The 144,179-nt window shown below is 36.0% G+C and overlaps 5 protein-coding genes across 13 annotated transcripts; 2 read left to right on the forward strand and 3 right to left on the reverse strand.

Moving 5' to 3' along the window:
* Positions 1–396: 396 nt before the first annotated feature.
* txlnba (taxilin beta a) lies at positions 397–33,477 on the forward strand. 2 transcript variants are annotated; one of them, XM_015339073.2, is made up of 10 exons: positions 397–506; positions 5,941–6,365; positions 11,267–11,358; positions 13,266–13,436; positions 22,684–22,878; positions 23,878–23,997; positions 25,577–25,651; positions 30,637–30,729; positions 31,370–31,465; positions 31,660–33,477. In XM_015339073.2, the coding sequence occupies exons 2-10, from the start codon at positions 5,954–5,956 to the stop codon at positions 32,140–32,142; spliced, it is 1,737 nt and encodes a 578-aa protein (XP_015194559.1). In that variant the 5' UTR covers positions 397–506; positions 5,941–5,953; the 3' UTR covers positions 32,143–33,477. The 2 variants fall into 2 exon arrangements, with proteins under 2 accessions (XP_015194559.1, XP_006643004.1); XM_006642941.3 differs by lacking the exon at positions 25,577–25,651 and adding an exon at positions 25,706–25,780 and having other exon boundaries at positions 398–506.
* Positions 33,478–39,155: 5,678 nt separating this feature from the next.
* Positions 39,156–66,683, reverse strand: heca (hdc homolog, cell cycle regulator). 2 transcript variants are annotated; one of them, XM_015339065.2, is made up of 5 exons: positions 66,283–66,683; positions 55,316–55,393; positions 53,865–54,938; positions 49,789–49,943; positions 39,156–49,240 (listed from the first exon to the last, which is right to left on the reverse strand). In XM_015339065.2, the coding sequence occupies exons 1-5, from the start codon at positions 66,440–66,442 to the stop codon at positions 49,076–49,078; spliced, it is 1,632 nt and encodes a 543-aa protein (XP_015194551.1). In that variant the 5' UTR covers positions 66,443–66,683; the 3' UTR covers positions 39,156–49,075. The 2 variants fall into 2 exon arrangements, with proteins under 2 accessions (XP_015194551.1, XP_006642990.1); XM_006642927.3 differs by lacking the exon at positions 55,316–55,393.
* Positions 66,684–69,392: 2,709 nt separating this feature from the next.
* On the reverse strand, positions 69,393–74,018 carry abracl (ABRA C-terminal like). Its single transcript, XM_006642926.3, has 3 exons — positions 73,912–74,018; positions 72,624–72,689; positions 69,393–71,117 (listed from the first exon to the last, which is right to left on the reverse strand). The coding sequence occupies exons 2-3, from the start codon at positions 72,682–72,684 to the stop codon at positions 70,933–70,935; spliced, it is 246 nt and encodes an 81-aa protein (XP_006642989.1). The 5' UTR covers positions 72,685–72,689; positions 73,912–74,018; the 3' UTR covers positions 69,393–70,932.
* An 8,053-nt stretch (positions 74,019–82,071) lies between these two features.
* Positions 82,072–117,050, forward strand: reps1 (RALBP1 associated Eps domain containing 1). 5 transcript variants are annotated; one of them, XM_006642924.3, is made up of 20 exons: positions 82,072–82,612; positions 85,675–85,798; positions 89,895–90,091; positions 92,132–92,288; positions 96,342–96,466; positions 97,220–97,382; positions 97,481–97,544; positions 100,634–100,788; positions 102,137–102,258; positions 103,356–103,436; positions 103,957–104,044; positions 104,901–105,002; positions 105,644–105,716; positions 107,396–107,526; positions 108,570–108,634; positions 110,731–110,913; positions 111,994–112,080; positions 113,111–113,262; positions 113,817–113,922; positions 115,608–117,050. In XM_006642924.3, exons 1-20 carry the CDS (start codon positions 82,460–82,462, stop codon positions 115,674–115,676), a joined length of 2,397 nt encoding a protein of 798 aa, XP_006642987.2. In that variant the 5' UTR covers positions 82,072–82,459; the 3' UTR covers positions 115,677–117,050. The 5 variants fall into 5 exon arrangements, with proteins under 5 accessions (XP_006642987.2, XP_015194530.2, XP_015194531.2 ...); XM_015339044.2 differs by having other exon boundaries at positions 103,359–103,436; XM_015339045.2 differs by having other exon boundaries at positions 96,342–96,403.
* Positions 117,051–119,140: 2,090 nt separating this feature from the next.
* Positions 119,141–136,097, reverse strand: LOC107075916 (uncharacterized). 3 transcript variants are annotated; one of them, XM_069198409.1, is made up of 8 exons: positions 135,939–136,097; positions 133,432–133,446; positions 131,761–131,772; positions 130,919–130,933; positions 129,625–129,642; positions 129,215–129,242; positions 127,354–127,539; positions 119,141–120,082 (listed from the first exon to the last, which is right to left on the reverse strand). In XM_069198409.1, exons 1-8 carry the CDS (start codon positions 135,966–135,968, stop codon positions 119,790–119,792), a joined length of 597 nt encoding a protein of 198 aa, XP_069054510.1. In that variant the 5' UTR covers positions 135,969–136,097; the 3' UTR covers positions 119,141–119,789. The 3 variants fall into 3 exon arrangements, with proteins under 3 accessions (XP_069054510.1, XP_069054501.1, XP_069054519.1); XM_069198400.1 differs by having other exon boundaries at positions 129,625–129,660; XM_069198418.1 differs by lacking the exon at positions 129,625–129,642.
* Between the last annotated feature and the right edge of the window lie 8,082 nt (positions 136,098–144,179).

Consider the following 144,179-nt stretch of genomic DNA (forward strand, 5'->3'; position numbering starts at 1 on the left):
GCTGAAGTGTGCATATTTGCAGAAGACTCTCAACAGAGGCTTTTTTTTCTGTGCATCTGTGTATCAGTTCCCTTCTGCATGTTATTCCCTCTATTGGAGATGCTATCCCAGTTGAATTGGAGGGATAGTGGATTGATGTTTTTCATTTGTTAATTCCATTCATAAGAGTACATCTCTAAGACTGGAAATGTCAGATCTGAGTATTGTTTTTGTAAATTACAGTTCCCATATTGTATTGCTGACACAAAAGGAAGTATCAAGGGTTTGTTTGCAGGTAAGTAGCCTTCTAAGGTTTGTCTCCTTATGTAGCACATTGATTCTATTCTGCTTCACATACTGGTCAAAAGGCCCTGCATTTTCCCCCCCTGTGTGAAAACTCCCTTTCCATTGGTGTGAGCTGTATCCTGTGAGGTTATTTTGGGGGTTTGCTTCACACAGTTGTTGTCTTTACATCTGCTGTGTCACTGAGCCCTCTTCACGACTCTCCTTCTTCCTGGCTCGTTGTGGTAAGTATCAGCTCCCTTATGAGTGCCGTATGATTGTATCATTCACTTTGATTATGTGGGTCGAGGCATTGTTGCTTTTTTTTTATGAGTTCAATAATTAAAGATGGCATGACTTTGTAAGTTTATGAGAAAAGAGTCTTTGGGTCAGCTGTTTGCCACAGTTAAGCCATGTGTGCTTAGCTTTGAACACAGACTTAACTGGTGTGATTACCTAGGTTCTCCTTCTTCCAATGCAATTTTTGATGTCTAAAAGATGTCTAAGACCAATGTGACTCTTATTTAGACCTGGCATTGAAAACTAATAATTATTGAAATAATAGAACTTAGAAGTGAGGTTAAAACACTCAGTAGAAAAAAGTATAGCTCACTATTAGCAGAAGTGAAACATTTATTAGGTCATGAAGAGTACTTTTATGACGTAAATTTACAATATGGCTTTATTACAAGGTTTTACGGTGACTTATTAAACCTTTTTAAAATTTTAGAAGAAGAGCCTTTTGGTTGTTCATTTCATGTGACATGACTCATGAAATTCATGATGTGGCATAAAATATGCATTTCAATTTCTTAGTTACAAAGTGTTGACAAATGACTCTAAAACATAAAGTATACACCAGTCTTATGATTACTGTAGTAAAAAAACATAATGTATTTTGACATATAATTCTGGTATTTTATCTTTGGTAAGTGAAGGGAGTTTTCTCACATAACTTCACAAGTTAGATAAAATATTTATTATCCATGATTAGTAGAACAATTACATTCACATTGAGCATAAATACGCCGATAATCATGAAACTACATTGTTAGGCTTTAATCAAATGGAAAATTCTGTTAACATAACTTAAAATTTTGTTTCACAACATATTAGTTAAATATATAAATTAATACAAAACAATGTTATACAAATGTAGGAGAGTAAAACCTAATTTATATGGCTTGTCTGTTTATTTTTTCAATTACCCATGTAATTGGAATACAGGAAGACCTATACTGATACCAACAGAGACGTGATGGGAATAAGAAATAGCTTGACCGTATTTAGAAATTCCCAAAATAGCCCCTGGCTTCAGAACAGGTGCCATGTGCCTGCTTGATGGAAGAAGAGGGGGGAGGAGGGAATGGAGGCTAATTTTATCCTGACAGGGAGGGTCAGTCGTGAAGCGGAATAATCAAGAGATACTTTCTGGAATGATTGCAGTTCCTCTAGTTTGAAACATCAAAACAATAAAGGCCTCTGTCAATCAGGCCATTTTCTTGTATATTTGTGACATTATAGATCGAGCAGGAAGAAGTTACAGTGTTTTGATAGACTGTCACACAAGTGGACACTGCAGATGATCTCTGTCATCTGCGCTGTCATCATCTAATGTCTTCTCACTGAATCCTCAGTTTGCCCTCAGTTTTGAAGTTTCAAAACTGTGATTCATTTGAGGAGAAACTAAAGAGAGATTCTATAATAGTAAAAATCCCTAACAGATTCCAAACTTGCATCATCTAGTGAAAATCTCCAGTAAAAGTGTCAAATTTGCTTAATCACTTGCTAACTTTGGTTAAGGAGCATTCAGGGACAGTTTGAAAGTGGTCAAGTGATTCAGCTCACTAAAAAAACACTCAGATGTTTGTGGCTTTATGAGTGAAAACAATGTCTCTTCGCCCTAGCATACAAGTCTTCTGTTCTGGGTTTGGAGTACAAAATGAAACGTCTTTGCAATGTTCAGTAGATGTTTTTATGTTTCATTGGTCCAAGTGGCATTTGTCTGGTGCCTAAATGTGATGGGTTTCTAGATTTATTCGAATTTTATAGGTCTGCTTTATGAGAACACTAAATACTTTATTAAATGTATTTTTCAATTGGTTGACTAAGCGCACAGATCTTAAATATTATTATAATGCCCAGATGCATTAAAAACTGCTGTTTATCACTCATTTGCTTAGCTTGTGGATAAAACACAGAATATATAAAGATGTGGCATTGATTAAAGTACAGAACTAAATCATGAAACTTAGTTCTAATAATCATACAACAATTAAAGATTAATTCCACACTGAATAGTAAAACATCACTGTTTCAACTGTGGAGAGTGTTCAAGTGTATGGATTTCACAATTGAAATGTTGCTTTTTACCTTTTTAGCTTTCTGGATGGCATTTAACCAAGCTTATTTTTTTTGCAGCTAGCACTCTGACGCAGCTCCCCACTCTAATCTATTAATTATTGTAATTAGCAAAGCTCTTATTAAAAGTACCCTTCATTCATACCCAGTACAATATAAGGGCAATGACGCTTTGGGTCAATATTAATTTAACAGTTCCGTCTATCCATTTTCAATGGATCTATGGCATCATGCCAAGCAGCGAGGACCAGACATCTTTTTCCACCACAACAGATTCCAGCTCCTGTTGTGTGAATCCCCAAGCATGTCAAAGCTAAACTGAATTTAAAGCCCCTCCAGTGTGTTTTGGGTCAGTGTTGAGATTTCCATGATCTTATGTTCAGTTGTTACCCAGAGTTCATGACCAGATTCATGATCTAGTAAATCAACTTATCAACAATGCTTTGAGAATATACCACCCACGTTACCACCACTGCACAGCACGTACAACACTGTTAAGCCACTCCAGCCCACAAGCTGACCACATGCTATCAGAAAAGTTTTTCTAGAGGTGGGAGCTGAAATATTTTTGCTTGAGCTCATCCACCAGATCATCAGATCCAGCACACCACTAAATGGTGATCAGTTGACATCTCTGCCCCTCTCTCTACTTGAGTCTCCAGAATATTAATTCTTGTCCAGAGTTTGTTGATAGCATCCTACAGAACACTGAGCCCACTATCTCCAAGAAGGTTGAATACTTTGAATTGCAATTAGTCAACAACAACAGTTCCAAGTTTCTTCTCTGCAACCTTTGAGAAGTCCCATTGAGGCGATCCTCTCATTTATGTTATAAACTCCAACAGTATAGCAGCCAAGGGTTGTTTGTGAGTATCTCCACATCCTCATTGACACCTAGGGTAACTTTTAGTAGGAAAGACATGTCCCTCAATTGAAAAGTTTGATTCTGCAACCAATGCTATGAATGGAGGTGAGACCAAAATATGTCTAGTCAGAGACTTCAAACGTCTTCTCCACAAGAGCAGTGACATTACAATACATTCTAAAGCTGTTCTCCATTCTCATCATACCCACCCTCACCCTTTGTCTGATGAGAGCTTTATATAGCCCTTTCAGACTGAGTCCAGCTAGGTCATGTGGGGAACTTAGCGACCAGGCAGTTGCTAGGGAGCACTACCCTTAGGTTTGGCTCTGGAGGTGTTTTCAATAATTCCTGTCCTGGACAATGTTCTTCTGGTCTTCTTCTGGACCATCATGGTTTTCATCTGGATCCTCTCCTCATACTTGTTCAATGAGAGAAATCCTACCAGAAGCAGAATCTAAATACTATACAGAAATTAATATTAAAAATCAAAACATGCCTATAATTCAGCCTAGCAAATCTAGTCTTACAGATAAAGTCTCATCATTGCTCTTCGATTTATACCTTTTAAGAGAATTATGTAATCTAGCACTAGGAACTATGCAAAAGCTAAAATCTATTGAAATTATATATTTTTTAGCTTTTTTTAAGAATGTAATTCAGGCAATGTAACCCACACTGAAAACTACCATTTATTATCTTAATATAGTGTTACAAGATAAAAGCTCTAAAATGAAGGAGGTTTTCTCTGACTGGATGTTGTACAATGAAATTAAAGTGTGAGATAGCTACTTATTAATTTGAATTGCCACTGGTTTTGGTAGATTTTGTCACACCACAGAAACAATAGGAATTAATTAATTTATAATTATTTTACTCTGCAAGCTTCATTTCCTTTATTCAATATTTGGTGAAGGGCATTTGAATCATATTTAATTTAATACTAGGTTTAAAAATGTATTTACTGAGATTTCCCACATTATTGACTCCACGGCCGAAACGTTGTGTTCTCTTTCTTCTTTTTTTCAGCATGGAATAAACCTATTACTTGTAAGTTTGACAAGTCTTGTTTAGCTGTTGCACCGCCATCTAGTGGTTATTGAGTTTTCAATGTAACTCCAAAGAAAGTCACAACCTGATTTGCAAGTGTTAAGGAAGTGTCATTAACATTAGGGAAAATCTACTCTACTGATCATAAATCCCTCCCTTTCAGTTTAGTTAATATTAGTAAATCATCATGGCTGAGGCCTGAGCAGGATTTTTAACCCCCAATTTATCTTATTTTAAACAAAAGTACAATGCATTACAAATAGTACTTTAAAGGGAAATCATTCAATTAATTTATCCACTCCCTAACTGACCTGAATTATTTCTACTTTGTTGCAAAGACTATAAACAAATGCTGAAAACTAGGTTATGAATTGGGGTCATAACATAAATATACCAAGTCTTACTAAAACACACTCAATGTCTGAGAATGTTTATATAGAGGGCTTGTACGCTAGTCATGGTATAGTGTATATAACTTCCTCTTGTATTGATTCTAGCATGCAAAATATATTCTTCTTATACTGCTGCGGATGTGAATTGTCCATTATTTGGGTTACTAGTTTAAAGCAGTTCTGTTAGCAGTTTGTATGATGCAGGCTGACTTTCTTTGAAAACTGAATCATAAGATTATGATGTTCTCAGTTGGAGAGTGATTGCAGTTATATGTGTCCAATATTCTGTAGCATAGAATGGAAATCAATCATCTCCACAGAAACCAGACACCAGTTGTGTGGGTGTATGATGGAAGCTTGGCAGAGTTCCCAAAAAGGCTATACAAAAAAAGTTGCAGGACGTGATTCTAGGTTTTTAACATTTGAAGCATTCATCTAGGTTCATTGCAGAACCCTTCTGCCTATATGGCAAGACTCAGCTCTTCTTGCACAAAGCTATGAATTGTACGCTGAATGAAACCACTGAACAATACATTTACAGTTAATGTTGTATTCACTATTGTGTGACAATGCTAAAGTGCTGGTTGCATTTTGTTGCTGTGCACATAGACCTGGACCCAGGATGTTGACCACCAGCAAAAGTGGAGCAATGTCACTCAAAGGTGTATCAGTTAAGTCAGTGGTTCTCAAACTGTGGTACGCGGACCGGCAGTGGTACGCGGAGTGCCGCCAGGTGGTACGCCAAATGACCCTGGAACTGTGTCCTGTGCGCTGAAAAATCGGGACGGGTTTTCATATTTCAGCCTACAATCTACGATACAGTGCGCGATAATACTTCAGTGGACACGAGATACTCTGTAATTCTATACCACTCTATAGGAATGCGTGCTACTTGGTCCAAAAAGTTTGAGAACCACTGAGTTAAGTGATAGAGGACCTCTTCAATGTACATGTTGGTTTTGTATTAAGGGGGTGTAGGTAACCCCAACTGACCTTGTGCTTTGACCCATTCAGCTACATAGAAAGAATGGAAAATACTATCAAGCCCTCCGAACCCATAACTGACCAGCCACAGACTACCTGTGTTGCTAGCAGTGACACCCCAGTACCAGGAATCAATGGGACAGATAGGGAGGAGAAAGACGAACTAAAGGACCTGGTTCAAGAATCTAACCTCGAGAGGATCGACCGTGATATTTCGGAAGAGCTCGGGCGACAGCTGGAAGACATCATTAACACATATGGATCAGCATCAAGCTTAGTGGAACAGCAATCTGCCGGCAGGGAGGCTGAAGATGCTGACAAAGGAGAATCCCTGAGTCAGGGGGAAACTGAGGAGAGCAATGAGGAGCAATCTGTTGCTGCAGAGGTCACTGTGGCCAAAGACACAGATTCAAGCAAAGAACAGAAGCTGGAGAAGAAGATCATCAAAGGCCTGGGTAAGTGTTTTTTAACTAAAGCCAGTGAGTTGTAAATTTGCTTTAACACTCAGGTTTTTAGTTAAAGTCCTGTTGTGCTATATTTCAAGAGACAAAAGACTTGTTTGGGTTGACAATAATATAATTATTTCAATTTATATCAGCAGTGACTTAATTATTACAACTTAGTGACCCCTTTCACACTTCAGTAAAAGCAAATTTGTAACAATATTTAAATACGAAAAAGACATAATCACAGCTAATAGTGGTAACTAATAAATGGCTTACATTTTATCCTCAGCAATTTATTTGCCATTTTCATTGTTTTTTGCTTGTTATTTACCTTATGTTTGAAAAAATAACAGTTTCTCCTCCCCTTTTAACCACTTAGATACTATTTTCATGATTGCATAGGGGTAAAACATCAGAATTACAAACACAGTGATAATTGTTTCCAAAAAGAAAAACAAGAAAATGTTTTTTCTTGATAAACCAAACAAATCTGGTCTCAAGACATCAAAGCATTTGATAAGGAAGCCAAGACAGAGGATAAGAATTTATTTCCCTTCCTGTTTTTAAAATATCTGGGATGTTTTCCATTTTCTTTTCACTCAAATGTTGCAGGTATAAAATTTTAATCTTGGGATTAAGAGTGTGTTGATCATTTAACGGAGAGATTGTTTGCTGCCCCACTCAGTTTTTGTTCTGAACTAATAGGATTTTTCCCAAGCCTCCACTTCGGTTTCAGCCACAGCCTTAATTTCAGTTTTCTAACTAATCCTGTAGTTTGCACAGTAGCATTTCTTCAAGAGATCCATATTTAACATTGCTGTCTCTAAACACTGCAGAAGACATAATTCCGGTTTCCGAAGTATTTAATAGATACTGTTATAAATATCCATCTCCTCCCTCTCAGCAGAGTGTCCTCTTTTTTAATGTTCAAATATGAAAACCCTTCATAAAAGCACCCTCAGCCCTTTCTCAGAAGCATCCACCTGTGCCACTGTTTTATTCTCAAAGTCCAGGGTCATCCTCATTGGGTCAGCAGTGTGCCTTCTTCAAGATGCTGAAAAGATTTTTCTATAAATTTATTCCATTAGACTATGTGATGTTTACTATTCATGGTAAGATCAAGGGGCACTGCAGAAGTTGACAAAACTCTTAATAAATGTATGATAGAATTTAGCCAATCCAATGAAGGCTTGGACCTGTCTTCACTGAAGCCTTCACTGGTCTTTGCCAATTCCTGATGGTTTCTACTTTCTTTTCCTGCAGCCTGATCAAAATTGTATTGTATATTCTAGGTACTTGACTTCACTGGCTTTAAGAACACATTTCTTTGAGTTGGCAGCCAATTTGGCATCCTGTATAAAATCCATCAGTGGTTGTACCTTAATCACATTACATAAGTATACTGTGGCATAGCCTGTGTGCTTCATTAGGGTTTTTTGTCCATGAGTCTCTGGAAGGTGGCAGGTGAACCACAAAGTCAAAACAGCAACATGATATTATGATACAGTCCATCAGGAAAAGCAATGCTGTTTTTGTTTTTCCCTAACACTCTTCTGTAGTGGGATTTACCAGTAGCTTTTAGTCAAGTCCAGGGGTAGACAAGAATCTGACTTTCCCAAGTCAGTCTCTTTGCTGACTCTTCACACCCTGGGCAAGGGTAAGCATTAAATGTGGATGTTTCACTTAGCCTGAGGAAGTCATTGCAAAACTGCATCTGGTTTAGGCACTAGCACTGCAGGACCAGACTATTAACTGAGGGACATTTCGATTAGTTTTAGCTCCAGCATGTCCTGTAGATTTTATCACAAGGCTTCATTCCAGGCTTCAGGGACTCTGTACTGTAGGTCCTTTTCTTCAATACCTTCCCTTGTGGAATGTTAATATCAACACCTCAAAGGTCCTTCCAATCAGTATCTTCACTTCCTGCATTTGATTTGGGGTGAGTTCAAATTCATTACATTCCCTACTACATTCCTAGCAATCACTTCTCTAAATAGAATCTCTTGATTAAATCACCTCTTAAGGTGATTGACTGGTACACTTGCTATGTCCTCCTTCTTCCAGAGCATTAGATTTTTTAGTGGAATGGCCCTATTTGGCTCTAGGACTTTAAAGTGCCCCTTCTAGTTGAACGTGAACTTGTTATCATCGGTGGATACCAGAACCAATTCTCAGTCCTCTGACTGACTGCAAATCACTTTGTTGATCAGGCTGAATGTAAATGGTGCTTTGAGCTTACCTCTGACCCCCTCATTTCACCAGGTTGCAGTGTGGGTATACCTGTTGATTCCATTGTTCATTGGATATGTCCAGTGGAATGGCTATGTCTCTGTAGTGACCTGATTTACAGTACCACTCTTATGGCAAACTGCTCCCAGTTACTTTCTTTACACCCTCCTTGAGATTTTTTTAACCTCTCTACCATTCCATCCATTTGTGTATAATATACTGAAATTCTTAGCTTCTCCATGCACATCAGGACGCACAAAGTAAGAACTACATCACTCTTGACATAAACAGGGTGCCCTTATATTTTTAATATATTCGGAGTATCCTAAACATCTGCAGCAGATCTTCAGGTATTTTCTTTAATAACATGTTCCATATAGCATGTGTAGCATATGGCATAATCAGCTTTCATCATGCTACACCAATGCCTATATGTAAACTCCACAAGAGGACCCTCTAGTCCATCACTTTCAGATTGATGGGCTGGAGCACCAATGGGATACAGAACAATGGTATGGGCACTGTATGTTGGTATTCAGAGAAAAGTGACAATATTTCCCCAAATTCTTTTTTTTGTCTGTTCCAATCTCAAGTGTCTTCCCACACAACAAGATAATGGACTATGTCCAAAACAATTCTTCATAATGGCTGAAGCACCAGTAATTGTCCTGAAACTTGTTTGTTTTTTTTCTGTACTCTGTTGAGTATACCTCCTAGTCTTACTTTTCCCCTCTTACTTCAATTTCTCTCTGGCTTCTCTTTCTCTAGGGGCTACTGCTGAGGATATTTTGTTTTCCCACGTACAGTACCTCCTGTCTGTAGGATCAGGATGTACCCAGCTTTTCCGTTTGGTTAAGCTTCAGCAGTTGTGTAGTAGTCTTGTCATACTTCCACTATTTCCACAATCTAGTACATGATGGTGAGGTTTCCTTGTCTCACATTTTTCTTCCCTTTTTCAAATGGAAGTCTCCTTAAATAACACCACCACATATTCCCATATAACAGCAGAGGACAATGGCTCAGGCTGCCACCATGTTTTAGCAAGATGGATGAGGGCAAACATTTGTGTGTGGCCAATACCACCAGACTGACACATCAGGTGTGAATCTGTTCAACTCTCATGACTATAGGAAGTCAGGAAAGCATCTGAACTGCTGAAAGTCAACGAAAAACTCTTTTCGTAGCTCTTAGTTTCTTAGTTACATGCATCCATTGGTTTAAAGTCATGGTGTATTTTGTGTGCTTCCTGCATAAGAAGAGATCTACCACCCTTTCAAAGGTGCAAAAGTAAGCTTATGCATCATCTCTTTCTGTCATCTTTTGCAGGAACGGATTTTCTAGGATAAGACTTGAAATATGTTGTCCCTTTTTGCTCAGGCACGTGTCTGCACTTCCTGCAGCAGTATATTTCTTGTTTGCCTCTATTTATCTAACAGTTGGTGGTTCATCTCCTGTTGCTACTGGCTAACCTGGTAATGCCATGTGTTGACCTGTACAAATAACTCCTTCTGTCCTTTGTAAAAAGTATTTTAATGTCCTTGCACTGTCTATGTTCCACATACTTCAACAACTGTGAGATATTGAAAGGTAAAATATTTTTAGAGAAACCTCTAGTCTGCACATTTTATATATTCATCTACTATCAAATCATCACATACAAAACAAAATTCTGATTTTTCAGTGTTTAATCTATTAACTACCTCTCCCACAATGTCTGTTTTTGTGTACTATGTGTATATTAATTATTAATAAAAAATCTTCTTTCCAAGGCAAACCATACTTCTGTATTTCAGTCAGGCTGCATTTATTTCAGCCAGCCCTGCTATAGGTAATCTATTAGTATCTGACAGAAATTACTGTGGAGGTAGTGCAGAGCTGTATATTAGAAGGACCCTTGGGAGTTCTGTGGTTGAGTCATAACTCAAAGAGAAATCAATTGACAGGGTATTTGTCAAAATTACAGGGGGTGATAAGTCTGTTCGGATGTTGCATGCTTACCCATTGCACATTTTTCAAAATTCCTTTTATGAGAAAATACACTTAATCTCCTTAGTACATGGTCCTTTAAAATGTCTCTCCTTTCCTATTTTATAACAAATATAAATATGTACCATTCCAGTACACTGCACACCTTTCCAGACATAAACTAGCTAAATTAGAAAAAAAGACTAAAGGCATTTGATATCTCTGACTGGCAATCCTTTTTTTCACCTCTTGCACTAAATTTTATTTAAAATAATTCATGATTGTTAAAGAAAATAATCACTTAATCGTACTTTAAAAGTGATTTTCTTTTGAGTCATGCAAAGGGAATTTAAAATAAAATACATGGAGCCAAAACAGGTGTGTGGCAAGTTATCAGGTTATGCTTTATCAAACACAACTCACAGCACCAACTGCTCAGAATTAAATACAAAAGCTTTTGGGCTGGAAACTGGAATGAAAATTGAAGAAGCATTAGTTGATACTGCTGAATCCTAAATGATAAATATTATGGTTTGTTCAATTAAAAATGTATGGTCTAGGAAATGAGTACCAAATATGCAAAAAATAAATACTCTTATGTGGAGATGTCCATCTTTTGTCCTATTCATTTTATTTTAAGCCAGAAAAATGGGGTTCTCCCATATGTCTTTTGTACAACACACTAGTAAATTGCATGATGATTTCTTTCTTAAAAGGAAAGGAAGCCACTTTGCTAATGCAAAATTTGAATAAGCTGAATACTCCAGAGGAGAAGCTGGAAGCACTTTTCAAGAAGTATGCAGAACTGGTGAGTTAACTTACTGTATTTGTGGGTAGGAAAGGCTCATTCTTACAGCAAAAATGTACATGCATAATAAAAATAACAAAAGGGTAATAAGAGTGTCTGCCAAGCTGTTACAAGTAGTTCAGCTTGTGCTGAAATGACCTAAATTTTCAGCACCGCAGGCTCTAAAGAAAGTAAGAAATTAAAAATGAAAACTCAAGCAAATGTGCTGCACAATTTAGATACAGAAGTTTTTTTTTCTAATTTCTAACCTCATTAAAAATTCAACTTACAATGAAGGTAGCCTACCTACAGAAACCTGTAATGAAGTAATGATTCTATTTAATATAGGTTAATAATATGAAACACATACTTTCTGGTGTTGTGAAATTATTTATAACTTTTAAAGCCCAAGGTGTCTCATCAGGCTTTTTTACATTTTAATTATACCAAACTATCATGCATTTGAAGACAAAATGGTTCCACAACCCATAATATGTAAGAGATATTTAACACTCCTTTATGGACAGTACATTTGTGTACATATGTACCTTCTCTTATGTAGGAGAAAAAATGTTCGATTTAGCCTGAATAGTTTCAAAATAAAATATAACAATGTGTGTTTCTGGGGCAATTGTAGGGTATAAACCATCCTATAGAATGTTTAATGAGTTATGATTAATAAGTCATAATCCCATGAGTATTAGTTACTGTTATGATTGATTTGGAACTATTGGCTTTTGAGTAACTAAAAGTTTTATTTTAGTCTTGGCATAATTGCAGAACAACAGTATAGTTCTGAAATATATTATTCCATAATAGCAGGCTAGCATTGTAGTAATATAGACAGTACATTTTCTTACTTGAGGAATACTGTGTGTACAGAGTACACCCAAATGAAACAGGTATTATGTATGTATTTGGATACCATTTCTCAGACATCTTTGGTCTTACTACACACTTATCAGTTATAGTTTAGGATTCAAATTGAATTCCTTAACAAGATCTAGCTTCTACATACTCTAACATAACTTGTATCACAGACTGAAGCACTAACATTCCTTTGGGCATAGAGCGGTTCTAATGAAAGGTATATTACTTTACTGGGACAATTCTTGTCAATTAAGATTTAAGTCCATATTACAGTTTACAGTTCAGAGGATATGTACAGAATTTGGAAAACAAGCATTTTAGTTATTTTGCTCCTTCAGAATGGCCTAATATTTTTCAGATCTGAAATTACTTAAAGGTTTTAAGGACAAGATAGGCGACTTTATACAATATACAATTTTTAAAAACTAATTTCTGTCTTGAAAAGTAGTTGATTAAATTGATCATTTAATTACAATACAATTTATTATCATACCATGTTAGTTGTTTTGATTTGGGAATTAATGTTCTGAATGCATTGCTGCTGCCTTCTTGAGAAGGTCTCTCTTGAAAAGAGATCTTGATCTTTTTAAAATCAACACTAAAATAGAAAATGAATATAATTTTTGAAAGGAGAACCAGTTGAACTATACAAAATACCAAACTCAGTGATGAAGAAGGTGCCTTACTGTAATATGTCTTACAATGTCTCCTTTCCATTAAAATGTAAGAATTTAAAACTAATTAGTATACATGTTATTCTGATTAATTAACACAGGGCATCAGCATAATAAATGTGTTTTGTGTTCTCAAAGGATAAATGTTCTCCTTTTTAAACTATTGGAGATTATCTACTGTACACAGCAGTCTAAAGATAATTACTATATCAGCAGCTTCAGTGGAAGACACTACACAAACTCATTAGTTTTGACTGACTTATCTGGGTAATGATGAAATATCTGATAGAATACATTTGGGGTGAAAATGGATTATGATCTTTATGCAAAACGTGAAAGATAACACGTGTGTAGTCTCTGAAATCTTCACCTTACTTCGCACAGCTGGAGGAACACAGATCTGAGCAGAAACAACTCAAAGCCCTTCAGAAGAAGCAGGTCCAGATCACCAAAGAGAAAGACCAGCTCCAGAGTGAACACAGCAGGGCTATCTTGGCTCGCAGCAAGCTGGAGAGCTTGTGCAGAGAGCTGCAGAGACACAACAAGACTCTAAAGGTGTGTGATCATCTTTTCTTTTTCCTGTAGCCGAGCTATGCACCATTTCTTCTTCATATTTGTACAAAAGGAAGGTTGTACAAAGCACTGAAAACCAGCATATATTTTTTCTTAAATTAGCACTGAAGAAACTAACACTTTTTTAAAAAGTTAAAAAAAAATGTACCTTTGCGGTGAGACTTTCAGGCTTATTATTTTGCTGTATTACATAAAGAAATAAAACAGTGAAATGAAGGTTTCTTAAAATGAATTTACAATGATAGTTTCAACTTCATATAATGACATTTACAGTATTAGCAGTTGAAAATGTTCTAAAGCTCTCACTCCTCAAACAATTGTGGCAGTTGTAATTCAATTAAAATAAATTTGTAAAAAAAATAAACATTTATTCAGTTAAACAAAAATTAAAGTAAATGTCCCTGTTCTTAGGAGTTCTCTGTTCATAACATTCATTATACTTTCTGAACATATTTTTTTGCTGAATGTTAACTGATGTTTAATGTATGTACTGATAGCAGGAAAATCAATAACATGTGGAAGACATTAAGAATAAAACAGTTCTCCATCTGAATAATTTTTACCAGCTTTTGTCAGGTGTTAAACTTTATTTCAAGTAGTATGTAATTGTGAAGCTACTGTTTATATACTGTACTAGTATTTCACCCTAAGAGGTGAGCAAAAATACTCTTCTCTTTTTCTATACAAAACATATTGGAATAGTTATAATGCAGGCCTAAATCAATAAAAATTACATTGACAAATAGGTTCTAGAAAAGTCCATATTGCAATACAAATGCAGATTATAAGACAAGAAAACCACATGTTCCGTAGAATTGCAAGTATTGATTTCAAATGGCAAAGCTAAAAACATTTCATATTTCTATTTACACTGTTCCTTATTGACAAAAATGTACAACATTTCCGTAAAACATTTCTGCTTTAGCAAACAGATAAGTTATTTTTATTTTTTAGCACAGTTTTCCTGTCTGAGGAAGGTTAAAGGCTCATTTTTTTCCTGAACCCTCTGTAACACAACAGTTCCACTGAGTTCCTGTACCTCCTTTTAGTAGTCACCAAATAAGCATACTATATATCAAATCATTGTCCTCACGTAAATAACAGAACATAGCACTCCTAAATGATAAACAGTGTGTCTGGTGGTTTGGAATTAGTATAGCAAAAACATGGTGCCTTGCTCTGAATCAACTGTCAGAAATAAGGCAGAAATTAAAGAAAAAACTAAATATATAGCACTGCTATTGTACTTTTGATCCAAATATTTTATTCAGAATGTTCCAGTAAAATATTTGGCTATATAAATGGCTGTCCACTGTAAAAGTATCATACAAATAAATTGGTAATATAAATTGGAAATTTTAGACTGAAAAAGCATTAAAAATGGTTGAACCTTAAAAATAACAACCCCAGTGTTGCAGTGATATAAATGAACAAAGAAAATCACGTGAAGGCTATTAAATAAACATAGAAGAGGAGGCATATCTCCAGAAGTGAAAGGCCAGACAAAGAAACATAGGTACAAACCTTTTTTAAAAACAATAAACAAAAACGTAACTATGAGATTTCCAATGAATACTTGAAAAAGCTTGATGTTTTTTTCAGCTACATTTTCCAGTCAATTCAAAAATGAACGTTTGAGTACCAAGAAAGTGACAATATATTTGGAGAAAGAAATGAGAAGAAGTTTAAGAAAATTAAACTGAGATATCCTCACATTTTGCTTTTTAGTTGTTTCTTCACAGTTTCTTAGTTGTTTCTTCTAGAAGATGCAAATAATGTAATGAAATGAAGTATTATCACTTAACTTTTTTTTAAAAAAAATCTTACTTTCTATGTGTTCCACACTTTCTATTTATTAGTTTATATTTTTACTAACTGAATGCAAAAACCAGCACTGGTCTCCATTAAACCTCACCTCAATTTTATTACCTTTTGCAGACTACAGGTCACTGATACATATTAAGAAGAGTATTGGTCCTAGGACAGATCCTTGTGGTACCCCTCTCATTACAGCAATCCAATTTGAGTATTCACCCCTTAACTATACTCTATTTTCTCAATTCTCCATTTTAAACACTTGTGTTTCCCTGAATTCCTATTCCTACTACCTTCAGGATGTTTGCAGGTTTTGCACTAGTAAAACATTATATAGCTATATTTCTTTCTGTTTCACCAACTCCTGCAAATATACGCACCCAAGTAATTTTAAAATCATACCTTGAAAAATATAATAACCTGACCATCAGACCAGTGAGTAAAAGATGATGTACTTTAAGATTGGTAGTAACACGAGAACAATAGTCAAATAAAAACCCAAAAGCACTCTCTCTCACAAGAAACTCTATAACATGTAGGTTGATACTGGTTACACCCCACCTGCATCTGTGTCAGAGAGGTTTGGGAGAAATCATCTGTACCCTCCAGGATATCATTACATTTTTTCTAGGCCGAAATTTAAAATTGGATTATGTTGTGTATTAAGCTTTTAGAGGAAAAAAATGTTTCCTCTGACTGCATTTCAGTAAGCTCTAACATCCAGTCTTTCTAGCTCGCATTTATCTTTTTTTTTAAATGCCAGATAAATGACTATATTCAGTACATTGTTCAGTATGTTCGTGCACTTCTCCTCTGCCACTGGGCAGAGTCCCATAATCTTTGAGACTTAATTCACTGTAGCTGGAGGTTACACCAAGCTTTACTATAATCGATTGCTTGAATTTCAGTTCAGTGATGTACTCATTGTCATACTCTCAGGGGTTTGGGGATTGAATTCCTATAGCAGTTCAAAATCAGAAAAATATAGGGTATGCAAACACCTGATGGTCTGAGCATGGGAAACCTCAAGTAAAAAGAATGATGCTACAGTAAGTAGTGCTGGTAGGCTAGGAGGTAGCTTCTTCCCCCTGAAAGATCTTTCGTATGAGACGTTAAACTGAACGCCTGAATATCTGCCTATTAAAGGTCTCATGGCATACATGTCTGTAGAGTAGGTGTCCCAGTATCCTGACTAAATTCAGTCTGGTCTTGCACAATCTGGCCTACCTCACGTTCTCCCTTACATTAATTGGTAAAGAAATTGTTCACTTGACCTGCTTTGTAGTAGGGCTCCTCATACAGAATAACTGGCATACTTCACCAAGCTGGGTGCTGTACTTCAGTACTGAAAGAAGTGAGCTATTAACTATTCTTAAAATGATTTTCTCATCTGGTTGTTATTCTTGTCTACCATAAAAGCTGCTAGATCTGTAGTTAGTTTGGGAAAAGCCTATTATTAGATAAATGGCAAAAAAATGTTTTGCATCTGTAAATGGGCTCTGTACAGTAAGCATGTTACAGAAATGATGTCACCCCCTTGAAACTGCCTCTGCAGAAGACCCTGTCATTTAAGATGTTTTAGCTGCTGCTAAGGTAGTGGTACTGTGCATACTCTGAGCCCACAAGTGACTGTGATGGAATCCCAGCAGGGGTTGAGAAATGCTGCATTCCTCACACAACCAAAGTGAAGTTCACACCTCAGGATAGTTTGAGCTTCAGATACAGTACCTATCTGACATCCTCTGTCATTTTCACCCATTAATCTTTCTCTTACCCACATTACCTAGCCCTTTTCTTTGTCTCTCATGGCAATTAAGCTGGTCAATGCCAGACCATTCAAACATGTCAGATGATGTGGAGATATTTGATTTTGGCAATGGATATGGTCTTTATATGGCCGATTCAGGCACACATTGGCAATTCTCTGCAAACCTTAAAATGTAGTCTATTTGTAATGTTTCCTGCTGACATTTACACTGGTTTCAGAAATGATTAGGGATGCCTTGCATATTTGAAAAGTTAGTGGAAGCATATTCATTAAATCTTGTCCATCAATGTTTGCCTTTTAAGTTAGTGTTCCCTGATTTACTGTAACTAATAGTATTCAATATTTGTTATTTTGCAGTCTTTCACTGCGAGGAAACGATTGAGGTATTGCTCAGTCAAATTGTACCACTGCATTATCTTCAAGGTGCACTGAAAGAGCTTGATAACCCACAAGCTATCTGTCTTTTCCTCGTGTTCTTACCAGAAACACTTTTTTATCACAGACACTGACTGTCCTTCTTTTCAGTCCTTCTATGCTTTCCTAGAGCAGGGCTCTCTGTGATTCACAGTCAGCCTTCAGTGAAGAGCAGTTAAGAATCGCAGCACTTGTGACACACGTCAGAGACAAGAGGGATGGTTTCATTAGGGCTTTGTGGCATCTGCCCTCTGCACATAAATCAAGAAGCAAAACAAAGCCCTGAAGATAGGTCACAAGATAAGCACACCCTTTCTAACTCGATTTAGTTAAATAACTTGACTCTATAACCTTGCTTTTAGATTTTCATACCATGTTGCTCATGCTCTAGTATTCATAATTTCAAGTATTGCAAAGGTCTTCCAATGTTCAGATTATTATGGGATTTCTCATGAGGTTATACAGTTTTGTGTACATTTTCCCATCCTGTCTTTATAAACTGCTGCGGGAAACTATAGAGCTGTTTCAAACTGCTGGATGGAGGACTTGTAACGTACAGTATGTAGGTTAATAGCTTGTGATGTAAAACTATAGCACAATTTGTGAAACTGTGCGTACGCCATTTGAATATGTATGAGGAGCAAGATGAGAAAATACTTAGCAGTGCATTAAAATAAGCTCATTTATAGACTGATATTTGTTTTGCTAGATATACAGTACAATTTTAAATACAACATCCTGCAAACATATTCAGACACTCCCTGTCTCATTTTTGTGAAATCCCCCCAGATTTTTTAAACTTAGTATTTTATTCAAAATATTACTTGTTCATATGAAAGATTCATAAGGGTAAAATATATTAAAATAAACGTCACTAACATCTAAAGAGAAAAAAATTAAATTGGTTGGTTGCATAAGCACTCAGACCTGTAAATTGAGTATTTGGTTGGAAGCATCTTTGGCAGCAATTACAAACACAAGTCATTTCAGGTACAGTAAATAACAACTTTGCACACCAGTTTTGTCTACTCTTTGCCCATTCTTCTTGGCAGATTTGTTCCAGTTCTCTCAAGTTGTTTGGAGATTGCTAATGAACAGTAGTTTTCAAGTATTTCTATAGATACTCAGTAGGATTCAATTGGGACTTTGACTGGACCACTCAAGGACATTCACTTTCTTCTTGATAAGCTACTCCAGTATAGTTTTGACCTTGCATTTTGGATCATTATCCTACTTAAAGGTGAATTTTCACCCCAGTTTTAAGTATTTAGCAGACTGAAACAGGTTTTCCTCTAGGACCTCTAGGACTTGCCTCTACCTTGCTTACCATCTGGCCCCTGCTGGAGAGAAGAAGAGGCTGGGAAGCATCCCCATAGTATGATGATGCCACCACCATGTTTTACTGTAGGGATAGTGTTAGCTGGGAGATGTAACTTTTTGGGTCACTGCCACCCATAACTATAAGTTTCCAGTTTGGTCTCACCTGACCACAACATCTTTTGCCACATTTTTACAATGGGATAGGTTTTCCACTCTGCCATTCAGTACAGATTGTTGTATGATATACATTTTCTCTCATCTTAGCCACTGACTCTAAACCATTGAACAATTTCAGTAAATTGTCATTACAATGCACCTGCCAGTTGTTAATGATGTAGTAGACTGTGCTCACAGGGATATTTTTGTACCCCTTCTGATGTGTTGTGTTCAAACACTATCCATGAATTGCTTTGAAAGCTCCTTAGTATTCAAGTAAGCTCACAGATACAGGTGTTTTTTTCTGAAATGACAAGAATCTCTGTAATTGCACAAACATAGAGGTCACTCAACTAAGTATGTGGCTCATTAAAATAATATTGTGCACTTACTGTATATTAATTTAGCTTTAATAATAATAATAAACTTTATTTTATATAGCGCATTTAAAGGTGGCTTCTCAAAGCGCTTTACAGAATGACAACAACAATAAATAAAAATAATACACAATTACAATATACAGAGGAGACTGTGGATGGTTGTACTAAGAAAAGCAGAGGGGTGAAGAATGGAACCAGTTAACTAAAGGCTTTTCTAAAGAAGAGGGTTTGCCACAGCAAAGGGTTTGAATACTTATGCGATCATGACTTTTCCAATTTTCTTTCATATTAATGATCTATTTACTTCTTTTTTAATGTTTTTGTCTTTGAATGTGTGGAGTAAGTTGTGTACATAATAAACATTAACAGCAAAATCAAAGTGTCATGACTACAAGCTTTAAAGTCACAAAATATGAAAACTGTGTTAGTGTCTAAGTACTTTTACAAGGCCTCCTATATCATAATTCATGTTACCGTTACTAGGATAATTTAAAAAGAATGGAAGTATCAGTTAGTATGTTGTAAGTGTTAAATTGCAGCAAATGCATACAGGCAGTATAAATGTTGTTCCTCTTTAATGCATTCATCATAAAAAAAATGTTGGAAAGACCCAGTGTTGGATTGGTTTAAGATATATTAAGAGACATGTTTTATCACTAGAAAAACACATTCTTAAATACCTTAATGCCATATGCCAAATGCCATAAATCTGTACCACTTTATGTTTAGGTGTTAGAACTACCATTTGTGCATGTTTAAAGTAATTTTAAAGAACATATTAATACAGTCTTATAAATGTGATAGCGCATTTGACCAAGTGGCACTAGCAGTTACCACAATCTCTTTCCTATATAAGTTTAATGAATTCAGTCTGTCACAGGCCCCCACCCTTTGCTAAGATGCACAAAAATCAAAATCTGAGTAAGGTACAGAGGGCTTTATTGCAGAGTACCAGGTATTGCATCCAAAGGACATCAGAAAACCAATTCTCTATACAAACCAGAGGAGGCCCATCTAGGCCATTTTGTGGTTGCTTAACTGCAGCAAGGATCTAATCCAACCATTTCTTGGAAAGAGCCACGGTATCAGCTTCAACATCATGGCTGGGTAGCTTGTTGTATACTCACACCTAATGGGTAAATAAGTGGCTTCTCTTCTGCTTTAAATGCATGTCTACCTTTCTCACTTGAACTAAATGCTTCTTAAAAAATGACTACCACTAATACTGTACAAGCCCCATTTGAAACAAAACTAAGTTCATGTGAAAATGTGGAGAATAATCCTACTCCAAAAATCTAATAATTATCTAATTATCACCTAGTGAGCCTGTTTACAATTGTCAGAGAGCCTTTGGTTACTTCTAGTGGCAGGTCATCTGCTACTAAAGTCTGTTCATAGGATAACCTGTGTGCCACACAGTCAACCAGAAAAACAGAAATTTCTTTGCTGCCATTCTTATTTTTGAGATCCTGGAGACATCTCTAAACTGAAGAATACTTTTTCCTTTTTGTTTTGTGGCACACTTTTTATTTCACTGTGAGATGTCATTTTCCTTCACTTTTTTATGATTAATGATTATTTTTATGATTATTATTTTTACCTACTTTCTTTGTATATACATTAAAACTACCAGAAAGAAATAAGCTGTTTTATCTTTATACAGCACTATAACAGAAAAATACATCTTTGATTTACCTACTTCATAAACACTGACTAAACAGCTGATATTTTAATGCTTATAATAATCCTTGCCCTTCTATATTTGATCAGGTTAATTTGACAGTCATGCTCTGCAAACTTGACATTTCTGACCATCTGACCATTTTACCTGAGGAACATTGTCCATTTCACTTCTTGTTAGCATGATCAACCATTTAATCTTTTTCCAAGGCTGGGTCAATGGTCAACAACCGTTAGACAAACATTTATTTTTCTGTGTGGCTTCGTGACTCCACTTTTCTCTGTATTAAATTCATTATATCATATTTTGATGTGATGAACAGGTGCAATTGTCTCAGTTTGGAATTCATTTTTGTCATTATTGCATAGACAAGCACAAAATTGGTATCACTTGGGTGTAAAAGCAGTAAGCCAATATAAACAATAAGAATCAATCCAGAGAAAGCTGCTGTGTTGTACAGTAAATGGTCTATAAAAAAGAAGTATTCAAAACATTTAAAAAATAAGAAAGGATAGTGATAGGAAGCCATTGAAACTTGGTAATTCAAAAGCTGTTCAGCTAATTTGATTGTAAATACTGTAGCTAATTGATCTGAGGAGATCATCCAGCTGTTTCTTGAAAGATGAACATTTCAGGTATCAGCTTAAACACATGTAAAGTAATATAAAACATTTCACTTAAGGATATGTATCTTAAGATGACACATTGTTCATTGTCCATTAACTAATTCTCAGCTCATGTGGAGACATTATCTCAAATTCTATGGCTTTGAATTTGAGAATCACTTTTTTTCTGAAGGACAAAAGCTGTCAGGAAATCTAAATATATTTTGTTCAATGCCTCAGCGTTGTATACTTCTAAATCAACTCTAAATATATTTTCCACAATTTTCACAGTAATAGAAATAAGTCAGATTGGCCTGTAGTTTCCTGGTTCATTTACAGTATGTGTTCCTTTTAATGAATTGGTGTTACATGTGCAATTCTCTAATCCTTAGTTACAGCTCCTAAGTGAGTTGGTCTATGAATAACATGCATTAATTTTCTAAATATGACTTGGAAAATATCTGTTATAAAAACAAGTGAAATGTTGATTTAGTGCATCTTGCATTTCTTTTGCATCTTCTGTTATTAATCCCTTATTATTTAGGAAACTGTTTATTAAACTATATACTCAATATATTTGAGTATATATACAATATACTATATAATCTAAATAATTAAATTATTATTTTATTGGTCAGTACTTTTATGCATTATGTTTTGCATTCTTTACAATGTTATCATCTCCAATGGCAATTCTATTATATTTTTACAAGTGTGCCTTCATTGGTATTAATTTGTTTTTTTTTAGCCTTTAACATTATTTTTGAAGCATAACCATGCTATTTACTCTGAATCCATCTATTCCACGCTCACTAATGTTCATCATTCCTTCATCACCTTTCTAAAGTTATGAACCATCATTTTAGACTGAAGTTTTAGAGATTTTAACTATGCTTTGAAAGTTACTGTATTATGGTCACACTTCCCAGATATTCTATCTACTCCTTTAATTATATCATGTCTGCTTAAAAAGACTAAGTCAATAATAATGTCTTCCTTATTAGGTACCTTTTATGAACTGGGTTAAAAAGCTCTGAGGCAAAGTGAAAAGGAAGACAAAAAACTCTGATCTTTTTCCATCTGGTTAAAGGAGGAAACACTGCAACGATGTCGAGAAGATGAGGAGAAACGCAAGGAGATAACCACTCACTTTCAAAGCACGCTGAATGACATCCAGGCCCAGATTGAGCAGCACAGTGATAGGAACAATAAGCTGTGCCAAGAGAACACAGACTTGGCTGAGAAGCTCAAAGGAATTATTGAACAGTACGAGCAGAGAGAAGAGGTACTGTATATACTGTTCTCATAGTTACCGAGCCTTGCTGTATTGCATCTTGGTATTACTTCAATTTCAGCATTGTTAATAAAAAATTGATTGTTTTTTTTCTGAGCTGTGCACATATTGTGAATGTGATGACTTATCTAAGAATTAAGGACTTCAGTGTAGTGTCACAATATATAAAACATATCTATCTATCACGTGATCTACAGTGTTAATCTTATATAATGTCAGTGATCAGTGACTTTTTAGTTTTTTATAATTAAAATCTTACCTCATTCAAAAATAAACTTTTTGGAATGAACGAAATCATGACATATTACTAAGACATCAGACATAATTGGCAGAATGAGTCGATATTATGAAATTAAGCATAAGTGTGTGGGATCTTCTGGGATTTAGTACTGGGGCTTTGTTTAGGATCTTAAGAGGCGGGAATACTATTCAAACTTGTGCACATACTATTGACATTTACAATAGCCCCTTGAGTGCTAGTAATTCAATATCATATTAAATCATTTAAACAGAGGAAGCTCCAAAATGAAGTTGTCCGACAGCAATTTTTCACTTGGTGAATAATGATTGGGTTTCCTTACTCACATCCATTATTTAAAAGTCCTTTCCTTATCCCTTGCGTATGTTTTTATTTAATCTGGAAACATCTGCCATCTGCTGGTGAAATACTGGAACTTTACAACTAAATTTGTGAGTGGATAAATTACAAGCTAGTATTTGCAGATGCTCAGTATTTGAATTTGCTCCTTTTACGTCCAACACACTATCCATTTAATAAGAAATAGGAACATTATCAGTTGTGATTGTGATTATGATTATTTAAAAAAGCACATAATTAGATAATACATTTATTGTGAAACACATTTGTCCTTTGATATATTTTGAATGATCATTATCTCTATAGGGGATTTTCCTCACTTAAACCTCTCTTAGGACTGCATTTGGTTTTCAGTCTGCGAACAATGGATATTTGCATTGTCTTTTTTGAAGCACCTTGATAAGATCTTCAAGCATCGTGACTTGCAGCAGAAACTAGTGGATGCCAAGCTTGAGCAGGCCCAAATGCAGATGAAAGAGGCAGAGGAAAGGCATGCCAGAGAAAAGGAATATGTGAGTCATTTTGTTGCTTTTGTTTCTTTTTTTAAATTAAAAGACATTACTAATTTCTTTTAGAAAATACAGGTAATTCATTTGCAATGCCAAATAGAGTTTATAACAAACATTTGGGAGGAAGGTTGCATCCAAATCTTGCAAACTTCTGCTTGACTATGAAAACAAGTCTCTGACCAAGGACTTCCCTTCGTTTATCTCTCTCACATCACTCCACCTACACATCTACATATTTTCAGCAAACGTCTAGCACACACACTTCTAGCGGGTTTGGTGGTTCCTTCAGCTAGGGAAGACTTTATATATATTTCTCTATCTAAATTTATGAATATCGCTATATATACTGATGGAAAAAAGAAACACAACATTTTCTGGAATGAGAATACTATAGTTATACCTTATGTAATTTCACAAAAAGTCGTCAATTCGTTTGAAGCCCTCTGACCAGCAATACAGTTTGTGCAGTAAAGCATTGCAACTTGACAATCTCAGGAAAGCTCATTAGGTGTATTTTTTTCCAATGAGGTCCAGGTGGAACAATGCCTGGTTCAGGTCACCTTTCAAAAGGCCTAAATTGAAAGCTTAGGTCACTGCAAGAAAAAGGCCACACTCAGTCAGTTTACTGTGCATTCCATAATGCCTCAAATGTCACCAGAAGCAAGGGAGAGGGCCATTGGCATGCTGCGGGCAGGCATGTCATGTGCCAGCGTTGCCAGACACTATGGACTCTGTCCCAAATGCAGAGAAGGTTTCAGCAGACCGGCAGGACAAATGACCAACAATCCAAGATCCAGTCGCCTTCGAGTGACCACACAAGAGCAGGACTGACACATCAGACTGGTCCATCTGAGAGATCGTTTCAGATATGCCACCCATACTGCTGCTGAAATTGTCGGTAGACACAATGTCCGCGTCAGTGACAGGACAGTGAGGCTCCATGCTGCTGGCCTTAGAGCAAGGTGACCAAGGAGTCCCTCTGCTCACACCTCCTAGACGTCACACCCGACTGGCTTGGGCCAGACAGAGGATGGAGTCATCAGCAGTGGCATCAGGTCCTCTTCACGGATGAGTCACTCTTCAGCCTGTTCCACGCAGAAGGGAGGGCCAGAGTGTGGAGGAGGAGGTGTTGCGTTTCTTTTTTCCATCAGTATATTTTGTAACTCTATCACAATTCATTAGGCTTTTATTTGAAGAACTAAAGTTTTTTAAATTAAGGTTGTTTTAAAAAAATCAACATCAAGGTCCTAAGAGACATTAAAATCTGAAGTGCCACAGTGTAGAAAGCAATGGTTCCTCACCCATTTTCTTTTGCACACATGATGGGATCTGTCTGAGGTACAGAGGGCGTACATGTTCACAGTAAATCTGTGTCTTTTTAATAAGAAATTTTGAAGGTTTGTGAAGTCTGAAATGTTGCATATGTGAGCAATTTAAAACATAGTTATCTGGTTTAGATAAAAATGTCTTAATCCATGCAAATCAAATTTGCATCACTCACAACCAATTTATGAAAAACCGCTAAAGTTGTGAGCATAGAGATTATTTTGATTAATTATTGACTAATTGTTTTTGTTGATAGTTGCTTAAAGAGGCAATTGAAAGCACAAAGAAGTGCCAGGCAATGAGGGATCAGGAGTTGCAGCTGAAGAAGCAGGTAATGAGAAATCTTTCATCAATTCCATCTTTCATGTTTTGTATCTGACCACAGTTACTGACCCAAGCTGCTGAGTGGAAACTACAGGCTAATCTTCTGAAAGAGCAGGAGACAGTGATGAAGGCACAGGTGAATATCCACTGTTTGACAAAACACTTCTACGTCCTTACTGTACTGGATTGACTGCTTACACATTTCCCCACTTTAACAATGAAGGATTTTCCCCCATGTATAATATGTCCTTTCAAGCATCCACAATTCATTTAATCAAATCATGTCCCATTCTGTTGAATGATAAATTATATATTCACATTTTATGTGGATGATTTTAATCACAATGTAAATGTTCAAACTGCACACATAGATGGGTGAAAGAAGGTAAATGTCAGCAAAGTTGCAACAAAAATCAATATATGTAAAGATCTTTGAGTTAAAAATTTTAAATGTATTAATTGCATAAGTATACATTGCATTAGTATTCACTCCATTTGCTATGGCAAATGTAAATTAGTTCAGGTGCACAGAATTAAGTCACACAATTATTTGAATGGCCTCTGAGTGCAATAGCATTGTTTCACATGATGTGTCTCTAAAAGGTCCCTAAGTCAGGTGAATTTTAAGCAAGTATTCAACCAGTATTAAAGTATTAAACAAGAGACTTTCACAACAACTCAGGGATACAGGTTACAGTAGCCAATGCAAATATCAGGATATACAAAAAAATACAAAGACACTGATTTTGAATATTGTTAAGTTCGTCATTAAGAAATTGTAGGATACCACTCAGACACTTCCTAGTTAAGAGAGTGTCCCAGAAACTGAACTGCTAACCAAGGAGGAAATTGCTGACTGTGAGGTCAACAGTGACTTTGAAAGATTTACAAAATGCACGAGTCAAACCTTATGTTTACGAATAAGAGGCAAGAATGGAGCCTTTATTTTAAAAAATCTCAAATCTCACATGGATTGTGCAACAAAGTACTTAAATAATACTACAAAAATAAGTTTTTTGGTCTAAATGCAGTGTTATGTCTAGTCAAACCGAACACTGCACATCACCCGTCAACACCATCAAGTTAAGGCCAAAGCTGGATGTTCTTGAGTGGCCTACTCAAAGTCCTGACTTGAAATCACCAACTAATTTGATAGAGCTTGAACAAGCTTTGAGAAGAATAAGTGGTGGAAATTGTAACATTCTGGACTATTGGTAGACACTTATCCAAAGAGATTTGCAGCTGTTATTGCTGCCAAAGGTGCTTCTGCCAAGTAAGGGTGGTAAATTGTTTGCAATCAGCACATTTTAGTTTTGTATGTTTATTTACAGTATTTGCTGACATTTATTTTTTGAAATCTTAAAGGTGTTCAGTTTCATCATTCCCATTTTTATTAACTTATTTGAAAGGTATGCCTTTTAATGTTTATGTTCTGTGTGTTATTTTCAGTTTTCATTCTGATCTCATGTGTCTCCTGGCATTCAATACACAGAACATATACTAACACAAATAGAAAATAGATGTAAGCTTGCTTTTGTCATTTATTGAAGAATATTAGTATTATACCTTAGAGAAGGACAGACAAGAGTATGTGATTTCAATTTCAAGCTATATTGTCTTAATTTTGTATTTATAACATGTTACAGTATGTTGCAGCTTGGAACCTATACAATTACATTTTGCTGGTGTTCAGAATTTGTATTTAATAAGAAGCACTTAAAATATTCACAGGGGTGCTCTCCAATTCACCTTGTGAGAAAACAATCATAGCAAGTAGGTCATTGATCCTTAGTACACTATAAGCAATGTTGATTTTGTTGTCACTCTGTATACTCTATGAAAAAAAACATGATTTGTGGGTTTTGACCTTAAAGATTTTCATTACAATCAGTTGTACATATCTGGGTAAGGTATTACAGAAGAATACAAATCAATTTCAAACAAAAATGTTACAGCACTAAAAATCAATCAAGGTTTTATTTATCAAATGCACAACAATACAGCTTACAGCGGTGGTTGTCGGCAATAAAATGCTTTCATATAATTTTCATAAAATCATTAATAAGGGTGCAAAATGTGAGCTGTATTATATTTTCAACCATAAATGTTTAACACTCACATCTCATGCCTGTTGCAACTAATACATTATTTTAATATAAAATTTGTGATGTTAATTTGGTTTTTCTAAGTGATAAAGTCAAATGTTAAGTGTTTTGAAAGTCTTAACACTTAATATATCTTAATATATTAAACATATTTTACTGATCTACTGATTCTACTGATACTCAAAAACATTAAAATGCAACAAATAAATAATGGAACCAACTGTTGCAATTCTAATGCCTCTTGGTATATACTGTACAATGCTCATTTAATAACCGAAAAAAAATAAGTGTAGTATTTGGTTGTACAAAATGAAATGTTTAACCTAAATCATATATTAATATTGCTTAACATTACATTTAGTTTGCAACTTATTAGCCCAAACATTAACTCAACATTTTCTGTTCGTAACTAAAAGAAAAACAATTACACCCCCCATTCACTATTTAAAAAATATGTTTGACTAATTAAAGCAGAAGACATCATTTTAGACAGCAAATAGAAATCTAAGACATTGACTTGACAGAGGTTCAGTGTGACCTATTTAATAAATATACATTCAGAGGATTTTTGTGAACTCTGTAAGGAGCCTGTAAATGAAGATATTCCATAAGGAGAAGAAAGTGAATAAAAATTCATAGGAAACAAGGTGGCTGGATAAGAGACCTGTTGTATGCAGGTTCTGTGCCCTGCAATAGGCCCAGAATAAATTAGCCTTCAAACTCATAACATGTCACCCTTCTTCTAAATAATTAGAAGAGCTCATTATATCTAGACAAAAACTAAGATAGTTCAGGTGGGTAGCTGCGTCAGCATGTGTAGGCTGCAAAGGAACAAGTAATAGGTTTATTCCAGGCTGAAAAAAAAAAGAAGAGAGAAAACACCACGTTTCGGCCATGGAGCTTTCTTTAGGTGTGAGTCACAACTTTAAGGCTCTTCATGGATTTTCCTAAAAATCTTTCATTTAAAAGATCATTTCTTTGTTTCTGAGATGACTCTTCTTATCCATTCCACACACTCAATTCTTTTCAAATGTATCAGTTCATTTAAGTTCAGCGATGATGTAGAAGGGTTTAATGTTTACTTTTTGGGGGATCATTCTTGAAGACAACTCTTAAAGCAAACAAAACATGACTATATTATTAAATTCCACTCCACCTTTCCCACTCAGGTACAACGCCTGAGTTTCTCTCTTCTCGGTTACTTGAATTATGCTATGTGCATCATTCCACAGCAGTGCTCTTTGCCTCCCGATACCCATTTGATATCTTTGAAAAAACTCACCTGGGTTTCCGCAAGTAACCAATTCATAAATTGAACTGCCCATATCCCTGGGTACTCAAACACGATTGCTGTTTCTTTCTCATTCTCAATTTTAGAAATTCAGGGTCTGAATTGCTGAATTTTGGATTTTTCCAGATGTGAACCAAGCAATAATGCTGATTTATCTGTAATTGGAATCCATTTATCAATGTCTTTCATCACTGTCTCTCAGGAAGCTATTCTCCAGAGTATCACAGTCTACACTTTCTACTACTTGGTCTGCATGGAAAAAGTCCAGTGAAACCTTTCAAATTTCAACGTCCTCTTCCCACATTTGACCTCCTAACTTTGCACTGTTCTGATAACAATAAGGGAATTTCTCTGTAAAAACTCACAGAAACACTCTACTTTAACCTAATCATGAGTCTTCTTTCTACTCAAATGACTCAAAAACGTTGTCTTCACCATGTAAAAACATTCCATTGAAATACTAACATACGACATTTTCTTGCCACAACGTGGCTCCGAATCCTTTCTAGTTGATATGACTTTCAAAGCATTTAATCTTCCTCTATTCCGTGATTTCCTGCAATGTTCCAAATTTGCAATATTATCCATCCCCATCTATACCCCTGTTTCTCAGACTTTTCTATCTGCTCTTATGATTTAATTATTTACACCTTAAAATCTGCAAGACTGATCAGTTAGAGCAGGATTTTTACATTTACTATTTCAACTCAATTCTGGAATCAGTCCTGGTGAGTCTCTTCATTGCTATGATTCCCTTTGTTCACCCCATCAGCTATCTCATCCGATCCCTGGTTCATTAACAATAACCAGCAAATTCTTCCTATATTGCCCCCAGAGTGCTAAGTAATTCTGCAGCCTATCATGAAATGCCAGTCTCCACCATTAAACCTTAGGTCAGTGATCTTTTAAAGCTTACCTCACATATATCGAAACTGATCCAGACAGCCTATAGCTCGTAATAAAATCTTTTTTGGGGGCTGTGTCTTAGTTGACCTTTGGTCAGCACTGTCATTTCCTTTGTCAGTTCAGTAAGTACCAAAGTATTCATTATACTATGCCTGTATCTTTGCTGGCTCGTTTCATTATTAGAACTTGATCATCTACTGAGATGGAAATGTGTTGTCCCAATTGCTTTAATTGTGTAAATTGCTTAAGTTGAGGAGCTGTAGACATTCATAGACTGTTCTCCTGTTTTTACATTTTATACATTTGTAATCAAAGAAAAAAGTTTATTTTTAAAGTTGTAAAGAACCTCATTTGAGTAAAGAATACAGATTTGTACATGGTTTTGATTTCTAAATATGTTCTATGTCAGTTATTTACAAGATTTATTACTCACTTTTTGACATAGAATTTTTCAACAGTGTTATTTAATGTATGTCTACCTGTATGGTTTCATTTAGCGGAGAGTATCATATTTTATTGATTTAAGCTATTATTTCAAAGATTGTATGAAACTCTAATAAATGCTCCTTTTGCTGGGTCTTAGTGGTCTTTTTAGTACTGTGCTCTGGAAATATTTTTTGTCTAATTCCTTTTTTAGTATTTCTTGAAGTTTCTTTCCATTCAGGTTTTATTTTTTCCATCTTTCTCCAGCTCACACTGTACTCTGAAAAGTTTGAAGAGTTCCAGGGGTCATTAGCCAAGAGCAATGATGTGTTTTCAAATTTCAAGCAGGAAATGGATAAGGTTAGTGCAACACATTTCAGTTCTGAAAAGCATGGAAAGGCTCATTCAAACAGATCCTTTTAAATTTGTCTTAGGGCTGTATGACTTTTTAGCTGACATGTTTTAAAAATACATTATATCATGAATCAGTGTCTTTCTTTTTTAATACTCAGGTCCATGAAGTTGCCTCTATTGATTAATCTTATCCAACCTTTAGGGTAGTACTTGGTGAAAGCCAATATAGATTGATTAAAAAAGACACAAGTTAAGTAAAATCTAAAAGTGTTATACAAAGCAAAAACAAGGATTGTTTTATTTAAGTAAACAGTTGTTAGTTCTCCTATCCCTAAAGTCATTAGGCAGTTTCAGTTCTAATTTTATTCCCTTCTGAATGTTACAATGATTTTATGAGCAACTTGTCTTTTACGTTACTGGCTTGTTTAAGGTTATGTTAAACGATAATTATGAATATGACAGAAGCTCATCTTAAAGAAACACTTGTAATAAAACCATCAAAAGTACAGTATAAAGCAGTGATTGTGATCAAATCCTGGAAACAACACTGAAATTAAAATCACCTGTTGTAATTAGTGCAGAGTAAATTTTGTTTATTTTTTGAGCTGTCTTGTATATATGTTCTCTTTCACATTTGGTTTTGCAGATGACGAAAAAAATGAAAAAGTTAGAGAAAGAATCAACCGTCTGGAGGACTCGCTTTGAGAGCAGTAACAAGGCTCTTGTGGATATGATTGAAGAGGTGAGAAGTTTGATATATATTCAGGACTCAGTTCGCTAAAGGAAACAAATCTGATCAAGAATACAAACCTCAAGTTTCAGTAGGAGAGAATCAAATTTAATTAATGTTGTGTTTTACTTCACAATTCTTGATACAGGAGAAAATCTGGTGTAAGAACTGGTACAACCCTTATTGTGTTTCTCCTATTTCTGCAGAAAGCTCTAAGGGACAAAGAGTTCGAATGTTTCTCACTGAAGATCCAGAGGCTTGAGAACCTGTGCCGGGCCCTGCAGGATGAGAGAACTACGCTTTACAAGAAGATTGCAGAAGTCCGGAATGTGAGAGAGGAGTCTAAGGAGAAAGAAGAAGTGGTGAAAGAAGAATTAACTCAAGAATTAACCTGGCCCAAAGAGCTGATGGCTTTGAAGGCTGAAGAAGCTCGCCTGCAGACCATAGCTGCCTCCTTCATGGTCTCCCATGTCTTGGAAGAGCCTCCTGAGAGTTCTGATAGCTTAGAGGACTCTGAAGCTTCAGAGGCCACACGTGCAAAGCCTTCTCAAGAAGCAGCAGAGTTAGCTAATGCAACCAAACCCGATTCAGTTCCTCCAATCTCTAATGGTAACCCAGAAGAACCTGACAACACCAAGCCATGTACCACACAGGAGAAGATGGACAGTGATATAGAAGCAGTAGACTAATATTCAATCTGGAAATGGAAGTTAGATTCTGTATGACTGCCTAAAGTGCCTTTCCTTGTTTGATGCTATTATTCAACTTGTTAGCCCAATAGTGGCTCAGTATTTTCTAGTACTAAAACTAAGTTTTTTTCATGATAAATGTAAAATGAAAATGTTGTAATGGCTTTTATAACAATTAGAGTGCAAAGTCTACCTAGGGCAGGAAGCAATGTTAAGAACCTTAACTACAGAGACTTGTGGATGGGCTCACTATCCATAAAAAGTTTAAACTCTTAGAAAAGCCTTTTTACCAGAAAAGATTTGTATTTTCCAATGAGACTTTTGCCTTCTTCAAAACATACAGTATATTAGGAAAATGTACCTATCCACCCACATTGTAGAATTTGAACACATCTTTTTTGTTCAAATTAACAATAATAACCTCAAATTAATTGAAATACAGACTGAATAACCCATTATCTTAAAGCGGGTTTTGGATTAAAAGTTTTAGGAGCTCAAGTTTTGGTCTGCATAGGTATTATGTTGGAGGTACCTTTTTGTTGTTTTAATTAATTTAGGTCTCTTTATTACATGTCATATATTTTCAACTTAGTTTATAGTACTCCATTTTTACTTATTTTTGCCCTTGTTGACCTTCCTAGTGAACTCTGATTTCAGGATATACCCAAACATATGAAGGCAAAAAGGCCCCTTCGACACTAAGCCTTTGTTGCATTAAAGGTGTATACATAGTTTGTGTTTATACTAATACTGATTCTTTTTCTTTCCTTACAAGCATTCAGCAGTCCTGAATAACACTCCAAAACCACAAAATAACTATAATCAATAAGCAAAATATAAATTAAGGACTTATACCTCTCCAATGAATACTGATCAGACATCTATTGTTTTGAGTGGAGGGACGCTGTGCATTTCTTCTGTGATAGCCTTTTTCAGGGAAATAACTGTGTTACTAGCAGCAACAACAAGCTGCTCCAGCCAGGGCACAGCAACAAGCATGATGTCAGGGACACTCATGTTGTCATGGTAACACATACTGCAGATTCACTCGTGACATCAAAGGACTGGATACAGCAGGTTATTTATGGAGGTTGACAAAATGAGTGAAAAATTAAGCCTGTTTTTGTTGTGTTTGTATATGAGTTGGGTGCTAACAAGGCTGGGGGGAACAAAAAGGATGAAACTTGTAAAAACTGCAATAAAAAACCACAGCATAATGTTGCATGTGCCCCCACAGCATTTCTTTCTTGAAAGAAAAAAAATATTCTGCTCCCACTTCTATTAGTGTTACTATATTTATTGCTATTCTAAATAAAATATACAGCATTTGACTCACACAGGTGTGATTTATGTGCCACTACTCAGTCATTCTACAGAAGGGCCTTGCATCTAAAGAGGAAGCATGGAGTATCCAATACAAACCTGTGTGAACACATAGATGGCATTCATACTCTGTACTGAAGGCACCTCAGTCCAGAATCAAACCTCAAACCCAAGAGCTGGGAGACAACACCACCCTTTTGTGTCTCTATTATAAGTATTTCAACTGGTGTCTTAAATTGGAGGGGAGGCTGATGTATGCTTCATGTATGCCCATACATATACTGTATGGTGTTTATCTGTATGGCCAGCAGCCATATCACTCTGCAACTCACAACTGGCAACGCACTGACTCTAAGCAGGTGTGAGACTGGTCAGTACCTGGATGGGTGACCTCCTGGGAAAAACTAAAGTTGCTGCTGGAAGTGGTGTTAGTGGGGCCAGCAGGGGGCACTCACCCTGGTGTCTATGTAGATCCTAATGCCCTAGTATAGTGATGGGAACACTACACTGTAAAATGGTGCCGTCCTTTGGATGAGACGTAAAACCGAGGTCCTGACTCTCTGTGGTCATTAAAAATCCCAGGGCACTTCTCGAAAAGAGTAGAGGTGTAACACCAGCGTCCTGGCCAAATTTCCCATTGGCCCTTACCAATCATGGCCTCCTAATAATCCCCACCTATGAATTGGCTTCATTACTCTGCTCTCCTCCCCAGTGATAGCTGATGTGTGGTGAGTGTTCTAGCGCATTATGGCTGCCGTCGCACCATCCCGGTGGATGCTGCACATTGGTGGTGGTGGAGGGGAGTCCCCATTACCTGTAAAGCGCTTTGAGTGGAGTGTCCAGAAAAGCGCTATATAAGTTTAAGAAATTATTATTATTATTATTATTATTATTATTATTATTATTATTATCTAGTTCCTTATATCAACAGTAAGGAATATTGTACAGCAGTGTAGCACCATGAGACATGCAAGAATGAAGCACAGAGCAAGGAGGTCAAACAGCATGTACTAGGTATGGCAAGGAAATACAAAAGCAATCTGGGGAGAAGGACACATAGTTTCTGCTGCAAAGACATTTATCAGATGTTGTCCATGTTTAGGCACACACAGACTTTAATCAGGACATGTATATTTGGTTAAACAAAGATCTTATATAACCTAGCATTCATTGGATGAAAATATACAATATGAAAGGACTCTTTGTTAATACATGTCATTAAGACATGGGGATTATTAAAATACCATGATTGTCATACTCTCTATTTATCTGCTATATCTGATATTATATCCAATATGTGGCATTGGGTGCCACACCAATGCTAGCACATTCCTGATGTGAGCCTGACAGTACACCTCTTAAGCATAACAATCCAGGCAATGCGAAACACTTTACATGAACGTCAAGCTAGAGAGTTATACTCAAAATGGGGAGTAGAGACCTCTCAAAAGCAGTCCGTAAGAGATGCAGGCAATCTAGCCAGTCAGAAAGCCAGGTCCACTGCAGCACCCTGATACAGGGTGGTACAGGGGGGCACAACTACTTTGACAGGCAGGGTACCAGGGGAAATGGGAATGGAGTAGGGAAACACCAGAGACACAGGAGGGTGGGACCAGGGGCTCAGGATCCATAGAAGATTTGTCAGGGGCAGAGATGTCGGGAGGATCTTCTACTAGACAAAAAAAACAAGACATCTTTAGGGAGTGGAGTTTCAGGGAGTGACGTGGTGGGGAGGTTAGAAAGATGATGTATACAGCGGCCCTGGGTCTGTTCAGAAAGAGAGAGGTTTTCAGGGGACAGAGATTCAGACCGTTATTTCATGGAGGGTAATGAGCAGGTAGGTTCTGGGTCTTTTTATGAAAAACATTATCAGTGCACTTCTCAATAACAGTTGGGGTGAACTCAGCAGTAGATTCAGTATCTTGCATAGAAAAGTGTATTTCGGGACTAGGAGGGCTCAGATCACTGGGTTTACTAAGGCTCCAGTTAGAGGGAGTGTTTTAATGCTACAGCCATGGAAACTCCAGGATCAGAGGGCAGAACTGGAAGAGAGCTTCCTTCTGCCACGGAAGCATGAACAGGACTCACTGCACTGATCTTAGATGCTGCCAGCTTAATGACTTCAGCTGTGTGGAGAACTGAAGTAGTTCACTCAAATGTACCTTATGTGATCTTGGGGCCTAGGTTGGACAGGGAATATTACATAGAGTGTTGCTTTCACTTGACAATGAGAACACAGGACCAAAGCTAGGGAACGGAGCTTCAGTCAGAGCTAAAGCCCTTAACAATCCTTAAAATACGTGGAGGTGATGGGAGTCTCCTGTCAATCGGTGTCCATGGCGACTGGGGTGAACCTGAATATTTCACTTTGTCTTACAACTTGAAAACCATGTAAAAGCACTAATAATACTGTTAAAGATGCATAAATATGCATATTTTGTTTTAGTTTGCGAACATTCTGTTTCCCAAACCTTTATATGCAATACATACTGTAATAGTTATTATTTTGGAATATTAATTGGGAAATTCAGACCCTTTGAAAAAACTTCATATCCATTACAAAATACATAAGCACAACAAAGTTTGTAACAATATTCATTGCAATATTTTTTTAAGAATAACAAACATAGGAAGGCATCTCCATGAATTATATTCAGAGTTTAGTGTTTGAAAATCACTAATCACAGAATGATCTTTATAGATCAGGGAAGATTAAGTTCCACTTTGAAGTTGTGGCCACCAGATGGGGCCTACTGTATGTATGAAAAAAAAAATAACTTTGTATTTAATGTGAACTTGAACTTTATTGCCATATGTAACTGGTACTGGTGCAATGGAATACTTACAGAAAGTCTCTCGATTGTAAAACAAGTGTAAAAAAACAAAACAAAGTGCAAACAGTGCATCAAGACAATATACAAACAAACAGTAGACAATCTGCAAGTAAACATGTAGACAGTTTGAATGTAAACAATACAGACATGTAAACAATGACTGGAGATGTGCAATAGATAAGAAATCATAAAGAGGTAGATGGTGATGGTGTAGGTGTGGTCCGAGGGGGATGGCTAAATTTGTTCGCCAATCTCACTGCTTGTGGATAGAAGCTATTGAAGAATCTAGTGGTAAGTGTCCGTATGCTCTTATATCTCTTGCCTGAGAGCAGTGGGGTGAAGAGCTCATGCGCAGGGTGGTGACTGTCCTCTGTGATTTATGTATTTTAATGTATGTCTTTATTCTATACAAATTTCACCTAACTTCTACCTTGTATCTCTGAAAGGGCATGAACAACTTAAAATACTAAGAATTGATATATTGGGGAAACTATTCTTTTTGTATAATAGTCATTGCTAATTATAAAATTAAATTTTGAATGGAATTTGTTTTATTTTTATAAAAGATGCAAAGTAATAAAACAATGTTTATACTGGCATTAAGAAACACATGCAGTAACTTTGTTTGTACTGTAGATTATAGAGAGAAACATTATTTTCAGATCTTTAGGACACCAGACATTATACAAAAATGAACCTTCTGTGAACTAGCATCTCCTTTTATCTGTCTTTAACACCAAATGACAAGCAAAGAGTAAACATGTTAATTGCAATTTTGCAAAACGAAGTGTAAAGCAAGAAAAAAGCCTGTTAAAAAAATCTCAGCAGTGGTCTTACTAAGGAAATAGACATAGAGCTTAGCAGTAAACAGGTCAGAGCACATAGAGCTGTGCTGGACACAGATTTCTGGCAATCTGGTGCTCCCTTTCCACTTCCTGGGTGACTTTTCTTCATTTAGACTTAAGAATACAACATATGGAGAATAAGTATGAGAACCAGGAGAACATGTGTGAATCTGAGAATATGGGTCAATAGGTATCTGAACTAAACATCAAGTAGGAACAGCGTGTAAAGAGTATTTTAAACCTTGATCACCTGAACCTGAGCTCAAGAAGTGGACCATCAACTCAATCACCTGCTTTCTCCTCTAAATAAAGAGACATTACATTTCGCTTCCCAGCATCCCCTGCTTACCTGCCCTCCACCATTTATGTCTTCACTCTCCTCCCAGCCACATCTTGGCTCATCTCACTAGAGAAAGAAGGACCACTTTGTCCATGCAGCCGGATTGTCACCCCTTTAGCAAAACTAGAAGTCCACAAAGCATGAATCAATAACCTCTTGGTGGATGGTCTATAACCCCTGAAGATGAATTTTTGTTTTGCTCTCAGAAATCCCCATTATTTCAACAATTATGTTAGAGCTACAGTCTTCAGGTGTATGTTTATATCATGAAATAATACAATGTTCTACAAAAAGTCAATGTTTTGTCCAGCCTCCACAAATAAAAAAAAATTGCCCCTCTGAATAAAGTATTCTGAATGGAATGGAATGGAATTGAAATGTGTCTGTGGCTGTTTTAAAAGCCCTTTAATTTAGTTTTCACTTCTGTGTACTGTATTCACTAAAGAGGAGTCATTTTGTCAGTATAATTTATGCCAGAGAAGCAGCACAATTGTCACAATATTTAACAAATAGCACAATATTTAAAATTGTCACAAAAAATTAACTACCGGAGTGTGAATAAATTTATTCCTTATGCTTTCTGGAAATCAATTACTTATTTATGATAACTAAGACTTTGATGTGTACAATACTATTAAGATTACAGATGATAAAAGTTTTCTATTTTTCAACAAGACATTATCCAGTCCATAATTCACTGTTGGATGCTGTTTTTTGTTCCTATTTCATCAAAAACATTAACAAATCTGGATGGCACTGTAAGCGCACAATCTCTGTTTAAGGTTAACAAAGTCAAGCTCCTTTTAAGTGAAACCCTGACAATACTAAAAAATCCTGCCAAAGTAGTATGTCAATGTAATCAATGTATGCATTAAACTGGTATCTTAGGTTAATTAAGGGCATTGGGGTAATATTCTTGTGGGAAAACACTACAATTCAATGTCTTACATGGTCCTGCAAAAAATCACTGCCACACTTTTACCACCACAGTATTTTGTTATACTAAATCAGTCTGATTTTATTAAGACAAAAATGGTCCACAGTTTGCAAGTCTTTTCCTCTTTTTATGCGAATTATGAGTTTATTAAACAGTAATTAATCAGCTTTGTGATTATCAAAACAGTTATATTATTTTACATCATGGAAAAAGCATACCAAGTCTCTGGTCAGTCTACATTAAAAAAAAATGTTTTTAATTTTCTTCACACCTGAAGAAGTATCCACTGCCAAAACGTTGTGTCTCTTTTCTTTTCAGTATGGAATAAACCTTTACGTGTTCTTTTTCAAACTGATATTGACTGCTTCTTGTAATGATTGAATTATTCATGGCACCATATTTTCACTAGGAGATGATTACTTCATTGAATTTAAATAAGAAGAACTAAGTGTAATGAAGAAAATTAAAACTTAACAGGTCTGACGTTTTAATAAAACATGAAGCATGTTTATGAAAAAAAAAAGTAATGCTTCTTTTAATTTCCTGGAGCCGTTTAAACATTTTTATTTCTATAGTAATATAATTTTAAAAAGACAAGTAACTTGTTTTTTACGTTTACGATTAAGGTCTACCTCCCTGCATTTTCGGGATGTTCTCCCTCATGCAATATTTTTGGTTTGGGCCTCATTGGTTCACTTCCAGGATTCCAATGAAAAATAAACAGACACATCAAATGTTGTGATTGCTTTTTATTGCCCATATCCCTGAAATGGAAAATTACCAATAATAACACCTACCCTACCAAAAACACACTGTACGAGAGATGACCACTTGAAAGCAGACTGCAAGACTTTAATTCTTCACTGTAGAGAACTGTTATGATGTTAATGACGTGAGGAAATGTTCCAGGTGCGTAAACAGCTTTAGCAACAGATGAAGAAGCATGATGCTATATTTTTCAGAACACCGCAACCTGTTCTTTCAGTTCCGCAATGAAAGGAAAGACAGCTCTGGAAAGATGAATCCACAATCTGATAAGGAACAGAAAGTAATACAAATGGAGTTGATTACATTTTTCTGATGGTGAATATTCTTTATTAAAAAAAAACCCATGCATTCCTTTATTGAGTTGTTTACATAATTTCTCCAAGTTAGAAAAAAAAATAAAAATGTGAGAGCTGAATGGGTGGTCAATTTAAATCATTCACATTCCTACTGCATTTTAAATGTTCAAAAATGTTAAAGAAACAAAAAATAGACACAGGAACTAAAAAATTGATGTGCACAAGTCAAGCTTGTCATATAATTTTTAACATTTTTAATCGAATTACACTTATAGTCCTGCATTTAAAAAAATAAAGTGCCTTCACACGTCACACAAAATAATCTCTAAGCTTTAACTAGCTTTATATTAGCAGTCTTGCCTTTCTACATTCATGTGGGAGATGACCATCCTCATACTGAGCTAGAACATGTACAGAGAAATTATATAAAGTTGCAATTGCAGTAAAAAATTGTTTGCTTTTTCGTGACCTCAGGGTTTAACAAAATGCGTTGTTTTGCTTAGTTTTGTTAGCAAAAGTCTTTTTGTTAAACCTCATTGGTCACAAGAAAGAAAATTATATGCTACTGGAATTACAACTGCGTATGGAAACCATGAACCTCGATACCTTTAGCACACTAATTAAAACAAAATGAGGCACATACTAAATATTATTATAGGTTGGAAAGCCCCCATATCACCATATTAATTTTAATGTTATTTCTTCATTATTAAAGCTTCAAATAATGGTACAAGTTAAATTTACATACAAAGATAATTTAAATAATTATCTGGTAGCAATTTATTTTCTCATGTGGATTTAAGATTTTCTAAGATTTTTAAAAGTGATGAAAAAAGAATACATGACCCCTTTTATTTCAGTATTTGAGTGTCTATTTCTCTCTTTTAGGTTCCTAATTGGAGAAAAAAATTTGGAGAAAGGCATTTAGATGTTTTTCCATGTAATCTATTTTTTCATTAACCATGATGAAAACAGATAAAACCCATACAATACAGAAAATAAAAATGAAAAAAGTAAATTTTTGCATTTTACTGCATATTTAATTAATAGAAAATGGGTTTTCAAAATTAAATAACTTTACAGCATAAAATTTGTGAAAAGATACCAGTCTACAGTGACTCTGTGTAATCCTCTTTACAAAGTTAACAACAGTTTAACACACATAGAACCTAAAAACAATTGGCAAAGATTTTATGTCTAATGAGGAATCTCCCCCATTGGCTTACTTGATCTTTGGCATTAGATTCAGATTTAAATTGTCCTAGCCTGTATTTGTTTCACATTTAAATGTATCTTCCCATTAAACAGTCTATAACAATTCACATGTACAGAGTATAAATTATGACCTTTTCAACCTGTTATAATGAATAAAGAACAACAAACAATACTGGAGTAATAAGAACAAAAAGAAAACATTTATGAAAATAAGGAAAACTGAGTAAAAAACATTTAACAGACTAAATGCCTTTTCAGTATGCCCATTAGTAAGTGACACACAATGAAATGAGAAATTTATCTGCCACAGCATGGAAACATTATCTCCACATAACATAATCTCTCTTTGAACATAATTTCTTCCAGAAGCAAACTATACAATCTCATAACTATACTGAAAGACATTTCAACAGAACATTTATAATTTCCTCATATAATTTAATGCTAGGAACTCAAATAACACTTTAGCACAACTGGATTATTTCATAAAATTGTGAGCAACATCAAAAAGGTGTTTTGTGATTCCTGTAATGTGCTACAGGGCTCTAAAATAATTAATTGCAATTGTGGAGCTCATTAAAAATACCAGAGGAAAACCGTCCAAATTAATTAAAAGTAGCATCCTATACAAGTCATGAAACAAGGTTAAGGAGACTCTGAAGGAAAGAAAAGTCCAGCTAACTCCACTTTGAACTTGAATTGAAAATTCAATTGAAAAATTCTACAAGTACTGTATTAATCAAAGACACAGATTTGTAAAAAGTAAAACAATATATACGTATGATCTGTACTGTGCCCTTTAAACAGTTTAATGAAAGTAAATAATATCTCTAAAACCTGGACGCAGATTATTTTGACTTTTCCTCTCTTACGGATCTTTCTCTATCTCAGATTACTCTTATCTAAAAAATATGCTTATGCCTCCGGGAGTTTTGACTCCCAGAGGCAGTCAAAACTTTTTAAAATCCAGACAACCATTTAGCACTGGTTTTAATTACCTTGCAAGAAGAATACAATACTATTTTAATATACAATACAGATTTAAAAAAAAAAAACACATGGGAAACAGTTGAGAATTATCAGTCGCTTCCCTGAAAGATTCTGGTACTAATGACTTCAGCTATTAAAACACAGCAGTTACTAGCACAGGTGATCATATATGCTTAAAAACAGATGCTTCGATAAACATTCTCTACTTATTCCTAAATGAATGAATCAACTAAATCACTTTTTGGAAAAATAAAAAACAAATAGCAGACTTTCACTGTGAAATGTGTAGCTTTGATCTGTCCGTGGATAGATATATTTGGGATATAAATGCAGCAAGAAAGAAAAGCCTTGCAATAATAAGCAATGACTGAACATATTGTATATAACTCAGCCATTAGGCAAAGCTCAGCTTTCGCACATTTGAAAAATTGAAGAATTCAACTTCAACATATTCAACTTCAACATATTCAACATAAACATAAATGTGTTTTCTGCATACTGCTCGTTTAAAGCCTGCAACATGAATAAGACAAAATCATTTTTGATAAAAATATTAACAGGACATACAGGCTTGTTTGCATGATCATAGATAACTTTTTAATGATGATGGCATCAAAACATTTAGGAATCATGGAGTTTTAAAACCTTTTTAATTATCAATAAAGACTGAAGGACCACGAAAAGAATGTTAGAAATGAATTTGGGGTACCTGTTCCAAGCCAGTGCCTGCTTTGTTTCAAAACACTATTAAAATATTTTTCACATAAAATGTTAACCTCATAGCAATCAGCATAAAAAATGCAACATTACAGTATCACTGCTTGTCTATAGCACATCCTATTTTAAAGTGGACCTTACATCACAAAATCCTTTTTCAAACCCTGCTTGCCTGGGGCACTTATTGTACATATACAGTAGGCTTGTTTTACAGTTTGATCATCATTCCACTTCATTTACAGCATTCTATTCATAGAAAAAAAACCCTTAGAATTCATGACTGCCTGAATGTCTTAGTTGTCACAGAACTCTGCACAAAATCTAAATAATGACACAAAGTCAAATGTAACACACAAAAGCATGTATGAATATTTGATTTAGATTTTTTGTTTCCTAGAAACAAAATGCAGGAAACATTTCCCAGAGCAGATCTCGATTCCCCTTCAAGAAATCAATCTCAATAAAATCTGAAAGTCATTGGCCAATTAGGAAATATTCTTAAAGGTTCGTTAACAATCATGTGACCACTTAAAGAAAATTGACAAGTCTGAAGAAGATGCTTCTGATTTCTGCTGCTTTAAAAAATAACTGTTTGTATACTGACAAGCTGTATCTTTAAGATAAAAAGCAATGAGTACCACAATGTAAAGATTTAAAAAAGAAAAAATGCGTAAATTGTAAATTGGCTCATAATTTCTGTAGAGAACTCAGGTAGAACTCTGTGGTTCTGATTTTGCTGTCTCACACCTCTCATGCGAAGACTGTAGCCAGCATACCCCCAAACAATTGAGCAAGCGCATCTGAAATGAGGTGGTTTTGGGTCAGCTAAGGTTCCTTCGGCTTGCCTTGCAAAAACAACCCAAGGGACTTGTCAGCCAGCCATGAGTTTGCACCGATGTCAGGAGAGATGCAGTAGTCCTCTGATCAATGTTACCTCTCCTCTAAGACACTGCGGAGTACGAAGCTTGGCAAATTGTGAGCAGACCAAAAGAAGGAATGGTGGAGTGCATGCAGGTCCTTGTCCCCCACGCATTGAAACAGGGGTCCTGACTCTCTGTGGTCATTAAAAATCCCAGGGTGTTTCTCGAAAAGATAAGGGGGTTACCCCAGCGTCCTGGCCAAATTTCCCATTGGCCTTTACCAATCATGGCCTCCTAATAATCCCCATCTATGAACTGGCTTCATCACTCTGTTCTCCTCCTCACTGATAGCTGGTGTGTGGTGAGCGTACTGGTGCACTATGGCTGCCATAGAATCTTCCAGGTGGGGGCTACACACTGGTGGTGGTGGAGGAGAGTCCCCATTACCTGTAAAGCGCTTTGAGTAGTTTCCAGAAAAGTGCTATACTGTATAAGTCTAAGGAATTAATATTTGTGAGTGAAGCTGATTAAAAAGTGGTGATTCCAAATTGACAAAACATAAAAGATAAATACCTGACTGTAGCAAATCTTACATAGAGAGAATATTACTGGTAATTCTATTTTTCAAGCAGAAAATCAAATAATGAATTCAAATGATATGTTGTTCAGAGGATGAAACTCTCCTTTTCCTTCCTTATTCAACATCCAAACCCTCTTTTGAACATGGCTATTTTCCTGTAATTTTTCTTTGTTAAACTTTTCGTAGTTCAATTTGCAGGCAGCACCACAGTTTTAAACATATTTAAATCGTATCACAGCATCTCATCACTAGTTTAAGAGTTTTTAGTGTGGTGCTCTTCCAAACATGGAGTGTGCAACAAAGGTGAAGTTTTGCTTGAAAATGTTTGTCAAAAAAGGTTTCAAAGAAACAAAAATGAAAAACATTTCAAGAAATGTGTACTGAAACTGCACGTTTTCCCATTATACAGAAACAATAGCTAGAATGCCGTGGTAATAAGGTACACCCTATAAACACAATTTAATTCCACTAGTTCTTCAAATGATGAGGACCTTTAGCTGAGCATGCAGATGTATTATTGCACTAAGATAAAATACTGATCAAACACCTAGCAAAGCCCGAGTTCAAAGTAATAACAGATGTCTCTAAACTAACTACATATTCTTATTACCTCAGACCCCCAGAAAAAAGTAACTTCACTAACTACCAAGTTGTGGTTGTGAAATAGGCAAATAAAATAAAATAAAACTTTCTCTCAGTTCACCATCTTTACAACAAGAGACATAATGTTTTTTAGGGTCATTAGCTAAAATATTTGGAATCTCCATTGAATAACAAACTGTGCCTCAAAGAGCGGGAGGAATGGAATAGATTCAACAGTAAGTAACATCTCATCCACGTGCTTCTGAAATATTTGCAGACTCATCCTACCTCCTATTTTCGAGCATGATTGCCCTCAATTCAAGTTCTGATGTGAATAATGTTGTATGGGATTGAATCGAATGTACCAGTTCCAACAGCCTCAAACAGGAATGATACCTGAGGATTGTTCAGGTTAGGGAAGGTGACTGAAGTCTGTCTAACCTTCTGCAAACTAGATATTCACTGCCTATCCATTTGACCAGGGAGTTCCTAATACTTGTATAGACAGTGCAGATTTTCTTATAGTAACTGAAAGCTCAACTGCAAACTTGTTTTTTTTTCTTTATAATCTGAATATTTGGCAAATGAGACAGATAAAAAATCTAACCCTTTCAAAAGTATCCTACAGTTGTCTGGATTTCAAAGGCTTGGTTTCTGCTGAGTAGTAGGACACTACATTATGTTTTAATTCAATATTTATTAAGAACAGGCTTTGGAAGGTGTACTGCATGTGGTCTGCACCACACAACAGCTAGAAAGGAAAAGAGTCCAAAATGTATAGATTCTACAATAGTATTTCCTCAACTATTATTCCTACAACACAATATTATAATTACTGCAACAGATTATTCTACACAGTAGTACTTAAAGCGCATTTGATGCAACAAATCTGTTAATTCTGAAGATTTCCTAAAGGTAAAAAAGGTGGTCTTATCAAGTTTATTGCTTCTAATGGATGAAAACACTAACATAAGCGTCCTTAGAAACATGTAGTTTTACATAAATTCTGAAATTGTTGTAAAGTGTGTACCAGAGCTTAAGCAAGCTTAGTGCAATAAACTGTGGAGCACGCTGTTTTCTCAACAACAAAATGCAAAAGACGTTTTGTCAGTGGTTATACATGCAAAATGTAGCATCACTCCAACAAGGTTCCAAGACTTTATGTCAGACATACAGTATTAGTAACCCAGTAATTGAGCACTGTTTAGAGTGTTAGGCCTAAGGATGATCAAACTGGTGCCTTATCAGTTCCATATCCCCTGCTTCTTACACACTAAAAATAGTAGCAAAGTAGCAGTGTAAATGGAGGCCATCAGTGCAAACTCTAAAATCAGTGTGTATCAAAAAGGCAAAACAGTTTTTTCACTTTCTAAACAACTGTTCTTAACATATTGCACATTTAAGATTTCCTCAGGTTCAGACGTAAACCCTTCCATTCCACTCCACTACTTTTTGTCTGCATGCTGTCAAACAGTAAGAAAGCATGCGTCTTCCTCGTACAGCGAAATGCTTATTTTTCAGATTCTTCATGCAGTGCTGCAAAAACGACAGCTGTCCCGCATCTCCAAGAACAACACCTGCTCCTTAAAGTAATGAGTAAGACTTTTTTTTCTTCAGTTTATGAATGTGTCTGTTTAGATAAAAAATGGAAGAATGTGAATAAACAGACCAATGCTATGAAATGGAGCCTACACACTCTTATTTGCCTTTACTTCAATTTAGGACTTACTCAGCCTTGCTCTGTGCAGCTGTGACGAAAGTAAACAAAAATGACAAAGGAACAAACAGAGGTTCCATCCACAATGAAAAGCAAAAAGAAACAAAAAAACAAGCCGTGGAGCCCTTTCTCACAGACCTGAAGGCAGCTCCCCAGCCAAAATGTTGTATTTAATCATCCTTCCTTCTACTTTTCAGTGCAGAATTAACCACTCACATCTTACTTTGCACTTTGAATGCTGACACAGCTCCCCACACTAAACTCTTCACACAAAATATTAGATCAATACTAGTTTGGGGATTTCTGTGGTGCTGTGTAAGCTAAAAATACTATGAAAAAAAATATGATTGATGAAATATGATTCAGCCAAATCATATAATTTTAGGAGATTATTCTATTGTTTTCCTAAAATCTACAGGTCAATTTATTTTGTACAGCTGGGTTATGTGGACCATCAACTAGATTTGTTTTTATATTCACTTATAATCAGCACTTTCTTACATGCCCACACAGTTTGGATACACCAGTTGTTTTAAAATGCTGCTGTTCGAGCACAGGAGAAAATGACAAAGGTGTACATGTGACTCTGACATGCCCAGTGGGAGAGCCATTAATTATATCAAGTTGGAAGCTGCAGTTCCTAAAGAAATCATACGTACTGTTTGGAGAAGCAGAAGCTCTCTCAAAAAATGTTGCTCAACACCTGCACACGAGCAGCAGGTTATGAGAATAACTGGTTGCTGAAAGCTAACAGACCCCTGACACAATCCCAACCCTTCCATTGTAGAATTCTGCCAATTATCTGCCATATCTTGGTAAATTCTGGCATCATAGGCAACTAGTGACATGGCCTAAACTCAAACTAGTGATGTCTAGATCACAGAGGCCAGTCTACTCCAAGCAAGAGTGGAATGGGTTTGCTCTGTCCAGAGAATTCTTAAAATATATTCTTAATATGGATTTTTTCAGTATGGTTTTAGTTGACACTTCACAAATCTTTGGTAGAAAATCTGGAGATTAATTATGGTCTCAAATCTTCATAACCATGTCATATAATCTGCAAAGATTTGTTAATTACTGGAAGGCATCAGTCTTAATAATGAATTTGTTCAGCAGGAAATATAGCCACCATTTTTATATTTGTACAAACATACTGAGAGGAAAGAAGATCAAGGCACTTTATGTACTATCATACTTCTGAATTTACTTTAGAAGAATTGTGCAACATCACAGTCTTCTCTAAATCAGAACAGCTGGATTAAAAACAGACGTGGAAGGTTAGATGAATATTTGTTCTTCTTGTCACAAATGTGTGATATCTTGGGGAGAGAAGAGTTACCTCATGGGAAGGATTTCAGGGATGGGGCCAGGGGGACATGTGAGAAATTGAGATTGCTCTTTTTTGGCATGCTATGAAGTTATACTGTCACCTGCTAACAAAAAAAATGGCATCATAAAAATGCTTAAGCTTTTCCTTGTGAAAATCTACAGCACAAATTACAAATCCGATATACTGATAATTCAGGTTTATAATCAATCAGATATAAAGGTTGTTTATTAAAAGCACCAAAAATATTTAACGTCTAATTCCAGTTTATGGTTTAATTTGCAATGAATCATTGATATTGCTACATTTATTCTGTTTACATACTGTATATACATACACGTATACATGCCCATACTAGATTCTGATGAATCAGTTCCCGCTTTTCAACAACTGTCTAAGCCACAACTTAAGATAAGGGTCTACAACATTAATGTTCTTTTCATGATTTGAATAACACATACAAATTACTTTAGCTCTGTCTGGATTGTGTTTTTATATACCATATACAATCAGTGCACCGGTTTTTAACTCACCCTCATAGCTCTTCAAGGAGCAACTGCAAAACGTCTTGAACAATTCTTTCCTCCAACTGAGGGGGGATGAGAGGGTGTATTTCATTGATTTAATCTTTCTATTTACTTTTTTTTTTAAAAGCCTAGGAGGGCAAATTCGACAAGGAAAAGTCGTTACGTTCTAGGGAGTAAGGTGTAGATCATAAGTGGTGCTATCTATCTGTAGTAAGGCCTTTCCACACTAATATAAATGCAGTATGAGCACCATGCTAAAGTGCCAACTTTCTACTGTTTTGTTTACATGTGACATTTTAAAAACTACTAAAATTGAAACTGTATTACAATTCTGCTTAAAAGAGCACAACACACTCATGGATACTGCAGGTGAGATTATCATTAAGAAATGATTAACTAAATGACTGAAAGTATGTGATTGAGCTTGCTTGAAAGTTTTTATTATGTTTCTCTTATAACCGCATATTATTTTAAAGTGCAACCAACTGACCTACAGAAGTTTACATTTTTTCAGACAAATTTCATATGGAAAACAAACAAGGCAATTAAATACAAGGCAAATATAGTAATATACTTTGCTGCTAAATTCTTCAAATCAGTACAGCATTCTAAAAAGTCATCTGGGGAAACATTTGTCAAAAATATTTGCAAGATGCAAATATAAGGAAAATGAAGAGATAAAGTCTTGGAACCTTGTGACACCCAGACATATGATGCTGCAGACCCGCATTGCATACTTTTGATTTTTAGTTTCAATGTTGCATTTATTGTTTTTGTACAAAAAAAGCCCATCTGGCAAACAGTTACATTCACTTGTCACAGTTTTTTTTCTGTTTTGCTTTTTTAAATCTCAGTTTCAATACGTTTCAGGAAATTTCTTTAATGTGCAGTGCCTGAGATTTTTCTACAAATCTTTAAAAAAAAAATGTTTTTCTTGGTATTGTAATATTATTATGTTGTGTAAAAAAAGGATTTTGTTAAATAACACATTCTGAATGAATCTTGTTTTCATGAACAAAATAATGTCACCTAGAAAATGAACCAAAACAATACTAGTACACAAATTTAGCATTCGTCAATAGGCCTCCAAGACTTTGTAGGATGAAAAAGGCTTGACGAAATGATAGTCTAAATTCCCACAGTGAGGACATTGCTGTACATTGCTGTATTCTGAAAAATACAGCATTCCCACACGCACATCTATCACAGGTTTCCCACAGTGCTTGCAGTTCAGACGAGCCTGAGAGTGAGCAAGAGATACAAGTTCAAATTAGAAAGTAGCCATGTTAGCAATGATGAACAATACTATTCAGTGACGTTAGAGGAAGAAACACAACATTAACATTTATACAGTACCTAATTGTTTGAAATATGCAAAAATGTCAATGCCAGAAGGAAGATCTTTCTTAAAAAAGAACAACATCAGATCCCTTAATAGGGTGCATTTTGATACTTTATAGGCACCTATATTACAGCTTAAAGAAGTAATGGAGACTGGAAAGTACAATTCTCACAAAGAATCGATATCTTTGAATTTTTGATTCAAGAAGATCTATTACAAAGTCTATCGATTACACAACAGATATCTGATTATTTCATTCCAGATTGCACAGTAAAAGGCTATACACTTGCTATACACATGCAAGGCTTTGCAGCTTTCTCCACATTTTTACAAGTAATGCATTCCCCAGATGTACAATGAATTGTTCAAATATTTTACATCCATTTGTTTGCACAAAATTTCTCAAATTGATATACTTCTTTCTCAGAGAATTCAAACACACTTACTTGACAACATGGTGAGGCTGCCAGTATATCATATGTGTACATGGTTCCCAACTGATGCCAGCTACCATCCCATCGAGACTTGCATTTTATACAGATAATTTTATGAACACCCTCTAAGCAATCCACGCATATTGCATACAGGTGCATCAGCCTCCCTTCAGAAGAGAAGAAAACAGTTACTTGATATTGAAAAATGCACAGGTCATCTCTGTAGCATCAGAACAATCAGGGGTAAAACATATTCACACAAGCACTGGCAAATGATGGGTGTCTACAGTATGTGCACAGACATAAAAATAACTTAAATGGAAGAACACTGTTTTTGCCATATTTTGGAATTCAGCATCTTTGGGCAGAATTTGAATAAAGAAAGAAACTCATGAGAGAACCCAAACAGGCTCACAACTAAAACTGCAAAGGCAGTAACATTGTAACACTGAGCTGTCACAATGCATAAAACAAGTATTCTCTTTTGCACATTTCCAAGGTCATTAACCCTTGGAAAGTATTCTGGTAGTATACTAAATACCAGAAATAATGCAATTGTATCGTAATAATGATATTTATTTGGGCCATTTTATTGGTTATACAATATTTATATGGGCCATATAATGTTATACATTCAATTTATTACACAAAAATATTTTTTGGAATGTGTTGGTATTTATTTACTAATAATATGGTACATTATCATAGATTACTTTCAGACAATCTCCGTAACATGTACAGTGCAAAATCTTACAATCTCTCTTCAAAGACATCTACTCAGACAATATAAGATTCACAGCAATGACACCACAAGATATGTAACAATAAAAGCTTTCATTTTTTTTAAGTATACAAAGCTGCATGGGTAAAAACCTCACGTGATTAAAAGCACTACTGTGTATGTTAAAAAAAATTGAATGCAACTAAAATTCTCAAAGCCTGAATTTTTTTCATAACTAAATTCAGTACTTGACAGAAATTAAGTACAAACAACTGAAAATCATTTTCTAATAAAATGGAAAGTGAAATGGCAGAGTGAGAGACAGTGAAATTCAAGCAGTGGAAGTAGACAAGCATGTTTCAGAATCTTCATTGCTTGCATGGCTAAAAGAAAACAAAAAGATTTTCTTGGTGAGTGCAGAGAGTGTTGCTCAAGGCAAAAACAGTGGTTTGGTAACACAGTTAACAAGCTTGACTCTTTGTTTTTCATTTCTGCAGGAAAATCAACATGATACATTTAAAACTAGTGAATGAGAAAGTGTTTTTAACACACTGAACCTGTGACACTTAAGTACAAAAGGGCTGCAGGAGTCTGGAACAAGTTATCCGGTTGCGTTGTTGCTCATTTCAAACAGTGGTTCAAATGAAATCCTCGGATCAACTAGCTAAGAAAAAACAGAAGAGCCAGAGAGGCTAAATGGCCTGCTTTCAACATTGCAATTTATAAGCATTCTTAATGTTTAATATTCTTGACTGAGCAGCATAAGATTATATATTCTGGTACATTCTGGAGCATGCTACTAATCACATTCCAGAATATATACTCTCAGCGTCCTAAAAGCTGACATATTCCAGTACAGTCAGAATATCTGCTAATTAAAATATACTCTCAGTCTATGGTAAAGTATTGCAAGCCAAAGCATAGAAATTTCGACAAGGACTTTCATGGGTTTTGGATGCAGGTATGTAGCTGTGACACTTCCAAAACTGGCAAAGTCAAAACTGCAAATCATGAAGTGTTGGATAGCTTTGATTACCCTTAAAGTATAACTCCAGTTTTCTTCTTAAAGACAAACAGATCAAAATTAATAGTTCCTTGAATGCTTTTGCTGCAGTTTAACACTTACAAAATACCATCTGATGCATTCAATTATCCCGGTGATTATAATGTGAAATATGATGTACAGTACAATGCCTTGTAAAAGTACTGCACATTTTGTTGTCACATTTTCCTGCTTTAAAGCTTGCAGACATGACACTTTGAAGCAGAAATTAATAATTGTTATATAATCTACTTTCCACATTCAAAGCTTTAAATAAAATTGAAAGAAGTAAATAAAAAAGTAAATATTTAATAGGAAATAAAAATGGGAAAATAATGATTGTCTATATATTCAAACCCTAAACTGTGGCAAAATTATCTTAATAAGCCACACAATTAGTTTAGTAATTTCAGTCTATTTGCAATAATAACAATAGTCACTCCAGTCACTCCACAAAGCTGGACTGTATGGCAGAGTGGAAAACTGATCATAAATCCCCAAACAGAGTTTGTAAAGAGACACCAACATGATACTGGAAACATGCAAGTATGGTGGTGGTAGCATTATTTTATATTTCTTTATCTATATCAGGGACTGGAAAGGTTGTCAAGACTGAAGGGAATACAGATAGGGGAAAAACAAGCACTAACACAAGTGGAAAACCAGCTTTACACCTAAAACTGAGAGAAAAAAAAACCTTTGTCAGGACAATGATCAAAAGACATGCTAACATGAACCCATATACAGTAAGTCTTCAGTTTGAGTACTGAAGTTTTAAATAAAATGTTCAGTTTAAAAAAAACGTGTTTGGATCATTCTGTGAGTTCTGAATGGGCATTGTAAATAGGCCATTTGACTTTCTTAGTTTCCTTGTACTTAAAAGACTAGATTTTTTATCTTAACACTTTGATAAAGTAATGATAACAACATTAATAATAATTATTATTATGTGTAGTTAACCTCACACTTCATAATAGTGGACATACCTCACCCACAAACGAAAAACCCGGCAACAACCGAGGTGGCATATGGCAGCCAGGATGTTTGATGCCCAAGCAGTCAGGTCCTTCCTCTAATTCTTTATGACACGATCCCCTGTCATTATACTTCTCCTTAAAGTTCTGCCATTCCAACTACTAACCAGGCCCAAACTTGATTGGCTTTTGAGATCTGATGTGATCAGGTGGTAAGGCCACACCTGTACATCCGTTTAGCCATTCAAAACAATATTAGAATTTAGAAATGCCCTTCACCTCTTGATACTAGGAACACAATACGTTAAGGCTTCAGCCCATGAGAGCGCTTTATCAATACCTTCTTTGTTATTGCAAAGATGCATCTCTGTTTAGCTACAATATGCAAAAGTGACAATTCTCATTTTGAATGGAGAATCGCCCCAGCCTCTAGTGAGGTAAAACAATTTTGCAGGTGTTAATCTTATTCTAGGCGAATCCATTAACAGTAAAAAGGTTAGTGCTATTGTTGCTTTGACATTGCTGCAAATTCAAAGTTGAAATTGAGATGCGCATAATAACGGTTACAAAGAGAGGAGGCCATTAATCTTGTTTTGTAGTTAGTAGCTAATTGATCCAAGGATCTCATCCAGCTATTTCTTGAAAGAACCAAGTGTATCATTTCAGCATCATGGCTGGGTAGTGCTTTACATCTTCTTACAAACCTTTGGGTAAAGAATTGCCTCCTGTTCTTGGTTTTAATTGTACTTCCAAAGTGTTTCCACAGTACAGTGTAGTACTCATAATGTCCTTGCATTTGCACTGCAATTGTTTTTCCACGTGTAAAACTTTATTCATTTTACACAGCAAGTAATAAGTTAGTAATAAGTTTCATAACTCTACAAGCGTCCTTGTGGATGATTACTACTGCTCTCCAATCAAGTAGTAAAAGTATCTTGCATTTTGACCCTTGTAATGTATTACATAATTCATTTTTAAAACAAGTACAAATTAAATTCAAGCATGATGTAAACTTTAAGCTTGCAGATTCTGTTAGGTATAGGATATTATTTGGCTTTAAGATATTGTAGATCACTTGAGGAACACAAAAACACTAATGCAAGTCATAACACTAATAAGTGTTAATAAGACAGTATTCCAATTATGAGGCCAAACAACTACCATATAAGGGGATAGAACTGTAATTCCTATTGTGTGATAGTGATTTTTACTACAGTATTTTTGGAACACTAAATAAAACAAATTAAAATGATCTTCATATGTCTGTTGATCAATTCCAGTGATCTACCTGTACTAAATTACACTGTACATTTCTGTTCAAAGAGGATGATATATAAGAGCTTGTCACTACCTTGAAGATGGCAGGGTACATCATATTCAATCTCATCATGTCGAGAGGGGCTCAGGAAAAGGGTCCCATCTACAAGTGGGAACTGCTCAAAAACAGGCAACACGCGGTGGCACAGGGCGCAATTCACCACATTCCTGTGACTGGCACTGAGGGCTGCGAGGATGAACTTCCTCAGATCTTCACCCTGGCCAGCATGTGCATCATCCTCCATGCGCACGTGGTAAGTGTTGAGCTTGTGCCGGGGGATGTGTGCCAGGAGCTCAGAAAGGTCCAGTCTCCGCAAAAACTGCACAGGGGTGTCTGCTGAGGCAAGTCTAGGAAGAGACAGGCTACCGGCATGTTCACCATGGGCATTCCGGCTTGTTGCCCCACCGGTCGAGAGGTGCTTTCGGTGACTCTCCATATGGACAGCATTCTTGAGGAACTCCCCTAAGTGCCGGGAGCCGCGTGGGCCAGTGAAAGAGGATGGAGAGAAAAAGGAGAAGCCAGAGGGGGGAGACTGACCGGGTGAGTCACAAGGTGAACGGGGACCCAGACTGTTGCCACAGAAGGACCCAGCAGGACCCTTTTCTTGTGAATTCTGCCTGTCTATGGATTGTCGACGTGGTAGCTCGTGACTTGCTGCCTTATGCGCGAGCTTGTTTCCTGCGGAATGCCTTCCTTTCTTGGGGTCTTCTGGAGATTCTCCCCCACCTCCGCTGGCCAACTTGCCAAGACTCTTTTCGGGCAATACTTTCTTCTTCCGGTCGTCCTGCATCCGTTTCACCTGATACCAGTCAGTGTCCTTCTTGAGATGGCCCTGGCCGCAGCGGCAGGAACAGAAACGAAAGGCTAAGTCATAGCCCTTTTTGGTCCACATGTTCTGCCGGCACTGCTTCTCATTCCAGCTGCGGGCTCTGCCAATGCAGTTGAACTGCACAAGGATACTGCTCTCCCACTCGTAAAAGCACTGCAGGTGCATCCAGTTGCTGTAGGGGCAGACCTCACTGTTGCAGACCACTCGCTGGTAATCGTCCTTCTCTAGGTCAATGGATCTTCCCAGACTACAAACCAAAGGAGTGGCACATGGTGCTTCTGCAAAAACAAAGATTTATTAAAAAAAACTAATGTAATGTGTATCGAATTGTGCCCCTAAAACTACAAATATATGTAAACTAGCAGATGCTTTTATCTCTGACATCTTCTAACACATGTGACACCAGCTAAACAAGTCTTTTTCTTTGATTTAATGCGGGAAAATATGGATAAATTAGAAATGCTGACACCTGGATTTTTAGTCAACCAGAAGCACATCTATTTTTGTTTTTTCCAGAGTAATCAATAAATTGATGTAATGAACCAATGCATAATATTAAAACCAAGTGCAGCAACAAATCTGTTTCAACATTTCAATAAGAATACACATTAGTATTCACCAAAAATGTATATAAAGCTGATAAAGTTCTATTTACCTATTGTTTTAGATCCCAAATGCAGTAACTCAGAACCTGAGGTTGAGTTGTCCACTACTACATAGCAGAAGTTATCCCCTGAGGTAAGAACCACAAGGTGAGGATATGGCAGGAGGAGGAAGGAACAAGAAAAATGACATGATAAATAACAGGAGTTGGTCCAGGAAACATTTTGCTGGTATCTGATTAGTGTAGCAGGCTTTCTTACAATTTACATGCACAAATTAGAAAGTCAAGGCATTACTGGATAACAATCACAATAAAGCTATCTATAATATAGAATATGTGGTTGCCATGTGCAAGCCTTTATCCACATTCCAATCAAAATCCTCTAAAAATCAATGAAAATAATGCATTTCTAGACATATTTTAAGCTAGTAATATGTTTATCTGGAAAATAGTAAACGTTTTAGAACATGTACCAAAACATTTATCTATAAAAATAGTAGACTAAACATATTTTTTTTTAGTTTCTTAAGTGACCATAGTAGATACACATTAGAAACCTCCTTAATGTCTTCCATAAATACATAAGAACAATGAAAACTTTATAAATGAAAAAAAGACCAAATTAACCCTCCTTGATTGTTTGGTAGGTTACTGAATTTCATCCAGATAAGGGGTGTCAGCTTAATTTATTTTAATTATTTTTCACTTATATCTTTGCATCCTTGTTTCATTGTTGGGCGCAAACATAAATAGTGTAGTGGACTTTCTTACTATATACAGTGGGTATAGAAAGTCACCACCCCCTCTCAAAATTTTCACCTTTTGTTGCCCTTAAACCCAAAAAGAAGACAAATAAAAATCAGACCTTTTCTAGTTTTATTTACAAATTGCATCTTGCAACATCCAAGTGAAAAAAGAAAGCAAGAATAAAAAAATAGAATAATTGGGTTGGATAAGAGAACACCTCCCTGAGTTAATACTTGGTGGAAGCACCTTTTGCTTAAATTACGGCCTTGAGTCTGTTTGGATACATCTCTACCAACTTTGCACTTACAGAATTGTTCAAGCTCAGTCAAACTGTGTGGTGACTGTTGATGGACTGCCTCTTTCAAATTATTCCAAAGATTTTCTTTGGGATTTAGGTTGGTGCTCTGACTACACCACTCAAGGACATTCACCTTCCTGTCCTTTAGCCACTGTACGGTTGCTTTGGCGGTGTGCTTTGGGTCATTGTCATGTTGAAAGGTGAACCATCTTCCCATTTTCAACTTCCTGGCTGAGGGCTGCAGGTTTTCTTCAAGAAGTTGCCTGTATTTTGCATTATCCATCTTCCCCTGTATCCTGACAAGTGCCCCAGTCCCAGCTCAAAAAGAAACACCCCCCCCAACAGGATGCTGCCACCACCGTGCTTTACTGTAGGAATGTTGTTCTTTGAATGGTAAGATGTATTGGGTTTTTGCCAGATGTACCATTTTGAATTCCGGCCAAAAAGTACGATTTTGGTCTCATCTGACCACAGCATCTTTAAGGTGCTTTTTAGCCAAACATAAACTAGACTTGATGTGGCTTTTTTTAAGTAGTGACTTTTTTCTTGCCACCCTCCCATACAGGCCAGATTTGTGGAGCGCTTGCGATATTGTTGTCACATGCTCACAATGACCAGTCTTTGCCATAAACGCCTGTAGCTTGTTCAAAGTTGCCATCGGCCTCCTTCAATTCATGTCTTCAACATGTCTCCTTCAATTCAATTCAATTTATTTTTATATAGTGCCTTTCACAACAAGGTTGCCCCAAGGTTGCCTCCTTCTTGCTCGATCATCCAGTTTGGAGGGACGGCCTGATCTAGGCAAGGTCTTGCTGGTGCCATACGCCTTCCACTTCTTAATGATGGTCTTGACTGTGCTTCATGAGATACTTAAAGACTTTGAAATCTTTTTGTGCCATCTCCTGACTTGTGCCTTTTCATAACTTTATCACAGAGTCTTTTGAAAGCACCTTTCTGCCCATAGTGGATTCTTTGCTTTGAAATGCACTTCCAAGCAGTGGAATCCTCTAGAAACAGCTACTTTTATTCTGAACTAATCAAAATCACCACAATTGATCACAGGTGGGAGCCAATTAGTTTGTTGTGTGATTTGTAAGGTGATTGGTTATACCTAAGCAAGTTTACAAATTCAATTGTAAGGGGGGTGTTCACATATCCAAAAAGGGTATTTTACTGTTGTAATATTAATTTATTTTCAGAATGTTTGAAAATTGTATTTTCACTTGGCTAATGTGGGTTCTATACCCACTGTAGATACAAAACATTAAAAAAATATTCATTGGGCAGACTAACTTAACATCTATAAAGATTCTGAATGTGTGAATTAGAATCTCTCTGTTTAGGACTAGGAATTTCATTTCATTTTACTTGTCCCCTCTTTCACTTTTTCCTGAATAGCAATATCCTTTCTATAGTGTGGTGACCACGCCTGGACATAAGACTCTAAATGAAAAGAGAATTTTCATTTACACACTAAAGTCACGCATTTTAAAGCACATTATTGCTTCTCCACACTGAATTAACAAGTAAAGGGTAATAACAAATCTACATAAAAATCTTAAATTATTTTCATAGTTTCCATTTTGAAATTCAATGCCACTGTAATATTTCTAAATATATATTATTACTAACCATAATAGTAATAATCACATCTTTACATTTCATTTGAGCTCAGTCATAATCAGTCCCCATCTATGCCTTTTTGTTTCTTCTATTATTTCTGCAGCAAGTGCAACTCTACCACATTACTACATTTCAAATCATTGTGAATCATCCAATTTAAATTGCCTCTGTATTAGTGCCCCTCCATTGCCACACACATTTAAAATATTCTTGCATAATAAAAAAACATGTGTATTTTTCTTCGTCTATTAGTGGCATATTCCTGTCACTATGACTTGTTAGGTTTTCTATTTTTCTATCTGTCCGAGTCCGAGTGTGTCAAACTACCCAGTCGAATTCCTAAAGCAGACTCACTCTGTTCACTGATCTGAATGTGATTCTTGGACCAATAACATGATGTTGAACAATGAAGATGAGTCTCATTCATAAACATTCTAATGTTACAGTAGCTGCCAAAGCTACAGCATAGATCAAAGTTTGCAAAGTGTATATCTATAAACTGATAAAAACTAGCTTTTTTTAAAGATCATTATTTCACAGATGGCAACTAAAAATGTATTTAGTGCAATAGATGTTTATTACAAACAAGTTGATTCAGGCCCTAAAACTTTGTTACAGATCAATATACAGTGATGAGCATTGCAGCTCAATTTCGATGAGTGTGAATGGAACAGACACTATTTTCATTTCACATGACTTGAATCAGATGCAGACACGAGTAGAGTTTTTTTTACCATGTCTTTCTGATCCACAGCACATACCACCATTTCGTATGCTGCCTGATCTTCCTGAATACTTTGCACAAATCGATATTATCTCCAGCTGCATCAAACAAACTCTACAAACTCCTACATCGTGGTGGCATTATGATGACAGTCTTTTCAGTTTATCTTCAAGGCACAATCAGAGTCTTCACAAATGTTGTCTGACAGCATTGAGACTATTCTGGTTACGACTCTAACCACTCTCAGCTCCTCTTATGCTTGAAGGATAGTGTACTCAATTCAGGGTCTCTCACCACTCCTGACCATACTCACAACAGAGTAACCAAAAACCATCAACTCTGTTCTACGTGTAGCTTTTATTTCACTAATGTTGGTGTCCAGGATGCTTCTGTTTATGTCTTCAAAGTCTTTTCCTGCTTTGCTGTCTTTAAGTTTGAGAGAAATCATACGTGGAGTCCTCCTTTTGGAAAGAGTTAAAATTTTAAAATGTATAAATGAAATGTAAAACAAGATTTGCAGGAGAGAAAATAAACTCTTACATTACATTATACTGTATGTCTTATGGGTCAGTAATAATTTCTAAAGCTGTAATGTGACAAGAGAAAAGTAAAAGAAAATATATCCTGCAGCTCAATGACATTTCTTGAATTATCTTTAATTGCACCTCAAAAATAACAGACTGCTTAAATGCTCACTGAGCATGGAAATGGCTGACATTACTGAATCACATATTAATAAATGTGCAACAGATTTTAGAAAATGATTGAAAAACTGACTGAAAACTGTGAAAAAAGAGAAAAGAGAAACTGCAGATTCTGCAATGCAGCAGACTGTATATGACATGCATGCAATCCTTTTCAAATATTCCACATTGACAAAAACAATTAACTCTGTAACTGTGCAGAAAGGTAGCATGGTTACACAGATTATTAAATCTAAAGCCAAGTCCTGCAAATGCCCCTACCTATGGTCATAGACTTCTATAGCTTTTCTGCCTTCCAAAAACAACAAAGAATACAGCAACAGAATAACAAAAAAACTGAAATTCAAGTCTTACTTATGAAAATAAATAAAATTGGTCACCAAAAGCACTTTTGATTATCAATTAATTAGTCTATGAGATGATATGAGAATACTGAAATAAGTTATTCCATCTGACTGTATTTAAACATGGGGGAAATGGTTTTCAGAACATGACTTCAGTATTTACGTGAACATTTCAATTGCATTCCCCTTAAGATGCAACATAAACATATTGAGTTTTAATGAAGCTGGACATTGAAGTGTGCTCTAGGGTGGCCTAGAAAAATACTGAATATATAAATATGTTTGTTGTAATCATCAATTCTTTTCTATATTTTGTTTTCTAAATTTGGAATCACCACCTGTTAATCTACTCAGCTCACTGGTACAATGAGCAAACCCCCATGGGGGAAACATGGAATCTCTACTGACACTCCTACTTGTTTTAGGTGCTTGATGTTTCACAGTCTGAAAACTCTAGATAACCTTACAGACAGGACAGCACCAATAATATGCTCATTTTTACAAGGCTCTTAACTTAAACTATGTAAATGGATTCATATCAACTTGGAATTATTACTAAAACTATTTTATGTTAAACGCTCATAAGTTTCATAATTATATTTCTTAAGAACTGGCGATATATTTTAAAAGAAAAACCAAATGTACAAGACTGTACATGACTTTTTTTTCTCATTTACAAATGGCAAAATACAATATGCCTAATGTTCTGCTCCCTGCTCCATACAGGCCCATACAGGTACAACAGATACAGTTAAAATGCAACTTCAAAGTTCAAGTGTTCAACACAAACGTATGTAATGTACCTGTTTTCAGAACTTAAAAAAGCCCGAAAATGACAGAAAATCATTCTGCCCCACTTGCTCATTTGGTATTTCAGTAGCTAAGTGAAATCTACAATTTTGTCTATTTCCTGAAGGAGACCACACCGGGCCTTAACTACCTGACTGGAAAGCCCACAACTCTTTTCAAAGTTATCAGCTGTGGCCCTGTTTACTACTGAGAATGAAATACCCCCTAAGTTTACTCTGTCTATATTCCCCTTCTACACTCGGAACAGACCTCCCTGCTTCTAATTTGAAATGTTTTAGCTCCTTTGAAATGCCCACATAGGACTACCCTTTAAGACCAGGAATCTTTATTTTTTAAGTTTTGCACCACCTATTTTTGGTATGGTGAAAAGACCTGAAGATAAAATTCTAAATGAGATCTAACCAGTGCATTTAAAAGCTCAAGTGAAATATCCTCCAATTTAAATAACACTTATGAATTTTATTCCTATGCATTCTGTTTGCTTTTTGTTCTTCCCCACATTACCTTTTTGTGCACGTAGAATAACCCACCCAAAACCCCTTCATGTATAGTTTCCTGAAGCTCAGGGTAGCACATCTGAGCCCATCATATACAGTAGAGTATATTCCTAATTCCGATGTAAATCAATTTGCACTTCTCCACATCAAATCTCATTTTCCAAGTGTCTGCTAAATCCACGATTTTCAAATATACTTGTAATTCCTTTATTGCCATTTTTGTTTTTGCCACTCCTTTTTGTATCATCTGGAAATTTAAGATGGATCATGATGACTGAATGCCCCCCTGTTCAGGTCAGGAGCCTGTCAATCTTCTCGGGGAGGTTCACAGCCTGGCAGCAGGCACCAGGCAGGCAACACTCCATTCTAGACTCACTATTGCTTATGCACACTACTCTGTGTGGAATTTATAAACCAGCATTAATCCCTGCTTCATTCTGTATAAACAGGGCCAAATAAGAAAAGAACTGTCAAATAAGAAAAAAACATCTTTTGGAATATTCTACCAAGGACAGACAGTCTTTGTTAACAACTATAGAAATACAGACAAGCCAAGCCTGGCTCAAAAACATTCCTGTACTAAAAAAATAAACTCACCATTTGCATTGTGCTATATTCCTAAACCATTCGGATGCTGAAAAATGCCACTAAAACGGACTTTTCTGAAGAAGCTAGAGAAAGGGAAAGGAAATACACAGGAAAAATAATAATATAGAAAAATATATGAAATGCACCACTTCAGCCTGCAGGGATCTCTGCTTTCACCAAGCGCTGCACCTACCCTCAGGCATGAAGCTTCATTAACATCCTTATGCCTGAGGATAGGAGCACTGCTCCTTCAAACTTGTTGTTACACCCATTTGCAACTATGGGGATCCCAATAGCCCACAGTGGACCCTCTGCTAATCAACCTTTTGACCTTTTCCACTGTGATGTACTACAAATGCTCCTGACCAAAGCAGATGTGTACACAATGCTAACATTCCATGTCACGTCTTGATCCAGCAGGGTGTCATTCAACAAGGATTCAATTTCAGCACTGAAAAAGTTTACATAAAAAATCAGCAAATACGGTGTAAAAGCAAAAATTTTTTTAAAAACTCTAGTCCCCATTCAGACTCTGCAAAAAAAATCTGCATATTAACATTTTTAAAGAACCCATATATAAGACAATCTAGTCATTATTTGGATATAATAACTTTATATCTTAAACAGACCTAGGCAGCAGTGACCAATAGCACAGCATAGTGGGTAAGCTTTTGGAATCATCTGATTGGTGATGGGTTCAAGTCAATGCTGCAAACACCGCTGTTAGTAAAGTACTTCACCCCAGTTGCTCCAGTCCACCCAGCTGCAGAATATAATTGGGGACCAGTGGATAATCCCCAAGATGGATTGGTGTCCCATCTAGGAGGGGAGTCTTTAGTCTTAGTCAATAATAAACAGGATGATCTCTGGTCCAGTAATCTGCTGTGGCTCTAGTATGGACTTTACCTTCTTATTAACTACAGTATATCTTAAGCCTGCAATGCTGTCCCACTTTCTGAGCTTAAAAGCAAGCGATGTAAGAATTAGTTTCAGAATATCATGGAGTACATTACGTCTTTAAATACACTATTCTGGTTGTCTCTTATCATGATTACTAATTTTACTTAAGCAGCATATTTCCAAAAATGTATCTTTAATGGTTACACATCCAAATGGCCTGTTTTCATGCTGTGGAATTACTTGAAATTTATGATAGAGTTAATAATAAACAAAGAAAACAGTTGTAGGTAGTAGGGTATTGTTTTGGATCATATTTCCATTGTTTATTTTCTTCAAATGTGCAGTAAAAGCAATGTGCCTATTAAAGTTTATTTCTTTATCTTTGCTTAAAGTAAGCTAACAGAATGAAGGAATTAATCTAATCTGTCTAATCTGACCACTTGGCTCAACAAACCTGTCGGAAAGCTTTTGTGTTTCAATGCCTGTTGGCAGTTAGGGTAGGGCTTCTGCAATATAAACACCAACCTATGCTGCTATGGATAATCAAGCTGAGGTAGAGGGAAATTGTGCTGGGAGACTGTCATTCAAAATCTTGTTTCTTTTTCACAATGTACCAGCTATTCTTGGAAAGGTAGGCTGTTTTTTTTACACTATCTGCACCACTCCTATTTCCATAGGGCCTGTTTTGCCAGCACCTGACTTGTGAGAGATTTATTATTTTGGCTAAGGTCACACAACCCTTTCAAGATCTTTGTTTTTAATGTTATTCCACACCTGAAGCACCCAATTCCATTACTTGGGATCCCCACACCCCCTGATTTTTGTTCAAGCTGAACTCATAATTAATAACAATAATTGCTTACACTTATATAGCGCTTTCCTGGACACTCCACTCAAAGTAATGGGGACTCCCCTCCACCACCACCAATGTGCAGCATCCACCTGGATGATGCGACGGCAGCCATAGTGCGCCAGAACACTCACCACACATCAGCTATTAGTGGGAAGGAGAACAAAGTAATGAAGCCATGATTGGTAAGGGCCAATGGGTTACACCCCTACTCTTTTCGAGAAACATCATGGGATTTTTAATGACCACAGATAGTCAGGATCTTGGTCTCATCCAAAAGCCGTTTTTCAGTATAGTGTGCCCGTCACTATACTGGGGCATTAGGACCCACATAGACCACAAGGTGTGCGCCCCCTGCTGGCCCCGCTAACACCTCTTCCAGCAGCAACCTTAGTTTTTCCCAGGAGGTCTCCCATCCAGGTACTGACCAGGCTCACACCTGGTAAGCTTCAGTGGGCTGCCAGTTGTGAGTTGCAGGGTGATGCTGGCATAATAAACATAACTGAACACATAATTATATTAATTATATGATTAATTGGAGTGTTAAAAATTTTCAGCTTTTAAACATCTTGAAGGCTACCCGTTTAGTGTAACATCATACATGTAACTTACAATATCTTACTTTTGGGTGGCTAAAAACCTTGAAAGGTCTGTTAACAACTTCTTTCACTTGAGGTTGCAGTTCAGTAAGTCTAACTAAGAGCTGTGACGAAGCATAAACCAGGTGCATCTGTTCTACAGTAAGTAAAAGACATTTTAATGTTTGTCCTTTATTCTTCATTTGATGCTATTATTTTTAATATTATTTAAAAATATTATTATTTTTGTATTCCCTTCTCTTTTGTTTTATTGTAAATAAAATTAGTTTTATACAAAATAAAATTATTATTGTTGTTATCTGGCCATCTGCCCAGTTAGTACTCAATGCAATGGATGGTAGATCAGGGAGACATGATTTAACAGACCACATCCCAACAATTTGAAGAAACACCTATATGTGCCTTATCAGAAACAAAATAATACACTGTGTTCATGCAGGCATTCCCCTCCCCCGCTCCCCAAACATTTCAAACTTTCTCGTTTGTTAAGTTGACTTTAAATCTAACTTCATTAGTTCTTATGCAGCAGTTTTTTTTTTGTTTCACTTCCTCTTTCTTCCCTCCTTCTTGGTGGGAAGGATTCAGACATTTACTGTATGCATCAAAAACACATTTCTTCTGTAGAAATCAGACAAAGAAGAGAGATCATGCAACTTCCCTTTCTAGGGCTCTGCAGTGGAAAAGAGCGAAATGTATAAAACAAGCGTCACCTGTGCCTTTAAACAACATTAGGTTGACACTTGTGTAAGCCAGGAAAATTCACTGAGGTCTAAGTAGTGATGTGTTAGAAACCTCAGTCTGGTGCCACTCTATGTTGTGTTTTACTTCAGCTAGAGAAGAGTTTCACTGTTGCACCGATGCAGTGCTGCTTGTGCAAGTCACTTGTTTGTTCCACAACTGTAGCTATAGTGCAGCAGAAACATACTCCAAAACCTTCCATTCTTCCAATTCTCACACTAATTCATGTGCCTCAATGACTTTCTGACAATGTAGCACAACGGCAAAACTATAGTGAAAGATTTGTGTTAATTTAATAGTGATTTCAGCACTTTTAGAAGAGCATTTTTGTTCTTTTTTATGTAGGCGATATATCAGCAAAGAATGCATGAGATCTTTGCAAAAAAACCAATATAAGTTTGTCAGAGATTTAACACTTCATGCAATGCAACAGCTGGAAAAGAGCTCTAACAGTAATCATATAAATTATTATTTTATATAACTATAATTATGCTACTACAGCATAACACAATATTCTCCACGCTATATTCTCCAATACAAACTAATTTAAATGTTAACAGCAGTATTCAGAAACATTAGATGTTGTTGGATGCCAATGAACACTGCATGCTCAACTATAACTAACTATAAAATAACTGTACAATGCAAACCCAGAGGCTTAAACTCATACTTTCAACTGTCAGTACAATACTGGTACAGAAAGGCCTTGATGCATCTTTGTAAATGCCAGACACGTGAACCTTTACACCATAAAGCAGTACAATGCCTTAAATTAGAAGCCTTCCACTAACACATGGAGCTTCTGGTGTTTATTAAACCTTCAACACCAGAATTTAACTTGTTACTTCAACTCTTTCTCGTTGTTTAAATCGTGTTGTACTTTAACCATGATGAAGCGCACAGTTAACGAACTCTAATTTTGAAAGCACTGATAGGAATGCAGTAATTTATGAAAAGATGGCCTTCACAGATCATTTGCACACTTACCATCTTGCAAATCACATTGCTGAATTTCTGGCATGTGGCTTTGTTTGAAAAATCACTTAATAAAATAGGACATTTTCCGTTTAAAGCGTCTGAAAATATCAGAAACAGAGACAAGACATCTGAACATGTAAACTGCATGTTATGGACCAGTATTGCTGTATATAAACCATGAAGGCAAAAATATAGACATATAATATTATAAAAAACATACATTATGCATACATGACATCCCAATCTGCTGAGTCTCGTGCACGTTAGTGTGCATTACTTTGATATCGATTTACTATATATTATGTTTAAGGTAGGAAACTTCCTTTTCTTGCACAGAAATCTAAGATTAATTAAACAAAAACCCGAATGAGATCATCTAAAACGGGGGCATTGTAAGTTACCAGTCCCATCTGAACAAAGCTTCAGCTGAAGCATTGCCTCTCCACGACAAAAACAATGCCATTTTCACGCACGCAGAGGTATGCTTCCTCTCCTCTGCACTCAGTAGGAACGTGTGTGTAAACAAAACGTTAAATCCAGTTGTCATTTCGTTCCAAGCGGGCGAGATCCACAAAGGTAAGCAGCCGTGCATTCTAAAAGCATGAATATTGTTCTTACCACTGGAATTCTCATTTGCCAGTGCAGCTGTAGCCCCCAACAACGTTGCTGCCACCGACTGTGCTGCTGTTGCTGCAGCACTGGCTCCATTTTCCTGTTCATCTCCACTGCTATTAGTGCGTTTATTTCTCTTCCCCTTGTTGTTTTTCTGGTTGGGCATGGTGCTTTTCCTGATCCTATTTAATGCTCTTTATCAGAACCTGCTGTCTTTCATGTCCCCCCGGTTCTCATCCGATTGCAGCACGGAGTTTTTGCTTCTTGTCGTTTGCTGTTCGCAGGTGGCTCTGGCGTTTACAGTCTTTTCACCACCATCCAGATTCCTGCAGCACTGTCAACGAAGGTATAGCATGAAGAAGGCGTGTCTGTCTTGTTTTGATTATGATTCCGAATCTCAAACGGCCAGGCGCTGTTTTCCTCCTGCCTCGGTGACGAATCGCAGCTCCTCCCACCGCCCATCGGCCATGGTTTATTAATAGAACTGGCAGGGGGAACCTAAGTCGAGAAGTTCTTTTGAAGTGAAAATAGGCCGGTTTTCAAACGGTAGAGGTACTCCCTCAATAAGCCTGTAAGCCTTAGGCTGGCCAGCGGTTTACTGTCCAAAACTTGTTCTTCTCGGCTGTGATTTTGAAATCTACTCTTAATTGTTTCTGCACCTTGGAGAATTAAGATGTGTGACACTAAATACTGTATATGGTGTACATTTCTTAAGATAAATATTAAGTCTCAGTAATATGTTTTCATTTGGAAGCATTTGGAAGTTTGTAACTGTTATATCGCAGTCGATGTGTATTTCCTACAAAGGGTACATCAAAGTAGTACAACAGGCACATCCTGATTTTAGTCCACTGCTGTGGTATTGTAGAACCTGTTAAGGACATTGCACAGGAATAAGACGACATGAAGTTTGGGAAATTCATTTTATTTACTTTTTTAAAAGCACACTTCTATTCCGTGTATGTTAACTTGCCCTTGCAAGTTAGTGTAATATTTGGGGAAATGTCACAGGTCAATAAATCGACAATGGGATAGGTCTCGAGTTGCCGTGTTCCATACCAGAAATGAGCGGGTTTCTTATTAATCGGTAGGTGGTGTGCAGAGAACGTTTATGGCTGTAAGCATTCAGTTTCCCATTGCACAGTCATAGTGCAATGGGAGAAGGGGGTTTTACAGAGTGGAAATCCCTTATACTTAGGTTTGAGGAATTTATGAGCTTCACTGGAAATACAGCCATAACACTGTCCACTTTACTACCACCTATGTCATGATTAATGATTAAGTCATGATTAATCTTGTTTTTATTTGGATTTGCAATACTGAAAGAAGGTGTATTGACTGTTATTATTATATGTGGATGTGATTTTCAAAGCATCCAGTCACAGATACACTACAATATGTCACTCCACTGGTTAGGAACTGGAGAAAATCTGAAATAAAGTAAGGCAGAAACCTACGCAATGTTTAGACTGAAAGTCTGCCAAACAGCACAGCATTTTTACAAAAACACTTTATATTGAAACTTTGTGTTGCTGTTTACTAAAAATTAGCAGATTTCAGACACATCTGTGAAAAGTTCACAGTCTCCCTTGAAGCAATTAACAGCTGTGAAAAATGAACTGATTCCCACAGCCTTTCTTATACAGAATCAAAGCCATATAGATTCACAGCAAATTAACATATAATAAGAAGCTTAAAAGACAAGCAAAATTAAGTATTGTTAACATGTTATCTGTCAACATTGAAGTTTTCCACAAATGCATTTAAAATAAACACATATCTCCTGACAAACAAGAGAACATGAGAACCACCGTTCACCCAGAAATCCCCAGCAATTCAGAATGTTTACAGGTACAAGGCTTCAGAATGAAAAGGAAACATGTAAAATTTTGTTCCCTAAATACCTACAGCTCCCTCTCAACAGCTTCATAGCTCTGCAGAGTAGAGTCTATCCTACTAACAGACTGATCTTGTTACAGAATGATCTTATGTATTTGAATAAGATAGTGTTTTGCATGACACCAGTATTTGCATTACATAATTCAGCCTAAAATAAATCACACTGAAGATTAATTGGAGCTTCACAGCTGTATTGAGAGAGAGAGAATGTCTTTATTATCCCCCGGGGTGGATTTTTACTTGACATGGCAGTCCACACTTTACCTTAAAGTTGTATGTAAATCGTGATGGGAAATTCTTATTGAAATAATCTGGAGAGATTCCAAATTCAGACCTGACAGATTTAATGTATTCTAGTGTTTCCCTTAGACACTGTAAATCTTCATTCTGCAACAGATGGTATCCCCAGTGCATTACCCATTGAAATTTAGGGTCACAACAGAAAGAATGGCTTAATTCAAAAACCTTTAGCAGCTATATGGGTAATACTGGATTTCAATGTTACAGGTGAAGAAATTTTCTGAGCCAACATTTGGGACGAAATAAATTCGGGTTCCAGAAATCATAACCATTATATAATTCACCTGAATTTTCTTCACAGGGCACGCTTCATATGCCTCATGAGCACTGTTACATGATGTTACTCCCTAGGTCCTAGTGTATGGTTTGTCCATGGGTCGGGTTCAATATGTTTTGGGAACAGGGCGACATGTTCCTCCTTTTCATTTACAGTTCTATACAAGAATAATCCTTGCAATCCCCAAGTACATTTACTAAATAATAACTTCGAATCTGGCCTCTCACAGCAGCAGCAACAACCAAAAAAATTGCCCCTGTAATTCCATCCTCTGGCATCACTGAAGGCTCAGTGATCTTGATGCCATTTACATGGAGCTTTTTACTGCTTGGATCAAATCTGCCAGGCAGGATGGGGAGGTGAGGGGTGGTATCACTGTGCCTCTATCATTGTGGTCTAATGCTGCATAGAGGTCCTCTGGCCCTTAATGTGAAATGAGTACCGCCGATAATGAAGGTGCTGTCGCGTATTCCATTCTTTTCTGTTATGTTGGTCTTGTTTTTCAGAAATGTAAAATTATTTTAAATACTACAGTGCAATTTAAAACTAATGCTGCAAAACTATTACAAACGATGAGAAATACAAAACACAACAGAAACAACTAAATTAGCAGCAGGAAAAAAAACAGAACACTGTTGAATAATATTTAAATTATTTTTATTATGTGTGACCCACTGCTTCATTGCAGATACTTTATTGCTAATACAAAATGTTTGACGTGATGACTCAAAATGAAATATCACTTTATAATATCAATTTCTTTAAAACAAGCATTCATTATAAGACAGCAACATACAGTACATTGGTCTTCCAGTGCTGTTGACCTCAATTGCACAGATTGACAGAGTAACAGTTTTCCACACAAAAAAAACACATTGGCCAGAAACAGAAAGCACTACGCACTGCAGGTCCCTGAACTGTTGTGTTAATTTCTTGTTCCCACTACACACCTTCACATGCACAGGCATACAAAAAACAACCTTCAAAGTACTCCATGAGATTTGTGGATATGATTTCTGTGACAGAGGTAGGAATATTGATATCACAACACAGTTCCATTTAGAAGACATAACATTATCTGAAGGAAATTCATGTAACATGTGGAAAACACTCATGTTAATATGGTATGCCCTGAACACAGTATTGCTCTCCACATTTCTTATGACATGCATGCAATAAATGATTGTAATTAACACGTGTTAATGCGCATGATGCATCTAAACCAATATCTTCTTAAACTAATTTACCATTCATGTTAACTGAAGTTTTGAATATGTACTGTAATACATCAGCTTTTTTCAAAGAAAGAGCAATATTTTGTATGTACGTACCCAAAATGATTTTTTGATTGTAAGTGAGCTGTAATACAAATAACATTTATTTTTTTCAAATCGTTCTAAAAGTGGAAGGTCCTAAACCTCAACAACAAACCCGTAAACATATCCTCCATATCCTGGAGATTTTATATTTGAAATAAATTGTATAACTATTTTATGACCTTTGAAGAATTTAAATTTGGCACCTTTAAAGTGAAGAATTTAGACCTGAGAAAACATTTAATAAACATATTATGTGCTTCCTTATCACCTTATGGGCAATTTAAAATACAGCACTGTATTGTAAGAGTGACCATGTAATTCTACAATAAGTTATTGGGATTTCAGTACACTAGTAAGTTTACTCCATTGTTTAAGTGCTGGCAAATACAGTACTTGAAAAAAAACAAACAACCTGATATACGTTATGTTTGATATTATTCATTTTTAATATTTCCCTGCCTCATTTTCTATTTGGAAACCTATGCAAAACAGTAAAAATTAATAGCCTATAAAATATGCATGAGAGGTAGTAATAGGAAGCAGCAAAAACAACCAGATAGGGATGATATTGATGGGGATTAAGTGTGTGATATTTGCTCTCTCTCACATAAATAAGCTTTCGATATCTGAATCTGTCTCCGTCTTCCAACTATATGTGCCTTGTATAAAACATTTATTTCAATGAGAAAACATTTTAATTCAGCAATAGAAAAATGGAATTTGCAACATTAATAGGAGTGGTTCTAGAAATTTACAAAACATCTGAACAACATTCTTAGTTATTGTGACTTCTGACTTGCAATGTAAACCTTGACTTTAAATCAAGTCAGCAGATTGCAATTTTTCCAGCAGGTGACCTCCTCAGTCTTGGAGCAATACAACATCTACATTATCATGGACACCTTGTAAAAGAAGCTCCCCCTGAAAAGTAACGATCTTCTTGCGCTTGGCCGCTTTCAGGGTCCCCACTAGAGCTTCAAAGAGGTTTGCACATTTGTCATCATTAAACAGAACTCCAAACTTAACACTGATTTTGCCATCAGCATCTGGAAAAAAAATTAAATCAACATTAGAAACCAGCTCTAAAAATCCTTTATTCTTTAAAGTATAACAACTGACCTATATATTTCCCAGTCCAGTAGCTTCAAGTAAAAGATTGATTATCCAGATTATGTAACTTACTGTATATGCATTGGGGGTGTTTATTTTTCAAAACCTCATCTTACTGCTAGTCACCAGCACAGTGGGAATGACTGTTAGCACCCGCAACCTGACAACTGACATACTAAGGATACCAACCATTAACACACACGGAACCTGACCACATATACAATGCCAATAAAAAAGCAGCAGAAAAAAACCTACAGGTTGATTTTATTCTGAAATTATTATAATCACTACAATTAAACACAGGAGGAGACCAATTAGCGTACAATTGCTATTTCCAAGGGTTGTGTACACTTATTTAACCGATTTTCTAGGTTTTCATTTCAATTATTTTCCAGAATTTCTGAGCATTTGTTTTTCACTTTGAGATTGAGTGTTACAACATGCAAAAAAGAGACAAAATAAACTGTAATTGAATGTATCTTGGTTTCAGGCCACCAGAATGTTTTAATTTAGAAATGTTGTGTAGACTTTCTATATGCACTGTTAATGGAAATACAGAAGATGAACAATTTTAATTATAACAATGGGAACAGAAATGTGTTCAGGTGTACAAAATATTATATATATAAATACTTGTCATTAGTAGTATGGCAGATACTGCTTCTCAGATTCAGAAAGCTCCCCTTTCATTATTATGATCCTATTGCCATCTTAATAGTTTCAATATTTTAATTATCTGTTCAAGATTTCCTGAGCATTATATTATACTGTAGATTTAACACTAACACCCAATTTCCTTATTTTAACACTGGTCCGTGACACTGGTGTCACACAATGACACCATCTAACTGATTTATCTAATTAGGGTAGCAGAGAGCCAGAGCCTGCCCCAGCCAGCAACAGGAGCAAGGCAGGATACATCCTGAAAAGGATGCCAGTTCACTGGAGGGCACACACAGATACAAAGATGCACACACTCACACCAGGGCCAGTTTTCCTAGAAGCCAGTTAACCTACCAGTATGTCTTTGGACTGTGGGAGGAAACTGGAGCACCCAGAGTAAACCCACATGCACACGGGGAGAACATACGAACTCCATTGAGACAGCATCCGAGGAATTGAACCCAGAACTCCAGCATGGCAAGGCACAATGTTAACCACTGTTCCAACATGCTGCCCACAATGACACCACAAATACTGAATCGGTATACAAAATCGGTATGTTTTTCTAAAAACACGAGCAGTGAGTAAATCTTCTTTGGTTGCTCGGTATATAATCATAAAGGCAACAAAAATAATGACCAATGTTAAATGTAACCTAGCAACATACTTCAGATAAGAAGCTATTTATGTTTATAAAGCTGCATTTGTAGAAAGTAATACCATACCATTAGTTATTCTTAATAGTGAAGTTGGTAAAGATTTATGAATGCATTACTTACTTGGACTGCCAAGTCGACGGATTTCATCAGCTAATAGGGACACCTCATGTTCCACGTTCATTGTTACTGAAAAACAAATAAATCTCAAGATGGGTCACTTGGAACCTCAGGACCTTGAAGTTCTCAGGGTTGAATGTGTCAGTGTCTTTCAGGATTTTAACTGCTTGACTCAAGTGCCCCCAGAGTCTGCCCCGTATTAGACTAAAAATAATCACTCTCTGTATAAAAGACATTCAGTTACAGCCAGGAATTAACCTCAATGTTGTTCTTTGAAAATATTTCAAAGTTGCAATATCCTCTTTGTAATGTGTAGACAAAAACTAAATATACCAAACGAGCTCTTATGTGCATTTTAAGTTTTGACATAACTTGCTCTGATCTATATTCTGCATTTTTCACCATATGCCCCAACATCTTGCTAGAGTGTAATTTATGATGATTGATAATGGTTTACATTAAAGTAAAACAAAATGTATTTATTCGTGAAGTGTAAAAAAGTGTATGCAGACAGAATTTCCATTATGACATATATATATATATTTATTTAACGTAAAGTAAATACATAAAAATACTTTACTCCATATTTTTCCAACATTATTGGCTTTCCTGTTCAAATGAAAGTGGTAATACTGGTCTACCTGCCCTACCCTCAAATGTGCTTCAAATATATTTTACATTCTAGTCTGAACAGTGTACATTTCCATACTGAGCACAGACGCGACCCCTCCCCCTCCTTTGCTGAATTCCTTAGTTAATCCTCCGGTGTAAATATGTTATTGGAACAAGACGTCTTCTCTTTTTAATCTGTCGGTATTTCATTTGAATGGAGATTTCAAATTGGAATGTGACTGAAAATCGTCTCTATCATACGTCTCTTAAAAAATACACTTAAGAAAACGAACGAAGATAGAAAAAACTACGGCTTAAGGACTGCAATGATTATTCAGGAGACACATTATTCCGGCAATGCGGAAGTAGCAGTACCAACACCCAAAGAGCATGAGAATAACGCCCACTACAGAAATATAACAATGTTATGTACCACAAACACATCAGATATCTTAAAAGACCTTAAGCAACCGTTAACTTTTCACGCTTTAACAAATTAACTCTAAACATATGAGAGGCAATCTATTGTCATAACATGAAAATACTCTCAGCTCAGGAAGCGACTAGCCAATTTGTACCTTACCTAAAAGTTGCTCCCTAACAATACATATTCCTACCGATAACGTAAAATGTATGTTTTCGAAACAAACATTGTTTTCGTCAAGTCTCTTCTACTCACCTGTGTTTCAAGACAGTCTCTTGGTTTCCACTCCAGGTACACACAGCACACGGTCGGTCTTATTAATTCAACAGGAAGTGGTTTAAGTCATTGAAAGCTGAAAGCGCCATATACAGCAAATCTAGCACGTGTGACGTCAGAACAGTTTTTTTTCTATTTAACGCATACAGTATCCATAGTCTATTATTTAACAAGAAATAATATTATCTGTTTTAAAAATCAAAAACGTTTTATCCTTAACATTCAATTGTAACAAGTTGCGTAGAAATGAGTCTTCAAGCCTGTAGTCTAGCGTTTCCAATATTTAGTCTAATGCACGTATTACATGTAAGATTTTGGAAACTAATTAGGACTATAGGATCACCTGAGTGAGAGTAACATTCCAGGGGATAGTCAGCATGCATTTAAAAAGGATGAGCGTTGCTAACTAATTGAGTTCTTTATAGTAGCAAAACCAAAATCCAAACACTATGGTATATTATGACTTTTAGAAAGTATTTGATAAATGATTTATTCTCAAATTACTCTCAGATCACTCCTACGATTGATCTAATGTGTAATGTGGCACATAATGAGTGTCCTGTGTTACCCACATCAGTAGAATTGCAATAAATTCTTATTAGAATGATGTTTCTCATGCTTTGGACTAGAGATGTTGGATATTGTAGTGAGCATTGTTTTAGTCAAGTCTCTTCTACTCAGCTGTATTTCAGAACTGTCTTGGTTTCCAGTCCAGGTACACACAGCACACGGGCTGTCTTATTAATTCAACAGAAAGTGGCTAAAGTAATTGAAATCTGAAAGCACTGCCATATACAGCAGATCGAACACGTGTGATGTCACAACAGTTTTTTTTCTATTTAACGCATACAGTATCTCTACAGTCTATTATTATGTTATGATATTACAAACTATCAGTATTATTATTTCATTAGAACTAATTGTATTGTGGAGGACTTTTAAATAACCACAGAATAATGCACTTTGTTCAAAAACATGGCACGAAGCACAGCACTTCAAGGACAGTATTTTTCTTTTGGCGCTAGAAACGGCTTTCAGTCATCTTTTACAAGTGGATTGAAAATGTCTATACACGTCACAGCAGTCTTTAAGACTGTAGGCCCATACTCTTAAAAAGAACTTATGAAAAGCCTTTTTTTATTTTGTTTGTTCCAACAATCCCTTGCATCCTTTGCCATACCCTTCTATCAGGAAGAAGACCTCAAGGAGAGGGAACCTAAGCAGGACGTCTTACGTAGTGACATTTAACAGGAGGAAAATTCTTTATTATTATAGCTTTGTAATTGACTTTAGATGATACAGCCTAGGGATTTAACAGAATGGCTCCGAACACGATCCCATTAAAGAGAAGGTCTTTCATTTTACATTATTTTCATGCTGTAACCATTTGTTCCAGTGTACTAAATTTAATCAAAGGAACACATTTAGCAATAGGTGTTATCTTGTTTGTTTCAGCACCAATGGTATCAGCGATTAGTTTGATGTCTGTGATCACTCAAATAGACCCGGGAGCTGGAACCAGCAATGCCAGTCTCAACAGTTCTGCCTTCAGCAGATTTTGTAGCCCAGCTTCCACTCAAATATCTATTGTGAGAGGACTAGGCTGTTGCCAGTCCTTCCTTTTGGGTACTCTTGGCCCTCTGCTCTTGGATACAAACAATGCATACAATAATAAGGATTTTGTTGGAGTTTTTTTTTGTCTGTGGCTCTTTCCATTCTCTACTTCTTTCATCAAAAGTAGACAGCTGTAAATTAAGCACAAAGCCTAACTAGAAATTTGTGTTTTCGAATTTCCCTAGGGTTACACTTCTCATGTCTCATGTTTTTGCCCTTCTATTGCTCTCAGTAGGAAAAGGGCCCCAATACTTGGATAAAGACTTCCTGTCTCTGTGCTTTATTATTATCTTTGCACTGCAATATAGTAGACAGAGCTGTAATGAGGGCAGGCAGAATGCAGTCCATTAGCATAATGTAAGCAGCTACATCAGTTAAGCAATGCAAATCAACTATGCATTTTAATAAGGCCAAAAACTTCCACTGTATTTCTTTTTGAGGCATCAAATGTTCTGGTTATTCCAGTTATTGTGCTGAATTTTCTACTCACTCCTTTGTTTCATGATTGCCTCAATCTATATCTCCTTTGGTTATACTTCAGAGAGCAGTTCTTGAGAGAGAGGACTCATTTTTGCTGCATTGTGAAACTCCACTGGTTTTTGCCTGAGTTTAGCAATATGTTGCATACTTCCAGGCTGGCTATAAAGACACTTGTTAGTTTATTTGTGTAAAATATAATCAGAAACCTCTTCTACTTTTTGAATTTTGTTTTTTTCTACTCACCAGTTGTATTCCCAGATCAGTGCTATGGTGTTTCAGAGAGGTAGTCTTTTTTTCTGCATCTCAGCTGTGTCAGCACTAAGGATTCCATGAAAAACATGACTCTTGATCCACCCAGTAAAGTTTTTGACTTGGTCTTTTAGTGTATTATTTTCCTCTTTATATAATACTGTAACGCTTACGGCCGACAGGCACTGTGTAAGAGCCGGCGTACCAGAACAGGTGATGTCACCGCCCTTCCCTGTGATAGCAGGACCACAGCTACTGGGCTGTGGAGAGATCTCTTTTTAGCTCACGGGGCTAGGTCACTGCAGAGAGACGCGGAAGTCCCGGGTTCGAGCCTCCAGTCGGGATGGGGCCGACCAGATCCGGCAAGGGCGCCCGCCTGAGCCCCCGTTGCGTTACAATACTCACATCTGTATTATACAGTGTTATTAATTAGAGAGTTACTAATTAAATCAATTTCACTTAAGTAGTACCTATGTTTGCTTTCAGGTATCTTCTGGTAGTTTCTAAATTGTACCCAGTGATAAGGCTGATCCTTATGCTTAAGTACATAAGGGTGCCCATATTTGTTAACACACTAAATAATGAATCCCTACATTTCTTATTAAAAGATATAAGTTATATAATGTTATTCCTCCTGAAGTGACTCCTCTGTCATGTCAGAGTGCTATTAACTAATGTTGTATTTCCCAGCACAATTCTCTGTTAGCCATACAGTATTTCTGTGATTTCAGTTATATGATAATTTTATGCTGTTGCAGTTGCTTCTATGCCTTGAATTTATTATACCAATTCTCCATGCATAGGAGCAACAGTATATTTCCATAATGTGGGAAATAACCCTATTTGTCATAGACATGTTCAAAATATTACAGAAATAAATATGCAGAACAATTGCAAAATTTGCCCATAAACCTTTTATTTACAGTAAAAAATAAATTTGTAGGTGGCCCATCCAACTCAAATAAAAAGAAACCAAATAATTACTTTTTTATTACAAAAATGTACCTAATCATTTGCTCTAAAATACTCTATTAATGAATAACATTATGGCAAACATCATTGCATTTATGAAATGTTTTAGTTGAATCAAATACAAATAAGGAAATGTGCTTTAATGATGCATACATAGTAGTTTTTATTTCTCCTTTTACTGTAGATACTGTGATGTACGCTTCAGGGAAAAAATACATTTGACTAATTTTCTTCTGGCTTCCTCTCCAAGTCCTTGTTAGTGTATTCCCCTGTCTCCTGTGCTCTTTATCGATGTCTTTTTCCTTCTCACACTCTTGATCTCTCATTGCTGGTTTCTCTGCTGCCACAGCCAACATGTGACTCATTTGCCCTTGAGCCCTTGGAAAGCAAACATGATTGATCAGTTTCTTTGGCCAGAGATTAAATGTGGCACAATGATGTGGTTATTAGTTTCTTTGAATAAAATAAAAAAAGCTTAAGAAATGTCCTCTTATAAATCACCTTTTGTTTTTTCTGACTGCTGGAAAGATAGAAAACCTGGATTCATGCTGGTTAAACATAATTAACTATAATGTGGCGTTCTAGGGCAGTTTTCATGCTTCTACAGTATAAACTACTCTTTTTATTACTAAGTTTTTGGAGTAAATTCCATTATTTTATTCACTAAGTAAAACCTATAAAATAAAAGTAAACCTACTACACACAGTATATACTTCTTAAAGATTGTTACCAGTCAAAATCTTCCAAACACTCTTTTATATGTAACTCAAAGTAAATCAAGAGAAGCCAGTGTTTGGACTCCCTTTTTATTCCATTGTACGACATTACTCAAAATAATTCTTAGTCAATTAAGTGGAAGTGTCAAATAGGACAACAGATGCAACAGAATTAAGCAGGATTGAAATAGATTGTTTATTTTGTGTTTCTGATAAATTCATGTGAGTACAGTAAAATCTTTTTTTTTGCTTTTTTGTTTTAGCATTTAGATGTTCTGCAATGTTCAAATTGAAGTTAAAATAATTAAAAATATTTAAAGGCAGTATTAGAATGAATGCGAATACAAAAGCCTCACTCCCCTTCAAACGTGCTCTTGTGGCTAGAAAAGGAAGACGGTATACATCCTGTTTGTGGTTCAACCTTCTCTTCTTCTTACAGAACAATGGAACAATGTTCAGACGGCTAATGAATGTCACAGGTCATGACAGCCATTAGAGGAACAGATTGTGAATTCTAGGATTAAGTAATTTTGGAACAGCGGGCACATTTGCAGGCTTATCTTTTGTTTCAAGAATATTAATGGACTTTTTTTCTTTTTTTCTGCCTTTCTTTTTTTTAATTATATAATTTAAGCATGCCCAAAGGGTTTGGGCAACCAGTTGACCTTGGTCCCTAGAGGTGTTTTTCTCCTTACTAAGGAGTTTTTGGTTCCTCTCCTCCATTGTCTTCTGGTCGTTTCTGTTCTGTATTCACAACATGAAGGGTTACTTGCTTTGTTAAGCGCCTTGGGGCAACCTTGTTGTGAAAGGTGTTATATAAAAATTGAATTGAATTGAACTGAATTGGTTTTCATTAAAAAAAGTATAATTTGCTTCTAAATGTGTAACTTAAAAGTATATTAAGAAAACTGTCAGAATGCATTCTTCACATCAACTCAATATTTTCTTTGTACCATTTTTCAGGGAAGAAAGATAAAGGCAGTACAGAACTGCCTTCTAGCAAGTTTTAGCATAAAGCTAAACTCAGAGAAGATGATGACAGTAGTTGAAAACTACTGACAGGATGATGATATTGGGACAAATTAACTATTTATCACACTACAAAATATGAAGAACTGCAATTGCAAAACAGTGGTATTAACAGAGAAGGGCATCAGTAAGAAAAATGATAATGATAGCTCTGCACTCTGACAAAGATTAACCACTGAAAGGACCGTCGCCATTGGTAGGCTTCTTTATGCTATCGATATCTCACAATTTCACCTCTTGTCTATATCAGTGAGGACAAATGAAAGTTAAATCTAAGGACAGAACTAACTAACTTGTACTAGGAGGTAGAACAAGAAACAACATCAATTGATACAAATAGAGAATGGGACATGCTGATTTTCAGAAGGTTTTAGATAAAGTAACTAATACAAGATTAGTTTTTACTTTGTAAACAGTAGGCATTGCGTTCAAGTTACTGTGTGTTATTGGATTAAGAATTTGTTAATGGAAAGTAATGAGAGGGTACAGATAATTGATGAATACATAAATTGGGATAATGAAATTCTTTATTCCAATTTAATCAATTGGATTAAAAGGTGGATGCTGCACATTGGTGGTGGTGGAGGGTAATCCCCATTACCTGTAAAGCGCTTTGAGTGGAGTGTCCAGAAAAGCACTATATAAGTATAAGCAATTATCAATTATTAATCATCAATTATCAATCATTAATTATTAATTATTAATTATTAATTATTGTTATTATAGTTTTGCCCTCTGAAGGTACACCTGCTATGGCACCTTAGAGGCAGTCAGACATTGGCAGCCTGTCATTCTCTTTGGATGTGAACAAAAACATTGGCATACAGTCCCACTTTACTTTTATTTTATTCTTATAATGAGTTACCAACTCACAGTGAATTGGAAGCATCAATCATGAGAGCTGAAAAAAAATGTCACCTCTTTTGTTTGTCTATTGCTTGTGATGTTTATTATGGACGTGTGTTTTTTTTATAAATATAATATCCATTGTTCAGTTGTCATTAGTTACCCCCTCTAGATGCTTAAATTCAAGATATAGTTGAAACCTTTGTACTTTAATAAATATATTTATTCATTTACTGTGGCTTTGGCAAGCGTCTTCGCTCTCGTATTACCTACTGTATGTTTTAATGGATTTGTGGCTTTCTGCGTCCCTGCCATTGGACTGCCCCTGCCCCTTTCCCTTTCACCTTTGATGAGGCTCACTTCTTCCTCTGCTTCACCTTATATAAGGGAACGGAAGCTTCTGTGCTCTTTTTGTCTTCATCGCTGTTGAGCAGATGCCCCTACACTATATCTTTTTCTTTCTGCTTCTAGCACTTTCGCTGGCACAACCTGCAAGCCCCTCTATAAGCAATAAACCTGTGTGAGCCTGATTCATTTTGATTCAATGCAAGCTTTATTATCCCCCGGGGGAAAATTGTTTTATGGCAGAGTCCAACCAAACAATACAAGAGAAACAAACAGTCATCACCAACAAGACTACAGTACACATAGTTATAGGAGTTATAAGAGTTATTTTACATTGGATGGGAGTGATATTGCAGAGGGGATGAAAGATGTCTTTAGTCTATGATCGTTACACCTTGGGACATAGAAGTGTCTCGGAGATGGGGGATGTTTAAATTCACAAACATATTGCTCTTACAATTTACGGTGCCGAGGTGCCAAACCATCAAGTAAGATACTGTAGTATTGTAAAAACACTTTCAACACTTTATTTGTAAATTGTTTTTAGTTCCCTCTACCTTAAAGAAGCCAAGCTTCCAAAGAAGAAAAAGTCTCTATTAACCTGTTTTGAAATGATATCACAATATGGATTTTTGTCTATTACCAGTCCCAAGTTCTTGAAGTTGTTGGTCAGCTTTAATCACAGTAGGCTGGGGGAAATGTTAATTTTTTCCTAAAACTGATGATTAGTTCTATTGTTTCCAGAATATTTAACATCAAAGCGAGCTCATCACACCACTTAGTAAAATCATTCAGAATGAGCCCCTGATGATTTTCCATTTCCGTGTAATAAGGTGACCAGGGCTGTGTCATCAGAAAACTTAATGAAATGTTTGTCTGTGTGTTTGCTCTTACAATTGTTAGTGTACAAAATGTACAATATGGGAGAAGAGATGCAGCCCTGTGGTGATCCAGCTCCTGTTGTTCCTTCTACACCAGCTGACACTAGGTAAACTGAAGTATTATGTGGTGTGTAAAGGGAAAAGCATATTTTCAATATCTGTGGATCTGTTTACAAACAATATAGCCTTGTGACCCTCGTAATCTTGACAGCTCAGAGCTTCCTCTCATCTTCCATATGACTGCTCTCTATGTTTAGTTCTTGTGCATTTCCCTTTTCTGACACATTTGAACAAAAAGCAGTGTGTTGCTGGTATTTTTGTAAGCACAAGGCATATGCCTTTTCAGTGCTCATCCTTTTCTTTTTAATATTTGGTGCAAAAAACCTAAGTGTATAGCGAAAATCTACACACACTCACACTTGTTCTGTTAGTTGACAGGGTGATGAGGCTGTATGTCCACTTGCAGGTGGAGAGACTATTACAAAATTCCAATTCACACAGACGTATAAGGTCAATATTTTAACATTGTTTCAAAATTGTAAATAAAAATAATGCAGTTTACTTAATTAATTTATTTTTATAGGTGCACTGCTTTTTAAATATGCCCTGAATATTTGCTGCCTTTTATACGTTAATATAAATAATAAATAATATAGGGGGCAGTTGATACAGATCACATAAACATGGGATCTTAACACCAAATATAAATAAAAAAGTTTATTGGTATGTTCCTTCCTCAGGGTGACTCATTTTCGCAGCAGCTAGACGGTTATTATTTGAGGCTAGGCGTGGTAAAGAAAGAAAGCTGACTCGTCACTTTTCATGTAACAGGAGATGCTGCTTCACTGCCGTATCCATATGGACACTGCACAGAACCAGCAGCTGCTCCAGTTGCTGGCATGCAGTAGCCATGCCCAGCCCGCATGCCTGGCAGACGGGGCGACTGACTGTGTTGATACGCTCCATCCGGGTCTTCTCTCCTCCTCCCCCTCGCAGTCCCGAGACCTTCGCTGACTCGCTCTGTCTGTGTAGTGACGTCACGGGGCGCAGGAATGGCGGCGCTGGCTGTTAGAGGAAGGAGCCCAGAGAGCCTGAAACTTTATTTATACCATCAATCACTGAATTAAAAACGAGAAGAAAGAAAGAGAAGGAGAAACTTTACACAGCTACGGAAGGAAATACACGGAACTTTATCCAGTACCGCAGGCCTTGTGATTATCGACGTTTTGGGGGTGCTGGCTCACTTGATGTAGCGGTGCATTTGTGAAAGAAATCCTGCCCATTTCTTTCTTTTATTTTTAAAAGTTTAATTTTTCCCTTCTGACCTTTTGGTGCGGGGGATCGGTGGATATTTCGTCTCTGGGCTTTTAGCCGTTTGTCTTTTTTTATACTACCATGGAAAGTTTAACCCTAAGTGATGTGGAGCAGAAATACTACTCGGACTTGTTCACCTACTGCGACACGGAAAACACCAAGAAAGTGGCTTCAAACGGCAGAGTCCTGGATCTCTTCCGAGCGGCCCAGCTGCCCAGCGAGGTGGTCCTGCAGGTATAAACAGATCTGCCCGAACCGTAAATAGCCGACATAGCGGCGAAACTTTCCGCAGCACGCCTGGTTGAAACCGAGGTCGGTTTTAAACTGGGGGGTAGGCTTGGCGTTGACAATGTAGATCTGCCTACCGGCGCTCTTCCGTTTATTGCTAACTTCACTCTATTAGGTTTGTGGGATTTGGTTAAATCAGACGTGAAGTCTTACAGGCAAATATTTTGATAAATAATGTGCATGCTACGTTTTAAACGAGTAATGTTGACTATTTGTAGGTGGTGCGTAAGAGAGAGAGATGAGAGAGTTTCATTCTTAATGAGTGATTTACTCCTATTAGACTCGCACTGTTTTGGGCAAGTGCTTTTTAAATCACGCAGAATTAAATAGTTTATTTTCGCTCATCGACATCTTCCAACAGCAAGCCGCCAGTTCTTAAATGTGCACGATGTTTCTGGGGGGGTATTAAACCCCTTTTGTATAGGTGTGGCTATGGAGACGTTGCCCCTTTCCTTTTTTTTTGATCACGAGATGATTTCTCACCACATGAAAACAACTGTTTAACGGACACTCGGGAATCATTTTGTTCCATGTTACACATCTGTACACCCAAAACCTTCATTTTAGTATCTGACTATATTATATATGAACCTGGTCTGTAGTTCTGTGGCAGTGAGCAGCTTCCGGCCTACTGCTTTAGCGTCAGAGCATCGATAGGCATGATACCACACTGATTTTAGGGATTGGATGGTTGGAAAATTGTGTCGCGGCTGGTACCTATTTTTTTCTTGTTCGTTTGAAAAGTGTAAATGTAACTATTAGGCCCTTCAACTAGTGTACTATCAGTGCACACCCAATTACTCGGAGGCTAGGAAAAAATGGATTTGAAGTCCAAACAACAGCTGAAATCAATTCATCACGTCATTTATGCTAAGCATCTTGTGTTCTCATACATATACGTGCTGGTGGCTGATGTATTGTCTTGATTCAGTGTCCAGATGTTGAAGAACCGATAACAGGCTGAATTAAAAGAAATGGGATCTTGAGCTAGTCAAAACACTTTGTCACATGCATGTTTTAAGTAGCGGATGCTTGTTTTGCTGAATGCACTCAAGCAGTGCATAGAATTCCGACTCACTAGTGTCAAAGGGGTGTGTCGGGTATTGAGGATTTTTTTAAGTGTCAGTACAGCACGTTTAGTCACGTTCTGCCACTTCATGCTGTTGCAGCGGCTGATGAGGCAGATAAGAAATCGCTAAGCGAAAACACGTTTTGTTGGGCAGCAGTTTTGAATCCCTCTTGAGTTAACACCGGTGATACACAGGTCAGTTGATGATTCATAAGATGCAACGCGTTGTTCAAGTTAGAACGGGTCACATGATCCCAGAACACAATTTGTTTTTCGCACTGAGTACTTCTTACGTTTAGGGGACTTCCATGCAGTTAGGTTTACCCCGGTCTTGAATATATTCTTTCAGTTTAACTCTCCTGTTGACACACATTTGCAATTTGGTCGTGGATCTTAAGTCTGGAAAGTTTTCTGTAAATGCATGGAATTGTTTTAAAATTTTATACAATTCATGAGTAGGTGACTGACAAATAGTAACTCGTGAATCATGATTTGAAATCTTTCCAATTTTGCCATACAGTAGTAATTATTAAATGGGGAATGTTTTTAACACTCGATTTCATATTAAAAGTCAATGAGTGTAAATGTGTGAAATTGTGAGTAGTAACAGCATACTAAGAAATTCAAATAATGAAGACCCTTATGTGAAACAAATCTCCACATGTTGTTCTGTCTTTAGTATTTTTGTAAGTGCCTTTATTTACAGTAGAGCTATTCACACACCTGTAGGTATTAGATTCGGTTTAACGTATAAGAGGACGTTTTACTTTTAGACACTTTTGTTTTTGACTTTTTGCACAATATGTTGACTTTTTAATTTGAACATTGGGGATAATTTTCTTTCTAATAGCGGAATTGATCTTGGGATCAACCCTGTTGTTGTCTTGAAGGAAGCCAGGTTTTATGTTTTAGAGTTTCACATTTTTAACTGGATAACTTGTTCCAGGCTCCTGCACCCCATTTTGCAAACAAAATGTCTTCTGTCTCAGTATTTATGGACTTACTTAGCTGGACATCATACAGTTTTACTGAATTCCAAGATTTCACTGAGATCTGGATACAACTGGGTAAGCTCACATTGAGCATGCCTTATGTAATGTTTTTTCTTCATGATCGCAAGTGATATTTTGAGCATAACTTGGAGTCTGCTCTTTTATTGCAAGAAAACTAAACTAGAGGGCCCAAAGTTTGATTGTTAATTGCCAGCTGTTCAGCTGTATGATTAAAGCAGTAGTCAGATAGATTCTGCAATAGATGCATTTTTCATCAGGGCTAAATTTGTCTGTTTCCTTGCAAAATCCCAGCTAAATTATAAGGCATCCCAGACACAGCATTTGGCATGCAACCCCCTGAGCTGGTACATTCTTCTCATTCTGGTAGGAGTTTTATTTGTATTTGAAAACTGACCAGGGGCTTCCTGTGTTTAATAACATGTTTGACGGTACCTGTGTTAGTCTAGACATTTGCATCTGTTTGTTATAAAAGTACATTACATTTTGAGTGTACACTGATTTTTTTTTTGTAAAGGGCCATTGTATTTTATTTCAGATTAAATATGTTATTAGATATTAAGTGATGCTGTTCATGTTTTTTTTTCTTCTGAATTTATCAGACTTCTTATAAGATAAATAAGATGCTTTCAGTAGTTCTGAAATACTGATATTAAAGGCAGAACAAATGGGTTTTCTTCCCAACAGAACTGGAAAGGTGAAAACATGAAAGAACAGATTGATAAATAGGTATTGTATTTCTTATAAGTAATTTAAAATGTTATTACTAAGAATTAGACTGTCACATTCCTAGAGTATTATGTTAAAGCTAACAACCACACCTTTCTAGGTTTTATTTTGTGTAATCTTAGAACAGTAAAAGAGTGAAAAAATGAATGTTATGTAAAAAGGTCCTCTGAATATCCCAAAGGCTTTCATTTGTCTTCCAGATCACTGAACTATGTGGTGCAACTCGTCTTGGATATTTTGGACGAAGCCAGTTCTACATTGCATTGAAACTCATTGCTGTTGCACAGTCTGGACTGCCACTGCGGGTAGAAAGCTTAAACACGGGTAAGATGAGACTGGAATCCCAGAAGAATTGTTTTAGCTTAATTTTGTTTCTAAAATTTAGTGTTTTCATGATTACAATCAAAGCATGTCTGCATAGAGGATCTGTTTTTATTCTGAAGAGCTAATCATGTTTTTTTTGCCTCACTCTTCACCAGCAGTCACCTGATGGAGGCTTTATTGTTTTCAGGAGGTTCTGTCCCCATCCTGTTCAGCCTGCACATTTCCAAAGGCACTTCATAGAACTCCTGACGTTCCAAAAATATTGTTATGCTTAATTGTTAGATCACAATATATATATATTCATAGAAATCTATAGTGTAAATAAACATGGGGTTTAATTACATTGTTAAAGCTGACACTTTACAAAACATTGTTGAAAGCTGCTGTGCTCTATTATGTTGTGCTGTATTATTAGTGTGTCCTTTTACACAGGTTTTATTTAAGTAAACAGACATCTCAGTCTCGGAGAACACCTGTTTATTCTGGACCTATACATAGCACTGACAAATTATAAGTAGGTTTATTACCTAATGGTAATGCTTTGTGCTTTATAGAGCGTAAGAGAGCAGCACGTGTTGGACAGCACAAGATCAGCAGCCCATGCCTTTGTGAATCTGCATGTTGGAGTCATGGGCTGCGGGCTTTTTTATTAAAGTTAGTAAAGTTCTTTCACTAACTCGGGGTTATATATTACTGCCTTCTGTTATAGTCCTTGTCTTTCAATTGTGTAGCTAAATACATTGCTACTGGGGTTACTCAAAGCTTCAAATATGAATTGTACACCTTATCACTTAGACGATCATCTTTAGGCAGCAAGAATATCCATCTTAAACTGGCACTGTACGGTTCAGGCTGCTCAGTTGGCTCATGGTTCAAAATGCTGGTAAATTGATTTCCCTGAAATATTCATCTAAATTGATCAAAAGTTTTCTTACTTAAAGCAACAGTAGCTGGGTTAGGTTCTTTTTTGTCTTGGGTGACCTAATCTTTGAGGTGACCTTTTAAATTTGTTGAAATCTTTGCCTGTTATGCCTCCATGAATTTGTGAAATTTGTACAGTGTAAACTTTGTAGTCATTTGTTGTGTTGTTTTTTCCGACACTTTAAAATACTGTAATTCCAAACCGCACCCTTTTCACATGTGTATAGCATAATGGCAGTTCCATACAGCTAGGGCATATTCATTCCTGACCTTTGGGACTTCTGATCTCTTATTCAGTCCTTATTCTTCAGTAATAAGGTGTTCACATGGCATAATTTAAAAGTTCCACATTATCAAGAAAGTCCAGGATCCAGAAGTGAGAGAATGCACAGGTACCAAGCCCAAAGCCAGCTTTTTACCTGCAGTCAGAACAGTCAGCCATACCTATTTCTGACACTAATTATCTAGCAGGAGTACTAAATATCTCCATTTAGATTAAAGGACAGATGGGAAGAGACCTGTATCCAAAATCTACCCCCACTGGACACTCTCAAAACCCGTAAAAATGTCCCCTCTTGCTAGAGCATACTCAGGGAGCTAGAGACAGTCTCCATATGATACCAGCTACAAAGAGTCTGATATACTCTTTATAAGAGTCTTTCGAAGGTTAAGATTTTTGGAGGCAGAATTTGGTATCCCAAATATTGTCCCAGGCAATGGTCAGAGTGGCAGCATTTAAGTACCTATCCCAAATAGTAACTGCTGCTAAGGGCTTATAAAAATCAGAGGTAAATCTATAAATCCAATCATTTTCTATTACCACTGGTATTAAAACAGGGTATGGGTGTATTGCTAACCTAGCCCTCCCCGAGAGGATGCAATACGAAGGCATTGTGAAATGGAGATGTAATTGTAGAAAGAAGCTTTTATTGTGGTTGCATGTCATGGAATGAGTGAAGGCCTTCTTTATTTATAATGTTCAAGAATGTGAATTCCATTGTCACTACATTGAGAAAAAGAGAGGGGAACTGCCTATAAGCCATTTATTATTTTGTGAAACATGAGAATGGGAATGCTATATCTTCTGTGATTTCTTGAGTTATTCTGTTGAATGCCAGATTTTAATTGTGTAATTATGAGACCAGAATGTAGTCTGCAGTATCTAATAAGTACCACTATGTAGATCAGAACTTATCAGATCTCAAGTCTGCAAAGTAAGGCTTTTGAAGAAAGATGAACTTCTATAAATCGTTATGCTCTGAAGTATGTAATGGATTCTAAGCAAAGATAAAAGAATTGAAGAAAAAATAATTATTAAATCTTAATGAAAACATTGACATAGTGTTAAAGATAATGTCAGAAAATGCAGAATGTTTCTGAGACCTAAAAAGAGAGAACTGGTCCAGAAATAATATATTATGAACAAAAGCCAAACAGCTTTGTTAGGTGGTGTTTTTTTTTCACTGTAGGTGGTACTAGTACATTGACAGATTATTACAGATTGTAATTGAAGGTCTTATGTCTTACACCTTATGAAACATTAGTCCTGTTTAGCCACAAGAATCCAGCATTATCTGCTCTAGCCTTACATTTTGACTCTTATTTCTGAAAGTGTGAACTCCATAAGAGCTTTATGTATGTATTTATGTATAGTTAATGTGGCAATCCTATGTGAAACACAAATCTTGTCTCAAACTGCAGTTCAGAATATTGTCATATAAAGTCTTGAAAATACAGTAAGTAGCGTAATATTCTGCATTTAGCAGTTTAATCCCATCCATTTTGGTTAACGTCTACTAAGGGTGTAGATGTTTATTAGACAAAAATATCTAATTTAGACAAGACATTGCATGATTGTTATGTGATTATTATGAAATGCACTAAAATGTGATGTTGTAACACTTCAGAATATTGAAATGTTTAAACTACCATGATAAAAGTATAGTAATCAAACTTCTGCTTGTTCAGATGCCAAAAGATCATTTTTTGCTGTTATCGGCATCATACGATCTGCAGACTTTTTTCTTCTTCTTGTGATGCACAGTTTAAAGATAAGGTTTTAGCTATTTTAAGACTTCCACTTTTCTTTAGTTTGTTGAGAAAGACTTACTGTACGTCTTTGAAACAGAATGTAAAGGTGGGCAAAAACATGCATTAAATATTATCTAGAACTTGAAAGAGTTTAAAGAGGTCCCACATTCCAGGCCAATACTTATCACATTTGAATACTGACATGCATGTGAGGAATGCCCAACTGGGTTTTGAAAAGTTAAACATTTTGTCAAGGTTTTCAACCACCGTATTGGCGGACTTACAAGGTTTAATTAAATGAAGTCGGTACCCGGGCCACAGAACACATTAGGCCAGAGCTCGTCCTAGTTTCTGTGCTGTTAAGTGGACTACAGAGCGTCTGACTCTTTCCCTGATTGGGATGCCAGTGTGGAGGGATTATCCCCCAGTAATGTTGATCCCCAATTTTAAATAAGACTAGACTGTAGCAGCTGGGGTGAAGTACCTTCCTCAAAGTACAGTAGCAGTGGCTTCAGCAGGGTCTTGAACCATAGCCCAAGCATTTGTTTTCATATGGCCTTCTTTTCTTCCAGTTGTTCCATCATTTGGTATATCTTTGTGGTACAAGATTACAGCATCAACACTTCTGATTTAGGAGGCTGCATAGTAAAGATTTATTTTGAGACTGGCAGTGTGCTATCATGTAGCATGCAATTACTATATAAAATGATGTGTAAACTAAAATAAACTAAATGTATATGGCTAATAAAGTGATCTCTCTCTAAACTACAGTTTGGGATACTTTGATTTTGACATTAGATTTTCCCTTTGAAATTCACAGATTAACGTCAAAGACCAAACTGAAAGCCAGCCCAGTAAAATTTTTATGAGGAATAACACAAGTTGCTACATAATGAAATGTGGCATACTAATGAAAGACATGTACATTACAACCATTTTTGTAACAGATGCATGAAAGTGAAGAGTATCCTAAATTAAGAAGACATGTGGACAGAAATATGAAAAAAAAACATAAAACCAAAATGCTAATTCCTCAGAAATCGTATTCTACATAAAAGTCTTCTTTGACAGGAAGGAAGATTAGGTTTGAAGAAGCTGGTCTTGCTGGTCCTTGTAAAAGTTTGTGTTTTATCCTTCCAATTAGTGAAGGATCTTCCTCTGCCTCGATTTGTGGTGGGGAAAAATGAACAGGAATCCCGACATGCAGCAATGTATTCTTCGGACGCAGAAAACCAAGGAACTTACTCTGGAGTCATTCCTCCTCCTCCTGGCAGAATACAAGTAAAGAAAGTCTCGGGGCATGAGGTGATCCAGCCTCGTGCTCAAACAGCAGAGGCACAGGTAAATATCCATCAGTTTGCTCCTGGTCCTTTAACACAGTTTATCAGTAGCACTTACATTTATGTCAAATGGTGTGTTTTCACCTGGTAGAGTTATTTCCTTTATGTATTTATTGTGCTTTATTTCTGCTCTTCTTTCTAACCCCTCATTTAATTCTGAGAATTCTGTAATTTTACTATTGCTTTCTAATAAAGAGAATTGCAGCCAAAGAATCAAAACGTTTGAATTGAATTATCTGTTGTACAAGTTACTTGGCTACAGCAGTGTATAGGGGGATTTCCCAATAGACAGACACTGGAGGCTGTTGAGATTTACAGAATAGTCATCTTTGTGTTGACAATACCAGCATATAAAACGTTTGCTTGCATCAAATCAGTTATCTATTAAAATCTGTTAAAATATATTATGTCCTTTATACAAAACGTTTTATTGTAAAGCAGCACAGGTCCTTGTTATAACTGTTTGAAAAGAGATGATATAGTTGTTTTTGTAGTGTACACAGTCACCTATTTACAAAGCTGACAAGACATTTAGAAAGCCTTGGTTATAAGACTGGAAAATACTTAGTAAAAGTGAAGTAAATAGGAGCAACATTGTGGGCACTCACTAGTTGTGGAACTGCATAATTTGTTGTATTTACATATACATATATCAATCATGAATAGAGAAATCAAGAAATAAAGCAACTTTAAGTTGCTTTTCTTTGTAAAAATACAACAAACTGTGCAGTAGATGAACAGAGTTGATTTAAAACTGTAAATTGTTTAAATTACATGATGACTTAGAAGGTCAGAATGTTCACTTTTCAACTTTGGACAGAAAGATGAATCTCTCGAAAGCATAACATCATCTTGTTATAAGTCAGAACTTGTTAAAGTGAGTACGTTTTTGCGAAGGTGCTGCAAATTATAACAATGAAAACAGAAAAATTAAATGTTTAAATCATGAATTAAAACCCACATTTCAAAATTAATAAAGGACTTCACACTTTTGGTGCACAGCAGTGCAATGTGCTAAACGTCTCCCGTGGAGCACAGTTGTAATTTTGGGATGCAAATCAGTCCAGTCTGTTGAATGTAAATATTGAGAAGAAGAGTAAACATCAGGCAGATCTGCCAAATACACTGATGTGAGGCTGAGGGCATTCAAGACTTTGTATTTAAACAACAAGATTTTGCAATCAATGGTTTTAAAAATTGCCTCTTCTCTACGCATGAAGTACTGAAACAGACAGCAGAGTTTTCATAACCTTCTAACCATTATACATTTTCAAACAAGACCACTTTCAGATGAGTGACAGAAGCATTGAGTCTTCTCTTAATCTAAAAGTTCATCTTATTCTTTGTTCTTCTCTTACCTGACATATAGTTGTTTGTTCAAGAGATTTTATGTGTTATCTGAGGCACAGTTATTTTATTGCAATCTGCTTCAAACTATTCTGTGCTCTAGGGACACAGAAGCTAAATGCTGATTGACCAGCACAAGATTCTTTCCTGGGTTGTTGTTCACTGTGTAACACTATTTTAAACCAACATACATCTTGTGACAAACTTATGTTTTTACATGTGAGAAGTTACCAGGGCAACTGCCTGTGTTTCATTTGCATACCATTTGGATTCCCCAGTAATTGACAATGATGGGTTTTGGGGGTGACATTGTAATGCAAAGCTGACTACTGCATTGATCAATTTTTAACAAGTATGAAAATATGCTATTGCTGTAATCAAACAATAGGATAAATACACACTGGCACTATTTCTGTGGGATTGGAGTAGTATGGTTTTTTGAGCTACATCCTTTGAAGTGATTAAATACAAAAGCTATTAAAATATTAACCACCAGTTTGACCAAATCAGACCAATCCTTAAACAATGGATTTTCTTATTCTGGTCATTGGTTAATGAGGGTATGAAATGAAACTCAGGTTCTCAGATCTCCTGTAGTAAATGTCAAACATATCTTAGTAAAATTTCTCATTGTTGTTACCTCCTTGCTTTCCCAAGCTTTTTGGTTAATGTTTTGTTCTTTGTGCCTCTTTAGCCAGATTCCACTTCTCCTGTGGTCTCCCCTCATCAATCTCCACCAGCCTCCCCTCACACCTGGAGAAAGCACAAACGACACCCAAGTGGTGGCAACTCGGAAAGACCACCTGTCACAGCTGGGCCCGTCTGGACTCCCTTTGGAGAAGCACAATCAGGTAGTTAAAATGGTACTTTGAAGAAGTTTTACATAGGCAGCATTTTTCATTATCTCGGTTTACTACAGTTGTATATTTTATGCTGTAGAGATTAAATTATATTGTTTCTCTTTATATGTGTCATTAACAAAATGCTCTGTCCAAAAATAGCTTCTGCTAAAGTGCCCCACAGATGCATATGATACAGCGCACTAGTATTTCGACCAATCAGCCTATCACAGAAGCAGTGTTTATGCAAGTGTGCTGTGGAACATGTTAAATATGAACATTCTGCTGCATTGTGCCCCTTTCCCACACACATATATACATCACCGGCCCAATCACATTATTACTAATATTGGAAGTAAAACATTTTTTAAATATTTTATCAGAGGTTACTTAAACTGCATAATCACCTTATACTGACAGGAATTTATGACAATGACGTACAAAGCTCTTTTTCAGGTTTCCTGTTTTTAGTTGTGTGAAACCTGAACAACTAAACTTGCACCACACATGATTTCCAGCGGTTGGCCTCTGTCTTGTTTATATGCTTAATGTGCAATTTGACACTTTGGTTACTCTACAGAACTAATGTATGGATAACATTTAACATATTCATATTTTATTTTACTTAATTTCCTTGGAACACCCGTTAATGTGTCACTGTGCTGTGGTACTTCATTGCTGTTCATTTCAGATAAGTGCTACACAAATTGCCATCCACACTTAAATCTGTTGAGCTTAACATGATCAATATTTACCATTGCACCCCTATGACTCCAAAGACCATTATCAGTTTTATTTATTATGTAATTGTATTTACAGCATCCTTTTTTCCATTCTGATTTGTCTTGCTTACTAGCAGATAAAATATAAAGTAAGAGTTAGATGCTTCATTACAATTAGTAGTGTAATGATTTTACAACCTGCATTACAGTTTTTGATTTGATCTTGTTGCTACCACCATTGTGTGTTAAGATCTAGGACACATGAAGGTTAAACAGTCAAGAGACTGATAGTCTTATGAGCTATTTATAGAACTTAAGAACACCTTTGTGTTTATCATATTTGTTCAGTGTTTCACTGATGGTTGTATCCCTAGAGTTCTAAGAGACTATAAAAAAGGAAAGTGTTTTATACACATTGTACAAAGCATTGTATGTTAATATGCCTGGTATAAAAAAACGCAATGAATGATGAGATTAAGGGTTGCAGGGTTTTGACACTGCAAAGCGTCTTCTGCACCACAGTTACAGTGTCATGAGTTACAAAGTTGCAAGCAATTGTGGTCTTATGTTGAATGATTATCCAGCAATCACAAAATGTCATGTGTGCATATGAGATATTTAGATAAACTGTTTTGGGACGATACTGAACAGTATATACTTGTTGGTCAAACTAAAACAGTCTTTCTTTTATATATATAGTGTTCTTAATTGTAACTATAATTAGTTTAAAATGTGAAAATATCTCATTTTTGGCAACACTTCAAATCTAGGGAGTAGACAAGTTGTTGTCTAATTAAAGGATAATTAAAGGAAGGCTTTGTATTAACACAACATTTTATGTATAATTACTTAATCTCAAAAGTGCAGTACAGTATTATACATGTAAAACATGAAGAGAAGTAAATACATCCCAGTAAAGTGGCCATGCATAACAACATAAGACTGAAAGCTACTGTAAAAAAATAGGTAAGATACTGTAATAAGCTAACTGTAAGAGTGTTATTTGGTCTCAAAATCTTTAATGGATTTGGCCAATGTGTTCTCATGCTGCTTGTATAAAGAAATGACTTGTGAGATGGGAATGTGACGGGTAGGATGTGGATGGCCTACTCACCAGACTAGAGCCCCACTAGATATTTGTGTGATGTGCTAGAATGATGAGTGACATCTTGGGTTCAGAGACCAGTGAAATCATGGTAGCTCAGGCTCTACAAGACCTCCCCACCTACCTCATGATGTAGTTTACTCCAGACAACTAGCCAGAGACTTGAATGGTAAATCCCGTGTTGACTCACTGTGGATGGGAAAATATTAATTAACATAATGAATTTACTTATGTCACATCTGTTCTAATGTCAGTACAAAAAAGATTATTTTCTTTATGGTAACTTTGTGAATGTGTTTCAGGAGTGCGTGTTCATGTTGCTTTTGGTGTTCAGTTAAACCCTCCTATTTGTTGATTCTTTATCAGTTGATTTACAAACACATTGCCACTAATTTTGTACCAAAATTCAAGAATTCTGTTTTGAAAATACTGCTTCAATGATCAAGTCATAAGACAGCATTCAGCTCAGACGACAAACTTGTGGAGCTACTTTGTTGGGTTATAAACCGCATTTTATCATTCATTTTAATACTCAACTCAACTTTGCCATTCAATATTCATAAATGTGATTTACAGAGCATAAGAATCTGTCATACCACATTAAGTAAATGCTATTGTCATATCCACCTTTGCATCTGTAAATACATTTGGAAAAAGTGGCTTCCAAATGAAGAAATGTAAAACATATAAATATTTTTCATAAAGTGGAAATAATCAAATCAAATACCACTAATAAAAATATAAAAAAGAAAAACAATTTCCAATGTCCAGTTCAAGGTAATCAAACCATTGTTTTGCAGTATTGCACAGCTGAGCTTATTATTATTTCATCTGTATTATGTTTCATTCTTATATTGCATTAATTATTTCTTGAAAACATTCCTGTATGTGCAATGTTAATGTATTAAGAGAAAATGAAGAAATGTACGTATGTGAGTGTGCAGACCCAGATCTCTATTTACATGAATCCATGTGGAAAAAAACAGACAGCGCACTTTCTTAAAGCACACCCCCAATGTATAGCAGACTGCGACTGTATAGTTCCATGTACTGTATATGTGAGCTATTCTGATTTGCATAGAACATAGAGCATAGGAGGTGCATAGAATAGTGATCTCTTATCTGTCTTGTTTTCTTCAGGTCTGTATTAAGTTACTTTAGCTTTCATGCAAAGTGCAACCCTGTGGATGGCAGTTCTATAGTAGGATGTTTAAAAACGTAATTAAAACTGTCACTGTGTTGTAAAGCGCCGTGCAAAAGCACAGGCTTGAGTTCATGTACTTTCAAGAACTTTCCCTGCACTGTATGTGAGCCATTCAGACCTTTATCTTTCTTTTTCTTGTATACTGAACAGGCTGAGATTCAGACTTTATCAAACCACTGTGTGCACTTGGATTTTATGTGAAGCTTTTACATTTAAGTCTTACAACTAAAGGTTTAAATTAAAAACAAAAAATAGCAGTAAATGAAAATAGTGAAAATAGCCTGGACCTGAAAAGGATTAAGTGATCACAAACAGTTTAGTATGACAGCCTGCCAGTCCCTGCTGTCAAAAAGGTATAGCAAAACACTTGGCTAAAGTATCACCTGCTTATGATGATGATGTTAATAATAATGTGGCTCTTTTTTTTTTAAAGCATACATTTCATATAACTGAGTATGATTCTGCATTTTAACTCCTTGTCTTTGTCTCTCACATGGAGATGTTGGTTTCCAGAGAAGAAAATAGATACCTAAAAATGTGAGACAGGTTATGGCTGCTTCTCCTGGAACAGCAATGTTATTTTCCCGTTTCATGTAAACATTCATGTTGTGCTGCGTTTGCTGAACCTGTTGGTGGCAGATTGATGTCACTTGCAGCTTCCAGAAAGACAGATAATGTGGTTTTACAGTATTCAATAAGAGCTTTTTTAATCTCTTATTTTCATCCATTGTGATTCACGTGGGTTTAAGGACCATAATATTAAACATCCACAATCGGAAGGTAAATTAATTGTAACAAGAATAAAAATATATTTTTATAAAAGTTGTTTGTTTGGGATGAGGTGTTTATAACAACATGATGGAGTAATAGAGAAAATTACTGATAAACTGCTTGTTTTAAGGAATTATAGGTAATTTTTGCTTAACTGAAATGAGCTAGTTCACTACCTGCAGGAGTTATTGTTTTTTTTTTAAATAACGAAATGTTCATTGATTCTAATTCTGTTTTCTTTTTCTTTAATCGTGTCGTAAAAGGACCAGTGGCAGGTGATGGGATGTGGTCTGCCCACTCTCCTCCACCAGTTCAAGAAAGCTGGGTCAGTTTTACAGATACTCCACCCACCAGCACACTTCCACCAATGCATCCAGCATCAGTCCAGGTAGTGCAGCACATGGGTCAATGGATATATAAGCTTTCTTGGTAATGGCTAAACAGTCCTCAGTTCTTAGTCTAAAACTTGTCTAGAGCTTGTGTGATCATTTTATATTAATGGCAGCAAGAGTCTGACAAATGCACATCTATTCCAAGGTTTCTTTGAGCATTCATTCTGATTGTGTTCTCTGTGACTTGGATAAATCATTTAAAACAGGCACAGTAGCTACATATGGTTTACTAATTTTACTGTAAATGCCTTCATGTCTGATTCCTTTAAATGAGGACAAAAACAGACAGATATCACTTTGTTCAGTAAATTCATTAGATTTCACAGAATAGTATTTTACATGGCAACACACCAAGGAATGTGCATGCTTCAGAAATACATATCGTACTATTGCTTGATAGATCAGTAACACATGTTTCATGCCTTACTAGGGATTTTGTGTTCACCATGCATTGCATTTTTCATTGTAATTGTCTGCTATTCTTTTTCCTCGTGCTTTATTTTTTCAGGTTTAACTTCATTTTAGGGAGGTTTAAGGTTCTTTTCAAGTTGATCACCCAATTGTGCTTGACAAAATATAGCATTTCAGCTTCCATTATTGCTTTGAAAAACAAGGTTTTTGGCCCACTTTTGAATGGGCCATGGTAGCTTTTACAGAGCTGCCTCTAAACACATTTTGTCTATTTCCTTGACCATTTGTGCAAATATGTATTTCCTTTTTTGTGTGTTATTTTTGTGTTGTATTTTCAGGAGAGTACCACAGTAAGAACTGTAGCATCCGCTGCAATGGCAAATGAAATTCGAAGGCAAACTAGCGGTTATGATGACCCCTGGAAAATAACAGATGAACAAAGGCAGTATTACATAAATCAGTTTAAAACAATTCAGCCTGATTTAAATGGGTTCATCCCTGGTAAGTAAATCAATTAGATTTCTTGAACATCTGTGAAAGAAGGTAATGGTTTCCTTTTGATTCTTCTCCAAATAGTCTAATTTCTTTTTACTTTTCAGGATCTGCTGCAAAGGAATTTTTTACTAAATCAAAGTTACCTATTCATGAGCTTTCTCACATTTGGTGAGTATGATTTGTTATCATAAGGAATTCAGAATTAATTTCCTGAGCTTGAAGCTATAAATGACTGTATATTATTATCCAATACTCTGTTATTGCCTCTGACCATTCTTTCCTCCAGAAAGTTAGAGACTTATGAATAATAAATTATCTAGATTTATTTACTTTGAATTGTAAGTCATCTCAGCATGCTGTAGATTGTAGTAAGTTTTTGGTGTATTGGCAGTCTCACAATTGGTGTGTACATTTTATATTATTTTGGGCTTGGAGTGTCCTCTTATTAGAAAAAAAGTTGTACACTCTCATAGGAAACACATTGATCCTGGAGCTTTTTAAAATAAAGTAACATTATTTTAAAAAGTAAAATTGGCATGGTGGCACAGTGGTTAGCAATGTCCCATGGGCCCTGGGTTCAGTTCTGGACTTGGGATACTATCTGCGTTGAGTTTGTGTTTTCCCTGTCTTCATGTGTGACTTCACCTGGTGCTCCAGTTTACTCCCACAGTTCAAAAACATTTCTGAATTTCTGAAAACTGGTAATTTATTGCCTTCTGGGAACATTTGCCCTTGTGTGAGTGTGTGCGTGTCTCTGTGTGCCCTGTGATGGACTGATGTCCTGCCCAGGGTGTACCCTGCCCTGTGCCCGTAACTTGCCTGGATAGTCTTCGGCTTCCCTGTGACTCTGAATTGGAAGTAGGGGTAGATGGGTTATACTTCCTTTTTTTACTTTTTATTCATTAATGAAACAGTTTACAAGTATACATAGAAAGTTTGTATTTTTTATTATTTTCTTTTCAATTACGTTTTTTAGAGCTTTTTACATTGTGCCAGTCGAGATAAGGGGTTAATACAGAAATATATTTACTTAGTGAAATCTATATTAGTTTGCACAGAAATACTGCTTTATTTTCCTTCACAAAGTGAAATCTGGACTAATTGGGGAAATACATTTTATCCTTTGACTTTTCTGACTGTATTTTAATAGAAAATTTATATAATTCTCATTTATAATATCAATACACTTTTCAGCCATTGGAGATTTGTTGTTGCGATTAGCTTTTTTTACTAGCAGCTAGAAGAATTCCTAGTATAATTTTATACTTTTATTATGCCATATATTAAAATAGTCACCTGTCTATGTTAGATCATTATACAAGGTGGTCTCAATGTAAAGTTACTTCATGTTTTTGACGTTTCTTTATATCCATCATGCACACCTACGTCTTGCTTGTGCTATGTCATTTAGTTTGTTTTTGTTGTTTGAACACTATTATTGCATTTATCCTTTCTTGCATGTAGCATACAATGCAAACATTTTTTGCTCCCAACTCAGTTCCATTTTCAGCCCACAAAGAATTCTGTATTGTACCTTTGCATTTGTAACACTCTGCTGTATGTAATGTTGAGCTAAAAATTGGTTCCTTAGCCAAGCATTTATTTTCCAATTTATGCAGTCTGTTTTATAGAAGCAAACTGAGTCTAGTACACATTTTACTGATAATATAAAAATATTATACGTGTATTCAAACATTGTCTCAGAATATAAGGCACGTCATGTTTAAGTGAACTTGGGGCTAATATTTGATCCAGGCTTGACATTTGACATGCAACATATTGTAAAACCATTTTTGCACCTCAGACTGTCCCATGTTGTCCTTAACTGCTGCTGAAAAGTTGGTCAAAACTTTCGTTTTCTGTTCTTTTTCTGATTACTGTATTGCTGTACTCACTGGGATATCTAAATCCACACTGAACAATCTTCAGTAAGTCCAGAATCTGTGCCAGGTCTAGTGTAAGTGATCACATTACCCCTGGAGTAATGGAGTCCTTGTACTGGCTTCCTTAGTCCTTATACTGGCTTCCTATTAGTCCTTATACTGGAATCCTTATACTGGCTTCCTATCAGGTTTCATGTGTATTCCAAAATCCTCATGCTCACCTATAGGGCTCTACATGGCTTGGCACCTCAGTACCTGTCTGAGTTACAATTATCCTACTCCCTACCTTGCAAATCTTTGTTCATCTAATTCTGGTCTCCTGATTGTCCCCAAAGCCCGTCTACACTCTATGGGTGATAAGGAAGGACTTCTCCTGCTGAGCCCCAAAGCTCTGGAGGGGGTCTTTGAGCTCTTTCAGTTCTCGACTCAAAACCTTCTTCTTTAGAAGGGCCCTTTATTTACCTGGTTCTGGGTCTACCCCTTTGCTTTCCTTGTACTGTATATTCCTAACCCTCGTTGTAACCTCCTCCAACCACCACAGCAATAATCATGTATCTGTGATCTCTTCAAAAAGTTTTGTGTTAATTAAAAAAATAAAACAATTTTATTTTTCTCTCATTTTGCTATTATCTTACAAAATTGAGTTTATGGATAGTTTTCATGTTTGCTTGAATAGAGTCTTAAATTGTGTGAAGTACCACAAGAAGAGGATTTCGTTGGCATTATGGTAAAATTATGTGCAAGAGCTGAAGGTTACAAACAAGACCAGGGTATTTCTGAATTCCCGTAGTAGTAAAATCAGATGTTAAAATTATTGTTAAAGCAAAAAAAGAGGAATTAAAGGTGTTCACTGATTTATTAATCAATAGTGTTAGTATGGGTGTATTTGTTATTTTTCATTTTCATTTTAACAAAGTATGTATTTTTGATAACTGAAAAACAAACTACTAACCACTGTTAATCTTCACTCTGAATTCTGAATGCATGAGTTGACCTGGAATTGTAAAGAATAACTATCAATTACCAAAGGATATCTTGTTTTGTGTACTAGAATAAAAAGTTAACATAAATTAAGTCCTCATTGGTGTGTATCTTCCCTTTTTTTAGGTCAAACTGGAGGTGTGTTGCATTTAGCCTTGCAGTAATGACTATGGTAGCAGCTTTGTTGGAAACAGTCATTCCAATTTCCATCTCATTGCAATGTCCTGTCTTGCAGGTGCCACACCAAGTGCTTAAAAATAAAACAGATTCTGCAGTAAAATTGTGTAACTTGGCTCTATACATAAATCGTAACCATAGTCATTGTGTGACTTTTCTCGCTCTTATTATTTTCTTTGTCCTTTCTGCATTATTTTTTTATTCTATGAATTCCAGGGAGCTTTCAGACTTCGACAAAGATGGTGCATTGACGTTGGATGAGTTCTGTGCAGCGTTCCATTTGGTAGTTGCAAGGAAAAATGGTTATGATCTTCCAGAAAAACTGCCAGAAAGTCTCATGCCAAAGCTTATTGATTTGGATGATTCAACAGGTAAACATTTCTTTTGGATAAAAGGTTACTGCTTAACTAAAATTCTTTGAATGTATTTGAATATATTCACAAAGTGTTAACGAGGCTTTAAGTCTTAAATTCTAGATTTATATCTGATGCTAACGTTTTTTTGTTGCTTTGTGGTTTGATAATTGTGGTGCATGTTTTTGAGAAAAATGTTTATTTTTTATAAGGATTTTGTTTTCTTTGAATAATTTTACCTCACTGAAAGGTTAGATTTCTCTTATATTTTCAGTTTAAGATCAAGCTGATATACAACAAAGACATTTTTTGTAGCCTATTTTGCTCATCTATACCAGAGGTGCCAATAATTCTGGAGGGCACTGTATGTGCTATAAAAACACATGCAAATGTACCACAACAGAAGAAACAGTATATGCTCAGGGTCATTGTTGTTGACATCATAGTTTTGTTTTCAAACTGACTGCTAAATAGTCTTTTTTTTAAGTCGCGTAATACCAGGAGAAAATTTTAAATGTGAAACACTTAGGATTGTGCATTACCATAGCTCTACACAGCGTAAACATGCTCATTTAAATAACTTGAATGTTAGGTGATCAGTCACTTCAGTTTAGACTGAGGGTGCAAAAAACTAATAGAACACTTTTATGCATTTTCCTATTTTATTGTACAGATGATATTAGTGTTTTAAAATGACAAATTGATATATTTTCCTGAACCTTCCATTCCATTTTCCTATTTCTTCTTTCTCTGTAATCTTACAAGTTGCCATAACTGCTCTATCGTTTTACAACTTTCTGTGACATGTATATAATGAAAATGAAGATATCCTTTGTGGTTTGCAGAATAAATGCGATGCTGTTGGAATTTCAAATTATATTTCACTGAAATGTGCCAGTAGATTTACACCTTTATCTTAATATTGGTAATGAAGATTAGTTCGAGAACTTGGTAAGAGTATTTTCTAAAAAGACAGCATTCACTCGCATTCATGTATGAGGAAAAGATCTAACAGGTCTTTAATCTTGTACAAACTTGAGATAAACCTATGGGCAAGGAGAGTTGTATAAACTGACAGTTGAATGTACTGTACAATACAGTACAATGAATGTATATTTTGGAATTTTGCAGAATAGAAATTAAAGTAAATGGATACCATGAATAATAATTTAATTGTTAAGAGTGGTCCTGAATGCACAGATCATGCATGCAGAGTGGGGTTCCACACACACTTAATTAAATGTGCAATCAATAATAAAGAACAAAAACAGGCTATAGTTTGTCATCACAGTAAAGCCAGTTTGTTTTTTCAATAATAACAGCCTGTCTAGATGTATTTATTTGTATGTGCTGTGATGTATTGTAGAAGTCCCAGACCAGACAGCTGAAGTGGGCTATTCCAGTTCCCCAGTGGAGGTTCCACCCAGTAAATCGCCATCTATGCCGTCGTTAAACCAGAATTGGCCGGAGTTAAACCAGAGCAGTGAGGTTTGTCATTTCCTCTCCTGTCGCTGTTCTCCATTCACTCTGCACATCCCAGATGTAAAATAATGCTCAAGGCAGGGCTGAACATCCAACAGTCCGGTTTCTGAAACAAAATACAGCCAAAGCCATTAGCTCGTGTGGGGCTTTTTTTAAAGAATCTTGTTTAAACATATTGTTGTAGTGGGTAGATACCCACCCTTTATAGTGGTTTAATATATTATAATTATTGGTATTTTTCTCTTTCTTTACATTGACACTTTGTTTTAAGATATTTAACTATATCAATAGCTTACAATAGTAATTCAGTAAAATAGCTGTTGGAGATGTCTTTGATCATTTAGACTATTGATGGACACGGTTTAAGGTTAAATTACTGTGTTGGAATATTGGCTTCTACCGTTTTTACATTTTAAAATGTAGTTTGTTATTCTTGGAAAATTACAACATTTATATAATCCCAGGCATTGTTAATCATGGTCATGTTTTCAGGGGCATTGTCCAGATAAATTTTCAGCAAACCCCTAAGTTAAAATATTAACTTTTAAAAATGTTTAAAGTGTTTCAGTGATTTCCTTTCCCTCTCAGGGTTTGTTGTTTCCTGGGGTTTTTTTAAAACTCTAACTTTAAATCACATGATTAGGTCCTGATATTGAGGAGAAAAAAACAGAAATGTTTTGTTCCTATGGATATTGAATTGAACTGTAGGTTCAGTTATTCAAATTAATCCTTGGTCTAAGTCCCATTTATTAATTGTAATGAACTTTAGGAAGAAGTAATCTTTCAGGATTAGTATAATTCTGTGATTAGTGATAATTTTGACATTGTGTCTATACACTGAAAATGTATTACGAGGAGTGATTTTTATTTTATTATTTTTGTCTGCAAGGATTCTGTGGTCTTTATCTGTACTTGGATGTTCTCTTTGTATCAGAGTTCTTACTAACAAAATTCAGCCATTGCTTCCTCACTGTACTAATTGTTTATTGAAAAATGCTTTCATTGGTAATTTAAAAAGACAAGTTTAGATTATGAATCATTTCTGAAAAGCTTACCAGTAATTTGTTGATTTGTGCCAATTTGTCTCTGCTCTGTCTGTTCAGCAGTGGGAGACTTTTAGTGAACGCTCTTCGAGCTCACAAACTCTGACCCAATTTGATTCTAACATTGCACCAGCTGATCCTGTAAGTCAATCACTCAGTCTGCCTGTTACATATTAATTATTTTATTAATACTAAATTTGTCCACTAAAGTGGTCTCTCTAAGATGCATGGGCTCGTGGTGATCTGCTTAAACAGTAGAGAAAACATGATCTTGCTTGCTGAATCTCCTAGTTATTGCTGCTTACTGTTCTCAAATCTATGCAATTGAGAGATTGTAATGTTTCTGTGACGAAGTGTTAATGTCTTAAAAATGCTGTAAATGGTAGTTCTAAAACAATTTTATTCCACTGAGTATGAAAGTTCGATGTTAGCATTAATCACATTAAGATTTATTTATCAATACATTATTTTTGTAATGAGATAAACTGTGCTCATTTAGCATTTTGACTAAAAGGGTTGTGTGATAACTGTACCTTACTTATTTTTACAAAATAAATGTCCAGAACAAGTTTTTACAGCCTAAAAACAAAGTTCATGTAAATCTCAAAGGATTACAAAATGTATATACAAAGAAACAACTTGGAAATGTATTTCCTTACAGGACACAGCAATTGTTCATCCTGTTCCCATTCGTATGACACCCAGCAAAATTCATATGCAGGAGATGGAGCTGAAGAGAACAGGAAGTGGTAAGAATACATACTTTTCCATTCTAATGTCAACACTGAGGCAGAGAAAGTCACACTCTTTAAGGATTTAATTTGCATTTAAAACTTTATCCTAGTTTCTACTGGGCTCAACCAGTGAAATCCTCTGCTTTTACGTTTTGTAGAGTTCTGTAATCTAGCAGCCCAGAGCTCAGGATCAGGAATCTCCACTGTACTGCTACAGATTCATTATTTGACATATATAAATTAAATTTATCTTTCTAACCGATGCATGTCTTTTATCATGAAGAGATACACAATCAAGGTGTTGTCTTACTAATATTAGCAGTTGTGTAATTTGCCATTGTAGGTTTCTTCAGGAGGTATAAGGAATAAAGAGTGGAGGAGATAATCAGTAGTAGCACTTGGAAAGAAACTAATCGCCTGTGTAATGCATGAATATTAAACAAACATATTCCATTTATACTTGAGTTTTTCTGTTAACGATGAATTAATCTTAAAATATAACTATAAAATACATTTATTACTAACATATTGCCTTAACAGAACGTCAAAGGCTGTGTTTAAAGACATTTGGTTTTTTGAGTCTTTTCCAATATGGCCATATAGAAAAGCATGCTATTTAATTAAAAATTGCAATAATATAAGAGTGATCTCACTTGAATTTTTTCTAAAGTGGAAGTGGAATACAGATACTCATAAATGGTTATGCTGCAATAATGTTTCCCCTAGATTGGCAAAAAAACATTGAAAGATAAGTGCTGTACTGTATGTTTTGTGATGTAACCAAGTGGCTCTTTTCCACTCTCTTGCCTGTAGGTTTTATTTAACATTTTTGACAAAATACTTAACCCTGGCTGTATTTATATTTTCACAGATCATACACACCCAACTAGTCCCTTGTTGGCTAAACCACCTGAGCTTTCTGAAGAAAATAAGATAGCAACTTCTATAAAATTTGTAGCAGGCAACACTGTAGGTAAGTAGCACACACCAATTGTTTCAGGTAGCTTAATTGTGGGTATGACCAATTTATCTCACCTGTGTTCCTCATGGACTGAATGTTTTTAAGTTCAATTCAGTTTATTTTTATATAGCGCCTTTCACAACAAGGTTGCCCCAAGGTGCTTAACAAAGCAAGTGACCATACATGTTGTGAATACAGAACAGGAGACCAGAAGATAACAGAGGAGAGGAACCAAAAACTCCTTAGTAAGGAGAAAAAAAACCAGGGGTCTCTAGGGGTCCTAGGTCAACTGGCTGCCCAACCCCTTTGGGCATGCTAACACTATACAATAAAAAAAGGAAAAAATGAATAAAGGTATTAATCCATCCATCTTGTCTTCTGTATGTCAGTACTCCATGCAGATCTCTGTAGACCAGCAAAATCCTCCTAAACGATAGCTATATCCATGATGTCCCTCTTGGATCCATGGTAGTGATGCAGCATCGAACTCAGATGGTGCCCAGCCCGGGTGCCATCTGGACATGTGGGGAGCAGAATAGAATAGTTTGCTCAGAACAGATGTAATTATGACATTTTAAAGTTACAAGTGACTGTATTGTACAATAGTTATGATCAGTGATCATATTCAATGCTATGCTTATATTATTTCTTAGGAGATGGCTACAGTAGTTCAGATTCTTTTGCATCGGATCCAGAACAGATTGTAAGTGCTGTAACTCGCCAAAGGTAGGTTAAAATTTCTTAAGAATGTATTTTTGTCAAAGTCAACAGGGGCTTCTAAGCTTCATGTTTCCTTTCATAATCAAGATTCATATCTTTAATAAAGGAGATCATATTCATATTGGACCACTATTTTGATGTTTGTTTCATGGAATACATACTGAAACTTTCCACTAAATGTGAGATGAACACATTGGGCTGAAGTTAGATTATGCTTTTATTTTTCAGCATTATCATTTCATGTTTTTTTGGGATGAGTGCAACAAGGAAGTTGAAAAGGTTCTTGGATATACACGATCAGCTGGGTTCCTAGTTTTCCATGATAATCAAAAATATCAAATGAAACTTAAAACTTTAGTTTTTCTGCATTTAAAATACAACCATAAAATTATGTGATATGAGCAAGAATTGCTGTATTTGTTGCAAAACTGGAAATATGTTTATTTAATAGACTCTGCATTTAAAACATGCTGTGGGAATAATTCTGGAAATTATTCTTAAAGGCCCAGTTACCAGAATAGCCACCACAAGGATCCATGGAGTCCCTTGTTTAAATCCACGTCTCACAAAATTATAACTATTGTGTGTACACTTATTTTTTTGTCTGTTATCTAAAACCCAGCTAAGGATAAAGTATTATTTTATGGGCACAGTTTCGAGTTCACGCCAGTGTGAATAAGGACGAGGAGACCAGCTTTCCTCTTAACTGCTAGAAGGCACTCTCATCTGATACAGATACTGTTTCTTTAAAAGTCACCTTCAACCTTAGCTAGCGTGGGCTTTGGGCTTCCTGTTGTGCTACCTCCTTCCCTTCCAAATGAAACAATACCACCACATACAAGCACAGCAATACACACTTCCGAATGTCTTTCCTTTGCTGTTCTCACGTGAACAACTGAAGTGTTCCAGTTGGAGCTAAGAGGGAAATATTTAAACCATGGCTGTTTTGTATTTTTAGTCAGACCTCCACAAATCTTTTTTTATACAATTTTTTTTACCATGATCAAATGTTAGGGATATGGCCAGAATACCCTCACCTGGGGGTGAATGAGGATGTTCTTTGAACCACTTGTCTTTCATCATGTCACCACCAACACAGAGGGGTTTCAGTGCTGATTGAAAACGAGGCATGTCTCTCACTGACAGGACCGCTAGAGCCCTGACCGACTAATCCCTTATCAGTGTTGATCCAGTTATGTGCCTGCATTTAGGGAATCACAGTCACATGACCCACAGTTGAACCCACGATAACAGCTCAACCTGTGCTGGAGTTAAGCACCTTTACTGGTTGAGGCACTTGGGAAACCGCAACTGCTATTTTATAGTCAGGAGATAGAAAGTGCAGGATGAGATGTGACCTCTTACATTTTCTAGAGGAGTAATATTCAAGCAGGATAATCATTAAACACAGCAGAGTTAGTAGTAGGGTTGACTAGTTTTGCATTTTTGGTGAGCCATTTTTTTTTTTCAGGTATGAACAATAATATACAGGAAACAAGAACTGAATTCTTTCTTCCCAAGGTGCCTGTATTGGGAAGAATAATTGACTGGTTATAGTAAAAAATGATTAGTGTTTGTACTTGATCTTTATGATGTAATATCGAGTAACTGATAAGCATTTGCGCATTTGTAAAATGTTTAAATTTTTTACACCAGGAAACTTAAGATGCATTATAATGTTACAGGTCTCATTCAGGAACCTCCCCTGAAGGACTGAAAACAGGTGCACCACCACCTCCCCCACCTAGACCCCATGCTTCCCACTCACGCTCCTCATCATTAGATATGAACAGGAATTTTGCTGCAGGACCCACAGGTAAGCAGTTCTTACTGCCATGAGCGTTATGCCACTGGTGTTATTGATGTGTTGCCAAAGTGTGTCCATATTTGACATACCTGATTTCAAAACTCTTGATTTTTTTTACTCCATTATGACTGTTGAGATGCAAGTGTTTGGATGCTTCAAACTCATCCTTACCAGGCATGTTTCTCATATTTAAACACAAGAATAATAAAAAAAAAATATATAGAAGGAATATTTTGTGCCTTTTGAATTCTGTTCTATTTGCAGGATAAGTGGTGGTACCTTTAGATCTTTGATATTGTACAATTGTGTATGATGTTCTAGAGTTTTGAAATACATATTCTTACAAATAGGGGGTTATGAAAATAAAAAATTGGGCAGTGCAGATTAATCGGTAAGTAAGTTAAATAAGCATAACCCCCAACTTGTAAATGATTTTGCCAATAATATACCCAAGCAGCCGATATAATTGGAGGCATACGAGTTCTTTGTTTTCAGGCACAGCTTTGGTGAAAAGAGTAATAATTCAGGCACACTGTTAAACAAATATTTATTAATAAGGTTAATGCACAAAAAGCCCAGACTGCCACTATATAAGTAAAAATGCACCCACAAAGCAGGAGAGGCTGTTTGTAAGCAAGGGATTTTCTAAACAGGAAATCGGAGTCCCTTACAACAACAGAATGGCAGGCTCTCTCAAGATGGTTAACTCCAGTCTGGTCCTTCTGGATGATCTGGTTGAGAACCTCTTGCCTTCTGCCTTTCTGTTCCTTGTTGTCCCTTCTGTCTCTTTCCTGTTTTTTCCCCCACCTGCCTGTTTTATGCCGTCTTCCTAGACTGTTGATGGGCACGTAATTGTTTACCCAAAACTTAGTTAACTAAGGTAAACTTTGATCACTTTAATCACTGAATTTAGGCAAACATTACCTTGTTTTGAAGCTTCTGATAACAGGAGATTTTGATACTAACCAGGTGTTACCCGTTCTATCTAGATTCTTTAAGACACTTCAGTAGTTGTATTATTGTAATTTGTTTTTCAATTTATTCTTGTTCAGTACAACAGCAGGCTGGTGTTGTTGCCTGCCCTCCAGCTGTTCCCCCAAGACCTCAGCCATCACAGGTAAGAGATCTCATCATATGTTCATCAATAGTACGTTCTGTTTTATTATTAGCATTTTTGCAGGTCTTATGGTACCTAATAATACAATAGGATGTACTATTACTCAAATCACTGTTTCTTCTTTTACTCCTGTACTGTCATATTTGCGGGGTTGTGCATTTTGCATCACTGAATTAAAAGAAGCTACATACTTAAACCTGAAGTTTACTTTAAATATAACTGAAAAAGTATAAATGTATCCATTGCAAAAGATAAAAAGGAGTTTAAACAAAGAGAAAGTTCAGCAAAACTAAGAATAGCGATGCCTGCTCGCAGTTCATAAATTGTCCTGGAGATGAACTTGCTTGTCTCTTTTATTGAAGGATCTTTTTAGTTTCCTGTTTAACAATAATGATTAAAATGTACTTGGAGACAAAGAACACTAATGCATAAATACTTTAAACTATAACTGTAAAGCTGTAAGAAATTAGGAGGTATTCTCTTGTAAAATGACAGAATGTATGATTGGTAATTTTTTTTTCAGCAATGTGAAGTACAGTAATAATGCTTAATAGCTAGCAATTAAGTATAGATGCAAAGATCCCAGGGGGGCACGGTGGGACTGTGGTTAGCATTGCTGCCTCGCAGCGCTGGGACCCTGGGTGCTACCTGCATGGTTTCCTCCAGGTCCTCCGGTTTCCTTCTACAATCCCGAAACATGGTGGGTGGTTAATTGGCTTCTGACAAGATTGGCCCTGGTATGTGTTTGTCTGCATGTGTCCCCAGTGATGGATTGGGTCCCATCCATGGTGTATCCTGCCATGCGCTGGGATAGGCACTGGCTTCCCATGACACTTTACTGTATAAAGTGACTAGAAAATGGATGAAGGAATGGAACAGTTACCACTTTCACATAAGTTGCAGAAAGAGCTTCTCATATTGCACATATTTCAGAAATAAAGCTATGTCTCTGCAAATGCTCTCAGCAATGCTGAAACCATAAATGTGCAAAATATTTTTTTGTGGTTAATATATTTTCGTTAGATACAGTAGGTGAAAATAAATCAGTAGAAGACCTTTTTTAGAATATTAATCGTTGTAGTTTTGAACACTCTTTATTGCACGTCAATAGGCTATCTTTCTAGATTTTAAGAATATTAAAAATTCCATTATTACAAGGCAAATTGTAGACTAGCATGATAAAAATAACATTGGCCGCTTTCAGTAATAACTTTGCCATATAGAAACTTGAGCACCCAAAAACATTTTAAATTTAAATTACAAATTTGAAGAACTGCTTCTTAGTATTCGGAGGCACAGTGGCACATAGGCTAGTACTGCGGCCACAGAGGACTGGGGCTGTAGATTTAATTCTGGATCTGGGTTACTATGTGCATTGAAGTTGTGTGATTTCGCTGGGTGCTCCAGTTTCCTCCCACAGTCCAAAGACCTACTGGAAGGTTAACTGGCTTTGGAGAAAACTGGCCCTTTTGTGAGCGTGTCTCTGTGTGTGCCCTGTGATGGACTGGGATCCTGTCCAGGGTGTATCCTGTCTTGGGTCTGTTGATTGCAGGGATAGGCCCTGGCTCAATGGCTCACGCACAACTGATTTGGATAAAGCAGTTAAGAGATGGATGGATGTTTGGTATTTTGGTAACTGTGCAGTGTGACAAAGTGTTTAATATGAAAGTATATAGTGAAAAATGTTATTTGGTTGTTGTTATCATTCATAACTTGGTTAATCATCCATAGAGAAAACAACTATGCAGGTTATACTTGTTCTGGCATTTTGGGACAGAAAGTGTACAGCTTTGGAAAAATGGTTGAAAGCACTTGACCTAGTGTAAGAATTAATCTCTGACATTTGCAGTGAGGTGTTATGCATTGCACCACTACAGTGCTTTAACATATGGAACTGCAATTTGGTATGATTTATGTTTGATTTTTAGTTTGGCATAATTTTCTCCTTTAACCCTCAGTGATGCACATACAGAGGAATCAGTCTTCCAGGAGGTTCTTTTATTTTAACTTTTCCAGTAGTTTTTATTTAACCATTTTTCTTACCATCTTTATATTTCTCAGACTATCCATATTTAAGTGTTTGATGTTCCTTATAGGCTGCTGGGTCCCATGGACATCGCTCAGTGGATGGCGATGTTCTAGCAGCTCATTCCAGTACCTCACCTCAGCAGATTCCTGAACAGCCCAACTTTGCAGACTTTAGCCAGTTTGAAGCGTTTGCATCAGTAGCAACAGACCAGCTGTCTGATGACAGTGAAAAACAGTCAGAGAGCACACAAGTAAGTCAAAAGCTGCTATTTGTCACAAAACCTGACATCTTAGTAATGATTTTCAAAGTAGTCTTTGAAAATACACTAATGTGGCTGGTGTTCTTGGTTCAAGTAAACTTTTAATTAAAACAAATATTTAGCAAATAATATTTTATTAATAAAAGAACTTGTTTGAAAGTTGCAGTGCATTAGTACATGTGCCATTGTAAAAATTATTGTTTTTTTAAGTAACCTGTTTTTCAAATAAATGTAATAAGCTCTTATGCTGCTTTGTGCAGATTATAGTGGATTAATTAAACGTATACTTTGATTTTTATTATGATATTATTAAACATTTAACAGGTGAGTTTTACTACAATAATACTAATAATCTCTTCTTATTCGTCTAGAACTTTTCATCCCAAAAAATCCCAAAACACACTTCTTACACCACTGACGTATTGTATCTCATCTCACCTGGGTGACATGCAACATCATGCGTAACCAATTAAATTAAGGGGAAATTGCACTGTGTGTAGATTTCACTGGGAGTCCCAAAATGTTTTAATGTAAAAACAACTGAAAACAAATGTTTTATTTTTCTCCAGCTGCTCCAAAACTTGATACAACCAGTTGAAGTACTGAATGGAGCATAGGCTAGGGAATAAAGTAAAACAAAATTCAGGATAATTTTATTTTTAAATTGTTTTGCCTTCAAAGTAGTGCATTTGATACATTTCAGAGCATTCTGTATTAGAGTGAATGTGCTTATTTAGGTTTTCTAATGCTTTTTAAAATTAATTTTAAATAGGTCGCAATTCCTATTTCAAGTACAGATCCAAAGTCATTTTGAATGAACATGATGCATAAAGCAATATCTGTAAAGTGAGTATCTGGCAAAAAAAAAACATTGCAATACAATAAGTAGCATATTTGTTCAGAATAAACATAAGAATTTGTAATACTAATGTAATTTCAAAGTCAACAACATTGGACAAATTCAATTTCAGAAAATAAGAATGAATACATGCTTTCTGACAAACCTCTTATTTTAAATGTTGTGTATCCTTGTTGTGAAAATGGAATTCTGTTTCTTTTGGTTTCATATAGATTGATAAACCAGGAGAACCTGTGGGACCTTTAAGAACTGCAAAAACGGAAGTCCGAGAAGAAAAAGTAACAGCAACTTCAAATTCAGTATGTTGATGACTTTACATAAATCAGTTTCAGAACTCAGGGCAAAGGTTTGAGGCTTCCAAAGTTTGCTTGCTAGTTGGAAGGCAGTTCTGAACCTCCAAAAGTGTATTATTAATACAGAAGTGTATTAATAATTCCCCAAGTGAATGGGGAAATGTACTCCCTAACTAAATTATTTTGCTAGCTTGCCAGTGTTGCCGATAGAAATGTCAGTAAATACAGCCCACGCATTCAAAATATCTTCAGTAACTAGCCCCTACTCTGCCTCCAAGATGATCTTATCTGTCTTAGACTTCCACCTGCTAACTCATTTTATTAGTAATTACTAAGCACACATCCTTATCCAACATTGACTTAGAATATATACAGCATTTACTTGGAATCACAACAGAACTGCTCCCTTATGCCAGGATCACTGTTATATGTAGATATATGATGTATTTTTACTTCAATTCAGTGTCTGAAAATGTTTACTGTTCCATTTAACATTTAAAAAAGTACAAGTTTTTTTTTGGTTTCTATGACTCACTTGTAATCTAAAATCATATAGGACCTGAATGCAAATGTACAACCATAAATGAGTAAACTCGTGAGCTGTCAAACAATTAAAACATTTTCATTGCTGCAACCCTAGTAAATTGGACATATAATTCTACATTTCTACATTTTCTTTAAAGAAGGTCACTTAAGTATTAGGCTGTTTCACAATTCAAATGGGAAAACAAGAAGCATAAAAGAAAATCGTCTATGTGAGTCTACGGGTTCTATTTAAGGAAACCAATAATGGGTGAATGTAATTGAAAACGTTGAGAGGTCACAAAGAGTGGAGTGTGCATATACTCCAATATTTTAACACCTAATTTTTTCCCAGCAAAGCTGGATTTGTGGTTCTTCACCTGTGTAATGAATACATTCTATTCTGATTAAAAATATTCATTGAGTGCTTACATGTGGGATACATTCCTGTGTTCCTGTGCTTCCTTTTCTGTGGTCGGTAAACTTGAATTAGCTGTCCTTACCTATCTCACAGCAGGCCAAGGGGTCCACACCTCTTGCCCCTCCTCCAAAGCCTGTCCGCCGAAGGTTAAAATCTGAAGATGAGCTCAGACCAGAGGTTGAGGAGCATTCACAGAAATCCAATGTCATACCTGCTGTTCTAGCTACACAGGCCTCAATTCCCAGGTATGAAAACTACTATGATGTTGCGCTCTCTGACAGTTAGAGGTGATTTGTTAGTGATTGTATTAAGAGGGTCCACATTTTTGTGGTGTAATATTGGATAGGGCAGTATTTTGTTTCTAGTTGTTTTTGCTTTATATATTAAGTTGAATTATTGTGTAAATATCTCCAATCAAATGTTACTACATATTTGTGTTTCTAAATTCAGCACTGCAGTGAAGACAAGATATTACAGAATTAGACTCGTGCATGATAAATATAACAAAGTTACGGAATAGTTCAACTTCAGCAGTATTTGCTTGAAGGCTGACCTAAGGAATTAATATTTTTTATATCTCAGAAACTAAACCTTTTCTCTGTGCTTGATCTTAGAATGTTGTCCTGTATACTTTTTTTTTATTTCATTCAACTGTATGGTGAAAATGCATAAAAACATTTAACATGAATTACACATTTAAAAATAAAATACATACTGCAAGGTCTGCAACTTCTTTAACAATTCCCATTTCAGTTCTATAGTTCTGTATTATAATACAAAAAATGTATTACATTTTCAGATCATTTGGCAAGGACAAAAAAGCCATCCAAGCTTCAATTAGAAGAAACAAGGAAACAAATACAGTCTTGGCCAGACTTAACAGTGAATTACAGCAACAATTAAAGGTAAGGAAGACTTTTTATTTGTGCCTAATGAAAAATGCATGCTATACTTTAAAGAGTCTCTATCTGTTCTTATTTGTCTCTCATCTAAATCTGAGAAACTGGAATTCAGCTGTAGACATTTGGCAGTTGCCGTTTGCCTTTTTAAAATTTGATTAGCAGGAATTTAACATAGTACCCTATTCAAATTAAACAACATTTTGACTTCACAATTATTAGTGGTATTGGATTGGTGATTTAAAACATTCAAAGCATTGTCTTTGTGTTGCTTTGCAGTCATGTTCGCTTAATTCAATTTAATTTGTGTTAATTACAAATTGACAACATCTGTCTCTGTTTTAAACTACATAATCTTTAAGCCAGTTTCTTCTAAGTATTTCTGTTGCAGGACTTTTTCAGATTGTCTGCAAAGACTAATGCTTGCTTCTTTGTAATGACATTTAAATGCCTAATGCAGAATGCCAAAAAGGTTAATTATGTATGTAACTGTAATATCTTACATACCGTTAATTAAGTTTTAGATGTTGACAACCCAAATTGTTTACTAAAACGTCCTTTGGGTTTATGAAACTGGATTTAAACTCTTTAGTGGTGCACACAGATGCAAGACAAACATGTTTTATAAGATCCAAACAATAAAATGGAATACTCAGATACTAGTGCATGACAGATAGAAACTGTGCATACTTCCCCTGTATGGATGCTCCTATAACTGTTAGCTGTTTTTCACAATGTATTCTATACTAGGGTTAGTATCAAATGATTTACAATCTTTACACTGATAGTGTAGCGCCCCTGAAGAGGGAAATGATTAAATAATCAGTCACTCAACTCGTTGTTTCCTCATCAGTGGCTTTTAGTGTGAATGAGGAAAGGCAACGGGAGCTCCCTCTCACTGTGTTTCACAGACATAAGTAGTAAATTATCGATTAAAACTGTAGACTCTACGGGTAGATAACAGATAAAAATATTGAACAAAATAACATCATAGTGAAAACTATACAAAATAACAGCGTCCATTATAACCCATTACAATAGCACTTTAATCACAGGTACCTAGAAAGTCATGTGGGTATACTAAAAAATAAGCATATCTTGGTAGTATAGTACATATCTGGAATTGAATCATTTTTGATAATAAAATGTCCTGTCAGATTGTGTTAAAGGCTGAAGAAAAGTCAAGAAAAAGTATCTTAGCATAAATTTTACATTTTTCCAAATGCTTTGAAATAATCTGTGTAAGGGCCACTACAGCATCTTCTGTGCATCACTTTTGTTTATAAGCAAATTTAAATGAATCACTTTTACCTGTTACTGACTGGGTGAGATTCTGAACCAAGATCCCCTTCAGTGATTTAATTAAAACTGATTTAAGAACAACCGGCCTGAAATCATTGTGTTCTCCTGGGCTTGAATTCTTTAGTATGTATAATGTATAATATGGGAGTTTATCATGCTACGAGAATAGCATGTGTGTCTGCAGACATCTGGAAAATTGGTTGCTGCACTGAAGCTATTTCTCTTGCAAAGAACTTCAAAATAAATGCACCTGTATTATCAAGACCTGTTCCCTTATGAACATTTATACACTGAAAAGTATTCATGACTCGGTCTACGTTAATGATAACCTTGTTGGAATAAGGAGATTTGCAGTCCTGATTTCAGACTAGTATTATTTTGCATTACAGGATGTGCTTGAAGAGAGAATATCTCTGGAGGTTCAACTGGAACAGCTGAGACCATTTTCACATTTGTAAGCCGATGTTGGGAAAATGCAGAGGCCTACAGGGCTTGTGGCCGTTCCAGGATGTTCATGTTCATGTGTGCCTCAGCTTTGTGTCTTTATATTCCATCTCGGCGTATACAAGGAAAACGTTTGCAACATGCAGCTTTCTGAAAGAGACACAGAAATTGGCTTAAGAACATATTAAAGGGTTTGGAGTAGGAATGTTATCATTTCAAAGAGAACTTTTAAAGCAAACGAAGCTAAACCCCTTATAACAGCACAGATGCAAGTGTTTAAAATACAGAAAGAACACACAATTAAACTGGAACAGACTTGTCAGGCTTTTTAAGGCCCATCTAGACAGTTTGTCTTTGTAGGACTCATCCTTCTGTTGTGGGCCTTCAGCTGAGTATGCCAATATAGCATATTACATTAATACTGTAGGTGGCATATTTTAACTTGGAATGCAGATAATCACACTGGCCAGAAAATGGTGAGACAGGACACCCAGGACTGGCTCAATTGCTACTTTCCTTCTGCAATACTGTGTTGAATAATTTTGTGCCAGTCATTCAGCGTACTTCAATCCTACCTTTGTGCTGCAATAACAGTGAAGACTTTATCTGGGTGTGCAACAGGGAACTGATTACTAATCTTAAGCATCTTGCAACAGGCTTATTTTTGTTAGTCCTCAGCGGTTGAAACTGTAATACAATAAGTTATGTACCTTGTACAGTACTCAACCCAAGACAACCGCACTTTTTAAAAATCATGCAGGCTCTGCATGTATCTCGTGTGGTTCATGTTCAGAATCAAATCTACACCAATACAGCTTTCCCCAAGAATGTACCAACTGTAAAAGTGAAACTGAGATCTAATAACTGCACTTTTTCTTTTCCTCAACACAGGTTAAATCTGCATGTTGTCCTTATCTAGTGTAAAAGCTCTTAAAACCAACCACTTGGTTTGTATCTGTATATCTTTACTATAACTTCACTTGTGTTGGTACTTGACTCACATAGCCGTCAGCTCTAAGTCCAGTGCTGTCTGTCGTCTGGACCTTTTTGTGTTTCCTTTTCTTCACATTTTCTCTAAGCCTTACTCCTGATATTCAGTCAGGTTTTCTCTTTAAGATATTCTCCCTGTATGGAAGAAAGGAGAGCCTTTATTTCCTGCTGTTCAGGTTGATGTACTGTATAAGGGGTATGTTGTATATTGTATGATACACACCTTTTGATCTCATATGTAAATTTGCATTAATTGCTGACTAACAGCAAATATTCTATTTAATTGCTTATATTATGGCTGTGGGATCATAGATGTTAAACTGCATGGATGTATCTCTGCAGAATGAACTAGCAGCTGTGTGATTTTTACACAAAATAAAAACAGCACAATATTTTAACTGTCTTTTTTTCAAAATTCTTCATTTGTTTCAAATGCATCTTTGCTTTAGTGAATATTTGTCTTGGTCAAAAATTGTAAATAAGAGAGTTAACCAAAAGTACCTTTTAAATTATGTTTAACTACATGGTCATAAAATCATAATGTTGTTTTAAAAATGTTAATTTGAAGTACTTTATGGTCCTCTTAAGAGTTATCATCACCTCTAAAAGTATACCCCTAAGAATGGGGCTACAAATGTCGAAGTGATTTGTTGTATTCATGTAAGATACCATGATTAATGGCATTGAAAAAGCAGGCATAAGAGAGAAAGCATTGGAAAAGAATTCTATAGATAATAAAAGGTATCTAAAAATAAAAGGTACACAGCTCTTTCTTTTAATGCAAGCATATATCATGAAGCTGCATCAGTGTGTGAATTTGAAAGAAGTAGAGGTTAATCCAATGTTTAAAAGTAGGAAGAGTAAAACAGTTTTGACTGGAGAGCCTCCTTTAAGTCAGATTTGCTTTGAATGTTTCTTTGGCTTCATGATGAAGTTTGTGTTGGGAGCTGTACTAATCCCCTGATACTATTTTATTGAAAGACAGTTGAGAAAAAAGACCTAATATGATAAACTATAGAAAAATATTACTGAAAAGGTAAAAGTTACTTGACTGCAATTTTATCACACTTTTTCATTCATCTGATCTGTTTTTATTTTAGCAGTCATGTTCGTAAGTGCGTCGGAAAAGCTTTAGCTTTAGCTATTTCCGTTATACTCATCTCCCAGAGATTAGCAGAGTAGGTTAAGACCAGAAAGCTTTCACAAAGTCTAGGAAGTGTTGTGTTTTTAGGTTATTTATCTTGAAAGCAAGTTCTTTGTGAACCGGTTCCATTATGGAGTGTGTTACTTAATGATGAAAAATGGAACAGGTAAATGTGAATTACCATCTTGTTAACAGTCACCCGTTACAATAACACATTACAACACACATTTACTTTCAAACTTTTAGGGATTACTGAAAATGATTGTTTTGGAATTCTTCTGGGAAGAATGAAAATTGTCACCAGTCTTTATGAACAGATTGGGACACTAGTGTTTTGAAGCACTAGAGAGGTGTATCCTAGATTATAGACTGTCAGGAGGTGTAGCTCGTGTGCTTCTGAGAGAGAACTGTGTGAGGGAAGATGGGAAGTGGAGAAGACTCAGCAGTGTTTCCCAGAAAGTGAACATCATCTCATCTAGCTCTCAGATGCTCCTGCAGAAAAAGACCTGGACTCTAGCAGGTCATGTCTCCTGTCTTGTCATGCTTGAGTGATTGATAAATTCAAGTAATGGGATAATTCAAAGGGACAGTATGTGAGAAAAGAGTGTGTTTGAATGGTAGTCGCCGAGCTGCTTGGGCCAGAATGACAGGAGACTAGATTAGAAAATCTGTTGGGAGACCTCCGCCTTGATATAGGAAGGGTGAGGAACGGAGTATCACACTCTTGGCTCTGCTAGTCAGCAGTGTGTGGTGTTGGGTACTAGGGAAACTGGAGGGCTGGAGCCATGATGTAGCAGGGTGGGAGGGCTGATTATCAGCTCCTGGTTGTCTCTGCCGGTGAAGACCAGAGAGCAGAAAGTGCAGCCAAAAGGAAACTGAATGTACAAGAAGACAGGTAGAGGCTACCTATCTAAATCCTGGCTCTCTGACGATGAGTGACATCTGTCATGTTTCCACTGCAGGGACAGAGAGGGACCTTGACAGAAGTGAGTACATATCAGACTGTGAGCTGTTTGTTTTCATGAAAAGAATAGAAGAAAAAAATGCTGAGTCAACTGTTTGGAGCCTGTGTGAGGATTAAATGAAAAGAAGGAAATCTGTAGTGAGTGAGGAAAGAATATGTATAATGGGTTTACAACAATCTCAGTGTGGTGGAGTCTTTGTGTTACATTTTAAAAGATTAAACAATTATTGCTGAATGTTTTGTGCAGTATTGATTTTTTTCTTGGTTTATATGATGTTGAGCTTTTTGAGACGTATCTGCACTTAATTCTTTTATTTTTCTCTATGTTCTTTTAGAATGCTTATGTGTTGGTTTTTCAGATATTGTAGATCAGAAACAGCAAGAGGCCAAACAAGACGTTTATTTATAATTCATTTGGCACATACATTTAAGGCACAGAATAGTACTGTTTTGTATAAAAGAATAATAACATTGTAGAACTCAGCAATATACAGTATGAGCATGTATGTTTGGTATTGTGAGCTGTCAAAACATCTTACCAGACACTGCTTGAGTATTTCTAATTTATCTTATAAAATATATTGATGATATGCTAAATGGGAAAACACCAGAATATTGTATAAACATCCTCTGAAGTATTTTGAAATCTCATCTATAAATGTTCTTCTTATGATCATGATGCAACGATGAAATCTGTGTGCTAGTTTAAAGATACCATAACATTACTGTGAGGCTTTATTTTCAGTATCTCTTTTTATTAGTAGAATGTAATTTCAACTGTTACTTTTCTTTAAAATCACTTGTATACAAACACACAACACATGGTGATGACATAAGTTATTCCTGTTTTCTTTACATGCTCAAGATAACTAACTTCAATGAAGATTAATTATCACTGACCCTAAAGTCTGGTTATTGTTGATCACTGTAAGCTTCTCAAGTATTTGATCATATATTGCTTTTTTTAGCTCTTGATTATTACTTGACAATACAATTGTATTGGAAGTCCTTAATGAGTATTCCATTACATTACCACAAAATAAACTTTTGCATGAACCAAAACAAACGTGGAATTTTTGTACAGAAATACAGAAGACTTCTTTCCAGTGTTGTATATTTTTTTATGCCGGATGCAAATCTGTTGACTGATACAACAGCTTGATTATTGATTTCACAATTTTCCAGCAATCCCTTAGATTCATGGAACAGACAGTCAACAGTACATTGTATATTGCTTCTGTACACCAGTCTGCTGCTTTCAACCACAACAGAGTCAGCATTGTAAGTGTGATGCATCACTACCAGAATGACAGGCTTGTGATCTGCAGAGAGAGCGAAATATTTGTTTTCAAATTAAACAACTGTTTTTATTTTAATTGCAGAAATATCCCTGTTCTTTAAAAGAAAATAAACTCAAAATTATTATCAAGATTGTACACATAACTTTAAAAAAACATTAAGCCAGTACTATAAAAATCAAGAGCACTGTTTCATAAATTAACAGTTTAAGATACTCATTAGGGTGCATTAGAGGTATTTTAACTTGCAGTGGCTATGGAAAGTATTCACCCCCTCTGACTTATCTACAGTTTATTGTGTTTATTAATTATTAAATTAATTAGAAATATAAAACTGAAAATGTCTGGTCGCGTTTTTCCAAATTTTCTATTAAAAGTGCTCAAACTGCCTCAGATTGTATGGAAAAAGTTGGTGAACAGAAATTTTCAATTCCTGCCACAGTTTCTTCATTGGACCGAGGACTGGGCTTTGTCTGGGTCACTCCAGAACATTGACTTTTTTTCTTTTCAAACTCTTCCAGTGTGACTTTAATTGTATATTTTGGGTCATTGTCCTACTGGATATGAACCTTTTTCCTAGGTCCCATGTCTCTTGCAGACTGCAGCAGGTTTTCCACCAGGATTTCACTTTGCTGCTTCAATATATTCTTTTATCTTCACAAGTCTTCTAGGCCAGTGCAGCAAAGCTTCCTCATGACACTGCCACCACCATGCCTCGCTTTTACACATGTTTACTGTTATGCTGACACCTAACATAACACTTACAGAGACCAAAAAGGTCAATTTTGGTCTTGTCAGACCATAGAATCTTCTTCCATTTGGTCTTGGAGTCTCCCATATGCCCTCTGGAAAAGTATAGTCGAGATTTGATGAGAGTTTTTTGTGACTCTCCCATGAAGCCCAAATTTGTGAAGCACCCAGGCAATTGTTATATGCACAGTTTCATCTCAGCCATGGAAGACTCTAATAATTAGAGTTGTCACAGGCCTCTTGGTGCTCTTCTTGCCTGCATACTTTTTTGAGAACACCCTGTTCTTCACAGTTATGCCATATTTTATTCCTTTCCTTTATTATGGACTTTACTGTGCTTTGGGGGAAGTATGATGCCTTGGAAATTTCCTTATACCCTTCCCCTGATTGGTGCTTTCAATGACTTTATTGCAGATTTATTTAGAATGTTTGTCTTCATGATAAACAGTACAGTACTGTTTCTAGGGGGCAGTACTAGTCAACTGTGGGACATCCCAGAGATGTGTATATTTATCCTGAACTCATGTGAAGCACCATTAGTGCCTATTTAGGTTTGTAAAGGGTTGTGAATACTTATGCAATCCCTTTTTCTGTTTATAATTAATTTAGGAAGATCTGTAGAATTTTGTTTTCAATTTGACATTATAGAGCGTTGTTTTGTTCAACAGCAAAAAATCCCAACTAAATGCATTGTGATTCTATATTCTATCATAGTAACATATAAAAAGTCCAAGGGGGTGAATACTTATGATAGCCACTATATCTATATATAAATACCTAGGAATGGGACATAACTGTACACAGCTGTACAAAGGTTTCTGTTTTTTTTTCTACAGTTAGATTTCTATATCAATATTCTGATTAAGTCAATTGTCTTAAGTTTCAGTTTGAAAGTTAATCCTTTGAGATTGGTTGCATGAATAGCTTTATAAATATTTAGACATGAAAAATTATCTTAGTGGTGCCCAAGCAGTCGATCGCGGAGCGCTTGCCAGTCGATCGATAACAAGAAATAAATGTAAAAATGGGCTGTTTGACTATTTACTGTTTTCGATAGCCTAAAACTTTATTCAGAGCTGTCCATGTAACGTCATACATGTTACTACCGTTGTGTGTGTTTAACCCTTGTCCAATGTGTTGTAAAAGTCTCTTCGCTGAGTGCTGGCTGATACTGGGGGGGGCGGGGGAGACGACAGGAGCTCCTTAAATAGTGTTGTGTGTGCTACCCAAGTTCCCTTAGTTATTGCCGCACGAACCCCACATTCCCTACAGCGCATAGTGAAGCGAAACAGAATGGCTGTGACAAATAAGCCAACAGTTTGATAAGTATGATTGCCTTTTTCGATAGTTGTAGTGTTTGAGTGAAAACGATTAAGCAAAGAGATCGAGGAATGGGAGCATGATTATTTTTTGTACTTTCCGTTCAAATCTGAAATGCTAGCGTCTACGCAAAAATTTGAAATACAGAACAACATTTCAAAACTGCACACAAAACGTATGATGTGGACTTTCCGCTAAAAGTGAGTTACAGAAAAGAAAAGTGGGAAACATTAAATCTCAACTAGCAGCAGTCGGTTTTCATGAAGCCTAATACAAGAGGGAAAGCGTCAATCATCGCATCGTTCCGTGTGAGCCATGCCCTGGCTAAACAAAAAAAATCATTCAGGGATCGAGAATTAAAAAAAAAAACGTTTGCTGAGGCTGCTGACTTGCTGTTTGGAGATTTCAAAAACATACATTTTTGGCAAGGTTCAGACAGCTGTTGCCTGAAATCAAAGAGTTTCTCAAGTCATCTAAACATGGCGAATATGCCTCACAAACTTGACTGAACTGCTGAATTTCGAGCTGCAGGGACACAATAAAAATGTCATCGACATGATCAGCAGTGTAAACACGTAAAAAAATGACAAGTGTTCTCAAGTAAGCTTCTCAGTACCAATGCTGACATTAAGATAGGATATTATTTTTTTCTAAATTGGGGAACATTTCTTGTTCACTGTAGCATGAGTCACTTGCTTTTATTTGCTGTCATTTTAGTGATGGGTATCGTTACTGTACTGATGTGTCCACAGTCTGTTTTCCCTATATCAGAGCTTCAAATTCACAGTGGTAGATCGTGCTGGACTGGCAAATGAAAAGTAGATCTTGCAATAAAAAAGGTTAGGCACCCTGGATCTAAATGATGAAAATCTCCTAAGAATTAATTCATTCATTTTTTATTGGCTAAATGATGAAGTTGCTGCTACTTCATATGGACTATTCATGCATAGTTTACCTTGAGTCATTATAATCACATTTTTTTAAATATGGACCATGATTTAATAAAATCTTACAAATTTAAAGAAATAAAGTTAAACCACTAGTAAAAGTGTAGATGCTCTTAACATCTATAACTCCTGTTTGTACCTAAGCTGTTTAAACTGATTTGTTTAATGTATTTTAAATATGACCTTCCCCCATATTATTCTCTATAGTTACAGTGATCTTAATATGGATATTTTTTATAGTATATAAAAGATATAATGCATGTGGTAACATCTAAATGGTCATATATTTCACCCAACTTCAGGGAGTTCAGTAATTGAGTAAATGTTCGTGTTGGTCCAGGAATCCAAATCAAAACAGTTTCATACATCACACCACAGTTAAAATAACAAATGCAACATTTCTTTTTGGAATACAGATTTTTCTAGATTATCATAAGACGTGGCCTTATTTATTAAATAGGTTTTACTAAGAAAGCATCAAATCTTTAGATATCTCTATAATCTTTAAATAACTCAAATTTTAAATATAGTCATTGATTATTAAATAAAAGCATGTTTTCAAATTAAATTTGATTCGCTCTGCCACATTATTTTTACTTTAGTTCAGTTTTCTGTCTGAAGCTTCCTGTTTGATTAGAATATCATGACTTCAAAAGGTAATCATGAAAATAGTAAAAATAGTGAAAAGAGTGAATGCCTAGGCCTGCGAGTCCTGCTGATGCTGCTTTGATTGTTTGATTATCTACTCAATACTGTTTCTGCATATAGTGCAATTGTATTATTGAAAGTCATCTTGGATTATGGTGTAGGTCAGATAGTTGTTAGAATAATATACAGTGCCTTGCGAAAGTATTCGGCCCCCTTGAACTTTTCAACCTTTTGCCACATTTCAGGCTTCAAACATAAAGATATAAATTTTGTATTTTATGTGAAGAATCACCAACAAGTGGGACACAATTGTGAAGTGGAACGAAATCTATTGGATTTTTGAAACTTTTTTAACTAATAAAAAAATGAAAAGTGGGGCGTGCAAAATTATTCGGCCCCCTTGCGTTAATACTTTGTAGAGCCACCTTTTGCTGCGATTACAGCTGCAAGTCGCTTGGGGTATGTCTCTATCAGTTTTGCACATCGAGAGACTGAAATTCTTGCCCATTCTTCCTTGCAAAACAGCTCGAGCTCAGTGAGGTTGGATGGAGAGCGTTTGTGAACAGCAGTTTTCAGCTCTTTCCACAGATTCTCGATTGGATTCAGGTCTGGACTTTGACTTGGCCATTCAAACACCTGGATACGTTTATTTGTGAACCATTCCTTTGTAGATTTTGCTGTATGTTTGGGATCATTGTCTTGTTGGAAGATAAATCTCCGTCCCAGTTTCAGGTCTTTTGCAGACTCCAACAGGTTTTCATCCAGAATGGTCCTGTATTTGGCTGCATCCATCTTCCCCTCAATTTTAACCATCTTCCCTGTCCCTGCTGAAGAAAAGCAGGCCCAAACCATGATGCTGCCACCACCATGTTTGACAGTGGGGATGGTGTGTTGAGGGTGATGAGCTGTGTTGCTTTTACGCCAAACATATCGTTTTGCATTGTGGCCAAAAAGTTCGATTTTGGTTTCATCTGACCAGAGCACCTTCTTCCACATGTTTGGGGTGTCTCCCAGGTGGCTTGTGGCAAACTTTAGACGAGACTTTTTATGGATATCTTTGAGAAATGGCTTTCTTCTTGCCACTCTTCCATAAAGGCCAGATTTGTGCAGTGTAAGACTGATTGTTGTCCTATGGACAGACTCTCCCACCTCAGCTGTAGTTCTCTGCAGTTCATCCAGAGTGATCATGGGCCTCTTGGCTGCATCTCTGATCAGTCTTCTCCTTGTCTGAGCTGAAAGTTTAGAGGGACGGCCAGATCTTGGTAGATTTGCAGTGGTCTGATACTCCTTCCATTTCAAGATGATCGCTTGCACAGTGCTCCTTGGGATGTTTGAAGCTTGGGAAATCTTTTTGTATCCAAATCCGGCTTTAAACTTCTCCACAACAGTATTACGGACCTGCCTGGTGTGTTCCTTGGTCTTCATGATGCTCTCTGCGCTTTCAACAGAACCTTGAGACTATCACAGAGCAGGTGCATTTATACAGAGACTTGATTACACACAGGTGGATTCTATTTATCACCATCAGTCATTTAGGACAACATTGGATCATTCAGAGATCCTCGCTGAACTTCTGGAGTGAGTTTGCTGCACTGAAAGTAAAGGGGCCGAATAATTTTGCACGCCCCACTTTTCATTTTTTTATTAGTTAAAAAAGTTTCAAAAATCCAATAGATTTCGTTCGACTTCACAATTGTGTCCCACTTGTTGGTGATTCTTCACATAAAATAAAAAATTTATATCTTTATGTTTGAAGCCTGAAATGTGGCAAAAGGTTGAAAAGTTCAAGGGGGCCGAATACTTTCGCAAGGCACTGTATATATATATTTTGGATTTATTGTATTTTCTATTATATTTTGTACCACACATGTTTTTATTTCAAAGCTTATGATATGGAGCATTGGAAATAAAAATCCCAGCAGGTCAGAACTGGCCTGTATCTGTTGACTTTACTCATATTGCCAACACCCTTAGCTAAGCTACAGCTCCATGCCAGCAAGCCTTACTGTAGCTGTTACTAAGTTTTCTCAGTTATGCCTTCATCCATACAATATACATATTTTTACCCATTTATACAGGGAAATTTTACTGAAGCGTGTCTGAGACCTTTGCTCAGAGATGCATGTAGTACTATACCCACCACCCCAGCCAAATCATAGATCATTGCCTAAAAGCTCAGTCATGTACTTGTTTTTGAAGAATATTTTTCTTTTGTTGCCTCTTCATAGCAAAGGTTTCTGAAAAGCTACATGTCCATTGAGGTCATTTTGAAGTACACTAAAAGCATCCATAGGGAAGGAGGTGCTGGATAGTCATACATGATGGTTAGTGAAGATCTAAGTGTATTATCACGTAACCTATAACACTAAAACTTACAGAATTAAATGATAGAATTATGTGACAGCGTTGAATTCCTTCATCAAGTTATCATTTTCACCCTTCTTCAGTCCCTTTATTGCTAAAGTCTGTGTGATTGAAAGCACAATACAGCTGTGTATATGTCCACATCATGCTGGTGTAGTCATGACGTCAGACAGTACAAATATTTTCAGGTAAAATTAGGCAAAGATGATAGGCAAATACTGTAGTTACTGTGCTGTTACTGTGTTTACAGTAAACAGAAAATATGCCTCATGCTGGGGAAAACAAAGTACTAAATTAAATACGATGGGTCCTAGAAGCACTCAAGAATAAATCTCCAGGTCTTGATCATACTCTGCCAATTGTTCTTTGATAAGAGATACAGAATTTGTCCTAAGCCTCTAATAACACTTTTCCAGCAGTAACTCGAGGGGTAATAGCCATAGGAAGCTCGGCATTGCTAATGTTCTGTAGGTCCCATTAAAGAGGGTAGTAAAACTGAACCAAATAATTAAAGGCCAGTAGGTCTTCTATTAAGGATTTATTTTTTTAAGGGTCATCTGTTTGGAAGCAGGATTCTAGACCATATTCAGTATGGATTTAGAAAAGACAGGTCTCATTTCACTAACCTGTTAGATCCATTCTTTCTGTAATCTTGTGCTGTTGTGATGGAATATCTTGCCTACAGAGATCTGAACTTCACGACCCCTGACCACCTACCAGCACGTCCTCAAGACAGCACCTGTATTTGCCTCCTCTCTCAGGCACCTTACTTTTTATCTACTGCCATGATTCCCCCAGCTTGTTTCCAAATAAAAGCACTAAGGCTATCCTGCACCTGAAATCAGTGGCCCTCCTTATCGTAAAACAAATATGCTTGTTTTCCTATACATACTATTCTGTATATTAATGTTATCTATTTTGTTTATTCACATATTGTATTGATCATCATCAAACTGCAAGGCACCATAGATAAGGGGCATGTGCTAAGAAAAATAATAGAAATAAAAATGTCTTAAGGAACTAAAATTAAATGATATTATTATGTGATGTCTTACTGGTTTCATATTATTTTAAGACTGGTATTGGCAATGCTATTCTTCAATTCTAAAATGCACCCTGATGTGAAAAGTCAGCACATTTTTTGTTAAAGTGTTCTTAATTTACAGTTATACAGCACTAATGTAATTTCCTCTCCTTTACTTTCAAGACATTTAGTAAAAAATATTTAAATTACTAAAGAAGACAGTACGAACTAATAACTCTCACCTGGGAGGTTCTCAATGGCAGCATCAATATCAGTTCCAATTCGAGAGCTGACAGGGCAGAAAGCCACAATAACATCACAGTCTTCTTCACTCTCACGCTCTTTAATTATTATGCTTCTCTGAATTCTTTTAATGAAGTCGATGTGAGCATTCAGGGTCTGTCCAAGAACCCGGACATGGAGTTTAACTGGAAAGATATTATACAGAGATATACCACATAAAATGAAGAAAATTAAACAACGCTCCTGAAATGAATTAAACTAAAAAGGCTGAAGTCAAAACATAGTGTTTATCCTTTTTTTCTTTTTAGCCTACAATTAACAATTCAATATAATTCCTAATATAAGATATCATTGAACATAGTTGGTCATGAATTTTAATTAACAAACTCTTTGAGGTAAGCAGGAAATTCTTTATACAGCCACAAATATATAGCATATACAGGTGGGTAGCTGCGTCAGCATGCGTAGGCTGCAAAGGAACAAGTAATAGGTTTATTCCATGCTGAAAAAAAGAAGAAAGAGAACACAACGCTTTGGCCGTAGAGCCTTCTTCAGGTGAACGTTGTGTTCTCTTTCTTCTTTTTTTCAGCATGGAATAAACCTATTACTTGTCCCTTTATAGCATATACAGCTACTGACAAAATAGAACTAGGAGGCCAATTATTATTGCATGGAAAAGCAATCCAGGCTATGCAAAAAGTACATTTAAAACCTAAAAACAGGAGACATGTCTTTACAAAAATAGGTTGTGGGAGTATGGAATAAATTACTTAGCCATGTTGTTGATATGAAACCCTGTTTTATTTTAAGAAATGATTGGGTTAGATCCTTGAATTAGCTGCTGACTGCCAAATGGACTAGACAGACCAAATAGAGTTTTCTCATTTGTAGCCTTTAATATACACATCTGTGATAGATGCAAGTCACCCATCTCCTCATTTATGTAGTTTGGTTCCTAATTAGTCTTGTACTGAAGCTTTAATTCTGAAGCAGTTTTCCTAGACACACTATTCATGGCCTGTGAAAATTGTACTGTAGTGCCCAACGGCTTGTGAGTATCTGGCCATAGGTCCAATCTTCCTCAATCAGAATCATGCGCCGCCCTCACATATTCTGTGATAGGATGAGGAATGCCATGTGTGCATGACAGCCCTTTTTGTCCTTGGGTTGATGTCACTCCCTGTTCTTGTGCTCACCAATGTTGAAGGTGATCTTCCTTTTCCTCCTTTCTTGCAATTTTATACAATATTTTCTTTCTTTTTTGTAATTTTATGTGGTTGCATTATAGAATTAACATTGCTTTTATTTTTTTTAAGGAAAGAGTTATCCAATATGAATATTCTTTCTTAGATAAAATGTTAATAAAGTGCCATCTGGGTTGTAGTATTATTCTACAACAGACTCATCTGTGCCACGCTGCTTAAATCTCAAAAAAGATCCAGTTGTTCAGTGATTCAAGTTCTTGTTGAAGCTCAGTACAAAAATCAGAAAAAAAAGAGTAGAATAAAAGTAAAAACAAAAGAGATAACTGATTAGTTTGGAATTTTTCCACTGGTATAAATTAAATGCTCATTTCATGGATTTTCCTTTTATCTGGCTCGTACTTTTTTCAAAAGTGATTTGCAGTCTATTGTGTGGCACCGTCCTAATTCAATCAGTTAATGGGTACATGAATTCAGGAGGAACAATTTAGTATAATCAATCAAACCTATCCTCCATGCACTTAAGAGTAACATTTTCAACCCAATTCAAATTTGCCAAAATTTAAAATGATACCATTCAATTTAAAATATACAGTGTATAATGTATAATATGACAAAATATACAATATATATAAAATTGTAAGGTGAAAATAATTACCTGGCAGTGTGGAGAGTATGGAGCGAAACTGTAAGAAAGATAAAAACCTTTTATATTTAATATAGTAAATCAAATGTTTCAAGCAATGTTTTTTAATAATATATATTTACAATTTAGGTAATAGCCTGTAGAATTTTTATTTATTGAAATTACCAGTAAGACATTTTAGACAACCAAATATATATATATATGTTGTTGATTAGAACAGAGTTATGTTTTTTGTAAACCTTATTAGCAGAAGAACCAACAGACTGTCCACCAGGGGCAAACATGTTGTGCGTGATGTAACTTTAGCGTATCTTAACTCTCTGACTTTGAACGAATCTATAGTTTTTCTTTTTATATTTCTATTTTATTTTTCTTTTAGAAATTACAGAAAATATTTTAATCTTGTTTCCGTCTTTACTTACCACTAGATGGCACCCAAACTGCAAGATAAATACTTCCTGTCAAAATTATATTGGAAGGCAAACGCAAATTAACACAAACTCACCCTTAAATCCAAAATAGAAGTATAAGTGAGACTTCTTTTGTAAAAATATAATTGTATCCTGGAGTCAAAATATATGTTTTGTTTTTTGAATCTACAAATTTAGCTATTGTAGAAAAAGATTACCTAAAATAGGTTTCAATATGCTGAATTTTAAAAGGAAAACTTGTAAAAGAAAAGAAGAAGGAACACACACAGGTAGTCTTAAGCATTCATACACAATTCTACAATATGTTATGTAAAGATCTTTGAAGTCATACAGCATATCATTCAGTATGACACACTCCCTGTTACCCAATAAAGTACTCCACCACAGAATCATTAATTAGACTGCCTCCTACATATTGACAAAAATCCAGTTTACAGCTACAGTTTTTGAAGCACAGAATGTAAATCTGGAGTAGTATGTCATTACAATTTAGACGCATGTCTGCATAATGCATACAGTATATTAAATGAATACTTTTTATTTACTTTTTATACTACTTATCTCTCCCTTTTCAGCCCTGTTTCATTGTTAGGTGTCCAACTCCTCACACCTTCAGTTCCAACATACTGTATCACCAGTGTCTCTTCCCCTGCCCCTATCCTCCTTTCCTGCTGTCCTTGTAGAAGCCTGTCCAGCCACTGAAATTCACTACATCACATCAGTGTGAGTCTTTCCTAGGTCCAGGATTCCAGATTCCATGCCATTTGCAGCTACAGACTGCCTCCCTGTCACTATCCCCCTCTTTGCTGCTGACCATCAGGTTTATTTTTGGCCCTTAACCTTGTTGTCCACACTACCCTCAAGCTCCCACCCACAGCCCTGGCAGAGACCATCTAAACCATTCTTGACTCCTGTTTTCCTAAAAGGGTCATTGCTTTTGCTGTTATTTTGGGAGTTCCTGCTGGACTCTGTCCTCGTTCTTCTCATTTTCTCTATTTTGTAATTGTGTGTTTTGGTATTTCCAGTTTTTAAAAATAAGGCAAAAAGAACTCATAAAGATGGTTAAATCAACAACATTTAAAAAATCCAGGAAAAAGAGATGAACAATGAAGATTTGAAATGTAATTTGAAAAAATTGGTAGTATATTTTTATATATTCAAAAATTTGGTTTATCTGATCACTCAGTAAAAAAATGTTTTAACGAACATATGAACAAAGAGTATAAAATATAGCAATTTACATAGAGCTAAAATTACTTGTTAACAATTTGAAATTAATACTTACCACCAAAGTGAAGACCTGAAAGAAAAAAATACAGTGATTTTAAATTGTTTAATATGACATAAAATATTTAAAAATTATAATAAATGTAATTTCAAATTGTTTAATATCATATACTTTAACATGATCATATTGTTTAATAATAGGTCAAACTTCTGCAAGACATTCATCTTTCTGACAGTGAACATGTCAAATTTAAACAGATGTTTTGATAAAGTGTTCTATTTCTCTCATAAAACAGGTCGTAAAAGGGGCATAGTCATACTGATAAAAAATGGAAGAAGAAAAAAACGAAACATTGTATGCATGTTTCACATGTATGCTGTTTCTTCAAGGAATAAAAAGTTAGATACATTAAATTCATAATCTGGTAACTGCAGGATAAGACCTACAGAATAAAAATGGAAAAGGTATAGATGCAAAATATATTTGAGACATGGTTTAATATGACATATACTGTACCAAAGGAGGTGAATACCAATGTGATTTAATTAATTTAATGATTTTTCTTCTCATTTTTTTGTTTTGAAATTGTGTGTTTTGGTCTATAGGGTACTTCCAGTTTTTGAAAATAAGGCAAAGGAACTCATAAAGATTTTTCATGATCATGTATGATTTAGGAAATTAAAAAGTGAGATCCTGAAATGCAGATAATCTATGAATATTTGAAAGATAGATTAAAACATTTGGTAGTACATTTTCATATACAGTATGCAGAAATTCATTTTATATGGATACTAAGGAAATGAAAAATACATTTTAATTGGCATATAAACTGAACATTTAAAATCTTAAAATTTACATTGAGTAAAAATTACAATTACAAAGTTACAAATAATACTTACCACCCCTATTCCCTGAAAGAAAAAATACAGTGATTAAATTTTTTTTAATATGACATAAAATATGAACGTACTAAAATACATTTATTTTCAAATGGTTTAATATCATATAATTTAATATGATAATATTGCTTAAAAATAGGCCATACTTCTGCAAGAGATTAATCTTTCTGACAGTGAACATGTCAAATTTAAACAGATGTTTTGATAAAGTGTTCTATTTCTCTCATAAAACAGGTCGTAAAAGGGGCATAGTCATACTGATAAAAAATGGAAGAAGAAAAAAACGAAACATTGTATGCATGTTTCACATGTATGCTGTTTCTTCAAGGAATAAAAAGTTAGATACATTAAATTCATAATCTGGTAACTGCAGGATAAGACCTACAGAATAAAAATGGAAAAGGTATAGATGCAAAATATATTTGAGACATGGTTTAATATGACATATACTGTACCAAAGGAGGTGAATACCAATGTGATTTAATTAATTTAATGATTTTTCTTCTCATTTTTTTGTTTTGAAATTGTGTGTTTTGGTCTATAGGGTACTTCCAGTTTTTGAAAATAAGGCAAAGGAACTCATAAAGATTTTTCATGATCATGTATGATTTAGGAAATTAAAAAGTGAGATCCTGAAATGCAGATAATCTATGAATATTTGAAAGATAGATTAAAACATTTGGTAGTACATTTTCATATACAGTATGCAGAAATTCATTTTATATGGATACTAAGGAAATGAAAAATACATTTTAATTGGCATATAAACTGAACATTTAAAATCTTAAAATTTACATTGAGTAAAAATTACAATTACAAAGTTACAAATAATACTTACCACCCCTATTCCCTGAAAGAAAAAATACAGTGATTAAATTTTTTTTAATATGACATAAAATATGAACGTACTAAAATACATTTATTTTCAAATGGTTTAATATCATATAATTTAATATGATAATATTGCTTAAAAATAGGCCATACTTCTGCAAGAGATTAATCTTTCTGACAGTGAACATGTCAAATTTAAACAGATGTTTTGATAAAGTGTTCTATTTCTCTCATAAAACAGGTCGTAAAAGGGGCATAGTCATACTGATAAAAAATGGAAGAAGAAAAAAACGAAACATTGTATGCATGTTTCACATGTATGCTGTTTCTTCAAGGAATAAAAAGTTAGATACATTAAATTCATAATCTGGTAACTGCAGGATAAGACCTACAGAATAAAAATGGAAAAGGTATAGATGTAAAATATATTTGAGACATGGTTTAATATGACATATACTGTACCAAAGGAGGTGAATACTAATGTGATTTAATTAATTTAATGATTTTTCTTCTCATTTTTTTGTTTTGAAATTGTGTGTTTTGGTCTATAGGGTACTTCCAGTTTTTGAAAATAAGGCAAAGGAACTCATAAAGATTTTTCATGATCATGTATGATTTAGGAAATTAAAAAATTAGATCCTGAAATGCAGATAATCTATGAATATTTGAAAGATAGATTAAAACATTTGGTAGTACATTTTCATATACAGTATGCAGAAATTCATTTTATATGGATACTAAAGAAATGAAAAATACATTTTAAATTGGCATATAAACTGAACATTTAAAATATTAAAATTTACATTGAGTAAAAATGATGAAGTTCCAAATAATACTTACCACTACCCTTGTTGCCTGAAAGAAAAATAAGGTGATTTTAAATTGTTTATCCTTATTGTACATATTTAAAATAATTTATAAAAGGAAGTGTTCAGTTCAGTACATATATAATTATGTATCATAATCACACTGGAACCTGTTAGATGAATCACACTTAAAATATTGTTACGGTTTCTCTTTATGTACTGAAGCACAGCCTGAAATCCTTTTTTTCAGGTTATGAGCCCCAATGAAACATGAGTTCTTTATACAATAAATATAAACAGGTTTAAGTGCACCCTCTCCCAGGTTTGTGCAAAACTTGACTAATGTACATTAGAATTTATATAAATACCTGCCAGGGGTCCCATAATATTTTTTTAATTAAGGTCAATCTCCTTCTAACATGGCGTGAAGACAACAACCTCACCCTCAATGTCAGCAAAACCAAGGAACTGATCGTTGATTTCAGGAAACTGCAAAACGGACATGACCCTATCCACATCAATGGGACCGAAGTTGAAAGGGTCAGTAACTTTAAATTCCTTGGTGTCCATATCACCGAGGACCTCACATGGTCTCTCAATGCCACCTGTCTGATCAAGAAAGTGCAACAGCGCCTGTACTTCTGAAGACGGTTGAAGAAGGCTAAGATATGTGCCCAGATCCTCACTAACTTTTACAGATGCACTATAGAAAGCACACTGACAGGTTGCATCACAGTGTAGTATGGCAACTGCAGTATTGCTGACCGCAAAGCCCTACAGCGGGTGGTGTAAACTGCCCAGTCCATCACTGGGGTTGCCCTCCCATCCATACAGGACAATTATGACAGACGGTGCTTAAGAAAACCCCTAAGCATCATCAAATATCTCACACATCCCAGCTACAGACTGTATGACCGTCTACCATGTGGAAAAATGTGGAAAAGAGCATTCAGGCCCGGACTACAAGACTCAAAGACAGTTTTTACCCCCGCACTATCAAACTATTAAACTCCCAGCCTCTCTCACTCTCACCTATGATCTGAATCTCACAGTGCCTTCTTTCTTACCAAAAACTCACACATTGAAATCTACCTCTACCTTACATGTCAAAAAGCTCACTCCCCATAATTTCTATCCTTTTATTTCATGCATGTTTTTGCACATCTGATGTTGTTTTTGCACATTACCTGTTACCTTTTTGTTGTTTTGCATTGCATTGTCTATCTTCTAAATTAAATTAAGCAATGGCATGCCATTTTGAAAGTTGCATATTGAATGTTGCATGTTGCATGTTGAGACAATTGCCTGGACAATGACACAGAGCTGAGCGAATCTGCAAATAAATGCAAGGGTAATAAAAGGTGCAGTTCGGCTTGGTATCGATAGCCTCCACCACACTTCCCACATCCTGCTTGTCTTGAATCTGTGTGAATGCTTCCTCTTACCACTAGGGCACACAGTGTTTTCTAGCAGAATTATTTCTTCTAGCTCACCATTTTCCTTCATGATCGTGTTAATTTCTTGCATAATAGGAATTGGGAAAAGAAAAATGACATCACCAGCTACTGTAATTCATTACAAAAATAAAATATAAATAAAATATAAATTGAATATAATTAAAGTAAATAAAATATAAATTAAACAGATTAAATAAAGCTACCATTTTGGTAACATCTAACATAGCAAGTGCCATCTAGCTTTTTGTTAACAAGTGCCACCTACTAGTTCGTTTTAAGCTATGAAGAGCTGAAAGCAGTGTGCCAGACAGGACTAAGGTGTGCTTTCCACTGACATGGACTTTGACATGCATTCTAGATGGCTGCATCTGTACAAGTAAGTCCACTGAAATGGTCCATTACAACAGTGGGAAGCTTGCATAGAAGAGCAATTAGCACATTGTCATGCATCTATTGCCAATTTTTTTATTTTTCTCATAAAAGGAAAACATTTATAATTGAAAAACTTTATAATAAGGTAGAAAAAAAGGTTTTTGCTTTCAGGTCTGTTTCTGTGGTAGCTGTATCAGTGGTACAGCTAGTGCTGCACACAATAAATTCACATTATGGTCAACAAAAAAACCAAAGTTTCTGTGCTATATGTTTGAAATTTTTTGAATTTTTATGAGTAGCAGCATTGCTTTAAATGCTTAAACAGCTTTTGTAATGTAGCTTTTGTCTGTCTCCAAACTTAAAACTAAATGCCACATGATATATGTTCTTTGGATTAAGGTTATAAGCTATGTTCTTCATTATACAGAACAGAATAAAAGCGTTAAATAAAAATAAATTATTTCTGAAGTACTTTTCTAGCTTCTGTAAAATGTAATATTTGGAAGGTCATTGTTGGTAAAATCACAGAGAGAAACACATTGAAAATCATCTTTGACTTTGATGAAGATATATCTATTATAGTAATATACAAATATTGTCCATTAAGGTTGATATCTAGTTCTACCTCACATGCTAACATGCTAAATCATGCTTACCAGTATTGGCAGTGACTTAAACTTAAACATTTCCTAGATGTAAGACTGTGAATTACCTGAGATATGACTGAGCTTGCTTGTCCCATCTTCTTTTATCTTAGACGAAATGCAGTATAACTGAATCCAAATGTTCCTTCCTTGAAGCTCGGTATAAAGTAATAAGACTTGAGGCCTGCAGTTGCATTGAGAAGTGACTTTCTGTTGTTCTCAACATAGCAGCAGGAATGGAAGTGAAACTGAAACCTAAATGTTTCAATGCAGAAACAGGAGGAGGAGCTAAGGTTACAGCACTGCTAGTTTCTGAGGACATTATCTGACCAATTTCCATTTATCTTTTTTGGTAGTTTCATGTCCTGATCAAATATCACATCATCATCATTATTAAAATAATAATAACATGCTTTTCATGTAAAGAATTCCAAAAAACCGTACATAAATAACAGACAATGTAAGTAATAAAACCCACTATTAAAAATAGATTAAGTAATAAAACCCACTATTAAAAATAGATTTAAAAGCACATTTTATTTTCAAATACTATTTTGGAGTGCATTCCACATCTATGGTCTGAGGTCTGGTCCTGGGGACAGACAAGAGACATTGATCAAATCATTACAATACAAGAGAAAGTAGCAGCTGGTGATATAACTGGACATTAAATTAGATACTGTATGTAGCAGGGGAGACAAACCATTCAGAGTCTCAAAAACTATGGGTGAGGTCTTTAAAAGTGAATACTAAACTGAAAGCTGGTGTAGAGCTTAGTGAACAAGGAAAATAGCCATCAGAGCAGGTCCTAAAATTCTAGATGCTGAACTTTGAAAGTGCTGCAATTTGTTCAGTGAAGTCATTGAATTCTGGCTGCTTTCTCCCAACCTTTGCTCCTCTAATTCTGGTCTGTCCCCCAAGCCCGCCTACACTCTATGGGTGACAGGGTCTACATCTGTTATGCCCCTAAGCTCTGGAATTCTCTCCCCAAGGATATCAGAGAGTCACCTTCTCTAAACTCCTTTAAATCCAGACTCAAAACCTTCTTCTTTTGAAGAAGCCTTTTTTAGCACTCTGCTCCTACTGTATTTAGTACCACCATCTACTGTCTCCTCTGTGAATTCTCATCGTGTTTCACTTGTATATTTTTATTGTTTATTTTTAATTGTTGTTGTTGCTGTTGCCAGTCTGTAAAGCGCTTTGAGAAGCTACCTTTAAAGGCACTATATAAAATAAAGTTAATTATTATTATTATAACAATATCCTTTCATCATTAAATTAAGACAAGAATAATACCATTGACTAGAAGATCACTAATAAAAACATAAAACAGTCTGCCAGGATACAGATGGCATATCTTATTGTGAGGGTTGCCAAGATACAGAATATATCACAATTGCAAACAGACACAAAACAAAGAAATATGCATTTAGTATACCATTCAACTACACTATCTCGTTAATCAGCCTCGTTAATACAGATTCTACATTAGATACTCATTAGTAAATATGTTACTTATACAAATTAAATTTATATCAACCTGTGTTGAGGTATTGGATTTATACTCATTCAGTATGGATTTGTATCTCCCGGCACAGACAGCGAAGGAACAGCTGACAGCCTCTGTGGAAGCGGTATCCAATCCGTGGTCTCCTGGCTTGATGCCCACCCAGTCCTGTTGCGGCTCAGAGTTGTGGGGAGAAGGAGAGGGAGTTCCTCCGTTGGCTTCATGCTGGACGGTCGTTACTCTCTGGGCACCTGTTAGTTCGCCTCGCACTGAACTACTGAATCTGTGCACACAGGTGACTGCGCGGACAGAGCACACTCATACAGCAGCACTGGCAGTCACGTGATTGTTGTCACGATTGTAGTTCCTCCTCTTTAAGGGCGCTCCGGCTCTTTCACTTTGGATTTAATTCTGTGCACCTGACCCCTGTTCCCAGTCCACCTTAAAAGCCAGGCCCTGACGTTCATCCTGGCTCTGCATCTGGTTTCCGCACCGTGCGAGTCTGGGACCTGGAAGCTCCTGGTCCCGTTAAGGTTTTAATTTCTGTTCCCGTTCCCTGTCCGCCGGTTCCGATCCGGTTCGTGTTTTAACTCCTTGTTGGATGGATCACCTGGCTATGGACTTATTCTTGTGTTTTTTGGATTCCCTTTCTGGATTACTTTTGGATTGTTTGCCTCGGCCACACCTCCCCCGTGCACCAGCGCACTTTGGACACGCCCCCCTGTTTTCATCCCCGTATTACTGCATGACTTTTTCCTAGTGTTTCCTCACGATTCTGGATTGTGTCGTCCGCATAGGGTCCGGAAAGAACTGTTCGTTACAATTGTCAACCTTTACTCAGATGAGTCTGGAGGAGCACGAGGGTGCACGGAAGAGCAATCTCGAAGCTCTGTGCAATGCCTTTTAACTGGAGGACAATATGGTTGGTGATTGGTCAAGAGGTTGCCGGGCAGTTGGCATTTCCATGCCCTGCAGGTTCCTGATTGGTTGATCAACTTGAGGAATGATTGACCATAACCTCTGACCCTAGGACCACAATCCAGTTGTGCTTAGAGTCTCACTAGACAACCAGGCACCAAGAGTGGGCATCTATCATGATAGCTGGTTGCATCCTGTTCCTGGGAACTATTCCTTATCAGGAAGACAAACATCCCTAAATCAGTGCACCAACATGAATGGCTTCTCTGTGGCTTGGACCACAGAGATGAGAGAAAGGGTCTCACTGGGAAAAGAACAGCAACATTTAATTCTGTCTTATTAATAAGATAAACAATGTTATTTATTATGTGTTCTTCAGAGCTGGTTAATACAACTTTTCTAGTTACAGTATATAATTATAGTCAGCAAAGGAACAAGTAAAAGGTTTATTCCATGCTGAAGAGAAGAAAGGAAACACAACATTTCAGCTGTGGAGCCTTCTTATTTTCTTGTTATATAGGTAGGTAGGTTCGCTTTTCAGGCCATAAAGGCCCATGGGGGGAAATGGGGGGGTAAGGGCCACCACTTTTCTTGACCACCCGACACTGAAGGTGGAGGTGATGTGGTCAGGATCCTGCTCCGGCAGACCTATTACCCCCAGAAGGATTAACCCCCAGTACTCACTTGGAAAGCAGGCTGAGTGGACAAGGGAGCCATCCAGATGGAATAAGAGCAAGCTACATCACTTGGCCCTACCTGGGATTGAGTGAAGAGCTGGACGCCCTTGCCGTCTGAGTTACCATGGCTCTTTATTGTTATATTATATTCTTATTTTTATTTTATTGTTTTAAATAATAAAATCACATTGTGTTGGGAACTAGTAGTGTCTGTGCTGGCTGTCATATCTAGTGTTATGGTCTCTATACAGAAAGGAAATTGTATACTGTACTTCCTAGGATATTTCTGAGGCTAAACTAGTTTACTCATCTCAACATTCCTACATGTAACACTATACAATTTATTTTTGGTTTGGGTCAGAAGAAGGATCATGACAGACAGTCTTCAGCCTATAGTCGCCACTATGTAATGAAAATCCAAACACTAGAAAAAGAAAGATAAACATACACGTGCAAGCAAACAATAGATTGATTAACTTGTTTTGTTCCTGTATTGCTTTGTGGGTGAACACATCGAATAATTAAGACACCAAAGATCTGTGAAATTATTACAAACACTTGTATAAAATAAGACATAACAGTAATACTGTTTGAAGAACCAGAACCATATCATACTATTTGTCTACTGTACCTGAAGGAAAACGTTCTGCAGAGCTCGGAGAGACCAGGTACCTCTGAGTTAAAATATGTATGGAATCCAAACTAAAATATTGTGACATGTTTAAAATATAGTAAGTTTTAAATGTTAGGTACAGTGTAAAAATTATAAAATGGGGAACTTTGTAAATGCATCTTGTGACATACTCCAGCCTGAATGATTTGCTCCTGTTTAAGGAGCTAGAGACATTAATTGTGAATGTTGTTTGAGGAAAAAGGGACAGAGAAGTTGAATACCAACGTTGTTGCAATACCTAAATTATCCATGTATCCATTTTCGGTAAGCAAAAGGCACAAGGCAGAGTACACCCAGTACAGGGATGCCAGTCCATCGCAGGGGAGACAGACACAGACACAAGGGCCAGTCACACTAGGGCCATCAGTATGTCTTTGGGCTGTGGGCAGAAACCAGAACCCCCAGAGGAAAACCATGTGAACACATGGAGAATATACGAACTCCACACAGATAGCACCCCAGAAATTGAAGCCAGGGTCCCAGCACTGTGAGGGAGCAAAGCTAACCACTGTACCATGCTGCCCTACCTAGTTTATGTTTGTGCCTTTCTTGTTAGTTTTTCTAGATCACTATATATATTTCACTAAATAAATACTTTTGCATTGAAGTGCTATGGTATGCTTGCCTTTGTTGCGCTGGACATTGTGTTGGGTTGTTGTGGTTTATGTGCCTCTGCAACATTGCATGACAGGCAGGGACAGTTACTCTGAATGGGCATATTAGGATGGTGGTCCCCATTTTGTGCCCCACACCATGTGAGGGGGGCACAGCTACCTCAAGTAGTGGAATTTAAGTACCTCAGGGACTTATCCATTAGGGGATAAAGGGGAACGGAAGATTGACCAGTGGTTTGGTGCAACAGCTGCAGTAATGCAGACAATATACTGAACCGTGGTAGTAACGCAGTATCTGAGGTTTCAGACAAAGCTTTCAGTTTCCTAATTGATTTACATCACCACCGTCATCACCATGAGCTTTGACTAGTGACTGAAAGAATGAGAATGACAGATTGTAAGGATCACATCTCTCAGCTAGCCAGAGGGTGCTTGGGAATCCCCCAGGAGGAGCTGTAGACTGTTGCTAGGGAAGTCTGGTCTGCCCTTCACAGCCTGTTACCATTGCAACTCTCACCAGGAGTAAGTGGTTAAAAAAGAGATGAGATGAGACGAGACAAGATGAGGCAACACTACAGATATTGGTTCTTACTAAACATTGCATTTATTATACAAGTTAAGGGAATTATAGAATATGCTGCATCAGAACTTAGGATATTGTTGAACAGAACAGCACTGTGCCAATTACTCATCTTGCAAGCATGTAAAGTAGCAACACAAACTAAAAATTAAAATACACACATGTGCTGTAGCCTGTGTTGTGGGAGTCCACATCTCACATTCTTTTACTATTTAACTACGTGTCGTAACTTGGTGTAAACAAAATGCAAAGCCTTTCTATTAATTTCACAATTGTGGAACAATTCCTCATGGAACAAACAGTCAGTAGTTCCTAATATGTTGCTCTTGTTCACCAGTCTGCTACTTGAGGCCAAAACCAAATCATGATAGGGAGTGTGGTGCATCATAACCAGAATAGCAGGCCTGTCACCTGTTGAGATGGAAAAAGAAAAATGTTTAAAATACCTTTTTGAATAAAAAAATCAATTTTTGCAAGAAAAGTTCCATAAATTATTATCGAAACTCTACAAAGAGCTTTAAATATGCAATAAAAAGAAAGATAATTAGATCAAGGAAGGATATTTTAAAATATATAATGTATACAGTAGGTAAAATTGTATTAAGACTACTGTGTACAGTTGTGGTTTTTTGAGTTAAAAACATGTTATTGTTGCTTTGAAGGCAATAGAAAAAGGCAGTGCAAATAAAAATCAAACATTAACTGAACTGTAGTTAATTGTATTGCATTGTGTGCTCCTGAACAGCTTTAACAAACAGGTAACAAGAAGTCATTGTTCATTTTTACTTTGCTCCTCTGAGAGATTGTTACTCCTAATCTCTGGTTCTATTTTCTGTTGTTAAATACTGTATAGTTACAGTACCTTTTGGGTTAGGTCTATGTAAATGTCTATCATAATGTGTAAAAAATATAGCTTAATTTATTAAATATTGGTAAAATATACAGTATGAATATTCCAATCTAGAGGTTTACAGGAATTATTTTGCCTTTTGTTCCCAGCCTAAAGCATTTCTTCACAGTTTTAGTATATCCATTTAGTATAGACACTGTGATGCTTCAGAATATGTTAAAACAAATTCCTCTCTTGTACTAAAGGCACACTGCTGTGTCTTAGAAGGCTAAACTGATTGATCTTGAGATTTGTATTAGGACATTGCAGAGAAACATCTGCTCTTTTAATGAGTGGCTTTACTGTTTTATCCAATCTCAGGATACTAGTTACAGTACACTAACATCTTTTCTCATGATGCTAAAAAAGGTACATCATTCTTTCAAGTTTTAGTCTCCAATGTGAACTATTTGCATGTTCAAAAACATCTTAAAAGATGGAAAGGACTTAAATGGCTGTAAAATGTAGGAAATTGTGTGGATGATGCCAACAAACCATCCTTACCAAACTCATTTCTAGTACATATTATTAAAAAAAATGGTTGTTCTTGCATCACCACTTGACAAGTCAGCAACACATGTAGTTTTTTGTGTTATAAGATACACCATTACTTAACATGGATGAATTCATTATTACTTTAAATTACATTTAAATAAACAGTATAAGCATTTAGATTATAAATTTGTTGAATAACCATCTTTTGTTGAAAGTCTGAATATTTAAAATATTTAGGTATTTGGAGTACAACTATTCTATTTTCATTACCTGGCATTTCAGTGTTACATAGTTTTCTTTGTAAAACATGCAGTGTCCTGGTTATTAGCAGCATTGACAGTGACTTTGACTAAATGTTGACTTGGCAACATCAGGACCACAGGACCTCAAACTACCCTCTACGCATTTGTTACTGATCAACATTGGAAACATTATGAGTTTAATCCACTGTCCAAAAACATGCACAACCTGTTGAACAATTGTACAAAATTAATGTGGGAAGTTTCCACCAGATGCACCGATCAGGGCAGATCCACACTGACAGAAAGCCAGGATACAGGATATTGTATTATAGTTCTGTTTCTCATCAACTGTGAATGGTAAACCTTTCAGGACTGATGGGAACACAGAGAGAGCAAAGTGCAAGCTGATCTTGAGGGAAAACCTGTAACACTTTTTTCCAGACTTAAAACTGTGAAGAAATCATCTTTCCGTAAGACAATGATCCAAAGCTCAAGATCAAAGCTACACTGGGGTGCCTGAAGAAAAATAAAGTGAATGTGCTATCCATAAGTGATCTCCAAGCAACCTGAGGAGCCATAAGAAATTCTGCTAAGGATAATGAGCATTAATTGCTGCCAAAGGTGCTTACATCAAATTTCCATAAAAAACTGAGTATTTATGCAGTCAACGTTTTTCAGTTATGTTTTCTATTTAGGTTTTGCTTACTATTAATTTTTTGTAACTTATCTTACACTTAAACTTTAATCTGAGAATTCAGGTTTTGAATAAAATATTAACTTTTTAAAAATGAATGTTTAATTTTGCAATTTCAAAAATGATAATCTATTTCTGTTGAGTCTGCCTGATGTGCCTTATTAAGCTAGTCACATCATAGTGACACATGTAATCTCCATACCAGTGACACAAAGGCAATATTCTCTTGATAAGCATGCCCTATGTGTTCCTTTCCATGTTTTCTTTCTTGCTTTTCATCAGAGTTGAACATTCAACAAGTTACATCACCTTATGACTTGTGCCCAACTCTCTTATTAAGGAAGCACTAAAACACTGGTTCCCAATCCTGGTCCTGATGACCCACACACCTGTGTTTTTTTTTGTTCAAGATGAACCCTCAGTTGCGCAACCAAACCCTGCATTGACTTAATAACAATAAGATTAATTTGAAGTGTTTGTTTCCAGCTCTTAAACATGTAGCTATAACCATTGTATTTTGTAAGCAAAATAACATCCCAAACACGTGATTAGAAACAAAATACAAATATTCAATTGAGGCTTCAATTATTATCAGGACAGGACTGGGAACCACTGAACTAAAGCAACAGTCAACCCCATCAAAGTCCTTATAATGTGTCACAATCTGACATGAATGATTAATTACTTAAAAAGCTACCAAAACATTAAGTCAATATTTAGTGTAAATACAGCAGGCTTTATTTTTCTAACAAAGCATTGATAAAAAGAGCTAGCAGTTTTGTTTGACACTAAAAATAGATATATAATGCTTATAAATAGGTAAATTCAATGTTTTTAAACAGTCATACCTGGTATCTTCTTGATTGCTTCATCCATATCAGTCCCAATTCGGGAGCTGACAGGGCAGAAAGCTAAAGTCACGTGATAGTCTTCTGTACAGACTTCAAACCTAATACGCTGTTGAAGTTTTCCTAGGAATATGGCTTGAACACCATTAGTTTTTCCAGCAACCAGCACGTG

The sequence above is a fragment of the Lepisosteus oculatus genome, chromosome 2, assembly GCF_040954835.1.
Source record: "Lepisosteus oculatus isolate fLepOcu1 chromosome 2, fLepOcu1.hap2, whole genome shotgun sequence".
Lineage (NCBI taxonomy): Eukaryota > Metazoa > Chordata > Actinopteri > Semionotiformes > Lepisosteidae > Lepisosteus > Lepisosteus oculatus.

What these genes read in the sequence shown, in the direction of transcription:
- LOC107075916 (XM_069198400.1), bottom strand. Translation starts at nt 135,968, where the DNA reads ATGGGACAAGCAAGCTCAGTCATATCTCAG. An exon ending in AGTTTGGGTGCCATCTAGTG is followed by an intron (nt 129,243 to 129,624) that starts GTAAGTAAAGAC and finishes TCTTTCTTACAG; the next exon opens with TTTCGCTCCATACTCTCCAC. An exon ending in CATACTCTCCACACTGCCAG is followed by an intron (nt 127,540 to 129,214) that starts GTAATTATTTTC and finishes ATATCTTTCCAG; the next exon opens with TTAAACTCCATGTCCGGGTT.
- abracl (XM_006642926.3), bottom strand. Translation starts at nt 72,684, where the DNA reads ATGAACGTGGAACATGAGGTGTCCCTATTAGCTGATGAAATCCGTCGA. An exon ending in CCGTCGACTTGGCAGTCCAA is followed by an intron (nt 71,118 to 72,623) that starts GTAAGTAATGCA and finishes TTTTTTTTCCAG; the next exon opens with ATGCTGATGGCAAAATCAGT.
- reps1 (XM_006642924.3), top strand. Translation starts at nt 82,460, where the DNA reads ATGGAAAGTTTAACCCTAAGTGATGTGGAGCAGAAATACTACTCGGAC. An exon ending in GCTGAAGAGAACAGGAAGTG is followed by an intron (nt 104,045 to 104,900) that starts GTAAGAATACAT and finishes ATATTTTCACAG; the next exon opens with ATCATACACACCCAACTAGT. An exon ending in AGTGCTGTAACTCGCCAAAG is followed by an intron (nt 105,717 to 107,395) that starts GTAGGTTAAAAT and finishes ATAATGTTACAG; the next exon opens with GTCTCATTCAGGAACCTCCC.
- txlnba (XM_015339073.2), top strand. Translation starts at nt 5,954, where the DNA reads ATGGAAAATACTATCAAGCCCTCCGAACCCATAACTGACCAGCCACAG. An exon ending in GAAGATCATCAAAGGCCTGG is followed by an intron (nt 6,366 to 11,266) that starts GTAAGTGTTTTT and finishes CTTTCTTAAAAG; the next exon opens with GAAAGGAAGCCACTTTGCTA. An exon ending in TCAAGAAGTATGCAGAACTG is followed by an intron (nt 11,359 to 13,265) that starts GTGAGTTAACTT and finishes TACTTCGCACAG; the next exon opens with CTGGAGGAACACAGATCTGA.
- heca (XM_015339065.2), bottom strand. Translation starts at nt 66,442, where the DNA reads ATGCCCAACCAGAAAAACAACAAGGGGAAGAGAAATAAACGCACTAAT. An exon ending in GGCAAATGAGAATTCCAGTG is followed by an intron (nt 55,394 to 66,282) that starts GTAAGAACAATA and finishes TTCTTACCTCAG; the next exon opens with GGGATAACTTCTGCTATGTA. An exon ending in CAGCCTCACCATGTTGTCAA is followed by an intron (nt 49,241 to 49,788) that starts GTAAGTGTGTTT and finishes GCTCACTCTCAG; the next exon opens with GCTCGTCTGAACTGCAAGCA.